The 143,508-nt window shown below is 36.9% G+C and overlaps 3 protein-coding genes across 3 annotated transcripts in view; all 3 read left to right on the forward strand.

Annotated features, from left to right (window-relative positions):
- The first annotated feature begins 15,959 nt into the window (after positions 1-15,959).
- On the forward strand, positions 15,960-51,165 carry lingo2b (leucine rich repeat and Ig domain containing 2b). The gene is made up of 2 exons (XM_056470977.1): positions 15,960-16,180; positions 48,570-51,165. The coding sequence occupies exon 2, from the start codon at positions 48,576-48,578 to the stop codon at positions 50,397-50,399; it is 1,824 nt and encodes a 607-aa protein (XP_056326952.1). The 5' UTR covers positions 15,960-16,180; positions 48,570-48,575; the 3' UTR covers positions 50,400-51,165.
- A 17,624-nt stretch (positions 51,166-68,789) lies between these two features.
- On the forward strand, positions 68,790-83,752 carry c9orf72 (C9orf72-SMCR8 complex subunit). The gene is made up of 10 exons (XM_056471413.1): positions 68,790-68,854; positions 69,363-69,915; positions 69,993-70,088; positions 72,866-72,930; positions 73,028-73,100; positions 73,178-73,294; positions 76,930-77,165; positions 79,752-79,809; positions 79,917-80,026; positions 83,389-83,752. The coding sequence occupies exons 2-10, from the start codon at positions 69,469-69,471 to the stop codon at positions 83,573-83,575; spliced, it is 1,389 nt and encodes a 462-aa protein (XP_056327388.1). The 5' UTR covers positions 68,790-68,854; positions 69,363-69,468; the 3' UTR covers positions 83,576-83,752.
- Positions 83,753-94,004: 10,252 nt separating this feature from the next.
- The window catches only part of kiaa1109 (KIAA1109 ortholog), a 213,017-nt gene continuing 163,513 nt past the window's right edge, over positions 94,005-143,508 (forward strand). The window contains 13 exon segments of the mRNA XM_056470418.1: positions 94,005-94,129; positions 109,841-109,943; positions 112,268-112,384; positions 112,473-112,551; positions 113,004-113,068; positions 114,752-114,926; positions 117,635-117,716; positions 130,014-130,207; positions 132,504-132,583; positions 135,121-135,268; positions 138,087-138,243; positions 138,411-138,489; positions 141,722-141,813. Coding sequence (XP_056326393.1) covers positions 109,853-109,943; positions 112,268-112,384; positions 112,473-112,551; positions 113,004-113,068; positions 114,752-114,926; positions 117,635-117,716; positions 130,014-130,207; positions 132,504-132,583; positions 135,121-135,268; positions 138,087-138,243; positions 138,411-138,489; positions 141,722-141,813 — 1,359 coding nt within the window. The 5' untranslated portion in view covers positions 94,005-94,129; positions 109,841-109,852.

A 143,508-nucleotide genomic window follows, 5' to 3' on the forward strand; every position in this document is an offset into this window, starting at 1 on the left:
AACATCAAATCTCACTAAAGTAGATCACAGAGCTAGCATAAAACACTTCACTGAGACTAACCAGGAATACACACTATTAGTGTTAATATGGGCAGTAAAGCTTTATGTGTAGAGGCTTTTGGCGTTTTTCAGATGAATTTGTTCAACTTCAAATATTTGTCTTTTACACTTTGCTTTACAGATCATTTCAGCCTTATTTTATAAGAAATGTAACATTTAGATCTGAAAACTCAATTGGATCAACTCAAACTCAATCAAATTGTTTGATAAGAGACGTGAAGCTGTTTGTTGCAGACTTCTGATTGGAGCAGGGTTCATACGGTCATGGAAAACCTGGAAAAGGCATGGATTTTGACATGGCAGTTTCCAGGCCTGGAAAAACAGAAAAACCTACAAAGTTTTGGAAAAGTCATGGAATTAGTTTAACAATATCTGTATACTTGAATTAGGGCTTGTGCGATATTGGAAAAATCTGACATTAACATATTTTGTATCTCTGTGATTATATATTGCGATGTGAATACAATTTCATCAGATGATTTAACAGGTTTATTTGGATTGATTGGGGGGATTTTATAGGGGAGTGAATCTTGAATAATATAAACAATAACTTACAAGCATAGATAAAATATAGAAAGATAAAAGTGAATTATAGTTTTCAGGTATTCACCATTCTGGTACAGATATTGAATAATCAACACTGCTTAGTCTTAATTGTATATTATTTAATCTTTATTAAGTTACAAAAAGTACTTGTGGCCAGATGTTTTAAACTCTGAAATATTGAAATTGTCACACAGTCACAGGCCTTAAAGGAACAGCTCAATCAAAGATTAAAATGTGCTCACAATCTACTCACACTTCCCTTGTTTCAATACTACAGGAGTTATTAAATTGTGTTATTTTTGTGTTCTATTTAAAAAAAGAATGTTTGAAACTAGTAAAGTGTGTAATGAAAACGGTAATTTTTGGGGTGAACTATCTCTAATGCATGCAGATAATAAACTTTTACTCCATTATGATTAACTCTATATTAAACTATAATTCCAACAGTGCATATCCTGTGATGTGACTATTGCAGATGCACACATGGCAAAATATCAATTCTGAAAAGATTGTGCAGCCCTAACTTAATATAGGTTAGTTGTCTTTACTTTTTTCTGTCCTTGGCCAAAAACATGCTCTCACATTGTTAGAGCTGTTTAAGCATTATCCAAATCTATTTTACATAGATATAAAACAAATTTAAACAAAACAGATTGTTGCATGTTTTATGATATGCTGTAACAAATTTGAACGTGCATTGTTTTTCTTATTATTTATGTATACGTATACAATACATGAATCAATAGGTCATGGAAATTTATATAAAAGTTCTGGAAAAGTCTTGGAAAAGTCATGAAATTTTTGTAGTAAAAATGTGTATAACCCTGTTGGAGGTTTGCAGTGTGAGCTCTCAGTCTGGTGTCACCATCCGCTTGCATTCATTATTTTTTGAATCCAGTATCACTATCTGTCTTTTTAAACTCAATTCCCAGAGCTCCGAATAAGTTTATTATGGTATCACGCAGTAGACTTTGAACAGTGCTGTACTATAATATTGCACCAGAAAGTCATCTGGTACTGGCTGCTAGGCCAAGGACGAGGGGTTACAACGAGAATAAATAATTATTTATTAGTGAGGACTTTGTACAGAATCAAACGGGTGTTCAAACTGAGGTTTTCTATTTATCTCAAGGACAGCTGATCGATACAGGCTTTTTAGGAGTTCTGCTTTCTTTTTTTTTTTTTTTAAATAAGTCTCTTAGCTCACTCTTTGCTCTCATCCATTTACAGCATGCATTTTATCACAAAGTACTATTAAAAAGTATATATATATATATATATATATATAATATATATATATTATTCTGATATGCAAATTTTTTGCACAAGAAATACACTCACAGGCCACTTTATTAGGTACATACAGCAACTGCTTGATGCCATCATGTCAATATGGACCAACATCTCTGAGGAATATTTCCAGTACCTTGTTGAATCTATGCCTGCCACGAAGGATTAAAGCAGTTCTGAAGACAAAAGGGGGTCAATATGGTACTAGTAAAGTGTATCTAATATAGTGGCCGGTGAGTGTATTTATTAATGTTGAAAACAACTTATTTAAATATTATCAGTGAATGGAAAGATCAGAAGAGCAGAATTTATAAAAAAAATGTCTGTTTAATCAAAGTAACGTATCCTTGATAGTTCAAGCAATTCATTTATTACTTTAACATAAATATTACCGACAACCACAGTATTTTTTTCTCTTTTTTTCAACCTTTAATTTTACTACAGCAGCGTCAGATGAATTGCGATGCCATTTTTATCCTTGCTGACATGCATAACCTTGCCAGGAACTGTTACTGATGTCTTCATCAAACATTTAAGCTTAAATCTGCCTTCAGTATATAGACAGTGTAAACATCCTGCAAAGACACGGTTCACTGATCTGCCCTAATCTACATGTTTTAGTCAAGCTGTGAGAGCATGTTCAACTGTAGGGCATATTTGACGTCATTATCATGATGTGAGAAGTGTGTGCTGATCATGAATTATAATTTATTTGGTAACACTTCACAAGAAGGTCTCATTTGTTCAAAGACTTCAGTGGTTCAGCTGTAATCATAACCCTGCCAGAACACTTTTGGTGCCAAAAGTAGTAAAACTGTAAAAAGAAAAATGCCTTCTGTGTCAGATTAGGGTGCACACGTTAACTATGGGCAATATGGGCACTTTGTAGTTTCTTGATTCTGATTCTTTTCTGGACATTGAACATCCTGTGACTGTTGCTGTATATGGAGGATAAGGGAGCTCTCGGATTTTATCTAAAATATGTTGATTTGTTTCAGATGATTGACGAATGTCTCTGGGGATTTGATGGACAGAACTGTTTTTTTTTATTTATTTGTTTATTTTTATTGCGTGACTCTCTTAAATACATATTCTAAACGTCTATTTAACATCCGAAATTTGACATCTAATAGTGAAAATGAGCAAATCATCAAATAATCCTGAGGTTAGCAAAAGACAATCATATTGATGTCTCTGTGATGTATGTGTGCTATCAGAATATACCTAATTTAAACCTTTCATTATTATGACCAACTGTTGTTTTTAAAAAAAAAAAAAGAAATTAAAAAAAAAATAAAATTGAAAATAAACTTTTAACAGACCTTTAATGAATATAATAAATATGAACAATTTGCTCAAACCCATACCTAATAAATCCAGAGAAACTGACAACTTTAAATGGTCTGATTTTTTTCCATAGCTTTTAGGGCTGAGCAATCTGAAAATAATCTCATATCCTGATAACGATATTCAGAGGTTGGACAATGAAAATGAAACGCCTGGTTTTAGACCATAATAATTCATTAGTATGGTGTAGGGCCTCATTTTGCAGCCAATACAGCATCCTTTTGTCTTGGGAATGACAGATACAAGTCCTGCACAGTGGTCAAAGGCATTCTTTTTGCAGAATAGTGGCCAGGTTGTTACGTGATGCTGAAGGAGGAAACCATTTCCCGCTCTTTTAAAACAGCCCAAAGTGACTCAATAATATTTAGATCTGGTGAATGTGCAGGCCATGGGAGATATTCAACTTCATTTTCAGGTTCATCAAATGATTCTGTCACCGGTCTTGCTTTGTGTATTATCATCCTGATAAATGGCACTGCCTTCAAGATACAATGTTTGAATGTTTGGGTGCACATGCTCCTCTAGAATGGTTCTGTAGTCCTTGGCAGTGATGTGCACATCTAGCACAAATATTGGACCAAGAGAATGCATGATATTGCTGCCCAAACACTGATCACTCGCAATGCTACGCGTTGGGCAATCAACAGTCAGGGTGGAATGCTTTTTTGGGTGGTTCTCCACACCACAACTCTTCTGGATGTGGGAACAACAGAGAAGGTGGACTCATCAGAGAACAAAACATGTTGCACTTTGTCCACAGCCAAGACTTTTGTTGTGACATCCTTGAAACTGATGTTTGGCATTGGCACGAGAAACCAAACATTTGGCTATAGCATCCCTGCCATGTTGACCCTGTGGAGCTCCTGACAAACAGTTTCGGTGGAAACAGGAGAGTTTTGCTGTTATTTATGTTTCTGTATGCATTTTTGTAGTTGCATGTATTATTGCGCTCAAATAAATTATGAAAAAGTATCACAATAAACAATGTATTTTGCGGAACCACGATATTAACGCTACACTCAAAAATTAATTTTGCTGCTTGATCAAACTAATTATTTAAAATGAGTTTCCACAACTTAATTCTTATGTTTTTTGAGACAACTTAATTGTTTTGTTCAATCCATCTAAATTTGTAAAAACAATGAAATTAATTGATTTGTGTTGGGACAACATGAGAAGTAGTGCGGGACCTAGCATTTTTTACAGTGTAGAGCAAAATATGAAACGATAGACTTTTTATATTGTCCATACGATCCATATTGTCATATTGCACCGCCCAATCTGTATGTGTTAGAATTTAAAGTTACCAAATTAAAAACAACATCTCTTTTATGGTGTTCTTTGATCTTTTGTTTTGCAATTACTTTTTGCGTTTAGTTTTTTTCAATGTTTGATTATCTGTCATCTCGTTTCAGCACACTTTGATAAAAATGGCAAAAAAACAAACAAACAACAACAACTTGGGAGGGCCCTCAACAAAAATCCAACCAAATAACTGCTAAATTAATTTACTGACAGTCCTAAAGAGTATCCCAGAGCTTATTTATTGGCTTGCATCCAGGGTCACCAATAATGGCCACAGATGTCGATAGTTTTTAATCTCATCTTGATGTCTGCCGGATGCGATTTTGCTTCTGGACAGCAGGATAATGAGATGACGCTCTGATGTGTGCGTGTGTGTTTTCTTTTCTTTTCTTTTTTCTTTTTTGAAGCGTCCCTCTCATCACACACCTCCAGCCTCTTTAATGAGAGACCCCCAAATCAGCCTTACTGACCCTCACACAAACTCTTAATGAGGAGCGCGCAGTTTGTTCACCAATTACCGGTCTTGAGCAGATGGAGATGCGCGCTGTTGAAATCTTAATTTGGATTTCTGTTTTGCATGTAGTCTGAATGCTTGTTATGTGTTCATAGATGCATCCGTGGAGATGAAAAGCCAGGGTCTGCGGAAATGGAGGACTCATTCGAAAGGCAAGCTAATAGCAGTCAGACCTCTGAACTGTGATGGGCAGTGAGGGTATATTACTGTACACAACCACTCTAAAAAAAGGGGGGAAAAAAGAGCCACTAGGCATATCTTTGACATTAAACCCCATCCGACCTCTGAAAACCATAGTATAAATGGTTATTCACTAGGCAGGATGCTCTAAGGCTAAGTCATGTCTTATTACTTTACATGTTTGTTCTTGCCTCCAGCTACAGGGAGCATGAAAGCTTCTTCATTGTTACTGCAATCCTGGCATGTGGCTTGGGGTTTTTGCCAAACATTTTTAGTGGATTTCTACAGTGGATGGCTGGGTTGTGAGTATACAATGCATATTTAAAGATAATATCTAAACGGCATTATCTAATTTCAATTTGTTTTAATGAATCACTTTTTGAGTTAGCATCAAGTACATGAGAATGCATATGAAATATAATGGAGTGTGTGTATTTGATATTGTAATTTGTGGCGTTTCTGCTCCTTTGGCGTTTAGTAATGCTTTTTAAAATCCCTGCAGTGTGTCAAATGAATTTTTAAAAATATAAATATTTCATGTCTCTCAATTAATAGAAAAATATAAAATGCAAGAAGTAATTATTTTTAAAAAATGGCAAGATGCATTTTTAAATGGTTTTACGTTATATACATGTATGTACATACACTTAATTCAAAGGAAGTGTACATGTATATACATTTGTATATACACTCAACGGCCAGTTTATTAGGTTCACATGTCCAACTGCTTGTTAATGCAAATTTCTAACCAGCCAATCACATGGCAGCAACTCAATGCATTTAGGCATGTAGACATGGTCAAGATGATCTGCTGCAGTTTAAACCGAGCAACAGAATGGGGAAGAAAGGTGATTTAAGTGACTTTGAACCTGGCATGGTTGATGGTGCCAGACAGGCTGGTCTGAGTATTTCAGAAACTGCTGATCTGGGATTTTCACGCACACCTTCTCTAGGGTTTACAGAGAATGGTCCGAAAAAGAGAAAATATCTAGTGAGCGCCAGTTCTGTGGGCACAAATGCCTTATTGATGCCAGAAGTCAGAGGAGAATGGCCAGACTGGTTCAAGCTGACAGAAAGGCAACAGTAACTCAACTAACTCAATCTCTACATCCAAGGTATGCTGAAGAGCATCTCTAAATGCACAACATGTCCTTGAGGCGGATGGGGTAAAGCAGCGGAAGACCACACTGGGTGCCACTCCTGTCAGCTAAGAACAGGAAACTGAGGCTACAATTCACACAGGCTCACCAACATTGGACAATAGAAGATTGGAAAAACGTTGCCTGGTCTGATGGGTCTCGATTTCTGCTGCGACATTCGGATGGTAGGGTTAAAATTTGGCGTCAACACCATGAAAGCGTGGATCCATCCTACGGTTCAGGCTGGTGGTGTAATGGTGTGGGGATATTTTCTTGGTACACTTTGAAGCCATTAGTACCAATCATGCATCGTGTCAATGCCACAGCCTACCTGAATTTTGTTACTGATCATGTCCATCCCTTTATGACCACAGTGTACCCATCTTCTGATGGCTACTACCAGTTGGATAACGTGCCATGTCATAAAGCGTGAATCATCTCAGACTGGTTTCTTGAACATGACAACGAGTTCCCTGTACTAAAATGGCCTCCACAGTCACCAGACCTCAATCCAATAGAGCACCTTTGGGAGTGGTGGAACGGGAGATTTGCATCATGGATGTTCAGCTGACAAATCCGCAGCAACTGCATGATGCTATCATGTCAATATGGACCAAAATCTATGCAGAATATTTCCATTACCTTGTTGAATCTATGCCACCAATGATTAAGGCAGTTCTGAAGGCGCGGTATTAGTAAGGTAAGTGGTCAGTGAGTATATATACATATAATTATATTTACATTATTTTTATGAACAAATGTGTGAGAGGACAAAATTTTAACGACTTTTTGCAAACAAATGTGTAGTATTTATTTGGATTATAACACTTTATAACATTATGGAATGATTGTTGACTTACACTTTTGTTTTTTCGATGCTTTTTTCTTTGACAAGTTTGGTGACAAGTTTTTATTATTTAATTTTATTCAGCAAGGATGCAATTAAGTTGACATCACAATTGAGAGTAGATATTCACATTTACAGTTTTAAAAATAAAAATTACATTTCAGATAAATGCTATAAATAAATGTTCAAGCTTGTTAATAATAGTAAGTAATATTTATTTGATTGCTGATTTTAACAGTTAAAACAAGTCCAACACATCCATACAGATTATATATTCTATCAACTCAGCAAGACAAACAGAAAAAATAAATGAAAATACAGAAGGAAAATAAAATAAAATGAATAATAAAAAAACAAGTACAGTATAAAACAGTATAACAGTTTGGGGTAGTCTTGCAACCTTTCCATGCTTAGTTTACTCACTAAGAATAGTAAGCAAAGGATATCTTGAAAAACTTGAATGGGTTGTCCTTTAATGCGGTAGAGAATTAGACCTTTGGCTATATAATATTTATATTTAATATTAATTTTAGAATATATTCATTTTTCATATTAAATTATACATTATAAAACTAAAATAATAAATAACTTTATGATGCTCATGATGAATATAGTCAGGTTGTTATACTGATAGCAGTATGCTCAGTTACATGCTAAGATACTTATCATGATTTACACAATTATGGACTTTCCAGTGCATAATTTTCATCAGCCAATGACCTAAATCTGAAAACAATTTACTTCAACATCCTTTGGGAAGAAAGATTGTAAGATACAGATCTCTGAATATTATGATTAATGGCCACAAGATGGAGACTCAACCTTCACTTTGTCTCTGCCAATTAATCAAGAGCTTCACAGCCTGACTTTTCTGCTTGTTTGATGAAGTCATATTTTGTCATGGCCTTTACGTGCTTGTTTAAAATTAACACCACAATTGCTCGCAGTAAAATAAGCATTAAACCCTGGTGCGTACATGCGGTAAACGCAATCCTTCTTAGCTCTCAATGCTATTGCTATTTACAAACGCTACATAAATCAAAGTCCGGGTCTCCCGCCGAAGGCTGATTCATGTACAGATTTGTATCTATTTGCCTTGTTCTTTAGATTTATATTTGTACTGGCCAATAATTATTCCATTTTCTAAAACGTCTCGCTCAATATCCGAGCACAGCGTGACCCCAAATGCTTTCCTGGCTGTTATTAGACTGCTGACAGATGAGTTTCTATTTTTTTTATGAGGCAAGGGGTGAGAAACCGAATTGTCCGCGTGTCGGAAACGGCGCTCTGTCACACACACTGTTAAGTGTGTTTGAGTGGATAGGATTGCTCGTGGCAGGAGTCCCTTGAGGGCTGGTTTTGATGTGCTCGGATGGTTTCCAATAGCAACCGACTGGCCAGTGAGCGGCTACATATGGAGAGTGTGCGTGTGTGAGTCGGGATGTGCTCTGTTCACACTTAAACTCTGACACACGATTCTCATTGGCGCTTCCTTTTTGCACGCTTGATGTGTGAAGAGGCATTAATGAATGCATTTCACTCCGGGCTCCTTTGCTTCACGTCAGAAAAAAAAAGAGTTGGGGTTTTCTCTGCGCCTCGATTTGTGGCTTTCAAACAAATGATCAAACATGCAAAGAAACATCAAAGCATCTCCTGCATAATTAAAACGGTTGTTTCCTTTTTTCTTCTTCATTTGTTTAGTTTGAAATGTTTCATTTTTTTTATTCATTAAGAAGAAATAAAACAATTGTCGCTTCAAATGTTGTCAGATCAGAATTTCGATTAGTCACGAGTCGTCTGTCTGTTTGGGAACATGCAAGGTGGCAGTGATTCATAACCTTAGTGATGACGTGTAATTTCTGCATTATGAGCAGAGCAAACCAGCCCAACAAACCATCATTTTGTTATTGTTTTTCAGTCAGGTCTCTTAAAAGCATCCCAGCAAGCAAGTAATCATATCCCAATCATGTGCTATTGGTTCAACCTGAAGTTTCAGTACTCGATAACTAAAAAAGAAGAGGGTGATTTTAGGAAGTCTAGGGAGAGATTAATGTTCTGCCCAGCGTGCATTTGCAGTGCTAAATATACTAGTGTCCTTACCAGTCTGTGATTCTTATAAGAACATTTTCCCAAGCTTGTTAAAAAACTACAACCAGTCATAAATGGAAAAAGTCATGAAAAAGCTGATTCTTCTCTGTTAAACATTGGATTGGGTATCGTTTGGGGTTATTTCGATACCGGTGCTAAATCGATACTTTAAAACTGTACCGATGTCAAAATGGTGCCTGAACTGATACTTTTGCACCACAAAATTATGGTGGATGACTCTAGAAAAATCTTTTATTTGGGAAAAAAATACATATTTTAATTCAACAATTTAGTTAAAATTTAAAGAATAATTTTTTGGAGTTTCATGTAATTTTAGGTGTTTCATTTTTGAATTTTTCGACTTTAACTGCAGTTTGGCACTTTCAATTTCATTCAGGCACATATTGTTCATGCCCTGTGACAAACTGCGGTATTGGATGAGAATATGATATAGAGACTGCTGGAAGAGTGTTGTTTCAATGGAATTTGATACCGCAGGCCAGACGGAAAGAAAAATCCTCCGCATGTCATGACGGGGGTGTCTGTGTGGTCCTTTTAAGGTAATGAGTTGTTTACATGGTCAACTCTTAATATGAGTATTGTTTTAATCATATTAAAATCAGAGTATTGGTGTCCTTGTAAACACACTTGGTGAAAGTACCAGATGATGTTGTACTGCCTTTAACTTGATTCCATGTGTCCTCAAATGTTCATTAAGTTTGACGTTTCTTACACACAACTTTTGTAAAGTGTATGTTTCACGTTGCTGTGTCAGAATCCTTGCTTGTAAAATATAGCTATACGTATGAATGCTTAGTTTAAGCAAATTTGATAAACACGATCATGCGTGTTGATAAATCTGAAGGGAGTTGCTCACGGAATGTGCTGTACTCCACATGTTACCTATGTGTGTGTGCTCCACAAGCAACAAGGATAAACTCCGACAGTGCCCGTATCACTCACAGTTGTTTAAAATGAAATGTTTAAAGATGGTGTGACATGCGTATCTACGTATCTGTGCCTTTGATGTACCACTTTATGCTTTTAACGTCCTTGTCGCAGCACCAGTGGCACCAAAATTAGGCACTGAAATTCATATGCTGATACCCAACCCTAGTAAAACAGTTTAGCAAAATGCAATGGAAGATTATTTCGTGAACTGGAATGATTGTATCTGTTCATGATTCAACAACTTGCTGATTCAAAGGTACAGTCAAGAGTGAGTCTCCAGTTACAGATTCTTTGATCCAAATGATCAAGTCAGAGTGAGTCTCCAGTTAATGATTCAATAAACCAAATGACCAAGTCAGAGTGAATCTCCAGTAAACGATTTATGGATCCAAATGATCAGGTCAGAGCAAGTTTTTAGTTAACTGGAAATTATATAACTGGAATAATTCTCTGATTCAAATGATCTGGTCAGAGCAAGTCATCAGTTAATGATTTACTGATTCAAATGATCCATCAAATAGAGTCTTCAGTTAATGACTCAGTGATTCAAATGATCTGTTCAGAGTAAGTGATCAGTTAGTGTTTTACTGATTCAAATGATCCATCAAAGAGAGTCTTCGGTTTATGACTCACTGATTCAAATGATCTGCTCAGAGCAAGTCATCAGTTAACGTTTTACAGATTCAAATGATCCATCAAAGAGAGTCTTCGATTAATGACTCAGTGATTCAAACAATCTGCTCAGAGCAAGTCATCAGTTAACGATTTACTGATTCAAACGATCCATCAAAGAGAGTCTTCAGTTAATAGGTGCATTCGACTTGAACCATGGCTGCAGCCGGTGATCAATGAGATTAGCCGAGCGCAGGTCGGGGCAGAGGTGAAAACGGAGCTGTCAAGCCGGACAGCTGGACACTTCGGGGCTGAAAGTTGCGTCAGTCATGATGAGCAATCACATGGCTTTCATCATCATTTTTTATTTATAACAACAAAAGATTTACAGTCCAAATAAAACAGAACACAGTCTCTACAAACTATAGTTCCTTTTTTAACAATAAGGGAATAATTAATTAAATATATAACAAATGAATGAGAGAAATAAGGGGAAATGAGAGGGTAATATAAACATAAAAATGAATAGGACTATTAAATACAAAGCAAAAAGCACAAATTCTGAGAGTTTAAACATCTCTCTTTAGGCTAATACTTTTTGTTTTATTATGCTAAAAAGGGTTTATATTTATTTACATTTAGATATAAAAATTACCAATATATATTAATGTAAAACCCAAAACATTGTGTTTTGATTAAGTCTTAAACAATGATTAAGTGTATATTTTTTATAATCATTTTAAATCATTTTATAATTATTTAATAAAATAGTTCTTTAACTTATATTGTTAAGAAACCTTTAGGGTGTCAGGAACAATGATGATTATTTTATTTCAAGTCTGTAAAACTTATTTGAGTGAATATTTAGGTTATTTACTAAAATATATCATTTAAATTGTTCATGTAGCTGAATGCAGTAAATAGTCTGTATAAAAAAGGTCTAAAATAAACTTATGCAAACAATCTAGTCTTTATAACCAGATTATTTAACAAAACATGATTAATGCAGTAAAATATTTGTAGTCTTTTAGTAAGCATGATATACTGTATATACAAGAGAATGATGGTATAAAAAGTGAATTGTTTGTTTTGAAATTTGTGAATCGGAATTTGTCCAATAATAAACCCGAAACACACGTGGTTGTTGTCATGGGGTGAACTCGGCCAATCGTGTAATATCGGTGTCGTCTTCGCAGCTCCAGCAGTCACCCTTCAGATACTGCACTGGCTGAATCAGTCGTCGGATCTTGGAGCGCTGTCGCGGTACTTTGATGCCACATGTGACAGTCACATGGCGTCGGTGCAGCGTCAGTTCGGACAAAATTTCTAACCAGCATGCACTACTTTAAAACAAAATTCGATCAGTCTGCGCAGCGCTGCATGAAGATGAATGCACCTATTGACTCAATGATTCAAATGATCTAGTCAGAGAAAGTCATCAGTTAACGATTTACTGATTCAAATGATCTATCAAAGAGAGTCTTCAGTTAATGACTCACTGATTCATAAGATCTGCTCAGAGTGAGTCTCCAATTAATAATTCATTGGTTGATTGATTCACTTATTCAAAGGATCTGGTCAAAGCAAATCTCCAGATAATGACTCACTGATTCAATTGTAATTAAGTGTACTTGAGGGCTCACAGTGAAAAATTCAATCCAAATCTCCAGGTATCCATTTCGTCTGACTCACAGTTGTGCCCATGAGTTTTTCAAAGTACTCAATTTTAGATGAGTACAGATGAAATATTTGTAAGTACACATGAATATTATCTTGCAAAATGATGTCTGGCCAATTATGTGAATGAACCATCTTTGTGAGTTTTAACAGTAAACCTGGATGTTATCAGATTAGCCTGTCTGTTTGTGACCCAAGTAATATTTACATCCAGCTGTCTCATGGAAAGTTTTATACTTCATTTAGGTGCTCTTTTTAAACAGGATGTTCTTTGGACAGTAATGGGACACAGGCTGGTATATAAAGCAGACAGGTGGATGTCAAAATTTGCGAATGAGTCAAGACACGTACCTCGCTCTCTGTAATTCACCAGCTCTGCTCAGTCTGGATGAAGACTCACATCGACAAGCTGTCAATGTCCAAAAGAGAGAGAAGCATTACTGCATTAATAACTATCCCCCCCCCCACCCCCCCCCGTTTGGTTCTGTAAACATTATATTGAGGTTTGATATAAATTTATTTGTCACCGCTTGGATTTTTCAAGTGAATCTGGTAATATAATGCAGTTGTCTTTCTCATAATAATCACAAAGAGTGTGTATCACTGGAGTGGTTCCGTAAGGTGCAAAACGTTCATCCTGGTGCCTTACATATACCAATAAAGTATAGATATTGTTGGTTTACCATGGTTTACCATTTCAGTGACAGTCAAAATAGGGCAACAGTATCTGGATGCAGCCTTGATGATGCAAGCTGAGACTGCATCTCAGTGATGCAATGTCAGACAAAATGCACTCAATGGAGCTAGTGACATCACTGTGAGGGGTAGGGTCAGGAGTGGGGTTAGTTGAGCCTATTAAAAAGCATTGGATGCAGCTCAGATTGCACTGCACCAGATTTGCATCCAGACCCTTCTCAAAAAAGGAATGACTCTGAATTAATCTCCAGTGTGAACAGAACATTTAAGGCTACATTTACAAGACAATGATGTAGCTGAAAAAAAAAATCCCATTTCCACATGGTTTTCATGATCCACATTTACAATACCAGGCAACAATACTATATTATGTATGGAGGGCCAGTATTTGACTTTTCACACTACCACGTACGCTGCTATTGTTGTTTGTATGTTCATGCTCATGCTTTGTTCGTCCCTAAACATCTACTATGCACTTGAATAACATCATCATTTTCTAAGACTCTAATTCTTGGGTCTTTACCAACATCAAAATGTTTTCAGTCTCAAAAACGCTGCTTTCTGCTTCATTCACACTACCAGCGACTTTGTAGCTGCCTGTTGCTCTGGGTGGTGACCTAGGTTTACAGCACGAAGAATACAACTGGCTTCTGAGCGAGCTGAGAGAAGATCATGTGAGCTCTACTGGCTGTCACTCGAGAAAGTCGTTTTACATTTGCATAAATTTTAAGGATTCTCAACCAGTGTTGCCAGATTGAGCGGTTTTGAATTTAATTGTGCGGGTAAAAAATGGCCTTGGCGGGTTGACAAAATTTGGGCTATTTTGAAACGTAACTTTTATGTACAACTTATTCAACAAAACATAACTGTGTGCTCCTACTTCATTTAGTCATATGAGGTGAAGGAAAGTTGTATCAAAATATGACTCCCCGGACAAATCTGACTCCCTTTCGGGTGCACGCGCATCACGCAGCGCCTGCAGTTAACCTGCGGTTATCATGACACTTTTGTTGAAATTTTTTTCCACAATTGATAGCAAGAACAAACATAGAAGCGCTGTCTGATTGACAAGCAGCACCTAATTATGTTCCAAAAAATTCGAAACGCCAAATAGGATGAATTTATACCCAATTTCGAAAGTAAAACATACTCTATTAGGTAGTGTAATCTACACAACATTAAGTGCAGTGTGTGATTGAGGGGGGGCAGTGTTTCGATGTGATCCGGTTATGTTGTGGCTCTGTGACTGCTGGTGTTAGTTGCTGTATGGTTAAAAATTATGACAGTTAAAGTAACTAGGCTAAATTTCAATATTAATTATTTCAAATTAAATAAAACATTAATGTAATATGTTGGGTGTTTTTTTAATGCATTTTTGTCAGGTTTTAGACAACTTTTGGGCTGGAAAAAGTCAGCTACATCTGGCAACACTGTTCTCAACATTGTCGCATCGCTCGACATGCCCACCTGTTCGCCAAAGGTCACTGTCGCTCACGTAGACAGAGGTCGCCGGAAATCGCTTACGCTCTGTTGAAATGAGCCACTGCGAGTCGCTCGTAATGTGAATGAGGCTACAAAAGACTTTGCACTTTTTTGTGAGACCAAGCTTGCGTATATCTTTAGCATTACTGTAATTCAGTAACGTCTGGTTCACCCAAGCTTCACCGTAATTGTCTCTGGGTGTATTAGACTTGCATGTGTGGGATTCCAGCTCCTGGAATGTGCAGTCGCAATAAGCTTTCATCTCTTTGATATCAGATCAGCATGACAGAATCAGATGATAGAGCTCAACAATTACAGCCGCACCTTTGAAAACACATTTGGCATTCGACAGAGCACATGCTGCATACATTGACGCCCCAGATACTGTCGACTAACTCTGATGATATACATCAAGGCTTCATCTGTATGTCCAACGACCTCTGGTCAATTATTTTCCTGTTAGCGAGGCTTAAACCTGTCGGGGAGTGGCTTAATTATAATTCCTACTACATTGCACACAATTACTGGCTGTAGCGTCCTTTGTTTAATATGAAGAGCCTGTCACGCTCCCAACGGCAGATTGCCATCTACACCATGTTAATGGGAATCAAACATGGCATTTCATGTTACCTAAAGCACCACAAGGGAATCGAGTCTCACTTTGTCCGCTCAGTTGGGTTTCGTATTGAAGCTCGCATTGCTGGACAAGCCAAGTGCTTTGTAATCTTAGAAAAGGCGGCGGGTTTTAAGGCATTTGACTGCAGCTATTTTAATCTGAAGACTTGGGCATTAAATCAGACGCACGATAGAGTGGTAGAAGGGCCTCCCTGAGGGCTAGCCGGTTACACGAGTAAAGCTCAGGAGGAGAAAGCGAGAAAATGTGCATGCAAATCAGCACCACTGCCTTAGTTTTCCCTCTTCTGAATCAGAAGTGTTGTGTCGTGGGGCTTTACCAATGCCACTTCTTTCTTTCTTTCTATCTCATGTCGTTCACCCTACATTCCCTTCACGGGCGAATATCTCCATGACGACCCCATCCTCTGTCTCTCCATCTCCGGCCTCTCTCTCTCCCTCTCTCTCTCTCTCTCTCTCTCTCTCTCTCTAGTGTGCGTCATGAAGATGAAAAGTGCCTAATCCCCTTGTGGAACTCAAGTCTAACAGACACACATGCAGAATCCCTGCTTTTGGGAAGACGTCACACACACCAGCACGTCACTCTCTCAGAGCGAGCGCAGCTTTACAGCGGGAAGCGCTGGATGGAGAAGGAAGAAGGGAGAGAGGGAGGGTGGCGATAAACGCTTATTGTTCTTGAGGAGCCTGAACTGGAGGTGTGGCATCTGCCGGGCGTTGTCAGGGAGACAGAGTGCTGGCTGTTCCCTCTTCCTCTTAGCTGATCACTCAGACGGGGGACGCTGATCCTTATGGCATCTAGAACAGCAGCCACAGGTAACCGCCTAACCCACACCTGTGTTTGCCGTAGAGTTCGGACTGTTTTAACTGCCTGTGCATGGAGGTAAAGAAACACCAAAGGTGAAGAGACACTCTGCGTGTGGCAGGTAGGACTGGATCAGAGGTGTGCATGTGTGTGCATTGTGACTCATAAAGAGGAAAGTGCTGGTGATGTATTCTGCCAGGGGTTGCTGCGAAATTTCACAGCCCTGCTCCTGTTGTGTATTAGTGGAGAGGTAGGAAGGATAAAAGACACAGGAGCGGAGGAGACGTTGTTGAATCATCACGTAAGTGTGTCACTAGTTCACTTTGTCTGTGACGGTCAGGTGTCGTTAAAGCGCTCGGGCTTAGCGGAGCTCCTTTGGAAGGCACGGCGATTCTCCCCCCTGCCGCGTTCAATGCTTCCGATCTCACACACTGATAGACTAGAAGAGCTCTGGACAGTGATGGATGCTATTCCTAGGTAAAGCGCAAAAAAGTGTGGATTTCAGGGGGTGGAGAAGGACAGGTTTGAGGCTGTCAGACATAATAAAGGAGACCTGCCTTGGGGAAAGACACGCAGAGCTTTGACTGACTGACTGAATAAGTAAGTAACTTACAGGATGAATTAGTGTGCGAGGGTGGGAATCAACCATTTGCATTTTCATCTTATCAACGGGTGTCGTCATATGTGGATGTGCATGATTATTTGCTTTGGATAAACTATAAGCTCAGCAGATCTCTAGGATAGGCAATTCTATTTTTGCATCCATTAGGGGCTGAAAAAAAGGGGGGAAAACGGAGATTGAGGAAATGGACCTGGCAAGCTGATACGAGGCTATTTAGGTGTATAGCTGCTGTAGAATTGTCGGTGAGATCTAGGGAACATTCCGTTTTGAGGGACTGTAACTTTTAAACTATAGCTGTGAATTAGTGAATGAGATGAGTGTTCGAGTACATGCTGGTTTTGGGATTGTGAATGGATGTGTTCTGAGGGAAGTTTGTAACACGAAAGAGTGTTCTTCATAGATTTTATGATTAAGTTTAACAAGCCCTCAGATCATTCTGAAGCATTGCTGTCTACACCCTAACACCTTCTGATGAATGATCCTTAATGTCCGACCTAATTAAATCACAGGACCGTGTGTAATTGTCACCCTTCAGAGAAACGGCCATTCTTTACGTTCAGAAAAACAGAGAATTTATTCCAGCTCTTTACATTTCACCTCCTAATTAGACTCAAGGGAAATGTGTTTTTATGTAGTGTATTACATGATAATTACCATGTAATTATAATGTAAGGAATGTAACACCAATTTCACAGTGTTTAATAGGTTTAATCTCTGCTTTATTCTCTTCGTAAGCCGCACCAACAGGTCTGTGTTTGGTATTATGTGCGCACTGCATTCATTTTGCTGACACCTCGTACCAACTGGACCATAAAATGAAGCAAAAAGGTTTACTCAGATTATTCCTGCCATATTTCAGGAAAGCCTCCAGACTGTTTTCACAGAACTTCACAAGTTCTGCAAAAGCTGAATGGTGTTTTACATGATTGCCCATTGAATTAAAGCAACATGCTTTAAATGTAAACACTAAAGATGTGCATTCTGCTGCTGTTTAAAATGCTTTCCGAGGCATGCTGAAATGCATTTAAATTAACATAAATACATTTTTCTTCTATACTTTTTTATATACACCTAGTCTTACACTGCCAAGTGACTTATTAGAATGTGCATATATTGTATTGTTAAAATTACTCTTCAGCAAAATGCAAAAGATATGAATCAGGAATAAAGCCAGAGTGGCAATTTAGAAAGTGGCAACAAGAAAGTGCCCATGAAAATGCACTGCTGTCTGAAGAAATGATTTATTTGATGTAAGATGATTAAGTGGGTGTTCTCATTTATTTATTTAGCAATGAATTAACATCTTTTGCATTGCTTTTTTTGCTGGGATAATTGTGTGTTTCACCATTTTCCCCCCAAATACCTTTATCCAAATCAATCACTTCGATTTTTCATTAGAAGACTTTCTACAGACATTAGAAGACTTTCTGTGCACTTTCCCACAGTCTTGGCAGGTTTAGTACTGTTAACTATTTAAAAGGAAGAAGTAAATAGCCATCTACTGCAGCAACAATCATCCAACTAAGGGTAGAGATGTTTCTAGATGCAGAATGAGCTCAGCACACAACATGTACTATGATATTAAAATAATTGAGTACTAGTGGAAAGCGATGTAAACCCTATTTCTCTTGGGAATTTGTAAATCACAAGTCTGTTTCTCTTCGGAGCCAAACCTAACAAGTCTGACAGTTTAGCTGGCTTCATTAAGGAACTTTGAGGGATGCTAACAGGGTTACAAATTAGGCACACTAGTGTTAACAATCTGAAGCGTATAGCAGGGCATATGGGGAGGATATGCTATAGACGTTAGACTGAGAAGGGATAAGTCTTGATATTACCTGGAGGCATTCTTTCTCGCTTCATTTGGAGTCTAGAAGAAGCATAATACAATTGTATATCAGCAAGAATTCACCAGCACTTCATAAAAATTAATGATCCCTGTTGCCGTTCGTGATTCCAGAACCTTTTAACATTCATGGAATCTTTTCATTCTGCAAAAGCTAGTTTAAAGTGGGAAGGACATTTTTAAGATGATTAAAATATCTCTCAAAGTTTGAAAAATGCTTTATTTAATGATTTTCTTCCTGGTAATTTGTTGCTGGACAGTGTTGTTTTATTGAGCAGACCTTAATGTTATGTCCTAATTTTAACAGATCAATATTTTTTAAGAAATAGCATATACTTGTGTGTAACAGAACAGGATTTAAGCTTTGGGATATACTACTACCTCATTAATGAACCGTTCTTTTTCTCCTAGTTATGTGCCCTGTCAATCTTCTTGTCATATCATCCACATTTCTTTCATATTTAATTCCCTACCATATGGGAGATGCAGCAGCAGGTTAATCTGCCATTCGCGGTTCTTTCATGCAGAGAAATCTCCTAGGGTTTTTGCATAATTACGCATTTAGAAGTTAGTCTAATGACCAAACACGTCTTTATAAAAGTTTGCATTATTGTTGCAGCTGAAACATATAACACAGAAAACGTGAAATAAATATTTTACACAATGTTAGATATTAATTAAGAATCATTCTAGATGTCTTTACCAAAGCCTCTCTACCGTCGTTCTTGCGACCACGCAATGTTTGTAGTTAACATTTTTTTAATCTACGTTTTTAGTTCTAATTGAATTCTCATCCAACACAGATTGTATTATAGGCAATATTAGCTGTTAGAGTATCCACAGATCTACACTTTGAAATTCTACCAGAAATAGAAGATCATCCTGATAACTTGTATTCAGAGTGGAGCTCAAAACCTTCTGTTGTGGACTAGTTTCAGTTTCACTCTGTATGCTAAAGCTGTTTATAAGGCACATACCTCAAACACCATGTGTACCAATATGTGTGCATTATACAGAGATTAAGTTAAAAGTGCATAGTATATTATTTGGATATTTCAGCATAATATACCATAAACAGCTGAAATTATGGAATGCTAACGGATCCGCAGATATGGATATTTAAACCAATTCATTGAAGTGAACCATCTGAATTTGTTCAATCTTATCACTGTTAGCAAGTGACTTCTGATCATTATTAGCAAGAGAGAGTGATATTAGTTAGTTATATTAAACTGAACAAGGAGTCGATTTCCCTTGACGGAATTGATTCCAAACTTTGGAATCAACTGTTAATTCTCAACACCTCAAAATCATTTCTTTTTGGAATTAACTCCCAGACCTAACTACTGGTATAGCAAAGCATGAAAATCTCAGTGTGTCATGTAAATATTCAATCAGTGTTTTGATCACAGAAAGAAAACTGCTTGCAAGCTAATTGTCACACAAATTCACACTTACCTGCAGGCATTCAGTGTCCACATCTTTTTCTTTAAACAGTACATTTGCACTCAAGTTGCGTATATTAGTTGCTTGAACTTTTTGATTCCTTACTTATTAAATGTATTGGTTTAAATGAATCTGTCATGAAAACCATATGCAACCCATATTTTTGTTTAACAAAATGTTGGAGAAGCAGCATAATACTATTATTAGATAAAGAAAAAAATGAAACTTTTTTAATCCTTAAAGGGATAGTTCACCCAAAAATGAAATTGTTGCAACCTTTTGTTTCTTTTTCCACAAAAGAAGATTTTTCGAAGAAGAGTGGTAGCCACTGATTTCTTAAGTAAGAAAAAATATGGGGAGGTGGGCAGATATTTTTTAAAGGATTGTTGGATAGTGTACTAACAATCTTCAAAATATTTTTTGTTAACAGAAGAAAGAAACTCAAACAGGTTTTGAAACAAGTGAAGCCTCAGCAAATGATGACAACATTTCAGTTTTGGGGTTTTTAGTTTTTGAGCAATTCTTTTAAGAATTTTACAATTAAAATAGAATTGATTAAAAACAGTCAGTTTAAAGTATATTTATTTTTTAATCCATAATGTAAATATGTGCCCAGGACTACAATTTTGAGAACCGACAAATATGTACCCAGGACTACGTTGTCTTGCAGTTTTTGTTTTCACAAATCCACTAGAGGGTGCTGTGTACATTTTTTACAATCTCAAATACGTTACTGAGGCATGTTTTTTTTTAAACGTGCTATTTCTCGTAAATCCACCAGAGGCCACTGTATACATTTCTGCAAATATTTACGTCCTTATCATAAGTGTCAGTGGTGTCTTGTCGTCATGCGTAATATATCATCGTGATATTGACTGACCCACACACCCTGTTCCCTAAACCCAACGGATAGTGTTTTCAAAAGCAAACTAGAAGAAAAAAGGGTAACACTTTATAATAACTACACTCTATGAACCATTTATTAAGCATTAGCAAAAAATTTAATCATCATCTGTTAAGCATTAACTCTACATTAATAAACCTTAGTAAGCAGTTTATAACTGCAGCTACAAATGCTCTATTCCTGACTTATAAACACATTTATAATAAGCTTAATAGCTGTACTTTCATACTTTGTTAATAATTAATTTTTCATTACTAAATTAAGTTTTGCAATATTTACAAACTAGTTACTTAAGAGTAGTTGGTTGTTTTTTAAGATAATTCAGAATGAGTTAGTAAATGATTAATAAACTATTAAAATTACATTTATAATTCTTATTATACAGGCATATATTAAGGGTTACTATGTATGTTAATAAATGCTTCATTAACTCAACTTCATGCAGTTTTGAGACCTAATCTAATGTGAGGACTATTTATGCTTTATAAATCTCTTATAAATGATAATTAAATGCTCAGTTAAATTCTAAACAGGAAAAAAGTACATAAACAACATTATTCATTCCTATTCATTTGAAGATACACAAATAATACTGTACTTCAAATGAAAAATAAATCTTTGCAACCTTATCTAAAATAAAATTACTGTACAGGTTAAACATTGCATCCTGTTATATTGTTAAATTATTATATTGTTGTTGTTTTATCCAATTTGATGTTGTATTTTGACACTCCTGTTATTCAGCAATGTTTAAACTTTACAGTTATTTTACTTTTTTGATAAGATTGCAAATGTTATTGTTCATTTGATACAGAGCCTTTAATTATCATTTATAAGAGATTTATAAAGCATAAATAGTCCTCACTTTAGATTAGGTCACAACACTGCATGAAGTTGAGTTAATAAAGCATTTATTAACATACATAGTAACCATTGCTATATGCTTGTATATTAAGATATATAAACGTTGATTTCAATAGTTTATTAATAATTTACTAACTCATTCTGAATTATCTTAAAAACCACCAACTACTCTTAAATAAAAATGGTTGGAAATAATGCAGTACTTAATTTAATAAAATAAATTATTAACAAAGCATGAAAGTACAGCTATTAAGCTCATTATAAATGTGGTTGTAAGTCAAGAATAGAGAATTTGTAGCTGCAGTTATAAACTGCTTACTACATGTTTATTATTGTAGTGTTAATGCCTAACAAATAATGAATTCACTAGATGCTAATGCTTAGTAAATGGTTCATAGTGTGGAGTTATTATTAAGTGATACCGAAAAAAGCCATCGTAGCTGCATGCTTCAACCATACTCTCATGCTGCTTTTTTTGGCTTTCACTTTACTTTGTTTCTGGAACCGTTCTTTGCCGGACTCGAACCCTGGTCGACTCCGCCTCCCAAGTCTATCGCCACTCGCAGTAAGCTACCAAGCAAACGAATCATGCCAGAAAAAAAGCCATTCATACGGAGGGTACTACCCTGTAGCATTCGTTTTACACATAAAATTCAGTCATATGTACCCGCTATTTCTCGGTTCTCAAAAATGTACACCAGGGCACATTTTCCCAATGATTTCTCCTGCATGGTGTACTGGGAAAAAACATACTATGACTTCAAAACAGAGATATTTTAGTTGTATAATAATTTAAAATTATATAACATTTATTTACACATGCTCACTTCCTTAAGCCAAGACAAGAAAAACCTTGAACGCAGTTGGACTGGAATGATTAAAAAATGCTTTGAGGAAGAAGGGATTAGATAATAAGCTAAAAGACTTATTTTATGTCTTCCTAATGTGAGTTTTCTCTGTCAAATATAACAGCAGAGGGCCCACTGACCCAAATATTACCAGCCTCGCTGGAGATATTATCATTGTGTATTTTGCCATAGTTTTATGAAAGCTTCCAGAAGCCACCCAGAGCAGCTCAAACACTCTGGCAAAGCAAACCGACGTTCACAATTAAACAGATTCATAATACTGTCAGATGTATGACACGAATTAAAAAGTTCCCGCTCAGAATCCTGTCTGACTAAGCAAGTGTTTTTGCGTTTTAATTAGGCTTCCTTTTAAAATTGCTCTGCTTTAACTTCGCCAGCCCCGATGGCCTCCAGGAGCTTCCTGAGTGTCCTCTAGGGAGATGGCAGACTTTTTAAAACTAAATTTATTCCCTCCGTTAATACTATGAGTCATCTTTGAACGGCTAGTTTTGAATAACTCCTTTCTTCAATTTTTCTAAAGGGGGATTTTAATATATTCAGGAGTAGCCAATTCCATTCTATCTGTGCCTGAATGAACTGAAACAAGGCTCTGTGTGGTTCAGTCTTACATCTGCATGCAGTTCACACCCTCATTGCCACCGACCAGGGTAATTCCCGCTGTTTTTCTTAATATATTTGTTTCTGCGACTGTTTAACGCAGCACTGCGCTGGAGAATGAGGTCATATATATTTGTTCCTCCGGCTCACTTGTTAGCTTGTTTGGGGACAAACAGTCCTCAAAAAGCTGAAGCCCGATAACTATCTCCGTAATCTGCATTATGTGCATGAATTAGCATATATCAGGCAACAAACTAAATATGCATGTGGATGGATGTGTGGCTGTGTCAGTCAAGCCTGTGCGAGATTTCGTGAGTTTTTGGCAGTTCTGTCAACTTATGGAGTCATTGCCAAAGCAATTTCACTTAGTGTCTCACTTCGCTTATTTTAAATTAAATTGATTGACCACCAGTATGTGCTATTAAGTATGATTATTTAGAAAATTGGTGCAGTGATATTTTAGGAGGAGATGCGTTAGCTTAAATTAATTGCGTATTGTTGGTGGCAGTGGTTGGCACATTGTCTAAGTGCCAACGTTTGATGCCAGAACTAGTTTAGACTCATAATGGTAATGCACTCTATGGATTCAGAAACAGACTGCTCTTAAAAGCAACTGACATCATCCTGGTTCAGTTCCCTGTAAATGCCAAGCAAGGATAGATGTCCTTATATTACCAAGAGGAAAGATAGTTCCACTTTGGTTTGCTTGGGTGAATCATAACTAAAGAAAGTAGAGTTAAAATGAAGTGAAAAGCAAAGAAACTTTCCTCTTTTGGAAGAGGAAGCAGCTCATTTGCATTTAAAGAGACACAAAAGAAAACAGGATCTACAGTACAGTATAATAAATGGTTTGTGAGGTATTCTTAGCAGAAACTTCTCAGACACATTCTGTGGACATTAGAGACTTACATTACGTCTTGTAAAAAGGAGCATAACAGATCCCATTAAAGAGGGGTTACTTTGCTCATTTGCCCAATTTTATATTAAAGGGTTAGTTCACCCAGAAATGAAAATCACCTCATCATTTACTCTCCCTCAAGTGGTTATTTATGAATTCAATTTTTTTTCTAAACACAAAAGATGATATTTCTAATGGTTAGTTCACCCTAAAATGAAAATAACCAGGCTGATCTCACGAGAAAACGTAAGTATTTTACGTTTTGTCAGTTTAGTGGCTAATTCGTACGAATTTGTACGAGTTCAGTCGTATGAAATTGTACGATTTTAAAAAGGAGGCGTGGCACCTAAACCCAACCGTCATTGGGGGATGAGCAAATCATACAAAATTGTACGAATTAGATCATACAAATTCATACGAATTAGTCACTAAATCAAAAAGTTACGAATTGTCGTGAGATTGTGTTGAAATAACTTCATCATTTACTCTCCCTCATGTGGTTATTTATGAGATTTTTTTATTCTATTGAACACAAAAGAAGATATTTTAGGAAGTTATTTCAAAAGAAAATTCTAAAGAAGACATTTTGCCAGTTGCTGGCACCCATCCATCTCCATACTGGGTATTTTCTTTTTCAGTTTTGGGTAAACAATTCCCTTAGCCTAGCGTACCTGCTGTAGAGTACTACTGTAACCATCTTAACCGTTTAACATGTACAAGTAGACCAGTGTGATCAGTCTAGTCTGCTCCCTGGTGTGAACATTCACTGCATGATGTGATCAGCTGTTAAATTCAAATCTGCTTTCCCGCATTCTCTGGCACTGAGACAGAGAAGGACGAGCACGCTGCGTGTCAGATCAAAACTTAATAGTGTTTGTTTTGTGTTGCAGACACTGATTTTCAAACAAAAGAAAACACTTGTGGTTTGTAAAATACACACTGACATCTATGAAAGATTCATCTTTCAGTTAAACAGCCACTTACTTTCATGTGCTTTGTGAGAAGTTTATGAATTTCTGAGTTGTAAATCCAGCAGCTCGAATCTCTCCACTGCAGTGCACGGGGCTTCTATGTGTAACAGCATTAATCAGATGTAATGCTATATTGAATTAAATTAATCTTTATTTTTATATCGCTTTTTACAATGAATATTTTTTCAAAGCAGTTGCCAAAGAAAGTTTCACTAGTACAGTTTTAAAACCGTCAATAGTGTAATTACATATTTTGACAGTGGTTTAATTTTGACAAGTTAATTTAACTCAAAGCTTTCTGTTGTTTCTAAATTAAAACATAACAATTTTATTACATTTACTATGAAAATGTATCAATAAAGAATCAGTAATTCCTGTTAATAAAGTGTCTATAAACTATCTATTTTATTTAACAACGCCAAAACATCAACAAATTAAGCAATTCAAGTGACAACTCACATGGTGGTCTGTTGATCAAGCCATGTTTAGAGGTAATGAGGTCACATGAATTATGGATTATCTTTAACTAGCATCCAATCATGGTTAACTTCCAGAAAAGCCAAGGTAACCCTGGTGTTTGAGATTACAATTCAAACAGCAAGCCCACCCCATGGCTAATAAAATAAATGTGTTTGTGCAAGCAAAGAGATGAGCCAGAAGGAGATGAATGATCACATGTGTGCTGTGAGACATATTTTTACTTGTGAAAGAGTGTATCGTGTGCACAGGTTCTGTGATGCGCACGCAAGGATATAAAAGAAGCTTGCAGGCTAGATCTGTTTTTGTCTCGCAGTTCAGTTCACAGCACATGTACACCTTATCGATGTGCTCAGTTTTTTTTTGGTCTTAGATTTGTTGTTATAGAGTTCAACTCTAATGATGCCACACAATATATTGTTTTAGCATCATTAGTGCACATCCACAATAGTCACAACGCTGGATGTGCAATGTTGAGTCTTAATTATGGTTGACCAGGAGCCACAGAACACATGTGATTTCTTGAGTCACTGTTGAGTTTAACCATAATAGAGTGAACGTTTATAATTTGCTGGTGTTTTTAAGGCATGTGAGTCTGAGCATTTCAAGAGTTTAAAACATTTGCTAACAAGAAATTACAAAAATTGGCAAAAAAAGCTTTTCTACTTAAATTTTTTTGCCTTGTTTCTAGTCCAAATAATAAATTGTTAAACCAAAAACAAGATTATTTTATACCCCCATTGGCGGATTATGTTTCTTGTTTTAAGGAAAAACTCAATTAATTTTGACTTATCACTTCTGAAAGTGAAAACAAAACCAGTTTTACTTGATTTTTTTTTTTTTTTTTAGATATATTTGGACTAGAACTGTGATACAAAAACTTAAAAGCATTTTTTGCAGTATGATTATTCCGAATACTCTTAGACTCCCCTGAAAAATGTCAAATAGGAAAAAACTTATGAAACTGTATTCATATCACAGTATATATAACTAAAAAATTACATATTGCAATATCAGATTTTTCCAATATCGTGCAACCCTAAAAAACAAGGAAGATTTTCGAGAAATACTGTTAACCTTTTTTTAGCACTTGATATGATCTGCAGAACTCTATTCTATAATTAACTCTTCATAATAAATGCATGTTAACATAAAACTTGCCTTGACAACAGTTTGAATGGCCCCTTCATATGTCACTTTGTGTGCTTAATTTGAATGTACTTGTTAATTTATATTAACATTTTGGACTATGCTGGAAAAAACACTTTTTGGTTTGTTGTGAACAGCCCTTTTGATTATGCCTGTCTAATGTGAGCATTTGTTTATGCTATGGACAATAACCAGGAACAGTACAGCAAATTATGTGACTTAAGGAGAGGTATATGCTGTAAGTCAATTATTCTTAAGACTCTGTTTGAAAAATACCATATTAAAGTAGAGGCCCAAGCCATTTCTAGAATATAACAAAATCATAGAGCTTTTTTTTTTTTAATAAGAGTGCATTAGTGCCCAGATTTCAGCGTTGGTTCTATAAGCATTTCCCCATTCATATTTCCCAACAGAAATGTGAAAAATCTCCACTAAAGCCTGCATCAAACCAACCAGCCGGGGGGAAAGTCCTAGCTTTACAAACTTTTATTTGAAGCAAGGAAGTATTTGACAATTAAACAAAAAGACTTGTGTAGGTAACAGCACTCTGTTTGCACGCATATGCGACAGGATACAGGTTAATCCTCACTGCTGTATGGATATCTGTTTTGTTAATGCACAAAATAAACCTGATTTAACGTCCACAAACCGGGATTAAAGCATCTTCCTTTATAATTGTTCTGACACGCGGCTGTGCTGATGAAGTAAAGCTAAGCTAAATCGCTGTAATTCATTCCACACGTGCACTGTTTTAAAAACATTTTAAACTTGTAAAACTCACTCTTGATCACATTTGATGATGATTGATGATCCTAGCGCACTGAACAGACCTTTTATTCCTGGTTGCTTTGCGCAGGTCTGGTCTTGTTAATATGATTATACACGTGACTACCGGGACATGTTAATACACACAGCTGTCAATCAATTCGGTTGGCGGGGGCCCGCACTCCTACGTCAAGTTGCGGTCTGAAAACCGCTCCAATTGGTCCATCGTTTTTATGTTGTTAAATTTGAAAAAAAAGACTGGGTGTGTTTATATCACCCCAATATGACGGTCTATACACTATACCTACACACATGTCTATGCAAACAGATTGAAAAGCAGATTTTTCACCATAGGTGCCCTTTAAAGGATGATAGTGGAATAAAAGTGTTGAGCTTTAAGGTCTGCTGCAGATGATTCCAAGCGTCAGCAGCAGAAAACTGTAAAGAGTAGCGACCAAATGAAGTACGAACTTCACCACTAGAAAACTACTAGAGCACAGATTTCGACATGTTTTCTGAATGTTAAGAAGTGAAGTTAATATAGTGGAGTTTTCCCAATAAGAGTTTTGTAAATGAACAGAAACCAATGAATTTGTTTCCCTCCAGCATCATGGTTAATGTAGTTTTCTTGTGCTATTACCATTAGAATCGACCAATAGTGGGTTATATTTACCCATGGCTAGGCCCACACAGAATCTGCACGTGTAGATTACTGTAGATTTTTAGCCCATCATTCAGTTTATTTATTTACTTGTGTAAATGTGTGTACATTTATTTTTATTCAGTTTTTAAATTAATTTCAGTAATATTATGGACTAATATGAAAACGTTTATACACTGTAAAACCCGACAAGTTAACTCAAACTGTTTGAGGAAACCGATTGCGGAAAACTATTAAAGATTTGAAACAAAATGGAGTACAGTACACTTACATTTTTATTATTTGTGTTGATATTGTCAAACATTTATAGTACTAGTAGGCTAACTTAAACATTTTAAGTTCAGTAATTATATCGGTATGAGGTAATAAGTTTAACTTATTTCATTTAGTGATTTTTACTGTTAGGTTTTACAGTGTATTATTTATTAACAATACAGTTTGTGACATAATATTTTCTGTCTTTTAGTAGATATATTATATGAGAGACTTGCTTTGCTTACAAATGAAGTGGATCTAATGGGATTTGCATTGTAAACATTAAATAAAAGTTAAAAAGGTTTTATTTTTTATTTTACATATTAAGTTTTAGATATGATGCTTCCACATTTTATAGAAATCTGCGAATTTCTGCACACGCAGATTCTGTGTGGGCCTAGCCATGGGTAAATAATACCCAGTATTGGTCGATTCTGATGGTAATAGCGCAAGAAAACGAAATTAACCATGATGCTGTGAGAGAAACAAATGCATTGGTTTCTGTTCATTTGCAAAACTATAATTGGGAAAACTCCACTATATTTACATATATATTTACTATATTACCTTCACATCTTAACATTCAGAAAACATGTCAAAATCTGTGCTTTAGTAGTTTTCTAGTGAAGTTTGTGCTTCATTTGGTAGCAACAGTTTTGTGCTGATGCTTGGAATCATCTGCAGCAGACCTTAAAGCTCAACACTTTTATTCCACTATCATCCTATAAAAATTCAATCCAGTTAATAGTACAAGATCACAGTGCTTGTTTTTAGTTTTTCCTTGGTTTTATATGTTATTATCTGCATCTGTGAAATTGTTATTGTATTGTGTCTCTGACATTTACTAATTGTTATTTACGACCCCCTCTCCCATAGTTTATTTGGAAAATAAAAATGATGCACCTGGTCAAATTTACCTAAATAGTGCCTTTGCTATCATTTTAGTGTTCCGTTATTTCGTTATTATAAAATCCGTTATTTTATGATTTTTTTTACAGACAATTTTTACAGAAATTACAGACATTTACTATAAAATACCGGATGTTAAATGACAGAAATTTACTTCAATTTAAATTTGATATACCATCTGTTATTTTATGGTAAATGTCTGTAATTTAACGATCAAAAAAAATTTAAATAACTGATTTTTCTACAGTGTAGGCAGTACCTTTAAAAAGCTGTAATGGTTGTAATAAGTTTTAGTCAGAGTAGAAGGTGAATTATGGATGGCAAAAAGATATTAGAGACATTACTCCTAAAAACCAATTATTGCACAAATACCTGGTTTTTGTGAGCACAAGCACCACATATTTCCAGCATGAAATATAACATCTAGCTCTCTGTTGTGCTCGAAAATAATTAGTTATGCATAATTATTCAATTGTGAGATTACCTTTATTCTGAAGGAGAATAATTATGAAAAAAATATACAAAATACAAAAGGAAACAGCTCGGCAGCATCCAAGTAAACTTTCAAACGTAGTTAGCATTGAGGTCGTGTGTGTGGGAGTGTGTGTGTTTATGGTGGTAAGGGTTACTGTCTTGGTGGTGGATTTTTGCCTGCAGGGTTAATTAGCATTGCAGAAGCAATGTCTGGAGGCAGTCGGCTCATCAAATCTCGCCTTTTCTCCGTCTCTCGCATCCCTTTCTTATTTGTGTATGTGTGTGTGATTGTGTACACGCAGAATATTGTGTATGCAGCGGAGAAATCAACAAGAAAGCATAAATGATGCTCTACTACACAGTATGGCAGTGATGAGCACAAACACACACACACAGACAAATGCCGAAGGGAGAAGGAAACCTGTTGGCCAAATAAACGTGACTGCACACGCATTAATGTTATTACCCAGGCGCGCAGGTGGAAAGATGAATCAGTATGCCTGATTTCTTTGTCTTGGTTTTTTTTTTTCTCTCTCTCATGCATTGCAACATGCTCCTCTTTCTAGATTACCTCGTCTCAGTGCTTATATTATTCTTTTCGCCAGCTTCAGTTTTTATTTCTTTGCGTTTGTTTTTTTCTATTGTGTCCTCGTCTATTTTCTCTTCCCTTACATAATATCAGTTCCCTCCGAGGGCACTTTGAGTGTCTTTCTTGGAAGATTTACAGTGGATTTTTGTTTTCTATTGGTTTAGGGATTACAGGCTGTTGAAGAATTCTTCAGAACAGATAAATCAGACCGGTTTTGGTGTTTTATGTGGTTTCATGTTTTAAGATGTCAGTCTGGTTGGAAATGTTTTGAGCTTGTCCAATATATACCACTTATAGATGTCATCGAGAACACATTCGATTGTATAGACTCGGTCAGTGGAGTCAGCATAGGGGAAACAATCCTTCCCCCTCAATGGGCATCAATAGTGTTAACTCAGTGTTGTAGTGAGTACTGAGTGTTTTTTATGATTGTAAATGACACCCCTGCCAGATTAAGCATTCCTTCATCGGATTTTCTTGCTGATTGCTCAATCCAAGCCATTTCTCCTTCAAATAATAACCCTTCCATACAATAATTCACCTAATACTTGAAACATTTACAGTGTAAATAATCAGACCAGTTTTGGTGTTTTATGTGGTTTCATATTTTAAGATGTTAGTCTGGGGTGCGTTTCCCAAAACCATCGTTAGCCAACTAAGGTCGCAAATTCTGTCATTACAAACATAGTTTGTTGATTTGCCGTTTCCCAAATCCGTCATTCCAACGAACATTTGCAAACTGCATCGCACGCTTGTGCACTTGAAACTGCACCTCTGGAGCTGTAGTTAGAAACATAGTGGCTGTGTTCTATTCTCACTTATCCCCCCTATGCCCTATTCATTTAGAACATTCTAACATTCAAGTTTATAATAAAAAAGCATTAAAGTCATCTCTCTTAGGTGTTATTTGCTTTTAAACTATTTTTACAGTTGAGTTTTAGCAATCTTCATGTTTACAATTGCACTCCCCTTGCAGCGCACTTTAAAAACATTGATGTCATTTTGAACACAGCCTCATGGAGAAAGCTAAAGGTGACCTATTATTTAAAATCAGAATTTATGTTACGTCTCTAAAGCTTGTGAAACAAAACATATAGCATACGTTATTCTTTTAATTTATAGTGGGTTATTAGGTATCTGTACTGTATATGACATGGGCCTGTTCGTTAGAACTGTGGTTCACATGTGTCAAATTGTAAAAGTAGACTTTAAAAATATAAAAAAATAAACGATATCCTACTTAATAATAATAATAATCATCATAATCACCATTAATATTATTATTAAAGTAGGGTTTTTTTTCCTAATAAATAATGAATATTAGATTTTTCTTTTTATAATAAATAGCCACATTATTTATTTATATGATTTATATATGATATTAGAATACGTGTTAGCTTTTGTAAGTTATTTTATGTTTTAGAATAAAATATGTAATGTTCAACTTTTCAATAATATTAGTAAAGCAAACATAGGCCCTATATGTGCCTTTTACACTTATTTCAATTAATATGGAAAACGAGTGCATGTTTTTACCACAACTAATATTGGATTTTATTTCAAATGCGTGTAAAACAATATAACTTGCACAAAGAAATGATGGTGTTCTTCTCTAAAGAAGTTCTTACTCCACCCCATTCAGAGCATCATTATGGTCGTTTTCTGATATAACTAACGTGGTTCAAGCGATGGATCTGCGACAGAGAAACTACGGGTTTTGGGAAACACTCGTCACTGCATCATTCTTTTCCCAAACGATGCATCGTACTATGATAGTTCAGCCGCGAGTTACGTCGTTGTTTGGGAACCGCACCCCTGGTTGGAAATGTTTTGAGCTTGTCCAATATATATCCACTTATAGTAGTCATCGAGAACACATTCAATTGTATAAACTTGTCGTTGGAGTCGGCATTGGGGAAATAATCCCTTCCCCTCAATGGGTATTAATAGTGTTAACTCAGTGTTATAGTGTAAATTGTAGTGAGTACTGAATTTTTTTTATCATTAAAAATGACACCCCTGCCAGATTAAGCATTCCATCAAATTTGCTTGCTGATTGCTCAATCCAAGCCATTTCTCCTTCAAATAATAACCCTACCACACAAATAATTCATGTACTTGCGAATGTGTTGACTTGAGGCATATTTTTTGGCTGGGATGCATTTTCTTAGCAGTACACAGACTTTTCTAGCATGACCATCACCAAACAAGATAAATGTGGTGTAGAAAGACTAAAATGTAATCTAGAAACTTTGTGTAACTTAATAAAAACATTTGCATTCTGTTGTTCAGCTCATAAATTACTTTGTTCTTTGGACCCTTCCAGAAATTACAGCACACTGCAACATAACGCCTTTATTTTACATGTAATTTAAATTCAGGAAACACAGGGAATCACATGCTCCACGTTTTATATACAGCCATCATAGCCTTGTTATGGACTGAGGCGGGCTGCTTAATCTGCTGAAGCGCTGTCAAATATTATATGTGAAACAAACTAGACCATAAAAAATAAAGGGCTCGCGTAAAAGGCAACAGAATACAACAATTAAACCAGAATACTGATGAAAACTAATATATTTTCATAATATATGACATTTAGGACGAAATCAGAGATGGAAAACATTACACAACAGCTTTTCAATTTTAATTCAAGCTAAAATAAATCATACTTTTTTTCAAGATGTAAAGATAAAGTGTCTCTGTGCATTCATTTTAATGGGTTGTTTACCCCCACATCTTTCATGCAGAGCGATCTCCTTAGGTGATTGCATAATTATGCATTCAGAAGTTAATGGCCAAGCGCATCTTTATAAAAGTTCACGGTGCAGAAAACATGATGTAAATAGATATATTAATTCAGTCATTAAGTCATTCAAACATCTTTACCAACGGTTCTCCACTTAACCATTGCTTTCGCGCTTCCGCCATGTTTGTAGTTTGATTACACTTTTTACCCATGTTTATAGTTCTAATCGAAGTTCAATGCGCAATGTGTTTTGGGAAATATTAGCTGTTAGATTGCACACAGATCTGGAAATAATAGAACATCTGGGTAACTTTGGACTACTCGTTTCAACATATTACGATTTGTAAAGTACTATATTAAAATCTATTTTCGAATACTATTTAGCATAGATAATATGCGAATTGGGATACAGTAACAAAACACGCTTCAGCCAATCAGCAGTAAGGCATATGTCTAGCAGCCTAATTATTGACCTTATTCTTAAATGCGGAAGTGCGCTCATTTAAGCGATTGTTTAAGAACTTCCGATTCAGTTGCCTATGGGAGAAATGACTAGGAATAATAAACTGCAGAAAACTGTCAAACTATTTGCTCTACATACAAGTGTGCGGCTGACTATACATAAAACGTAGAATAATATAGTAAGAAAATATCAGTTTGCAACATCAAGCTGCAGAATGAGCAGTTTTTAACGTCTAAAAATGAATGGAATTAAATGAGACCGGAAGCCTCAAGCCAAAAAGATTTAAATAGCTGCACCCGCTCATGTGTGTAGAATAAGGTCAATAGCAGAGATATCAAAAATGAGTGGGGTCTGTTGAGTTATGGGTGTAATTTTTGGGACTTTTAAATATAAACATTGTTTGAGTCCAAAATTGCATGCTTCCATACTATATAGTACGCTAAAAACAATATGTGAAGCGAGTAGTATGTCCGAATTTACAGAATTCGAAAAGCAGTATGTGAGAAGGACCCGGATGACCTACTACTTCCAGCGAGATTCTGAAGTGCGCATCAGATGGATGCTACGCTGATGCACCATGAGAGAATTCATAAATGGGAGTGAAGCGACACAACTGATGTGGGTAGGTCACGTGATGACAAAATGGCAGATGTAGTACGTCCGAGTTCTATTCATCCTACTCGCATTCATAATGTATTAGGGTGCACAATATCAGGGCTATATCGTTATTGGCCAATAAATGCTATTTTTAATGTTATCTGTCTGAGATCTTTAAACCGATAGATTACGTAATTGTACAGAACTGCTTTTCTCGCGCATACATGGGTCGAAATTGTTTTTATACTTGCCCAGTGCAGTATAACGAAGCTTTCATCACATTGTTTATTCCTTCAAAGTCCGTCCTGTCTTTGTGTGGTATTGCTGTGCATTAATAACTCAGTTAGTGACCATTTTCCTTATCATTGTAGATATGTTTGATATTGTCAGTGTGTATTTTGGTTTAAATCGCCTCATGAAAAAATAGTACATTAAACATAATAGCAGCGATGCACACGTGCTAAACAACTCGTTGGGTTGTTTGTAATCTTAATATAATTATCTGTTATTTTCAATATGTTGCTTGCCATGTGTTGTTGATGTAAGATTGTATTCAGTTTGATTGGCATAATTTTAATGATTATAACGAGCGAATCATGCAGCACCTGCAGTTAAAGTTTCAAACTCACATCGGTTTATCATAAACTTTTCATCGATCATTTTTCTCACGATTGACAGCAAGAACAAACATAGAAGCGTTGTCTGATTGACCTACATGTGTTAAAAAGAATCTAATATGCCAAATGGGATGAATGTATGCCCCATTTTCTAAAGTAAAACATATTATCTGTATTTAACTTTTCGCTTGGACAATGGCTCTGAACTGTCAAAACCTTTGAAAACTTTTTTTTTTTTAAATCAGGTATTCACTGTATAAAAATATAAAATTTTGAAATATATGTATTTATCAGCTAATATCAGTTATCGGGCTCCAAATCTTAAGAGTTATCGGTTATCAATATTGGCCAAATAATCCAAATCGTTGCATCCCTATAGTGTATAGCAGTGTTTCCCAATCCTATTCCTGAAGTCACACCAACAGTACACATTTTCAAGCTTTCCCTAATCCAACACACCTGAATCAACTCACCAGAACATTAGAAGAGACTCCAAAACCTGAAGTGAATGGGTGAGATAAGAGAGACATCCAAAATATGTTCTGTTGGTGTGCCTCCAGGAACAGGGTTGGGAAACACTGGTGTATAGAACGTGGTTTTGTAACAGCTGAGTAGTACATTTAAATTCAAATGCAGTGCCTACTGAGTATGGAGCTAATAATATGCCAAAACAATCTGAATTTGAATTGTGTTAACTTGAATTATTGACAATTGTAATTTAATAAATCAGAATTTTTATATGCCGTTAAAAATTGTTTTGAATTTGAATTTCTTCTTTTGAATTTGAATTTCTTAATTTGAATTTGAATTTCATACAGTAAGTTGAATAAGTGAATATCTGATATTTAAGAAAACTGAATTTTTCAAGGCTGACTTTTTTATAGACGTATTTTTAAACTTCGTCTACTCGTCTACTCTTCCCTGTTGATCACTCCTGACCTACTTTCTGGTGAATCTGAATTTCACGATCTGAATTTTTGGTTTTGAATTTTAGAATATTCAATTTAATGTTCTGAATTTCTTAATTTTGAAAACTTTTAACTCTATTTTTACAAACTGGATTTCTGCAGTCAATGAATTGCAGTCTATGAATATGAATATGAAAGTATAAAAAATACAGCCTTGAAAAATCCAGTTGTCTTAAATTTCAGATATTCACTTAAAGGCATATAAAATTTTTGATTTATCAAATTACAATTATCAATAATTCAAATTAACAGAATTCAAATTCAGATTGTTTTGGCATATTATTAGCTCCATAACGGAGTAGGCGATTTCGGATGCAGCCATTGTTTGGCAAAATTCAATTAGTGCAACTTCAATATTTTACAAATTTAATTAGTTCCCGTTTAAGTGCTTCAACATGTTTTTTCTAATTGAGCAAATGGATGGATATGGTTTGAAAAACTGAGATGGATCAACGTCTGTGTACTTACATTTTACACTAATTACGTCCCATCATTTAAAGACCCATCATTTGAAGAACAAACGACTGACAGTCTCGACAAACACACCCTAAATTAAGCCAATAACAGCTGAGCCCAGACGCCCCACTGATTGTGTACTGAACGTCTATTAAACACATACACATTGCATCAGCCCTGGCAGCCTCAAACATACACAAACATGCATGCACACATAAACATACTCATTTATACCAATAATCATGGCTGACAGCATGGCGAAACACACTGGAAAGAGCAAATTCCCCCCCACACTTGCTTCTGATATTTCAGAAACTCAAATGAGTGAAGCTCCGCGCTCGGGCACAATCATTTGGGTATTATTAAAGTATTCCGCGGATTCTCACCTGAGCTCTAGGGATATGAAACATTCAGAGATAAGAGCTTGATTGACAGCTCGGTTGCCATGGGTGCAGAGCTACACGGGGTTTCTTGTGCAATGCGAGAGACGTGTGAAGAAGCGAATGTGTAATAATGCAGAGATCAATTGCAGGAGTCAATAGAGCTCCACTGGGCTGGATCAGAGCATTGTAGAGATACCAGAGCGTGCCATCTGAAAGCGACATGCCGGGAACACACAGCCTGTGGCGTCTACATTTAGACACCTCTGTATGAGATGATCACCAAATGTAGTTCAAGCTCGCCCTGTAGTGCTGAATTAAACATGAGATCTAAAGACACCGGAGGATCAAGGTCAGCACACACACACACTCTCTCTTTCTACCGTATGGATGATAATTTATGTACTGTATACTATACAAGTTTGGCATCAGTACTACTTTTTTTCAAAAGGATGTTTCCAAAAAATGAAAATTTACTCACCCTCAAGCAGTTCCAAACTGAAAGTGGTTCCAAGCTGAAAACCTGAAAAACAACTACGCTGCCTGACAAAAGTCTTGTCGCCAATCCAGGTTTTGGGAACAACAAATAATAACTTGACTTCTAGTTGATCATTTGATATCAGAAAATGCTTATATGAAAGCATTTAGCATCTAGATTACGCTTTTTTTACCAAAATAAAATATGATCATGCCTTGATTTTTAATTATATAATTAGGACAGTAAACTCTGACTTTGCTTGGACAAAAGTCTTGTCACTTAAAAGAAATAATGTACAGTATAGTATAGAAAGTCATGATGCAGTGTAAAAAGCTCAATAATGCTCAATAATGTTCATGTCTGGTGACTGGGCTTGCCCATCCTGGAGCACCTTGACCATCTTTGCTTTTAGCAACTTTGATGTGGGGGCTGAAGTATGAGAAGGAGCGCTATCCTGCTGAAGAATATGCCCTCTCCTGTGGTTTGTAATGTAATTGGCTGCACAAATGTCTTGATACCTCAGGCTGTTGATGTTGCCATCCAATCTGCAGCTCTCTTGCATGCCCACATACTGAATGTAACCCCAAACCATGATTTTACCTTCACCAAACTTGACTGATTTCTATGAGAAATCCATGCGGGTTCCAATAGATCTTCTGCAGTATTTGTGATGATTGGGATGCAGTTCATCAGATGATTCATCAGAAAAATCTACCTTCTGCCACTTTTTCAAATGATCTACTAGATGTCAAGTTATTATTTGTTGCTCTTACAACTAGGATCGATGACAAGACTTTTGTCAGGTAGTGTACTATGGAAGTCAATGCGGTTTCCAACATTCTTCAAAATATTTTCCAAAATATTTTTTTTACAGAATTTTCATTTTTGGGGGAACTGTCCCTTTAAAAGAAGCTTCTCGACACCAAGGCTATAATTGTGAAATATTTTTACAGACTTGAAAAATATGTGAAATATTATTACAGATTTGATGTTGCTATTGATTGTAGTTTAAAATTAATTTTATTCCTGTGATTTAAATCTGAATTTTCATCATTGTTACTCCAGTCTTCAGTGTCACATGATCCGTCAGAAACCATTATCATATGACATTTATTATTATTAGTATTGAAAACTTTTGGGACTTTTCATATATTTTCATATTATATTATACTATATTATATTATATTATATTATATTATATTATATTATATTATATTATATTATATTATATTATATTATATTCATTCATTTTCTTTTTGGCTTAGTTCCTTTATTAATCTGGGGTCACCACAGTGGAATCGTGCTACACATTGCACCACCGCATCGCCTTATATTAATTATATTATATTATATTATATTATATTATATTATATTATATTATATTATATTATATTATATTATATTATATTATATTATATTATATCATATTATATTATATTGTTCATGTATTCATATTAAATTGTCATATAAAACCACATAGTACATATAAAGTGATTTACTTTTATTCATCAAGGACACAAATTGTTAAAGAGTGAAAATATTACAGTGGCCGAGAGAGCTTAATGCACTGCAACTTAAGAAAACACATGCAAATACAAAAACATCTGCAAATTAACAAAAGATCTTGATCTGTTTGACAGCACAAATCCTCACAACGCAGACACATTTTTAAAAAAGCACTGCATTTTCTCACAACGCAAACGCATTTTCCCTAAACGTGATGGACCCGGCTATTTCTTGTTATGATTATTTAGGCTAATAACATATTAAAGAAAAGGAAATCAGGATATTAAAATACATAAACAAAAATATCATCTTTCAAAGATCAACTTCACTGAGCAAGTGTCTCAGCACAGGGGCATCCGTCATGTTTTAGGGTCCCCTTGAAACATTTCCGTTGTGTTCGGATGTTTTTGCAAGTGTTGTGAGAAAATGCAGCGATTACGTAAATTGTTTGTGCTGTGAGAAAAATGCTGTGCGTTTTATTCATTTGTTTGCATTGTGTGAAAATGCTGTGCATTTTTTAATGTGTGCTGTGAGGATTTTCAGCACGTGTGCAGTTAAACGGAAGATCTTTTCTTAATTTGCTGGCGTTTTTTGTAATTGCATGTGTTTTCCTAAATTGCATGTCGTTAAGCTCTCTCAGCAACCGTAAAATATAAACTGAACACCTAAAAGGTGAAATGTACCACAGTTTCCACAAAAATATGAAGCAGGACAAAACTTGTTTTTAATATTGAGAATTCAGAATCACTCTTTGTTGATAATCCCCAATCATTTATTATAATTTAACAGCAAATCTGCATGTTATCATAATATCTAAAGCATCATGTGACACTAGGTTTCATCCTACAATGATGTTTGCAAAAAATAATGAATCCCAAAATTAATTAGGGGCGTTTCCAACAAGTTTTAGGAGTGGCTGACTGTAGTATTGGTAACCTAGTAACCAACAGTATACCAGTCAAGCATAATGGAGACAGCTGGTTCATTACGTGGATGTAATGTACAATACATCACAGTTTATTTGGCAAATGCATATTCACCTCCCATGAATCGGATATATCCCCAAACCACCTCAAGCGAGTGTTTTTTTTTTAATTAAAAATCTGCCATTTCAATCACTTGATTCCTACACAATACTTTAAAATGTGCATTATCACAGGGTATTACTGTGTATTAACAATGCTGTATTATCTGATTTAAAGTCCATGAATAAATTAAATTTGAACCCACGTTCACAATAATATCTCACAATTTAATAGTCATTACTGTGTTTTTGATTAAATAAATGCAGCCTTGGTGAGCAGAAGATACTTGATTTAGAAAATAATCTTACAGATAATAATCTTACAGATCCCAAATATATGCATGCTTCCAAACCCCTCCTTCCACCTCCAAAAAATCCCTTCGGGTCTCAAATAGCTCAAAACACACACACACTCGTGCCAGAGGGAGATGGGACACTGCGCTCTCAGTGGCTGTGGTAGTTTCACTCAATGAAAAATGGATGAGACTAAATTTAGATAAACTAAAATTAGACAGAGTTAATCTTGAGAATGTCCTCAAAGTAAGAGAAACCGCAGGCTTCACAATCTCCGTCTGTGGAAGAGAGAGAAGTTGATGTAGAGCAATGAGGAGACGCGGACGGATTGATTTCTACAGCTCACCTGCAGTAGTGTGAGGAGGAAACACTCTGATCTTTACTTTGATACGCTAGAAGAGCACGCAGAAGGTTTTTGATACGTTCACAGCAAATATCAGGGAGAGCTGCTATGGTGTGATCTTTGTGGACTGTTGATTGTTGTCTGAACAGAAAGCAAGCAGAGGTTAAACTGGACGATCTGTACTGTGGCCTGATTCTGAAGAAGACGGATAAATATATATATTCTGTTTGTTAGTACATTCCTTTTATGTTCTAGTCCAGGTTTCAGATAGACTTTTAAACATATAATACTACGACCTAAAGGTGCATTTATATAGTAATAAAAATATAATACTAGGTCCAGTGGTGTAAAGTAACAAATTACAAAAACAATCTATTCTTGCTGATCGCTGGTATACATGCGGATCGCTGTAAGGACTACAAATCCACCAGTATATGGACTACAAGATCCAGATATGCACCATACACACTCACCGGTTTATGATCCTGACTGATTGCAAACACACAGCTGGAGGATTGACTGCAAGGATGTTAAATACAGCGCACACACACACCTGGGCTGAGTCTTGTTTTACAGTATTGGGACATTAAGATGCGTTTTCACTGCCTTGCCATGTTTTTGACCCTCGCCTTGTTTGTTTATGTTATCTGCCTGTTTTTGACTACAACTCTGGATTTGCCTGCATACATCTGTTTGCTCCCGATTGAGACTATTGCTTGCCTGACCATTCTCAATAAACCTGCGTTTGGATCTGCACTCCCTTGTCAGCGTCCACTTCACATTACAGCTGTTCTTTCAAAACGGAATGACACAATGTATAAATGTCATTTAGCACTTATATTCTGCAGTCTACATGTGTCTGTTGCCTCAAACATAAAACACCAAACATAGGTGGCAAATTTCACAATTTACATGATAAATTAACAAATGATACAATTAACAGACCTTATGAATACATTTTTAATCTGTATATCCTGCAGTTAGTGTTCTGACGAGCTGTATTGGCTGGTGGAGAACTGCATTTGGTGGAATCCTCCTTGTTTAACAAGCATAGAAAACAATCTGTAAAGATGTAATGCAGCTGGCTTTAGTCTAGTCTTTGGCTTTCTTAGTCTGCCGGCATCTTTCTTTCCCACATACATACTAAATTTAATATAAGCTTAGATTAAGGTAAAATCTATCAGCCTATGTTTGGCTGCTGAACTTCTGATGACACGGCTGTTCGTGCAGGTCCAGCTGACATAGAAAGTGACCTCTAAGGACCTCCTAATTTGGGCAAAAGGTGATTATCTTAGTATTTTGATTTTAAACCTTCAGATAATTTTTTTTGGCCGAGATACATACTTTCAAAGTATGGAAAGCCTATTTTATTCAGATCTCGTGTGATGTATATATCTCAATTTAAAAAAATGACACTCAGTTATTACACATAATAGTTTTTGCAGAAAACTTAAAGTACTGTTGTCTATAATTGCCTCTAAAAACTTTTGCAAACATTTTAGTTGTCTACATATAGTACAATATACCAAGCAATCATTTAAGCTGTGGAAATATAAATTTATATAATATAGTTTCAAATAAACAATCATCAACATATAACTGAAAAGATATATTCTTTGGTTTTTAATTATTTAATTTCATTAACAGCCCAGCCATGAGAGACATTACACCTTTGTCTTTCTGACTACTGGCTGAGCCAAAGTGATGCAAATGCTACAGGTAGGATTTTAACGACTCTGCCTTTGTCTTTAGGTGATGCTTTCAGGCTAAAGAAACCCCTTTTGTTGATTAACTTATGTGGTCAGTAGCTGGGCAGGTTTCTAACACCTATATGCCAGTTATCATGCTGACTCCAAAACTTAATTGGCATGCTTTGTTTAGTCATCTCCCGTCCTCCTAAGGACATCTTTGTCTCAAGTCAGACTTGTAAAAAAAAATTTGCAGACTGCAGACCTCCAATAGGCTCTGCAGACACATGGACTTCTTGAAGACGCTGTATGACTGCAGATTAACCAACACGTCTCAATCAAGGAATTCTGTTTGTTTCAAGTCTTCTGGACTGGGTTCTTTTTCATTCATTTATTTATTTTTTACAACAAAGCGATAATTCAACCAAGACTTGAGTCATTCCTAACCCACAAAACTGTAATTTTATTGACTTAATTATTACGTATTTATTATCATTCATCATTATTTTCTTTATGGTTTATTTGATGCACATATTAAATTTAAGCTTTTATTCGCATATAAAAAAAATAAATCCGCAAACAATGTTTTACAGCATTCATATATGAGTATAGGCATGCTGGCTGTGATGCACAAGGTTTCTCGGGTAACTGTAGTTAAATCTAAAAGATGAGATGTATGATGCAGAATGACAGGAAAGAGATTAATAAACACTAGCAAGCCCAACTACCACAATGTTAACACAAGACAAAGAACTGTGGAAACTGAGGGCTTAAACACACAGGGAGATCAAATCAACACAACAATCAACAGGTGTTTAACTCAATTAGAAACCATGGAAACAAACAATGAACTAGAACAAAGGCAGGAAAGCTATAAAAAAGGCAATAAACAAGACATAAACATGAAACAAGGACCAATTGAGCGCACTCTTACATGTCATGAGACATGTTGGAGCTTCTTCATAAACCAATGAGATTTCTTCTTGAGTTTGTTTGCTGATCATTTTTTATATGTGACCATGGACCAAAAAACATCTTTAAGAGTCAATTTTGATGGCAATTGAGATGTATGCATGATCTGTAAGCTGAATAAATAAGCTGTCCATTGGTTTATGGTTTGTTGTGATAGGATATTTGGTTGAGATAGAACTATTTTAATTTGAGTCTGAGGGTTAAAAAAACAAAATATTGAGAAAACTGTCAGTAAAACAGTTTAAAACATTTAAATTTTTTTAATTTTTTAAAATAATTTTATGGAAGAACTTTAATACTCTAATGATTTAAAATCAATAATTTAGAGTAATACAATCTTTTTATCTATGCTGTCTGAAAGGGATGTCCGGGTGCTAACCCAGATTGGATCCAAAAAATGTAAAAACCACAGGTGCCCAACTTACTGCAGATTTAAAACTGTTCAACTGGAGCTCCACAGGGTCAATATACATGGCCAGGCTGTATAGCTAAACCTTCGGTCACTCTTGCCAATGCTAAATGTCGGTTTCACTGGTGCCTGCAAAAATCTTGGGCTGTGGATAAACATGTATTGTTCTCTAAAGTCCACCTTCACTGTCTTTCCCACATCCGGGAGAGTTACAGTGTGGAGAAGCCCCAAAGAAGCGTACCAACCAGACTGTTGCATGCCCTGAGTGAAGCATGGGGGGTGCATAAGTAATAGTTTGGGCTGCAATATCATAGCATTCAATAGGTCCAGTACTCATGCTAGATGTGCACATCACCGCCAAGGACTACCGAACCATTCTGGGGGAGGATGTGCACCCAATGATTAAAACATTGTATAATGACAGTTATGCCGTGTCTTCATCAGGATGATAATGCAACAATATATACAGCAAGACTAATGACAGAGTGGTTTGAAGAACAAGAAAGTGAAGGTGAACATCTCCCATGGCCTGCATAATTACCAGAGCTAAATATTATTGAGCTACTTTGGGATTTTGAAAGAGCGAATCGGAAAACATTTCCCTCCACCAGCATTACGTAGTGATAGGCCACTATTCTGCATGAAGAATGGCTCAAAATCCCTCTGGCCACTGTCCAGGACTTGTCTTGTGAAGACAAATTGATGCTGTATTGGCCGCAAAAGGAGGCCCTACACCACACTAATGAATTATTCTAATCTAGGCATTACAGTTTCATTGTCCAACCCATTTTTATTTATTTTTAAAATCTCTATGAATGTTTTAAAGCATCAGGGGTTTTTGCTAATAGCCTGTCAATAAAGTAACAGAAATCTCTGAGATTTGATTAAACATCTTAATTTGAGTTTTTAAAATGAACAAAAGTCTGACATGAGGGTATAGTTCATTACATTCGCTCCATCCCATTCATCGCAACATTTCTGCCCGCTGTGACTGTGAGTTTGAGAGAGAGCGACAGATTGCGGATGTGAGATAAAGATTTTGTCAAAGACTGAGAAGAGTACATTTGTTCGGCTAAAAGCTGCTCCCTGCTGGGTGACAACATATCCTCTCATATAATGGCTTATCTCTATTCCCAAATAGAGGACTCTATGATGATTAATTGATAAACTTTGCCTTAGAATGCATCTCTAATCCAGACACCTTTAGCAAGAATTACACGAACGCTCGTGCTCTCCCCTGCTGCTGATACTGTCATCAGATCGGCTGGGATGAATTGAATTATTAACTCATTAAAACTTAATAAACCTCTCCTGTCAGCGAGCAGCTCCCCATTACGATCTGCGAGCTTAGCGCTGCCCCCTGATGTTCCTCCCAGACGCGTCCTCTGTCTTCATTCTGACACTCACGCTGGCAGGCCAACGTTTGACGTGTTGCGTCGCGACAAACCTGATGGACTTGTGAATGAAACTGAGCGCCGCCAAGGTTGAGAAATGCTTTTCTTGCACAAGCAAGGACATCTGTAGTCACACTCCTTGAAAGGCAGCGCGAACGAGGCAGCAGATTTGGTGGCATGTATTGATATTGATTTGAAAGGAAGCCTAGTCTTGCTCTTATTAATCATATGAGCATTCGACTGTGAAGACCTGCACTTGTCGAACAGCGTTTGCGTCATTTGGGCCTGCCTGAGGTGAAATAGATTAACAATTAGCCTTTCAGATTTCATATCTAAGTTTTTTCTGTCACGCAATTAAAATGTTAAAATCTTGTGATTCTGATCTTTTCATCAGAGTTGTGAGTTTAAATGTCACAATTTTGAGTTATAAATATGTTATTACCTGTTAATATGTTAAAATTCAGCTTGTTTGAAGCAAATAAAAACATATTGTTTGTAAGAAATACTACAGTAAGAACTTTCCTAATGATTATTTGATGTATTTGTTGTGGAGTTAACTTAAGCCTTTCTGCAACGATGAGTCACACACGTCATTACAAAGTTCATGCTCACACACAGCGTGCACACACAAATCTAACAGGATACACATTAATATTCACTGTTGTATGGATATACGTTATGTTATTGTGCAAAATAAACCTTATTTAATGTCTACAAACCAGGATTGATGCGTCTTCTATTATAATTGTACTGACACGCGGCTGTGGTGAAGAATTGCGCAGCGATTTTACCATGTCTAGCTTACATTATTACAAACATGTACTGTTTAAAAAATGTTTTAGACTTGTAAAACTCATTCTTAATCACATTTGATGATGATTGATGATCACAGAGAGCTGAACAGATCTTTTAATCCAGCTTGCTTTGCGCACACCCTGTCTTGCTGATATGATTATGCCCATTAAGTTACGGTCACACCAAAGTTTGTGTGTGCGAAATTCTGTCGTGCTTCCAAAAGATGATTTTCATCATAGGTGCCCTTTAAATGAGTTAAAACAACACAATTTTTAATTCTTAAAGACAATTTAACTGTTTTGAGAAATAAGGTTAGAATCACAAGACTATAAAGTCATAATCGCCTAATTATAGCCTATAAAATATGAATGTGAGATTATCAAATCAGAACTGTGAGTTTTTATCTTGCAATTTACATACTGTGATTCTGTGAAATAAACTCAAAATTGAGAAAAACTAATTGTCAGAGCCACTGGTGAAGGAGTGGGTTGATGAACCTAAAAGTAAAGTTGAACATCTCCCATGGCCTGCACAGTAACCGGATTATAATATTATTAAGACATTTTGGGGTGTTTCGGAGGATCGACTGGATCGAAATGGAACATTTTCCACCACCAGCATCACATAGTGACCTGCCCACTATTCTGCAAGAAGAATGGCTCAGGATCCCTCTGGCCACTGTGCAGGACTTGTATCTGTCATTCACAAATGGATGCTGTACTGGTGGCAAAAGTAGGCCCTAAACCATACTAATGAATTATTGTGGTCTAAAACCAGGCGTTTCATTTTAATAGTCTAACATCTGTATTTATTTATTTATTTTTCTCTTACTTTTTTTCTCTCAGTACACTCAGAATTGTGAAAACAAATTTTATCAGAGCCAATTAACTTCTCACACTTAGGAGTTTTTGCAGATTTATAGCTTGCAAATTTGATGTCAAAACTCATAATTAAACGTATTAATTAACACCTTACAATTCTGCCTTTTCGTTTAGAAGTTTGACTTTGCATCAGTTTTGAATTATAAACTTGCAAACGTTTAGTTCTTCTGAGGAAAATGACAAAATAGAAACTCAGAGTTGCAAGAAAGCCTATAGTATTATTACAGAAACACAAATCACACCCTTTTCACACCTATTCCTCTATTTATCCATTTAGTTTAAATGTGTTTGGTTCATTCAAAGTGTGATTTGCATTAAGTTTGTAGAAATAATAAGGGCTAGTTGAATATCCTTGACACAGTCATGCTGCACATCTGAATTATACATCAGAGAAAAAGTAGGCACAAGGTTTATTCAGCGCATGCAGGTCATTCTGTAGCTATATCGGTTATCAGGTCGCTCCATGGTGGCTTACTAGTTCACTGAGAGCTGTCTGCCCCATTTTTCAGCCCAAGATTATGACCAATTCCCTACAGGGCCATTTTAAAGCAATGAGGGAAGCAGATTCCTTTATGATTTGAGGCTATTAATAATTGATTAAGAGTATGTGCTTGTAACCTTTCCCTAGTCTATGCTAATCGATAATTATATATTCTAAACAATTTGTCCTCTTTCATAATAACAAGAAACATGACGTCTTGTAGTATGCATAAAGAGGGAGCATTTAAAATATTGAAATGCAGCCTAAAAGTGAACAAAATACAGAAATGAATGTATAATCAGTGGTGGAATGGTCAGGGGATGTTGTAAGATGTAATTATCCAAAGCCGATTTTGGCTTATACGATGGAGACATTCATTTTTAATTACAAGACTAAATGGCTGTGGTATAGATGCAGGTTTAAATGGTGCATTCTCATGCAAGATAGATACCACATAAAATCAAAAAATCCCTTGCTGGTGATCTGAGTCTAAGAGGCTTTAACGGTCTGTTCGATTTTCATATTGTCTGAAATAAGGGGTGTATTTCATCTCCTTTCATGGTGGTAAGGAATGTCAATAAATGGATTAGTGGCACGTGTCCAGCTTAAATGTCATTATTTAAACATCTACAAAGTATTTATTTTTATGTTGGGCTTTTATCTGCTATTTTATTGTCTCACAGTCAGTCTTGGTATTAATTAATACAGTCAGTATTGCCAATTATTTGGATTTTTTACAGACAATTAAGATTATGGATATGTTTAAAATATCTAAATGACACATTTGTGATCCAAGTCTAAAAGACCTGTGGAATGCCTGCCTTTTGCTTTCCTCCAATATTGATTTCGATTGGCAAAGCAGGACTTGTGCCAAGGGAGCATGAGGTTTCCATGGTTATGGCATGTTTGGAGATGTCGTTCTGAAAGCAGGTTTTGTGTGTGTGTGTGTGCGTACGGGAGACAGAGAAAGAGACGATCGATGCACCACAGGGTTCCTATCAGCTAGAATCAGAAGAGGTCTTGCACAGAGGAGGTGTTGGGAAATTGGGATGGAACAAAAGACCTGACGTGCCTGTATGTGCATTACAGAGGTCATTCTACAAAACAAAGGCTTATTTGTGTTATCTCCTTGCTCTGTTAGCACATATGTAGAGCTAGAGATATGCCTTTATTCTCTCTCTCTCTCTCTCTCTCTCTCTCTCTCTCTCTCTCTCTCTCTCTCTCTCTCTCTCTCTCTAATATATATATTAGATTTTAATTTATAGGCTTGATTGTGATTGTGTTTCTAGGTCAGATATTTTGTTGAACAACGGGAGGTTAGCAGGTTGTTGAAAATGCTAGCAAAACTTCAGTTCTTATATTCAACTATAATCTTATATGCAACTAGATCTCAATATAGCCTAAAATGTCTACTTATTTACAATTAAACATATATTTAGTTTCAAAGGATGTCACAAATATTCCTTTTATATATTAGCCCTCATTCAAAGAATGACCTATATTCTTTGAGACTATATGTGTGGATCTGTAGATTACCTGAAATGATTTATCATGTAGGCATTTCTCTTATGTATAATCATATTCTTCTCTCTCTGTTATCTCTCTGCAGGTGGCCATGCTGTTCTCTTTGTTCTCTTGTGCTTTGGGGCTCTCCCTCCTGCCACTCCTCCTGTTTCAGTGCCCCGCCCACGCTTGCCCTGCCCGCTGCGAATGCTCTGTGCCCACGCGTTCTGTGTCATGCCATCGCAGACGGTTAGCACAGGTGCCTGAGGGCATCCCAATAGAGACACGGTCACTGGACCTCAGTAAAAACCGGCTGCGCATTGTGACGCCACAGAACTTTTCCTCACTGCTGTTGCTGGAGGAGCTGGATCTCAGCAACAACTTGTTGTCTTCTGTGGAACCTAACAGCTTTCGTGCCCAGCCACGGCTACGCTCGCTCCGACTGCGAAGCAATCAGCTAACACTGCTGCCGCGTGGAGCACTGGCGGGCCTCAGTGAGCTCACTCTGCTGGATGTCAGTCAAAACCGTCTTGTTATTCTGCTGGACTATGGCTTTGAGGAGCAGCGGAGGCTGAGGGTACTAGAGTTGAGTGATAATGAGCTAGTGTTTATTGCCCCACGGGCGTTCAGTGGACTGGCGTCCCTTCGCTCTCTGACGCTGCAGCGCTGCAACCTGAGCACAGTGCCCACGCATGCTCTTGCACATCTGCATGGTCTAACCAGCTTAAGATTGCGAGATTTAGGCATTGCAGAGCTTCAGTCACACACTTTTAAGGGTCTGCCACGACTAAAACACCTGGAAGTGGATCGCTGGCCTTTGTTAGAGGGGTTTCCAACATCTGCTTTACAGGGGCTGAACCTTAGCATGCTATCCATTACCCACACCAACCTGACATCCGTGCCAGTCGTGACACATCTATTGTATCTGACGCATCTTAACCTGTCCTACAGCCGTATACGGGTCCTGCCAGCAGGGTGGTTAAGAGGCATGGACCGACTGGAAGTTCTACGTGTGCGCCAGGCTAATCTGCTCAGTGTGGAACCACAAGCATTTCAAGGAGCCTCCTCACTGCGCATTCTTGACCTTTGCTATAACCGTCTCGCCACACTTGAGAGGAGTGTTTTTCCTGCTACTGAGGCCCTGCAGACTCTTTTGATTGGCCAGAATCCGTTAGTTTGCGACTGCCGTCTACGCTGGCTCCTGGAAAGAACTCCGCCTTTGCTGTATGGAGATGTTCAACCTGAATGTAGTGCTCCTGCCCCCTTGGCTGGAAAGCCTCTTCGAGACCTTGTGGAAGCTCAAATCTCTCGCTATGTAATCTGCACCAAACCTAGGGTCATCTCCATGGCGTCTTACCCATCGCAGGCAGAAGAAGGACAGAGAGCTTGGCTGTACTGCAGTGCTGATGGAGCTCCGCCTCCTTCAGTGTCATGGCTAACACCACTTAGGCGACACATTACCACAAAGAGTACTGGAAGAGTGGTGGTCCACACTAATGGCTCGCTTGAGTTTCGCATGGCAGAGCCTCAGGATAGTGGCATGTACATCTGCGTAGCATCAAACCCAGCAGGTAATGCTACTCTTTCTGTAACACTCGCAGTTAAAACCTCTGGAATCAGGGACAGGGCCCTTTACGCAAACCGCAGCTTTCTTTATGACCCCGACTACAACAGCTCCCTGATAAATGGCACAGAGGAGTACACCATCAGGGTGGTCCTGGACTTCACCACCATCCTAGTCTCTACAGCAATGGGCTGCCTCAGCTTCCTGGGTGTTGTTTTGTTTTGTTTCTTGTTGTTGTTTGCATGGAGTCGTGGCAAAGGGAAGCACAGAGGAAGCGTGGACATTCAATACGTTCCACGAAAGCGGAAAGGCGCTAACTCAGAACTTACAGAAACAAGCGGGCCCAGACGAGTCAACATGAAGATGATCTGAACTTTGTGAATGACAGAGGATTTCACAGGTTGCATGGTTGCGTATGCGTATCTGTTGGACTTTGTGAGTCTTTGGGTAAATGTGCTGCACAGGATGTGTTTAGTCATGAAAGTTTACATGTGGTATCCCAATGAAAAAAAAAGAGAGCAAAAGAACTACGCCAAACCATACAACGCGCGTCTTCTGCGATGCTTTGTCTGTGGAAAGCATTATTTGGACATTGCAGACGTGATTTAGTTCAAGTTGTTGTATATATTTCATATTTGTGGGAAAGAATGGTATATTTCTATATATAAATATATATACACACACACACATGAATATATATCTATTTACAGATACGTTACAATTACCTTTCAAAACGCTGCAAAAACTCAAAAGTTGTCTTCCCCAATAAGCAAAGTATCTACTGGAACAAGCCTCGGCTGTGCTGTGTTGTGAAGTGTTTGGTTTTGCTCAGAATTCTTGTTCTCCTGGGACATCCTCTTCTTAGCAGAACCTCCAGGGGAACCGGGGAGTTTTCTGCCATTTTGTTGTAAAGATTTTAAAAAATGCAAGAAGCTGTTGACATGGTGGGTTCCAGGGGCTGTATTTGTGACTCAGTGGAAATCTGTGGAACTGTGTGAAAATGTTCTTTTCTTTTCTTATGTTCTGTCAAATGCTGCTCAAATGTTTTTACATACTAAATATCTGGTTATATTTTCCAAAGAAAATAAATATAAATCGTAAAGCTTGATAAGTGTTACTGTCATCTTAGATCTTATTCTTGTGTCTCAAGTATTCCCGATGGCACAAAACTCTCTAAGCAGAAATGAATCTACACCTTGTTAGCCTTATTGCTTTTGGTACTTCTTATTTTTTATTATATATATATATATATATATATATATATATATATATATATATATATATATATATATATATATATATATATATATATATATATATATTTTGCACAGCTATAACTTCATTCATGGGTGTCACGGTGGTGCAGTGGGTAGCACAATCACCTCACAGCAAGTAGGTCGCTGGTTTGAGCCTTGGCTGGGTCAGTTGGCATTTCTGTGTATATTGTGTGAATGAGTGTGTATGGATGTTTCCCAGTGATTGGTTGCAGCTGGAAGCGCATCCGGTGCATAAAAAAAATGCTGGATAAGTTGGTGGTTCATTCCGCTGTGGCAACCCCAGATTAATAAAGGGACTAAGCCGCAAAGAAAATTAATGAATGAATATAACTTAATTCTTTTATAGTGAAAAGTGACCCAATCTTGCATAGAGGTGATGTCTGTTGCAAAATTTTTCAATAATCCCAATTATGGGATAGATTTTCACAATGGTTGCTTGGTAACAGGCATATAAAATGTCAAATATAAAAGCTTATTGCAATTTGAACTTAAATTTTCAAAAAAGGTTAATAGTCCTTACAGCACAGCACATGTGCCGGCAGTGACCTTTTTTTAGGTCTCTTAAAAGCATGAAATGGACTTATATTTGTCCCTGTCTGCTGTCTCTGACGTCACAGCTCAGGATATTCACAAGTGAAGGGTTTATGCATGTCTTTGAGCTGGAAACAACATGCCAGGCAAGCAATTGCCATTGAAAGGAATGGAAAATTCAATAATTCTCTTGGTATTATTGACCACCTCGATTCTCAAGCAGAAAAGCTGCCGAATCCCAATTGATTTTTACCTAATAGAGTTAATCAAATTGGTCAGGCAAGAGTATTTACATTTATTTTACACTGCTCCACTGAGTGACTTCATGTCCAATACTATCATAGAGAAACTGACACTCAGTGGTCTATAATTATCTTGGTCTATATTATACTTTCATATTATTAGATTTCGTGTGTTGTACTGAATATGAAGGACACTTATTTTGTCCTGCTAAATGTTTTTCTAATGCCTAAAAAAACCTTATTCACAAGGTCAACGTTGTATTTGATTGTTTTGACCACTTGTTCTACAACACCATTAAAAGCATCCTCTTGAAAATCCTCATTCCAAATCCTGATGTCAGTTGTATTATGTCTAAGCATTTAATCACATACTTCTTGCTGTTCATGTTGGACCTTGTAAATTGAAACTTGAGCTATATTTAAACTAAATTCCTTCCTGACTCTGTCTTAACTCAGTTTTAAAAAGGAAAGATGGACAGCTAAAATTGTATTTGATATAAGCGCTACACTGAATTAAATTTAACCAATCCAAACAGATAATAATTTTAAAGTCTTTCCTCCACCTAAACTGCTTTAGATTGATTGTGTTACACAAAAGTGCAAGGACAGAGTTTTCCATCAAGACAATGCGCCTCAGGTTATACTTTTTGTCCTTGGTGCCAAATTGGTCCAGAAATCTCAGGCCGAAGCGTTAACCTCTACATTACCACAACTTCAAAATACCCTGAAGACATGCTGGTACTTGTGAGGTAGGCTTGTTTTGTTGAACAATCAAACGCGTCTAAATATACCCTGAGATAATTACGTCCACGTCTATGACTCACACATTAAAACAAAATAAGTTTCTTTTATATTGTATGTAAGCAAATGCGTCATCAACATATGACTTCATGGTGTTTTTTGTGCTAAGTGTTTGACCTTGCTGAGTTCTGTCAGGACGCAATTGGAGTGAAAAGATGAGCAGGACCCACTTTTCTAAGTGAATGAATATTCCTTAGAGACAAATTAAAGTATCAGGAGCTGATGCATAAAGTCTTGCTAGAAGATTGACCTGGAGTACAGTTTACTATAGAGAGAGAAACATAAAAAATAAGAACCGCAAAGAATCATTTATAAAATGTAAAATTGGTATCAACTCTTTACATTAAAACTTTTAGACATACCTTGAATTAATATGATGTTCAATTTATGGGTGAAAATAAGATGGTTATACAAAGTGTGAGGACTGTTCATCTATCGTCAGCTTATTGATTTGGTGGACCGTGTTCAGATTCTCAATTTTTAGACAAACCTTGAATTAATATAATATAAAATAAACAATCGATAACCCTATAGACCAGTGGTGTTCAATCTGTGGGTAAAAATAAGAGGGTTATACAAAGTGGAGACTGCTCAGTTCAAAAATATGAAAATGAGCACTAACTGAACCTATCGTCAGCTTATTGATTTGGAGGGCTGTGCTACTGCTAAAATTAAAAGTGCCTGGGAACTTGAGTTTGGTGAAGAGTTTGAGGTTGATTGGTGGGCAAATGCGCTTGACAGAATCCATTCAAGTTCAATATGTGCTCGGCATTCAATCATGCAGTTTAAAATACAGCATAGGGTTCATTACTCCAAAGCTCTGCTCTCTAGATTTTATCCGGTACCACTTTATTTTGATGGTCCATTTAAGTATTAGTAGACTGTCTGCTTAATATCTGTTGATGCTGCTCCTTCAACAGACATTTAACTGACTATAAGAAACTTTGCAAGTACATGTCAACTTAAACCATAACCCTAGATCCAAGCCTAACCCCAACCCAACTGTCTACTTATAATGCAATGAGAATTAGTTGGTATGTAGATGCAATCTAACTTAAATTCAACAAACGAATCATCAAAATAAAGTGTGACCTTTTATCCTAATGTGGATGACAAGTGTGACAGATGTCCCATCACCCTGCAATTTAAGTCATATGTTTTTTTTTCTGGCCAGTACTACAAAATTACTGGAATAATTATTCTGAAACTATGTCCAAGATATTCAAAACCAAAGTGGATACCTGTCCCATCACTGCAATTTTTTGGTGTCCTCAAGGATTGGACCCGACTTACATGTAAACAGTCAGAGGTACTTGCCATTACCCATAGATATATACACTAGATTTCACATACGGACCCTGAGCATGTGTCAATAGCATTTGTACAACACATACAGTGCTCCCAGGACAAAAGTCATTCAACTGCACTAGTCAAGACTACAGTGTAATGAGCAAACAATGAAAACAAAGCATTAAGGCAGAACATTTCATAGGTAAGATTTAGTTTTTTTACATTTTTGTATATTACAAACTTTAGTGCTAGCTAAACGATGATAATACAGTCTTTTAATTACTGCCCGATCATTAGGCAAAGTAGCACCAACTTGCACTAAATTCTAGGCTTATGCTAGTTTTGTTGAATAAAATCAGCAAACAATGTAAATAAAATATGACAGTAAGATGCTGCAGTGCTAGAAACTTGTATTATTGTCGGCTAAGTAAATGAGTCATTCATAACGGGAATTCATTCACAAACGCATTGCCCCCTCCATTAGAATTAGAAGTGAAAGCAGGAGAGGGGGTGTTTCAGGACACAAATTAGATCAAATTTAACAGGCAGGGAGGATAATACATCCTTATGCAAACCAGCACATGCTCTTTGTCGGCAATGCATGTGTGGTCACTTATCCATCGATGTAGAAAAGTGATGTAAATTTATAATTTTTGTAATTTAAAAAAAATTTGTAAACTGACCACCGGGAATACCACCTAGCAACACCTTAACAACTACCTGGAACACCTTAGCAACCACCTAGCAAGATCTTAGTGACCACCTAGAACACCCTAGCAACACCTTAGCAACCACTCAATTCAACCTAGCAACTGCCTAGCCACGCATTAGCAACCACATTAAACACCCTAGCAACACCTTAGCAACTACTCAGAACACCCTAGCAACCGCAAAGCAACAACTTAGCAACCGCTCAATGGTTGACCTAGCAACCACTCAGGACACCTTAGCAACTGCCTAGCAACGCCTTAACAGCCAAAACACCCTAGCAACCATCTAGCAACACCTTAGCAACGAATCAGAACATCCTAGCAACACCTTAGCAACCTATATGTAACCTACAGTATATGTAGTTATCTATCTATGCCAACTGTTTCAAATTGCTTAAAAACCACAATTATTTAAATTTTAAAGCTACTTCAAACTTTCAGACGAGGCTTTCTCAAGCCACCATAAAGTTTGTCTACAAACTTTACTTTTCTAGTTTACTATTGTTGCTGTTATTATTATTATTATTATTATTATTATTATTATTATTACTAAATCATGCTATTTATCATTATTTCCCAGTGATGGGTTGCGGATGGAAGGGCATCCGCTGTGTAAAACATATGCTGGAAAAGTTGGCGGTTCATTCCGCTGTTTGCGGTTCATTCCGCTTTGGCGACCCTAGATAAATAAAGGGACTAAGCCGAAAAGAAAATGAATGAATTTATCATTATTTTATTATTTATAAATGTTTTATTGTCTTTATACGAAAGTTTAAAGTGAAAAATGGAAAGTCTTTTACTGTGACTGTCATATCAAGCGTTTGTGTTCTTTTCACTCAATAAAAAAGAGAATTTGAACTCAAAATTTAACTTACAACTCTTCACAGGCTTCACTGAAACTCCTTTAAGTCCTCCAGAAAAGTCAGGAAGATTTGCTACACATTGAAAATGATCAATAAATAATGCATATCTGCTGGGTTTTCGAATTAAGGAATCAAATTAAACGTAACATGTGTTACATTTAATTGTACATTTTTAACCTTTTTATATTTTTTATTTTATTTTATTTTACAAATGTACTATAAATGCTGACTCCATTGCATACAAAGCTCTCTCTAGCATATCTCCAACTCTTAAAAAAAAAAAAAACGTTTCTGGTTGAAGTCTTTACTGTGTTAAAATGGGGAATACTATTTCCAAAGCTGTTTGAGAACACTCTTTATTTTTAGCACACATTTAAGCTGAGCTTTTAAATACACAGAGTGTACGCTACAGTATCTGGGATCATAGTGTCCTGGATCAACCACTGCCTGGCCAGAAGTGAAAGGGTAGATGTGCCTGTATTCTCTCTCAGGCATTCAAACAAATATTTTTGGGACCTCACAGGCTCACAACAAATGAAAGAGTATGAGAATTGTTTCAGAAGTCTAAGCGTTTATTGATATTAAAGGATTAAATAATTTTAATGACAAATAATCATTTATATTATGTATCATTCTATTGCTCTTCATTTTTACTGTCATGATCGGATATTGGATTGGATATATTTGTGCATAGGGATTCTAGGGAACTTGCCGGGCCCTGCGCACCTTGCGTAGTCCGCGTATAGGGTGAATCAGTATACTGCTGCAAGGTGTGCACAGCACATATTCATACTGAAATCTTTCTCCTCCTGTAATTGCATTAAGCTTTGTGTTGTGTTACCATCCTTCAGGAACAATCTTATCTTTTCAATTTGGCAAATTTTCCCCTGAAAACGTAATTGCTGTGTGAGGCCCATCATTGCTTCCTCTGTACTACTAGTACCATGAATAATAAACATAAATAGACATCTTTACATCTCATGTAATCACTCAATCCGTGTTTCAAACAGGGAAATATGTCAATAAACCAGCTCGTTAACTAAATGTCATGTAGCATCACATTCATTCAACATTCACAGCTTGTAAGTTCACTAGAGAACTTCTCTCTAGAGAAAAGATATACATTTTTTGATATAATTTGATATAAATAACTTTATGAAAGTTATTTATTTTAGCTTTATGAAATCCACCATTTAAATTCATATATTTCAAGAACAAATTGAAGAAATATCTGATTTTTTAAAATTAAAATTATTATTAAAATTAAATATAAAATTATTAGATTTAGATGCTAACATAAAATTAGATTTTGATGAGCATTTTACATGTTTACATGTTATATAACTATGTCTAAAATATAAATTTTAATGTAATAGGGATTGCACCAATATGGAAATATCCTCACATATTTGAAAATAACCGATTTACAGAATGAAAATTGCAAAGTTTGTGTAAAATCTGAATTAATGTTTATTTTTCTAGCATACATTGTTATTTTGTTTTTGATGAATTATTAATCCAGAGCCGCGGGTGACGCAGTGGTGCAGTAGGTAGTGCTGTCGCCTCACAGCAAGAAGGTCACTGGTTCGATCCTCGGCTGGGTCAGTTGGCGTTTCTGTGTGGAGTTTGCATGTTCTCCCTGCGTTCGAGTGGGTTTCCTCCGGGTGCTCCGGTTTCCCCCACAGTCCAAAGACATGCGGTACAGGTGAATTGGGTAGGCTAAATCAGTGTTTCCCAACCCTGTTCCTGAAGGCACACCAACAGTACACATTTTCAAGCTCTCCCTAATCCAACACACCTGAATCAACTCACCAGAACATTAGAAGAGACTCCAAAACCTGAAGTGAATGGGTGAGATAAGAGAGACATCCAAAATATGTTCTGTTGGTGTGCCTCCAGGAACAGGGTTGGGAAACACTGGGCTAAATTGTTCATAGTGTATGAGTGTGAATGAGTGTGTGTGGATGTTTCCCAGATATGGGTTGCAGCTGGAAGGGCATCCGCTGCGTAAAACATGTGCTGGATAAGTTGGTGGTTCATTCCGCTGTGGCAACCCCAAATTAATAAAGGGACTAAGCCGAAAAGAAAAAGAATGAATGAATAATCCAGAGCCCTTAACTCCTTAATTTGTTAATCAACTTAATCGACTGAAAAAAAATGTGTTTTTGTCATCTTCGATCAAAGTCTGACCATTTGCTATGGTGGTACGTTTTCAGAATGAGCCTGGGTTGACTATGATATTTGTTTTTGTGTATCTGCTTACAAAAATGCAAATAAATAGTAGACAAACCTCAACTGTGGAAAGGTTTAAAAGCTATAGGGAAAAATGAATATCATTCTCCTTACTGATTGCAATTCTAAAGTTTAATTTTATTTAATGGTCAACAACCACCACAATGCCTACATTCAAAAACTTAGGCAGCTGACTTGTTGCCTTAGAGGCAGTTTTGTGCAAGAAGCCACCTCACAAAACTGGGTTTAGACAGACTTTGTGGAAACTTCTCTCAAGAAATTAAATGATAAATGGATAAAAGATGGTCAAAAATGTATGGTTACACACAAAATGACAACCAAGCGCAGATTTCAGACACCATTCTTATTTCTGAAGCTGAACTGTCAGGAAAGAAAGGTAGGATGGTAGAATATCAAGGGCAGATAAGGATAAATTATTGGCTGCCTTCAAAAATGTATCATATGAAGGTATTTTAGAGATGAAGTGAGGCTAGATTAGGATACGGACGTGCCTTGATGCCTTTGGAGAAAACCAACAGCATAAACTCTTCTAAAAATCCTCACATCCAATCATGAGGATGCAGTACACATCTGAAGTGAATTAACCAACAGACATAATTCATAATTTATTGTCTTACAATTCACTTCCTAATCAGGCTAGTAATATTAACATTTAAACATTTATTAGTTGATACTGATATGGCAGCTGATATATTGTACATCATTCACTAATAGTTTAGGCTATGTTGTTAACTGGAGATTTTAATGTTAAAGTAATGTTAAAGTAATTGGGTTTCCGATATTTTACAGTGCGACTTCAAAACTGCGGTATGTACATCCAAAGATGCGTTTTCATTCAAGTCAAAGAAAACAAAATTGTCACTTCCTTATAAACTGGTGCAAAATATGAAGTGGAAGTGGAAGGAGAAATCCCCAGGGCTAGGGTTGTCAAAAGTATTTAGTTCGGTACAAATCGATACTGAAATTTTGAACACAATGGCCAATCAGTGGTGTTTAAAAAGGTGCTCAACAACACTCAAATGTTAGCGGGAAATGGACATTTTAAAACCTCAGTACTGATTGGTAACTAACTTGATACTTTTGACATCCCTATTGTTGCTCTTTTTTCTTATATAATAAAATACTTGCACCTCAGAAGATGAAGACGAAATGCATTAAGAGCATGGTGACTCTTTAACGCACGAGAATGCTCTTTGGGAGCACAGATGCTCAATACAGTTCTGGGAGGTAATAATACTGAACTACTATGATGACAGATTTTGGAGATTTTAGAATGACCAAAACATTTCAGATGCTTTACAATGCGGTCAGTCCACTGGTTTGTCATGTAATGCTATCCCATTGACCTCATATTTTGATAAGCATACTGGAATTTATTTTGGAAATGTTTCCATTGTAGTTTATGCACATGTATTTATCATTTCAAAATTACATTATTAAAAAAAGGAATTAAACTGTACTATCAAACTTCAAACAGTGCTACCGAGGCATGGGCCAGTATAAGATTCTCATGGTAGGATAACGCTGAATAAAAGCATCACGGTTTCTCGATATTGTGATTACTGCTCTAAAATATATTCTTTTTAAATGTCTGGTCAAAAAAACTAAAACTTTTTTCCCTTTTGAACACAGCATATTTTATTTTGAGAAACATTTATAATATTTTGGCACAGTAAACATATCAGGCGAAATAATTAAAATGAATCATTGACTTCTGCTGTCTTCACTAGTTTCAAAGACAGAGTTCTTTACCATTTAAAACGGCATATTTGAACATCTTTTCTGCTGGAGATGCTGTTGTCCTAAAAAATCTTACATATACTGTAGGAAGGGTATAGTGAAAATTTTTTGGCGGTTTTAAAACCTTGAATTTTTCAAACCGCAGTATACCTTGAAAACGGTTATCGTCCTATGCCTAGTGCTACCTCAGGAGCCCTTTGTGCTTTGGTACCAAAACTTGGAACCAAAAGGACTGATCGTTCCACAAGATCTGTAACAAATGGATGCTTGCCATTACCAGCTTTAAAATCTGTTAGGACTTTCTTATATATATTCACAAAAGCCTGGAATGAGATCCCGCAACATCTAAAAACAATACCAACACTGAGACTTCAAAAAAAAAAAAAAATCCCATGCTCGTCATCTGATGGTCAACTATCACTGTAGCCACCGAGTAGCCTGATTCTCTTCATTTTGTATGTTTGGTGATTGTTTGTTCTGTTCTTATGTGTTGATGGATGAGATGTTAACGGTGTCTATATGTTTTTATGTTCTGCAGAGCAGAAACTTGCTGAAAAACAGCATTCATGCTAAGTCAAGCCCGATTATCTTTAAATCTTTTCCTGTTTAAAAAAATAAAGCAAGCAAGGTGACGCGGTGGGTAGCACTTTCACCTCACAGCAAGAAAGTCGCTGGTTTGACCCTCGGCTGGGTCAGTTGGCATTTCTGTGTGTAAAAGACATGCGCTGTAGGTGAATTGGGTAAGTTAAATTGTCTGTAGTGTGTGTGTATATGTGTGTGTGTGTGTGTGTGCGTGTGTGTGTGTGTGCGTGTGTGTGCGTGTGTGTGTGTGTGTGCGTGTGTGTGTGTTTGTGTGTGTGTGCGTGTGTGTGTGTGTGTGTGTGTGCGTGTGTGTGTGTGTGTGTGTGTGTGTGTGTGAATGAGTGTGTATGGGTATTTCCCAGTGATGGGTTGCAGCTGGAAGGCCATCCGCTGCGTAAAACATATGCTAGATAAGTTGCTGGTTCATTCTGCTGTGGTGATCCCAGATTAATAAAGGGACTAAGCGGAAAGAAAATGAATGAATAAATACATAAATTAATTAAATTTATCAGACAAAAAGTTTATCCTACTTACATTTTCTGTGATTTTTCAAAATGTATGCACATCTTGGCTTTACCATTAAACATTTTTTATGCAACATTCCAATTGACATTAAAATAGGTGCATGGAGACATAGCTACTGCCCTTTAACAAGGCGTTAACAAACCTAAAACCTCCATCAAAGCAGCTTCTATCAACAACAAATGACTCACCTAGTGAACTCCAAGTCTCACCGAAGCATTATTTAACTAAATCCATTAGGCTGCTCTTACATGCTGTGCCACCAAGAGAATAAAAAATAGATTTTCCATTTATCCGTAAACCTCATAATCATGCCTTTGTTAATGGTTAAATCAATTTTACCATTAGCCTGTTAATGCAGTCAAATTTTCAACCTACCAAATTCAGTATAGTATAAAAAATAACAATATAAGAGAACAAACAGGGCTTTCGCACTCATATTTCACTCTTGAACACGTTTGGTGATTCTTGCGGTTAATCATACAGCTAGGTGAGTCTAAGCTTGAAAAAGTTTGGGAACCCCTGCTGTGAACAGTCCCAGTTCAGCCGTTATTTCAACAAGATCTTCCTTTACCTACTCTGCTCCCAGACAAAGCTCCGGGGAGGCTGTCCCTGCAGTTAGTGTACTGTAAATCACTTCAGATAAAAAGCATCTGCTAAATGACGTGTAATCAATATTTCCACAAGGTCCTGATTCTGAGCAAAAAAACGCTGGGCTGAAACTTCTAAAATCTTCTCCCTCAGGATTAACGTCACAGGAAAATGGATGTTAGCTAATGATTACCAAGATGGGGTTCATCTCCCCCACATATTTCACTCTGACTGATGGTGAAGGAGGATGAGTTTAGACTAAAGGTTTGCCTATCTGCCTGCCAAATAAGCTAAAGAAGAAACAAAAGGGAACAACATGTCACCAGCTGAACTCCTGTCATAAATCTTTGAGCGTTTGTCATATTTTAAAGTGGCTTCGGTTACAACATCACACAACACAGCCATCCCCTGTGGCGTTGCTTGCCAGGTTTGTCCTTCTGTTCTCACTTCGGCCGCTCGATTTGAGCTTCGGCATGCTAACATGATGTTGTGTATGTGTTCTTTTCAGACCCGTGGCATTAGCTGGATGCTTTCAGAGATAATAAGTCATTACCCTTATAGTCTGTGCAGGCTGGGGTGAGCAGGCGCAGTGCATCTCCACTCTTCCACACCACAGAACGATGGGATGAGGAACGGGGTGGAGGGAAATCACTCTGGCAGATGTAATGACTCTGTTTAGAGCAGACATGACAACTGCTAATCAGCACAGTGAGCTCTAATCAGTGAAGAGAGCGTATGACCATGGAGGTTACATACTGTAGAGACACACAGCACACACATAGACTCATCAAAACTCACTCTTAATCAGCCTCTCATCACTCTTATAGCAAAGCCGCACATTCATCTTTAGTGAACTGCAAGTAATCCGTTGCTATATTTCTAACACATAATGGAGCTAAGCAAATCAAGCAGAAGGCAAGAGCTCTAACAAAAGCCTGCACAAATGATTTTCCTCCCATGCCGTCTCGTAACCTGGCCTTTGGATGCATGGATACGGTTGCTAGGCGCCGCCTAAAAGTGTCGCTAACGCTGCTTCGTGCTATTGTTGCTATGGCAACCTGAAATGCCTCTGTCTCTTTCGCTCGCTGCCATCACAATAAGTCAACGGGGTTTGTGGGATTGTAATGGAAAGCCGAGAGAACAATATATATCATCCAACAACAGTGGTTCGAGGTGCTGAGGGTCAAGTGGTGTATTTAACCACAAAATTGAGATCACTGAGACAGTTCAGCGAGGGTGGATGGTGTGTATTACATACTGAGAGGCAGAAGGATGATGTGCCAATCAGGAGGTTAAGAGCGAGGATGACCAAGAGTGACCGCAAGAGACATTTCATCAGTGCTTTGGGCTATTGAACAACTAGTGCTCACATTAGCAGCGTTTTAACTTGGGCTGCGTAAAATATCCAGAAATTAATTCTTTACATTAAATGTTCATATCTGTACTATTAATCTTACACAGTTGATCTCATTGATCAAAATAGTTGGATAGGTGACTTTCTCAGCGATGTGTGATGTAAACACTATCAGAAATGCTTCAGAAATGTTGTAATGCTTACAACAGCTATCAGTGGGATGGTACCTTTTCAAAATAAACACATTTTACCCATACTGTAATCAAAGACTATAGAATACACAAGACATGTCACTTGTATAGTTTTAAATGGGGAAAAGTGTAACAGTCAACATGGCGAATGCAGCACCGCCTTCTAGTACAGAAGACAATCAATGATCGCTTTGGACTGACAAATCTCCGGGGGAAGAACTTGGACCAGCTGTGAGTTCCTGCAGATCAGTGTTGCCAGACGTACGATAATTATAATATTTGTACGATAATTTCAACCTGTGTACGATGAATAATTAAAAAAACCTATAATGTAAGATAATTTCTGAATTTTATGGCATTTAAAATTTATTTCATTGTAATCTTAGGGTTTCTATACTTATTGATCTAGCTACATCTTTTGTCTATTGTCTTTGAGGAAAATGTAGAGTTACGCACATTTTATATGTCATCTTACGTTACATCTTCTCAGCCAATTAACGTGGAGAATGGCTCTTAACAAGTTAACATTCCTGCCGTGCGGCCGTGCTTAGGTCAGTAGTTTTCAGGCTGAGGTCGATCGTTTAAGCAATGAAGTAAAAAAAAAATTGTGCTGAAAAGAAAGATGAGAAGGATAGGGGAGTTTGTCCTTGATGTTCTAATTTTTCCCTGTTTAAATGCATCATGTGAACATGCTTTTTCCAAAGTTAATCTCATCACAAAAAACGGCCATGAAATCGGCTCATTACAGATATTCTGAATGGGTTTGTGCACACCTCAGAGTGTGTTAAAAATTCAGGAGGGTGCACTGCTTCGGTCAACACTATGTTGCGGTCCATGAAGGCATCCAATTTGTACCGCAAAATGAATCCCTGAACATCTGGCAACACGCAGGTATCCAATGACAGCGACTCGGAGGTGGCGTTTGAACCTTCCCAATAAGGTACACTACTCCTAGTTGTTTTTTTGTTGTTGTTGTTGTTCTCTTTATGTATTGTTGTATTTGCACATAGTGGCAAAATGCTATTTGTCTAGATAATATCTTTATACTCTCCGTTTGACTTGTGTACGATAATTTTCCTCCAAATACGATAATTTTGAGGTTCTGGTACGATACTTTGACATTTCCAATCTGGCAACACTGCTGCAGATTTTGCGTAATTCAAACATTTAGAAATTAAACTAAAGAAACAGTTGGTGTTTAATTTTATTGGTGATTCCTAACATGAAATTTAATCATAAGCTCGGCAAAGCAATTTTGGAGAATTTGATGTTTCCCCTTTCAAACAGAATGCCCAATCACACTGGCCGAGAAGCGTTTAAAAATGGCCGCCGAGTGAAATGACTTGCCTTAAAGGGACTTTGCTTTAAAGAGCCCATATTATACATGAAATAGGGTCATATTTAGGTTGTAAGGGTCTCCAACAACAGTCTAATATGCATGCAAGGTCAAAAAACACTTTGATGGTCTTATAATCTGCATTTATTTTTACCTAATTATCCCAGTGACTCCCATATGAATCGTTCAGCGATTCATTTGTTCCCAAACCCCTCCTCAGCGCGAAGCTAATCTGTGCTGATTGGACCGATGACAGCCTGCTGCGATTGGTCGACACGGACAAGGCTTCAGCACGAGAGTGAAATGCCCAGCTGCTAATCTACAATATAAAAGTAGTCACAGTGCATACACGCTTCATAGTGGATTTTGGCTGCCAGTGGGTGAATGTAAACACAGACGATGGACTAGAAAATACTGACGACTAACTATTTTATTGAGCAAAAAGTCCAAGAACTGGCGAGGAGGTCACAGTCTTCTTGTTCTTTTCACACACACACACAGGGCCTGCGCGTCCAAAGAGGACCGACTGAATAGGGAGGGCGCGGCGCGGCGCTCAGTTATATCCGCGAATACCCGTGCGTTACACACACGAGGAGACACAGACACACACACACACAGGGCCGCCGCGTCCATAGAGGAGCGGCGCTCAGTTATATCCGCGAATACCCGTGCGTTACACACACGAGGAGACACAGACACACACACACTCAGGGCCGGCGCGTCCATAGAGGAGCGGCGCTCAGTTATATCCGCGAATACCCGTGCGTTACACACACGAGGAGACAATAATATTGAGCTGAAATATTTTGAAACTTGTCCGTTGCATGTGTGTAAACAGCTGACGATCCGTAATCAAAGCGGCACGCGTCGCGTTTTCAACGTGGCTTTACACGCGATATGGGAATATAAAGAGTTAACCTGATACAGTACACGCAGTTACAAGTAACAAAACACAACTAAATACGGAATTTGCAAGCTAGAGTAAACGAGGCAATAATTTTAATCGCACTTACTTACACTTGTGAAATGGGGGTAGAAACTGATCCATGATGCACTGATCCATGTTCTGACAGTCTATACTGATCCTTCCTTTAACAAACTGAAGAAGTCTTCTTTGAAAGCATATAGTTTTCAGAAGCACTCAGAACTGCTCAAGGCTGGGCTATATTGCTGATGTTTCATCTTTGATTAGACTGTCCATAATATCCATCTGCACAGCGTGACTTCATTCGACCGGTGTCTCTCTGTGTGTGTCTCTGTGTGTGTGAGAGACTTTTTTTCTGTTAGTGGGCAGGGCCGCAGGTTTCAAATCTCCCGGGTTTGCGCGCCCAACTACTTGTGTTTCGTAGCTGCGTCATCGCGAAACACCTAATGACTCGTTATCAAGACGACTCGTTTGAAGCACTATGAGTCGACTCTTTTATAGATGAATCAATAGTTTTAAACACTGTACACTTACAGATTTAAGCCTTAGCTGGATATTTCACTTCACTTAGAGCTATGTTACACACTACATGGAAGGGCATTTTCAAAAACCCATAATATGGGCTCTTTAATACAGATATTTAGGTACTAATATGTAAGTTTAAGGAACCAATATAGGCCCCTGAAATACAAATAAGTACCTTTTGAAAAGGTCTTATGCAGTGACACTTGTATTTTTGTACTTCTGAGAGCGTATGATGACAACTGTAGTCAATCATGTAGTCTAGATTATTTATATTTTGCTTTTGGATTGCTCTGTGTTATTTTGTCACCAAATGTAGAAGCACAAATGTCCAAATAATTTACACAGCCATTCTATATTGTGAAAATACTAATAATTTGACACATTTTTAAAGAAAGCACAATTAAAAAGAGGAAAAAAGAACAAATAATTTTCTTTCTGTTATTGTGTGAATAATTTGTAAACATGTATATTAAACAAGTAACCTTAATCTGATTATGAGAATTTTAGTACATAATCAAATTACAACAAAGTATTCCATGTAATCACTAACTACAGTATCTACTATACAGAACTTATATTTGTTCATGTTTAATACTTTTTAAAAATGCGACCTGCTAAGCTAGTGGTCTGTTGCACAACAATCCATCAAATAAGTACTTTGATAACCTTTATATACCCTAAATCAATGGTCTAAAACTCAGTTCCGCAGCTCTGCATAGTTTAGCTCCAACTAGCTCCAACTCACACTTGCTTAATAGTCACTAGAAAGCTTGAAAACCTTGATTAGTTGGATCAGCTGTATTTGATTAGAGTTGGAGCAAAACTGTGCAAAGCTGCGGCCCTCCAGGAATCCAGTTTGAGACCTATGCCCTAAACAAGCAAGACAAGCAAGATAAATGGATATTTTCCAAATTTTTATCACTATATTTGTTCTGACCTTGTCAAATTAGCCTACTACAGTACAGTAGTATCCTGCCATGGTACAATAATTGTATCATACATTAGTACATTTATAGTCTATTTCAAAATGAGTTTCTGCATTCATGCATCCAAAAAAATCTTAATGCAGTTTAATTTTATGTAGTCTTAGTGTACTGACACCTTTTAGCTGGAAGCTTCTTTATACCTGCAGTGAGTTATTCACAAGCTGCTCGTGCAGGTGTTAAACTTAATAAAGACGGTCGTCGCTGGCAAACCATGGGAGGTATTTTCAGGTTTGTTTCAAAGGAAAATCCACTTCTTCTAGCACTCTTTTTGCTCCACATGCTGAAATAAAGTATGTACCTTGAAAGGGAGTCAGAAAGGGATGCAAACGGGGACTATGCCTGACTACAAACCTATTCGTTTAGTTAACCAGTTTGTAATTGGGACCACACACTATAGCATCAAATTTATCCACGTATATGGTAAAAAAGTAAAAGAAATATGTTCAGAATTCAGCTTAAATCTTGCTCCATTTAGGAATTGGGTTTGTTGGTTTTGACAGATGACAGAAAAGACAGATAACGTTATGTGACACATGATCCTTATGTTGTTACCTTCCACCGCTCCACGACAGACAAAGATTCATCAGTGAAAAAAATAATAATGCTGCTTGAGCACAGCAGAAAAAGAGTCTAGAATTAAAGGAACACCACTTTGTTTTTGGGAATGGCTCATATAATAAGTCCCTTATAGTTGAACCATTTTTTTATCTATTCAATTTGCATCCAGGTCTGGTGGGACTGTGAATTTATTGAATCGGATTAAACTTGGGGTTTCCAAACTTGGTCAGATTTTAGCTCCAACTTGCCTCAACACACCTGCAAGAATGTTTCTAGAAGGCCTAGTAAGAGCTTGATTAGCTAGCCAGGTGTATTTGATTGGGGTTGGAACTAAGCTTTGCCAGACAAAGGCCCTCCAAGACCGAGTTTGAATACCCCTGGATTAGACCATTAGCATCTTGTTTTAAAATGACCAGAGATAAATTCCCTTTAATTTAAAACATTGGACATTTCTATAGTTACACCATGTACTAAGACTTACGGAAAATGATATGTTGCTATTTTGTAGGTTCATTTTTCTCATTCTGGCAAAATAATCAAGGAACTTTGTTGTTGTAGCAAGCAGGCACAAAGATATTATGCAAAATTAAATAGCTACAATTGATATTTATTTATATACTGCTTTTTACAATGGTTATTGCCAAAGTAAGCTAACATAAATCAATAATAAAAAGAATAACAGCAATAATATTTTACATTGTGGAATATTCCAGCAAATCAGGCAGGCAGGTATTGTAGAGTATTGTAGAATGCAGGTGTAGTTTCAGTATACTGAAACTAGTTCAGTTCTGTAGAAATGTCACCATTGAAGTTCAATTCAGTTTTGTTTGGATCAGAGTAATGCAAATGACACTGATGAAGGCCGACCCACCGAAGAGCAACTTAAGCACCCAAGCAAGCCAGTGGCAAGGAACAAACTTCACCGTTTAAGGAAAGTAAAGGAAAAAGTACAGCCAAGATAGTACCCAACTAGGTAACAAGCTAACAGCACTGCATAATATCATTGCGCCTGCTCCAGCCAAGGTATATAACGTTAGGCAAAGTTCATTGATTATTATGCCAGATTCCTGCCAGACCTGGAGTTTGGCTGTATAGATTCAAATATGAAAAAACCCAACTGCTTAACACTAGGGAACTTGTAAAATTTGCCTATTTCTAAAAAAGTGGAGTGTTCCTTTAATATACTGAAAATATTATGCTGTAACGTTAATTAGTGCATTACTAAACTAGCTGTAGCCCAGTGCTAGGGGAGGGTAAACAAACAAGATATCATAATATGAAACGCAGTTTGATGCTATAACTATAATCACTATACAATAGTGATATCGTCCTTAATACAGCCCACAGCTTAAAGTGATGGTTTGACAAAACTCACAATGTAATTGAATTTCCTCCTTGGTCTCCCGGTTTCGGCTAATCAAATGACTCCTTCACCCGCCGGAGGGCGCTGTTGTTCCCGCCGCTTCAGCAACGCGCTTCTTCGCAGCCTTCTGACAGCAGGCAACCAGGAAAAGGATTGACGAATGTGTTGTTGTTTTGAGCTCAAACGGGTAAGATACTGAATGTGTTGCATAATGGTGAAAAAACTAAGCTGTTCAACATTGCGCAAATGTATCTTATTGATAAAAAGTCACGGTGTAGCGAATAAAACATTAGCTCGCTGTATGTTCATATATACAATCTCTATGACAGCTAACATATTTTGACACCTCTGACCTATTATGATGTATAAAAAAGGTACAATTTTGCATAACATGTTATTTTTAAAAGTCAAAATGTGGCAGGGGAACGAGCAATGCAATTTTATGATGTATTATATCCTGGTTAAGATTCACACTCGATTTATTGTCAGGTACATGCAGCTTTGTGACAGTTTGACATATCCTGAGGAAGAAAAGCTTGTGTATTTTTAAAAACAGAAACAAGAAAATTTTTGAAGTCAAAATGTGGGAATGAAACCAGCAATTTAGTTTTATTATTTAGTATTAAAGCCTGGTTAACATGTCAAGCCACAATTTTCACTTTCTATCTACTGTTTTTTTTCTCTTCCTCTAACAGATTGCATTGGTGCAATGCAGCAGCAGATGGATGTTGCAATCTGTTTGTCCCCACTGACTTCTGCTTTGTGAGCCTGATGGTGTATAGGTTTGTATAAGCCTCTATCATGTCTGCAGCCTGTCCTCCACAATCTCCAGCTGTGGCTAAGACTGAAGTTCTGGTTGACGACTGGTGTCCTGTTCTGGCTGCGACCTTCGCTTACTGGGACAACATCCTCGGACCTCGTGTGCGGCACATCTGGGCTCCGAAAAGCCAAGGGTTGCTGCTGCTCAGTGATGGAGAGGTCACGTTTCTGGCCAATCACACGTTGAACGGTGAGATTTTGCGCAGCGCAGAGAGTGGCGCAGTAGATGTCAAGTTCTTCGTCTTGGCTGAAAAGGGAGTCATCATCGTGTCTCTGATATTTGACGGAGAACTCAAGGGTGATAAGAACACTTGCGCACTGTCAATCATCCTGCCGCAGTCAGAGCTTAGCTTCTACCTGCCTCTGCACGCCGTGTGTGTGGAGAGACTCAAACACGTTATCCGCAAGGGACGCATCTGCATGCAGAAGGTTGCTTGGGCATCTTCTACTCCTAATATGGTTGTTTGTTTGGTATTTGTTTAAAATGTTTGTGTTTTGTCTTGTAGGGTTACAACATAATCTCTATGTTGTCATCTGAAATTGTTCCTATAATGGAGCTTCTCACTTCCATGAAGAAACACAGTGTGCCGGAGGAGGTGGATGTGAGTGTTTGGACATTGTAATGTGCATGTGCTGTAATGTGTGTTCACCGTGAGAGTTCAGAGTAGATGGAAAATGATCTGGACTTGTGTTTTCATTCATTCATTCATTCGTTCATTCATTCAATCAATCATTTTCCTTTGGCTTAGTCCCTTTATTCATCAGGGGTCGCAACAGCTAAATGAACCGCCTACTATTCCAGTTATGTTTTACACAGTGGATGCCCTTCCAGCTGCAACTCAGTAATGGGAAACGTCCATACACTCTTATTCACACACCACAGCCAATTTAGTATATTCAATTCACCTATAGCGCATGTCTTTGGATTGTGGGGGAAACCAGAGCACCAGAGAAAGCCCACACGAACACGGGGAGAACATGCAAACTCCACACAGAAATGCCAACTGGCCCAGCCGGGAGTCGAACCAGTGACCCTCTTGCTGTTAGGCGACAGCGCTAACCACTGAGCCACTTGCTTTGTGTTTCCGTATTTAAACTTAAGTTAAATAGAATAATAAATATAAAAACAATGGATATTAATAATAAACAAATGTAAATTATTTTACAAAAAAATTAACTGTATAAAATAAATATAAATATATTATATGTATCATAATATTAATAATGCTGTTAAAAATCCCCTCAAAGTTGTCAAAAATCTGTCAATTTCTGAATCTATCTATAGATAGATAGATAGATAGATAGATAGATAGATAGATGTATATATATGTAGATATGTAAAAAAAAAAAATTATATATATATATATATATATATATATATATATATATATATATATATATATATATATATATATATATATATATATATATAAATAAATATATATAAATAAATGCTTTTCATAGAAGATGTGTATTCAAATTTAATGATTTATTTTAATGTATTTAACAATTGAGATGAAAATTCTGGATGCTAAATTTTTTTTTTTTCCAGAGTCAAATATCTATATATCCATTTACAGTGATATATAAAATTAAAAATAAATACAAAGTACTTTAATATGTTCTTATTATTAATACAATAGTAGATGTAAAAATGGTTTGCCATTGTCTGAATGTTTCTCATTGTAAATAGTCTAAATCAGGGGTGTCCAAACTTTTTGGGCCGAGGGCCAGATGCAACGTTTTCCCGGGCCAAATTTTACATTACACAGACATTCGCATATATATATATAACATATATATATAACAGACACATTTCCCGCTGACCTCTGTGAAGAAGTATTCTTTGCTCCAATGTGACTGAAATTTCATGCACTTATTGTTGATTTTCCTTTTTCTTGGTTGCGCCATGACTTGCCAAAACGTGATTTTCAATTATGTTACCTTCAGTTTGGTCGGTTCGTTTTACGACATATCAGGAACTGCTGCCTTATTGAAGGCATGTGATAATGACACCCGGTAGTTACTTATTGAATTACATTCATTTTTGTATAGCGGGCCAGATTCTAGTAATATTCATAAAAAGCCTCGCGGGCTGCCACAAAACTGATTGCGGGCCGTAGTTTGGACACCCCTGGTCTAATGAATTAATACACATACAAAAACAGACACATATATAATGTTAATATATAACAAATCATAATCAATTATCTTATTAATAAAGAATTCATCAATATACAAATAAAACATTTTTTATTGAATACTCATAAGTAACATTGAGTAAGGTGGCATAGTGGATCAGTGGTTAGCACGGTCGCCTCAAATCAAGAAGATCGCTGGTTCGAGTCCCGGCTGGGCCAGTTGGGCCAGTTTGCATGTTCTCTCTATGTTGGCGTGGGTTTCCTCTGGGTGCTCTGGTTTCCACCACAGTCTAAAGACATGCGCTATAGGTGAATTGAATAAACTAAATGGTCGTAATGTATGAGTGTGTGTGTGAATGAGTGCGTATGGGTGTTTCCCAGTACTGGGTTGTGGCTGGAAGGACATTGCTGTGTAAAACATATGCTCGAGTAGTTGGTGGTTCAGTCCACTGTGTCGTGACCTCTGAAATGGAGACTAAGCCGAAGGAATATGAATGCAGAATGCAAGTAAAAACAATGGTTATTATTAATAATTAAATGTACATTTTAATACAGTGCTAAGAATTATAAATAAATACAATTGAACCAAATTACTTTGTTTTGCAAGACAAAGCAGAAATAAAATAATAATACAATACTATTCTAATAAATGCTTAATATTTTTCCAAAGATTAACTGTGTTAAAATATAATATATCTATCATAATATCAATAATGCTGTTAAAATATACCCTCAAAGTTGTAAAAAAATTTTAAATCAGTCAATTTCTGAATTCAGAGTTTTTCAATTGAGAAGTTTTTTTTAAGTTTTTTTTTCTGAAGAAACAAATAATTACACATCATTTACAATGATGAATGACATAAAAAAATTAAAGTACTAGAAAATGTTGTTATTATTAATACAATAATAGATCTAGAAAATATTTGTCGTGCCATTGACTAATGTTTCTCATTGTAAAGTCTATTTGAATTAATACACAAACAGACACATATATAAAGTTAATTTATAACGAATTATAATCAGTTATCTTATACAGTATACTTGTATATAATTCTAATATAGAATTCATCAAAATACACAATTTAAACATTTTTATTGAATATTCAGTAGGTAACAGTATGCATCTTGCTGAATCAAAAGCATAACCGTTGTCACAACCGTTGTCGATACTGAATGTTTTAAATGCTTTTTTCTCACTTTCACTGAACCACATAACAATACAATCTCCCTCATTACAGCTAAAGGACACTGTGCTCAACGACGATGATATTGGAGACAGCTGTCACGAAGACTTTTTGCACAAGTAAGACATATTGCATCTTTAGCAGAAGTCAATGATCTGAAATAAGTTTTGTTTTCATTGTTTAGCTCCTGATTTTCATCATCTTTCTCTATTGCAGGGCCATCAGCTCTCATCTTCAGACTTGCGGCTGTTCCATGGTGGTTGGCAGTAATCCTGAGAAAGTCAATAAGGTGCAAATTCTTACGCTGACATTCTTAACATTCATACCAGATTATGTTAAGTACAATTAACATGTTTTGTTTTGTAGATTGTGCTCACGCTGTGCCTCTTCCTCACTCCTGCGGAGAGAAAGTGCTCTCGGCTGTGTCACCCTGATGGCTCCTTTAAATATGACACCGGCCTGTTTGTTCAGGGCCTCCTTAAGGTGACCGTAGTTTATTTTATGACTACTGAGTAAAAATATTACTAGACAAGGGTCTGGTTGAATATACAATCGAGTAAAGATAAAATAGTTAAGCTTAATTTGTACTTAAAGGGATAGTTCACACAAAAATCATTATTTCCTCACCCTCAAGTGGTTTAAACCTTTATGAGTTTCTTTAATTTGTTGAGCACAGTGATATTTAGAAAAAAGCTGGAACCATAGGAAAAGGAAATACTATGGATGTCAATGGTTATAGGTTTACAGCTTTCTTCGAAATATGTGTTCAACAGAAGAAAGAAACGCATATGTAGCCTCATAAAAAAACAAATGAAAAAGGGAACTCTTGTTTCCTCATGTTGAATCATTCTGTACTACAAAGTAAAATGAATATCCAAATAATTTGTCGTACAAAGCTTTTGTCGTTAAAGCAGGAAAACAAACAATGCAACTGAAAAGGTCAATATCATCTTTCAAGTGCAAACAACAACAATTAAAATGGAGATAAAAAAATAGAGCCTTTAAAAAGATACTCTGTCATTTTTTAAAGCATCAGTGGATAATAGTCAATATTTAATTATAATAATAAATTATTATAATATTAAAAAATAATTATAATTATATAGCTGCAAGCAGCAATTAAGGGGCCGAGTAGTTCACAACCAGAATGAACAAAGCAGTCCAGAGGTCAAAAGCAACAAGATTAGTAAGCAGCATCAGACAAAGTGAAACAGTTTTTGAACACATTTGAAGTATGTAATGGCCGACGGACAAAATGGCTGACCTGGGAAAATCAAACATCATCCGACTCTGCATGCTCCGCCAGATGTAAAGAAACCAGTTTTATAAATTCTGGACAAAGGGTTGAGAACATATGAGCAAAAAAAGCTAATTTTTTAATACCTTCGGACGACTTGGGGGCAGTGCACCTAAATGCTTCTGATAACTTGAGACTATAGTTGTCATAACGCACACCAAGTTTGGTGTGAATATGTCAATGCTTTACGGAGATATCACTTCAAGTCCATTTTCGCAAACTCTGTGTTAGATTTGTTTGCAAATGAAACTAAAACGGTTAGTCGAATCAACTTGAATTCCATAACTTTTGGTCAGCCTGGGCCACCTGTAGATCATGTGATTTTAAATTTTGGTGAAAATCAGATAAAAGGCCTAGGACGAGTTCGATAAAATAGGTTTTGCGAAAAAAATTTTCATGATGGAAAATTATGTCATAGGGTGCGTTTGGTTATATGGGCTGCAATTTAAATCTGGCGGAAGAAATGGAAGAAGAAGAAGAATAGGAACACTAACGAAAACAATAGGTGCTTCTGCACCTGCAGTGCTTGGCCCCCAATCAGCGTGGTTTAACATAACTAATTTAACATAAAATGTATTTTAGACCCTTTTTGGAATCAAAAGCATAACCATTGTCACAATAATTGTTAAAATTGAATGTTTTAAATGTTTTTTTCTCACTTTCATTGAACCATATAACAACACAATTTCCCTCATTTCTCTCATTGCCTCTTAGTTTACAACTAATTTAACATAATGTTTCTTTAGACCCTTTTTAGAGATTTGTAACATTTCATAAAAACATGTTAAAAATCAAGCAAATATTAATTGTATTGGACCAGAATGTTAAAGGGATAGTTTACCCAAAAATGAAAATTCAGCCATCGTTTACTCTCCCTTCACTTGTTTCAAATGTGTTTGAGTTTCTTAAATCCGTTGAACACAAAAGAAGATGTTTTGAAGAAAGCTGAAAACCTCATTGACTTGCATTGTATTTGTTTTTCCTACTATGGAAGTCAATGGGTACAGGTTTTCAACATTCTTCAAGATATCTTCTTTAGTGTTTAACCAGATTAAGAAACATGAATGATTGTAATCGCTTGAAAGTGAGTAAATAGTGAGTAAAATAAATTTTGGATTGAACTATCCCTTTAACTGTAAATCAAATTCTCATACCTACAATATAACTCATAAGTTTTATTCGGGCTCAGTGTTATGCATTCTGCCGATACACTAAACAGACAGAATATGGATATAGCCAATGAATATAAACATCCGCTAACATGGCACTTTTTTTCTTTTATACAAAGCTCTAAAATTTAAATTAGGAAGAACAGTCGTCAGTAGTTTAAATATTAAACCTGTTTTAATCATACACGTAACAATAAATCATAAATTCAGAGAAACTGCAGATTTCCAAATGGTCTCTATTTTTTTCCATAGCTGTATAACACAGTTATGTTTCTTCACGTCGCACACTTTTGATTACCCGTTTATCATATTTAAAGGGACAGTTAAAGTTAGGGATGTCCAGATCCGATCACGTGGTCGGAAATCAGGCCCGATCACGCAGTTTCAGGCTCGATCAGAATCGGACAATCTATAGTTGGCACAGAGTAAGACCTCTTTCTTGACTTCACACAGAAACAGCAATGTGTGCGGCATGACATCACTTTGTTACAGAGATGTTATTGGTTAAATGCCAGCAAAGTAGAACAGGGAAGCAGCTTGGGAAGCTTGTCTGCAGTCTGGAGGTATTATAAAGTTGATGACGACAACATTGTCATAGCAAACTGTGAGATATGTAAAATTGGGATTGCCTGCCGGGTATTTTAAGTTAAGGTGCTATCTGTTTTAATATTCGATTTATTTTTTTATTTAAAAAATTTTTTTTTTTAGATTTCCTGTTGCATTAAAGTCTAAAAATTAAGAATTTATGTTATTTATTACTTGATTGTTCAAGCTACCTCTCAGACGCGCTCTGTTTCTTAACAAAGTTGTTGAATGTTAAAATAAGGTGAATTAAATAAAAAAATGAGCATCCTGGCTCTGTTTCTTTTGCTTTTCTTTATTCTTTTTTTATGTATTATAGATGCATCAAATTGGGTTTCAGTATATGTAGATACTCAAAATCAAATGACAGATTCAGGAGCAAAAATACCTGATCTGGACATCCCAAATATCATATTTAAAGAGACTATCATCATTTTCTCATCATTTACTTGTCACAAACCTGTCTGGGTTTATTTCTTTTGATGAAAAATGCTGAAAACCTGTAACCATTGAATTTTCTATGGTGTTTGTTTTTTTATGGAAGTTAATGGTTACAAATTTCAAACGTTTTTCTAAATTACTTTTCTTGTGTTCAGCAGAAGAAAGAAACTAAAAAAAGCCTAATAAGCAGTTGAGGGAGATTAAATCTTGTCCTCATTTGTAAGTCGCTTTGGATAAAAGCGTCTGCTAAATGACTAAATGTAAATGTAAATAGTGAGTAATTTTTCAATTTTGGATGAAATATCTCTTTAATGTACATAAGATGGAAGTATTTTTTATTTTTTACATTTTTGTGAATTATAAGGGGTAAAAGAACCGTTTCTTCTTCATAAACATACTGTATAAGTAAAAGTGCAAGTAATCCATTTGAATTGTAATTGACTAAAGTTAAAATCCCCCAAAATGATCCTTAAGTACATTAATCAAGTCAAATTACTCAAGTATTTTACACATCTGCCTGTTTGTAGCCGGTGTTAAATGACTTGGAATCATAATCATTAAGGTCTCCTGGGGATTTCTGGGTACTCTAGAGAGTTTTTTAATAAAGTCTGCTCTCTTCTTTATCCCAGGACTCCACCGGCAGCTTTGTGTTTCCATACCGGCAGGTGCTCTACTCGCCGTATCCCACCACCCACATTGACGTGGACATTAACACGGTAAAGCAGATGCCACCTTGCCACGAGCACACGTATCATCAGCGGCGCTACATGCGTGCGGAGCTCAGTGCCCTCTGGAAGGCGGCCAGCGAGGATGACTTCAGTTCAGACAACCTCATCAATGCCCAGGACTCCTACACACCAGACCTGTACGACCTTTAACCTCTACTAGTCTTCTGATGATTGGCTCACTCATTTCTGTCCTGATAACAAGCTCTTGTAGGATTTAAAATGCAGAGAATTTTCTAAATATATGAATGATGCACACTCAGTCGGTTATTAATGCAAAGCTGATGAGTGTTATTCATCCTAAAGGATTTTTATTTGTGATAATAACCTAGTGATTGTACATAAAGCTGCTTTGTTATACGATTAGTTTATCAATTCTTAAAGAGATAAGATTTGAAAGAAAAAGGCCACAGAGAGATATAGGTAGCCACTAGTACAGCGTTGAAATGGACTAAGCAGAGTTACGTAGTTTATTTGTCAGTGCGAGCTGCGACTGGCCGATCAGATTCAGGTGTTTCTGAATAAATCAGAGAAGACCTGTTTGTTTAAACATTTACAGTTAGGTTTAAAATTACTCTAAAAAAATTTAAAGTTTCGGTATGGTTTCATTCTCATTGGTTAAGCCATGTTCAATCTGTTTAAAGTACTCTACACCAGGGCTGCCCAAACTTTTCCTTATGAAGGGCCAAAAACCAAACCTGATTGAGGGTGTTGGGCCGAAGCGAAATATACCAAACTGTATTTCATTGAAGTTGCCATGGTAACTTACTAATTTAGTAATATTTATAAATATATAGATATATTTTTGTTATTGTATCATTAATTATAGATATTTTACTATTTATAATGGGCTATATGCATACAGACTTTTAATTTTCAGCCAGGCAGCCCAAGGGCTTCAGGTGAACTGTGTTTCCATTACAAAATTGTCACGTTTAAGATCTGATTTCTTTAAAAATCAGCGACCTTCACTGCCTGTTAGATATACGAAATGAAGTGGGTCTCAGAGCGGACAAGAAGTACTGCATTAAATTCCATTTACCCCGCCATGTCTTTAAAATTTGACAGTTATTTTACCCCAGTATTTTCAATGGGATTTCTGTGCTAGCCTGTTGCTACTGACGGCGCTAGTGGTTACATAATTTTACAGAACAGATACTAGGATTCATTACAGAATGCTTAAATCTATTTAACTGAATGTATTGTAATTACATCACAACATCAATGCTGTTGACAGAGCAAGGAAATTTTCACAGTATGTCTGATAATATTTTTTTCTTTTGGAGAAAGCCTTATTTGTTTTATTTCAGCTAGAATAAAATCAGTTTTTATTTTTTTTAAACATCATTTTAAGGTCAAAATTATTAGCACTTTAAGCTATATATTTTTTCAATAGTCTACAGAACAAACCATCGTTATACAATAACTTGCCTAATTACCCTAACTTGCCTTGTTAACCTAAATAACCTAGTTACGCCTTTAAATATCACTTTAAGCTGTATAGAAGTGTCTTAAAAAATATCTAGTAACATTTTGTTTACTGTCATCATGGCAAAGATAAAATAAATCAGTTATTAGAAATTAGTTATTAAACCACTATGTTTAGAAATGTGTTAAAGTTTTCTCTCCGTTAAGAAGAAATTGGGGAAAAAAATAAACGGTGGCGAATAATTCTGACTTCACCTGTAGATAAAAAAAATTACAAACAATGCAATCTGTACGTGATGGAAGAAGAATTCAACATGTCTCAATCAAGAAAATATTTGGATTGCATATTTGATGCATAAGAGGTTAACATGCACACCTACAAATCCATTACTGCTTTACTGAAAGAAAATAGCTCTATAAACTACTGTTTATTGCAATAAGTACAAGATTTTAGTAATTTACAATAATAATAAATTTACACTATTGTCAAAAACACAGAAATCACAGTTCTTTTATATAAAAGGGCCTAAATGCATGCAAGGCCATTCAAATATTTTGCTCATCTCCAACTAACACACTGCTTACACAACTAACACAAACGCTTGCAATATCAGTTCATGATATTGGCCAGACAAGCGAGTATTGATAGAGTCATTAAATGTGATTATCGGCTGATACTGATCTCATCCATCAGAGCATCCCTAATTAGTATATATTTTTAATATCTTTCAAATGATGCAGCCTTGATTAAACTTAAATCTTACTTTGCACAAACCTCTTGAACAATAGTGTGTAAATATAAATTCTGACTTGAAATGTTTGAAATATTAATATATGTCAAATGGATCGATCAATAAAGTGCAACATAGCTTTTCATTTATTTCTTTCCATTAACAAATATGATGACTATTATACTTTATCCTCTCTGAATGAAGAAATTAGCTTTGAGTTGTGCTCGCAGACGAGTGTTTGTTCTTCAGATTGTGAACACTCTCGTCTTCGGTAATGTCACGGTTCAAGGCTGAGTCCAGCATAGAGCTGCGTCATTGATTTGTTTTCAAGCAGTGGCATTTTGGCTGAGCTATTTTTCATTAAAAGTTCAGAGATGCTGAGAAGTGAAACAGAGACATTTTACATCTCATTTGATGCCGCTCAGTTTATCATCAGCTCAATACACTTCAGCGCAGACGTACAATATCAGCGTCACATGTGAAGCAGTCAGTCTTTTTATAGAGATTTACAGAGAAAACAAGAAGCTTTTTTACCCTTTGAATCACTAACTAATCTTGCGTCTTTAGGAATATATTTCAGGACGTGATGCACAAAGACACGCTTGTGAAGTCCTTCATAGATGAGGTAAGTCTGCTTTCTTTCTCCTGAGCTTTATTACAGCTTCCTCCGCTTTGGCCTTGATAACGTGTGTGTGTGTGCGTGCGTGCGTGTGTGTGTGTGTCAATCTCTAGGTGTTTCTGTTGAAACCAGGTCTGTCACTGCGTAGTGTGTATTTGTCCCACTTCCTTCTCCTGCTGCACAGGAAGGCCCTGACACTGCTCAGATATATTGAGGATGAGACGTAAGTACAGCAGCTTCCACCGCACATTGTCTACTGTCACTTACAGTTGAAGTCAGAATTATTAGCCCTTCTGAATTATTTGCCCCTGTACATTTTTCCCCCACATTGTTTAACGGAGAGATTTTTTTTCAACACAATTCTAAATATAACAGGTTTAATAACTCATTTCTAATAACTGATTTCTTTTATCTTTTCCATGATGACTAAATAATATTTGACTCTATTTTTGAAGATACTCAGCTTAAAGTGACAATTAATTAGGTTAACTAGATAAGTAAGGGTAATTAGGCAAGTCGTTGTATAACGATGGTTTGTTCTGATAACAATCAAAAAAAATATTGCTTAAAGGGGCTAATAATATTGACCCTAAAATGGTTTTGAAAAAAATGAAGAACAGATTTAATTCTAGCCAAAATAAAACAAATAAGACTTTCTCCAAAAGAAAAAATATTATAGGAAATACTATTGAAAATTCCTTGCTCTGGTAAACATAATTTAGGAAATACATGAAAAGGAAAAATAGGATGTTTCCCAGTGATGGGTTACGGCTGGAGGGGCATCCACTGCGCAAAACATATGCTGGATAAGTTGGTGGTTCATTCCGCTGTGGCGACCCCTGATTAATAAAGGGACTAAGCCGAAAATAAAATAAATGAATTATTGAAAAAAAGGAGGGCTAGTAATTTTGACTTCAACTCTACATTGTGTACTGTATTTACTACACACTCACACACGTTAAAGGGATAGTTCACACAAAAATGTTCACACAGAAATCTTCCTCCAGTTGTTACAATCCTGTTTGAGTTTCTTTGTTCTGTTGAACATAAAATAAGGCGCTCTTAAGATTTTTGGAAACTGTTAGCTAATGACTACTAAAGTGTTTTTAACACTGTTGATGTCAACAGCTACTGGTTTCCAACATCTTCAAAATATATTCTTATGTGTTCTGAAAAAATAAAATGCAACTCCAAAATGTTTGGAACCACTTGAGGGCTCTAATTTTAATTTTTTAGGTGAATTGTATGTCATTTTGATTAAAGAGCCCCTATTATGCATTATAAAAGGCCATATTTTGGTTTTGGGGGTCTCAAACAACAGGCTGATATGCATGCAAGGTCAAAAAACTGTTTCATTTTCTTATATTATCATTTATTTTCACCTAATTATCCTAACGACTCCCATAAGATTTGTTTAGCGATTCATTTGTTCTCAAACCAAAATCCTTACCACGATGCTAATCTACGCTGATTGAACTGATGACTTAGTCTTTTGTTATTGGTCGACTGCGTTCAGTGTGAGGCAGAGAGAAATGCCCACCATGGTTTAGTGCAGAGTGTATGTGTGAGCCCAATGCAGGAGTGCATTAAAGCAATGCAGTTTCACACCAGCATATTGCTCTATTCTTAAGCATGACACACATTCAGTATTTATTGACTTACCTGGGAACTATTTTGAAACTTGACCGCCACACGTGTGTAGGAACAGCTGACAGTGGCCATAGCAACGATAAACGGCAGTGGATCTTGAGATCACAAGCACATTTAAATCTGTAAACAAAGCGGCATGCGAGTAGTACAAGCAGTAGAAGCGGTTACAAGTAGCAAAACAATTAAATACATAATTTGCAAACAAGCGAAAACAAGGAAGCAAGCATTTTAATCGCACTTACTTACACTTGTGAAATGGAAGTAGAAAATGATCCCTGAACTGTGTGCCGTAAAGTTCCTGTCAAGCTCTGACAAAGTACCATACATTATTAGTCTTTTCTGATCCTTCCTTTAAGAAATCACATATGAATCCCCCATTGTAAGCGCGTAGATTACATAGGCACTCGTCAGAAAAAAGACGGGAACACGGCACAAGGCTGGGGCTATAATGCTGAGCTATTTTTGAAAAAATTAACTTCAACCACTGACTCTTCGCAGCCTCATCTTAGGGAAAATAACACTAACTTTCTCTCACACTTCAGAGCACAGCGTCTACGCGACATGATTCAACTGGGATCTGCTACAGTGTCTGTCTTCTGCTTTTTCTTTCTACAGTATTTGTGGCCGTGTGTTTCAATTTTCCCGGGTATACGCGTGCAGCAAATGGGCGGGGCTTGAGCTCGGTATCGACGTCACATCGACACTGCTAAAGACGCGTTACCGCAGCGATTCATTCGAACCACCATGAGTTGACTCTTTCGTAGATGAATCGATTTTAAACACGGTGCACTTTCAGATTTAGGCCTTAGCTGGATATTTTACTCATAGTCATAGTGTATGAGTGTGTGAATGTGAGCATGTATGGATGTTTCCCAGTACTTTGTTACGGCTGGAAGGGCATCCACTACATAAAACATATGCTGAATTAGTTGGCGGTTCATTCCACTGTGGCGACCTCTGATGAATAAGGGACAAAGCCGAAGATTAATCATTTAATTAATTAATTTTTACCATTCTGGTTATATTCACCCACTGTGTTTTAAGAGTTCACACTTCGCTGATGACTGATTATAAAGCTTGTTTGGCATGCTGTCCCTGGAGAGAGCCCTGAGCTCATAAGATCCTCGAACCCGGGGCTCCCTCCCGTTTGCAAGGCGAGAGGGGAGTTTGAGTTCAGGTAAATCTCGAGAGCTCCCCTGCTATAGTAGCTAATGAACAGATAGTAATTGCTCTTAAGAGATAACAACCTACTAGGAGCATGTCTATGGTGCCGATATGGATTAGTCAATTAACTTAAGTTCCATGTTTTTGGACGGTGGGAGGAAACAGGGGAACCGAGAGGAAACCCACGTGAGCACGAAGAGAACGTGTAAACTCCGCACAGAAACGTCGGCTAGCTTGGTAAGGACTAGAACCAGTGACGTTCTTGCTGTGAGTCAATAGTGCTAACCACTGGGCCACCGTGCAACCCATCTAAGAAAGGAGGAGGAGTAGGGGTGGAAGGGGGGATTCTTCAAAACGAAGATGGCTGTTATATGGAACTCAGGGTATTTATAGTGGCTTAGGAATTGTGTGATTGGTGAATCCTAAATTGAATAATGCAGGACTAGACGCAGGCAATCATAAGCACATGATCCTCTCGAAATTAGTTTATGTATAAACTTTACCTAAACCACTCATAAAAGAAATTTTGCCACAATAGGTCCTTTTCTTTTACACTTACACTTATGTTACATTTTTGAGACATTTTTGCCACAAACTCCAGTTAATTTCCAACCCAGGCCTCGATGTTTATCAGCAGCAGAGTATTCACAGGTAAAACAGTTTGACATCATTAGAAAACAGTAAGTAAAGGAAGCAGGGAGCATTCATCATGATTATCTTGTCAATATTCAGTCACCCTGATTGTTTCATATTGATCATCATTGATTACAGGCAGAAGGGGAAGAAGCCTTTCAGATCTCTGCGCAATCTGAAAACCGATTTGGACCTGACGGTGGAGGGCGACTTGAATATCATCATGGCGATGGCAGAGAAGCTGCGGGCGGGCCTTCACTCTTTTGTTTTCGGGAAGTCTTTCCTGACCAGTGTGCAGGAGCGTGACCTCCTCATCAACTTCTGACCTCTGAACACTGTGCTTACATCACCACACGCCGGATACTCTTGCGTCTTGATGTTTATTTGAAGTATATTTATATGTGCTCTTTGTTTACAGCATTCTGCACTGTGCCTGCTGTTGAAATGCCAATTTGTGCAATTTTTGCTTTAAAAATAATGACCTGCTAAGTGATGAAACTGATATTTGTGCTTTTGAGATTTATGAATAATTCTATGGGTTGGGCTTACTGACTAATAGCTAGGGCCACACAGAATCTGTAGTATTCTTTTGCTATTTCTGCTCAGAATTTTGTAGGTAATCAGCGGATTTATGCAGAATGATTTTGGGAGTATCGTAATTAAAAAATACTACCTTTTTAACTGTTATTTAATCTTTACAATGCAAATCCAATTAGATTCACTTATACACTGGTAAACAAAGTCTCTCATGCAATATCCTAAAAGACAGAAAATATTACTTTACAAACTGTATTGTAAATAAATCAAATGAACAGTTTCATATTAGTCAATAATATCACTGGAATTTATTTAAAAACTGAATAAATCTATATTTACACAAGTAAATAAATTAGGGATGTCCCGATCAGGGGTTTTTTGCCTCCGAGTCATTTGATTTTGAGTATCTACCGATACTGAAACCCGATTCAATACTTCTATAATACATAAAAAAAAGAATAAAGAGCGAAGAAACAGAGCCAGGATGTTCCTTATTTTTTATTTAATTCACCTTATTTTAACATTCAACAACTTCTGTGAGGTAGCTTGAACAATCAAGTAATAAATAACCTTAAATACAGTAAATATAAACAAACTAATATAAAAACAAATAGGACCTCAACTTAAAATACCCGGCAGGCAATCCTTAGTTTACATATCTCACAGTTTTCTATGACAATGCTGTCGTCATCAACTTTATAATACCTCCAGACCGCAGACATACTCGTGATTTCCGTGTTTCCATGTTCTACTTTGCTGGCATTTAACCAATAGCATCTCTGCAACAAAGTGATGTCATACCGCACATGTTGCTGTTTCTGTGTGAAGACCACCGCATAACTATAGATGTGTTAAAAAATATTGAGACTGTATACATGAAGAGTTCAGATGCAAAAACCTTGCATCTAAAAAAAGTGCCATCTAAAATGTTCTTCTACAATGAGCATTTTTCTCTGCCTCTTATGTTTAGTTATTGCATGTTAAAATAGCTGAAAATAACCTATTCTTTGCCATTTTAGTGAAATTACTGAATCAAGAGATAGGATTTTAGAAGAAAATTTCAGATGGCACTTAGAGGTTTTTGCATCTGAACTCTTCCTCTATATATATATATATATATATATATATATATATATATATATATATATATACATATATATATATATATATATATACATATACATATACATATACATATATACAGTTGAAGTCATAATTATTAGCCCCCCTTTAGATTTTTTTTCTTTTTTTAAATATTTTACAAATGATGTTTAACAGAGCAAGGAAATGTTCACAGTATGTCTGATAATATTTTTTCTTCTGGAGAAAGTCTTATTTCTTTTATTTCGGCCATAATAAAAGCAGTTTATAATTTTTTAAAAACCATTTTAAAGTTAACCTAGTTAAGCCTTTAAATGTCACTTTAAGCTATATAGAAGTGTCTTAAAAAATATCTAGTAAAATATAACTTACTGTCATCATGGCAAAAATAAAAGAAATCAGTTATTAGAAATAATTATATGAAAACTATTATGTTTTCATATGGGGGGGGGGGGGGGGAGATAAACATGGGCTAATTATTCAGGGGGGTCTAATAATTCTGACTTCAACTGTATGTATATTCGAGTCCTGATCAGGAGGTAATGTCCGATTCCGATCGAGTCTGAAACCACGTGATCGGGTCCGATTTTCAATCACGTGATTGGATCTGGACATCCCTAATATAAATAGACTCATTGATGGGCTAAAAATCTGTGGAAATCTGCGCATTCTTGCGCGCGCAGATTCTGTGTGGGCCTACTAATAGCTAACTAACAATATATACCTTCATTTGTATTATGATGAATTGACAATGTATAGAATGGCAAAGAACAAAACTGAAGTCCATTAAATATGGTCTTGAATTTAAAGAGACATTTCACCCCCAAAATTTTATATTTACTCACCATCAAGTGGTTACAAATCTTCATGAGTTTATTTTCTGTTGAACACAAAAGAAGATGGAAACTGGTAGACGTTGACATCCATTGTTGAGGATAAAACATTGTAGAAGTCAAAAGCTAGCAGTTAACATTCTTTAAAATATCTTCTTTAATGTTCACCGTAAATGTTTTGGAACAAGTGTGTACACTGTAAAAAATGCTGGGTTCCACACAATTGCTTCATGTGGTCCTGATATAAATCGATTAAGTTGACTTAATTGTTTGTATAAGTTTAAAGTAGATTGAACTTACAACAATTAAGTTGTCCGAAAAAACCCTCAAGAATTGTGTTGATTCAGCTAATTTTTGGATTGTAGAGTGACTAAATGAATGCAGACTATTCATTTTTGGGTGAACAAGCCCTTTAACTGTCCTCTTGTTTTAAATTGAAACACCATAAAGTTATTTATAGTGCGCTTTAATTGAAGTAACCTTTTCTTTGTAATAACATTTCCTGTTTGTCTGTGATTGTCTTTAGACCTGACTGAATTTAGATGGCAGATCTGTTATTTCACAGAAGCCCATCTGTGGCTGCGAGAGTTTTCTTTGTTCTTTAAATGGACTTGAACAAACTAAATTAGCAGTTAATTAGATGTCTTATACTTTTTTGTGTGTGTGTCTGGCTTGGGGCGCGAACATAGGAAAGCTGGTGGGATTGTGGGAAAAGCAAAGTGCAACTTAACTCACTATATTTAAATAAGGGCAAATCTCTGGTGTCCAATGTTAAAGGAAGTCAGCAAATAACAGGAAAAACCCCATAGACATCTTGCTTTCATTTTGAAGTGTTACATAACAGTATGTTTTAAATCAAACAGGCGTTGGAGGTTAATGTCGACTCCAGATATCTTATGTGTTGACACAAATGTAATTCTGAATATTTTGGACTGTTTATGAAATCATAATATGGAGTTTATTTTTAACTGTGTCATGTATATTGTTACATTTCCAATTGCAAATGTGTTGTCTAAATAAAGTGTGCCTTTTGTTTGTGAAACTGAGCTATATTCTTTTCCAAAGAAATGAAGCGTATTTTGGGTGTCTTATTTGATCAGACAATAGCACATTTCATATATATTTGTAAGCAATCTATTCTGTCACACCCTCATAGAATATCTTCATACAGTGCTCAGCATAACTGAGTACACCCTATTTTGAAAATGAAAATTTGTATCCATTTCTCAGTGAATATAGTCAACGTATTTTGGTGCATTCAAACAAAACAGATTTATTAAACAGATATATTTATTAAAAAAAATAATATTTTAGTCACCAAACATATTTAGAAATTGAAAGATAATACAATTAAATTCAAGCAAAATATTGCAAAAAAATAAATAAATAAAAAAATTAAATAATACAAAATTTCAACTACATTTTTCAATTTTTTGCTTCTCTTGATTTTTCCTCTTTTTAAATTTGTTTTGAATATTTTTCTATAACATATAAATGTGAGTGTTTTTGGACTGTTATCGTAAGTTATTTTGTTAGATAAGCACCAGATTTGGCTTCAGTACAGTTCAGTACTAATGTAATGTATATGCACAAATAAAATATTGTTTAGCTTCCTATTAAAAATACGAATATATAAGATAGATTGGTGAGGGGTGTACTCATATATGCTGAGCACTGTAAATATATTTTAGAAATATAATTTATTTGATAAATATGTTCTTTTTAAAAAATTATATACTGTATTTAGTTAGACATTTATTTTTATCTAGTCTATTTAGTTAGCTTTAATTTTGTTTTGTTTTTTACTTTTGAATGACTGAATTCATTCATAAGAATATTTATTGATATTTTGTAATTATTTAATGCTTATTAATATATTAATTATGTTATATTAAATGCATTTTTATTTGTTTGCTTTTGTTACATCAATGTGTTTATCTTAAAATTAGTAATTGTTTCTTATTTTATGAATTAAATGTATTATCATTCATTCTCCTTCGGCTTAGTTACTTTAATCATCAGTGGTGGCCACAGCGGAATGAACCGTCAACTTATCCAGCATATGTTTTACACAGCGGATGCCCTTCCAGCTGCAACCCAATACTGAGAAACATCCATACACACTCTCATATACTACAGCCAATTTAATTTACCCAATTCACTGCATGTCTTTGGACTGTGGGGGAAACTGGAGCACCTGGAGGAAACCCATGCCAACACGGAGAGAACATGCAAACTCCATACAGGATTGTCAACTGGCCCCCCAGCCGGCACTCGAACCAGCAGCCTTTTTGCTGTGAGGCAACAGTGCTAACCACTGAGCCACTGTGTTGCCTTAAATGTATTAATAAAAAAATAACAATATTTATATTAATTCTTAAAAATAATCATTGTGCTAATAAAAGCGCTAATTGACCGTATCTTTTTAAAATAATAAATAAATTAATGAAATAACACGTTTTATAAAAAGTGAATAGTAATCCCAATTAATTGAATGCAGCGTACTACAAATAAACATAACTTATAAATGAATATTTAACATAAAAAAAAACAGTTTTAGCAGATGAACGGAGGAAATAAACGAACGCCATTTCACTCGTTATCCTAAAATTACTGAATCACTTTTCAACCTTTCCTTTCCCCCCTCCTTGACAGTTCATCGATCCATTGACTTGAGTTCAACCTGACACAATTAACTTGAATTTCATTGGCCGCATTCCCTGTCACTCACGCTAAGAGTCTACAACCTCATCCCCTGATTGGTTCTCTCATCCAAAACAGTTCTGCGATTGGCTTAACCTAACGCACGGCCGAAAAACAGGAAGCACGGGATCAAACTCGCTCATTGGAAGGAGAGGAGGAAGCGGAAGCTACGTCACGGATTGAGACAACAACAAGCTGGAGTTCGCGGTATCTGTAACATTTCTTAAAAATAACAACTTTAAGTGAATAAACAGTCATCGCTTGATCTGATCTGTGCTTGTTGTGCAATCATGGATGATGACTCGGATGAGTCAATGATAAATGAAAGTATGGGCTTTACAGAAGTATTTTCCAAAAAGAAAAACTCTAAACGTAAGAAAGCCATGTATAAAGAACAGGAAGACTATGAGGATACGCATAATGTGGTAAATGGAAATAAAAAAAAGACTAAAACGAGTGAGAAAGATAATAAGAAAGATCAAACGCAAAATGAAATATCAGGATATAAAGTAATGATGACGTTTGACAAAGGTACAGGGAAACATCTACATCCAATTGGGCTGTCTAAGGCTATAGATAAGCTAATCGGAACAGTTAGTTTGGCAAGATGTCTGGGACAAGGAAGAGTGCTAATAATAGTTAAGGACATTGCACAAAGAAATAAATTACTTGGAATTAAAGAGATGAACGGAGAAAAAGTAAGTTCTAGAGAAATTGGAGTAGCCAAAAATGAGAAGGGGGTAATTGCAGGTGTTCCAATACATATTTCCAACAAAGAGATTGAGGAAAATATAATAGGAGGCAAAGTAATCAATGTGAGAAGATTGCTTAAAAATGTAAATGGGGATAGACAAGAAAGTATGAGCATTTTGCTGACATTTGAAGGTAAAATGCCTGAAAAGGTGAAAATGGGATACATCAGCTACACAGTTAGAGAATACATTCCAAAGCCCTTGAGATGTTACAAATGTCAGCGTATTGGTCATGTAGCAGCAGTATGTAGAGGAAAAATGAGATGTGTGAAGTGTGGGGAAGATCATGAATATGACAAATGTACAAATGATCTAAAATGTTGCAATTGTGGGGGTCCACACAGTGCGGCATATGGAGGATGTGAATTTCAGATAAAAGCAAAAGAGGTACAGAAATTCAAGATAGAACACAAAGTTTCATATGCAGAAGCAGTCAAGAGCTGCCAGAAAAGGGAGATAAGAACAGAGGAAGTAATGATAAATGAAAAACAACTGGAAATGAATACTGAGACTGGGAACAGAAGGGAAAATAATTGTAATCACAAATGTATAAAGGAAAATGACTTAATAATGACAAAAGAGAACTTTCTGGTATTCATTGTCAAAGTGATTAATGTAACAGCTGTAATGACAAGCAGGTCAGCTAAAATTAAAACAATTCTAGATGCTGCAGCAGAGTTTTTAGGAATTACAGGAATTTCTGCCCATATGATTCATGACATTCTCACTCGATCAACAATAAATGATGCTTCTCAAGTTTCTGATTAGCTTAATGGTTATAAGTATTCTACAATGGAATGCAAGAAGTTTGATTGCGAATGGGCAAGAGTTTAAAAAATTTGTTTTAGAGTTAGAATATAAACCAAATGTAATATGTGTGCAGGAAACATGGCTTAAACCAAATATTCAGTTTGTTTTAAAAGGTTATAAATTGATACGGAAAGACAGGGAAGGGAGTCAAGGAGGAGGGGTAGCTACATTTATAAGTGATGAAATGACGTACAGAGTCTTGGGAGAGGTGGAGGGATTAGAGTGTGTGATGGTTGAGGTTTATTATTGTGAAAATTCACTGGTAATATATAACTTTTATAATCCGTGTAAAAACATTTCAATCAATTCACTTGAAAAGGTTGAAAGAGGAAAGAAAGAACTTTGGTGTGGGGATTTTAATGCTCACAATTGGTTATGGGGGAGTAAAAAAATAGATGATAATGGGGAAATAATAGAACAATATATGGAAGAAAGATCTTTAGTTTGCCTGAACACTGGAGAAGGCACTAGGTATAATATAATTGACAATACAGTATCATGTTTAGACCTAACATTTATTTCAAATGAAATAGCTAATATCTGTGAATGGAAAGTATTAAGTGAGAGCACAATTGGAAGTGATCATTTTCCAATAATATGTCAATTAAATGTAAGGAATTTTAATAGTGGTCAATATCTACAGAATTGCTGGAAATATGAGAAAGCAGATTGGGTAGCATTTGGGAAATACTGTGAAGAAAATTTAGTAAAAGTAAAAGAGGAAACAGTTGAAATATTATGCAAGTCATTGACAGATTTAATAATACAATCAGCTAATTTATACATCCCTATAAGAACTGCAGGTGAAAAAAAGAGGAACATTCCATGGTGGACAGAAGAGTGTAGCAAGGCAATTAAAGAAAGGAATAAGGCATTCAAACAGCTTAGGAAAAACATGAACTTTGATAACATGCTGATTTACAAGAGAGCAAGAGCTAACGTAAGGAGACTGATAAAAATCGCTAAGAGGGAGGGATGGAGAAAATTTTGCTCGACGATGGGGAAAGATACCACCATAGATCAAGTATGGAAAATGTTAAAAAATATGAGTGGAAAAGGGAAAAAGAGAAAACAAATACCAGTGTTGATTGAGAAGGATGTAACTGCTATATCAGAAATTGAAAAGGCTAATATGCTAGGAAATGTTCTACAAAGATTATATAGTATAGAATTGGGGGACGAGTATGAAGAAAGTAGAAGGGAGTTTATGGAAATAAATCCAAATATTATGCATAATAAAATAAATGGAAATAGTTGTATGGATGTAGATTTTACAGCTTCAGAATTGAAAAGAGCACTGGGGAAATGTGCAAATACTGCCCCAGGTGGAGACAGGATAAGCTACAAAATGATTAAACATCTTTCAGAAAAAGTTATTTTATTGATTCTTAAACTATACAACAGAATATGGAAAGAAGGAGTTATCCCAAAAATGTGGAAACAAGCAATAGTAATACCGATTCAAAAACCAATGAAAGATCCTACAAAACCGGAAAATTACAGACCAATAGCATTAACATCAAATTTAGGTAAATTAATGGAAAAAATGATAATGAATAGAATTAATTATGATGTGGAGAAAAAGGAAAAATATAGCAAATATCAGTGTGGTTTTAGAAGAGGACGATCAACTATAGATGCATTAAGTAAAGTCACTAATGAAATAGAAAAAGCAATTAACATGAAAGAGTTTATGGTAGTCGTGTACTTTGATATTGAAAAAGCATATGATACAGTTTGGCGAGAAGGATTGTTAGCTAAAGTTGATAAAATGAACATAGAAGGAAAATTATATAACTGGATAAAACAATTTCTGAATGATAGAACATTTATGGTTCAAGTGGGAAATGCTCATTCTTCATCTTTTAATGCAGAAAACGGTATTCCTCAAGGCAGTACTATTAGTCCATTGCTTTTTAACATAATGATTAATGATATTTTCAAAGACTTAGGACCTGGGATAGGAAGTGCTCTTTACGCTGACGATGGAGCTATATGGAAGCGAGGAAGAAACCTAAAGCAGGTACTTAAAAATATACAAGCTGCGATAGATAAGGTAGAAAAGTGGAGTAATTTTTGGAGATTCAAAATATCGATCAGTAAGTCATGTTATATGATCTTTAGTAGGAAAAATAAGATATCAAGTGACATTAAATTATCAATATATGGAAAATCATTAGAGGAGGTTAAAGAATTTAAATATCTAGGGATTTGGCTGGATAGCAGGTACACATGGAAAAAGCATATTGAGGAAGTGGAAAAGAAGTGTAGGAAAACTTTAAATGCAATGAGGGCAATAGCAGGCAAAGAATGGGGAGCAGAGAGATCATTAATGCTCACAGTGTATCAGGCTTTAATAAGATCGGTACTTGATTATGGGTGTATGATATATGCGGCAGCATCAAAGACTATTTTAAAAAGACTTGATAGAATTCAATATAGAGCACTTCGAATGTGTATAGGAGCAGTAAAATCAACACCGGTTAATGCTTTAATTGTTGAAACAAATGAATTACCATTATATCTGCGTAGGGAGAAATTGGCGCTGGCGTATTGGTCATCTATTAAAAGCTATGCTGGAGAGAACATTGTAAAAGAAACTTTAATGGATTGTTGGGAGTATACAAATAATAGAGGAAGAGGATTTGGATGGGATATACATAATATAGCAAAAAAACACCAAGTATTTGATATAGTGGGTAATAAAAGCCCAGTATGGAGTGAAGTCCCCCTATGGATAATACCTGAAGTTGAAATTAATCTTGAGATCTTGGATAAAAGAAATGAGTGGGAGGAATCAGGTACACTCAAACAAAATGTATATAAGCATATAGTTGGAAAATTTTATGGGAGTACACAAATGTATACTGATGGATCTAAAGACCCAGACAAGGGTGTTACAGGAATAGGAGTGTGTGTTCCTGATTTGGAGGTATTTATAAAAAAAAGAACAACATCAGAACTGTCGATATATTCTGTTGAAATGGTTGCTATCATTGTGGGACTTATGTGGGTAGAAGAAGTGACACCAGACAGAGTTGTGATTTGCTCAGACTCTGCTTCAGTATTAAAATCATTAGCCAGTCATCAGTCATCTAGAGAAGATTTAATGAATGAAGTCTTTACATTAATATGGAGAATCCAAAGGAAAGGAATTCTAGTTGGGTTTTGTTGGATTCCAGCACATATAGGGGTGGTGGGAAATGAAATAAGTGATGAATTAGCTAAAAATGCAACTAAAAGAAGAGAAATAGATATTAATGTTCCATTAAGTAAAGGAGAAATTAAAAGTATTATTAAGAAAAATGTGACAATACATTGGCAAGAAGTATGGAATACAGATTTGAAGGGAAGAGGTCTATATAAAATCAAAAAGAATGTAGACAATAAAATGATTATTCATGGAAGGAATAGGAAGGAGGAGGGCATAATTACCAGACTGAGACTGGGGCACACCGGATTAAATGATTCATTGTTTTTAATTGGTATACATGAGAATGGATTATGTGACTCTTGTGACGTTAAAGAAACAATTGAGCATGTAATATATGAATGTTTAAAATATAGAGAAGAAAGAAAGGAACTAATTGAATATCTTAAGGAGAAAGGAAAGGAAGATAAAGATATAGGATACCTATTGGGGTATGAGTTTAATTATGATCGTATAGGATATAGGACTCTAATAAATTTTTTATATAATACAGGATTAGATAAAAGGATATAATAAAATAATATATAACTAATAATAATATAACTAAAATATAACTCATGTAAGTAAATAAAATAAGTGCTCTGTTACAAGTCTAGGGATTAAGGAGTTCAGTGTGCAGGGGGGAGGAGCTGAACACGCAGCGTCAACCGGCGCCTGGACTCTGAGGTCTGTGGGATTGGGGCAGAGCAATCACAGAATCTGGTTGCACAACTAGCACAGTAGGTGGCGATATGCACAAAGAATGCAATTCGCCAAAAAACGAAGAAGAAGAAGAAGAAGAAACAGGAAGCACAAGCATTGGCCATGTAAATACTCCGGAAAAGAAATCGGCAGTTTGAGAAATGGGTGCTGTCGCCTGAGAGGTGTACGAGAGAGAGCAGCTATAAGGATCATGGCAACGTGAAATGTAATTCCACACTCTGCAAGGCGAGGTGGGTACGCTGCGTGTTTCAATCTGGTCGTATGTGTGCGTGTGCGATCACGGGCTGCGGCCTACGATACAACAGAGATTGTCTGGATCTGATCCTGGATCACCTGCTGAGCTCATACACATAGACACACACACAGAGCCATCTGTTCGGTGTATTAAATATGGCGCTAACCCGACTAATAAAGTTCACTGATATCTGCTCTTGCGATTTACAAACAGCAGAGCCTGTGATAGACACGCAGGAGCGAATGCGTAACGTTATTCATATTTCTCATCAAAACCATCGTGGCGCATGATTAATGATGGTTGTCAAATCTGCTCTGGTAATAATGTGAGTGAATTACATTAAATTTTATTATTACTACATCATATTATTCAGAATTGTACGTTGTTGACGTACAACAGTTCTGTGGTCACATATAGAAATAATGAACTCCATTATTGTGTAACATGCCTCACCTTTTCGAAGCAGTTTGTGTGGACGAATGTGTTGAATAAGCTCTAGTTTCTTTATCTATAGTATTTTAGGTGTTATTAAAGGACAGCGGATGCTTTATGTTATATCTCAATAGAGATATGGTTGCTGTGCTGTATGTGACAGTAAGCTGCTGTGATCCTGTCATGATGTTAAGTCACTAGTTGGTCTCAGTTGACACTGGATTCTAGAGTTGCACAGGTGTTGTTGACATCTCTGTTTCAGTTTCATTTTGACTGTCACGTTAATAGTTAATGTTCTGCCAATTATTTTTAGTTGTAGGCTTGGTATTCTTTTGTGTAAGGGAATACAGAGATGCAAATCTTCCGGCTTGGTTTACTTTTCTCATCAACTAAGAACATCACTTGGAAGTGATTTTTGTTTGTTTGTTATTGAATTTATTTACAATTATGTTATTGATCACATGTGTGGTTAGACAAAATATGCACACTGATTTTTATTTATTTATTTGGCTATTTCTGTGCAGAATTATGTTAAAAATCTGCAAATTTATGTAGATTGATTTTGAGAGTAGCGATGGAACGATTATAGATTTTGGTAATCATGGAGTAATCATTAGGAGTAATCATGGTTTCATGGTTATCATGATTGTTATGCATTAATTAATTTCAAAACACTATTAGTTTAAAATATACGGGGTTTTCATGTGATTTTCAAGTGTATTTTTTTTCTGTATAGCAACCAATTATACAGCACTAAATAATAATAAAAAACAATAGTTAATTTCTCTTTTGACTTAAAAATAAGTAAAAACATTTTTTGGCATTTCAAGTAATAATTGTACACTGAAAATGATGGAAAGATGTAATGTAAAAATGTATTTGTCTAATGTAAATCTAAGCTAAATATTAGCTAACTGTTTCTATTTTTAAAGAGTAGAAATGTAGTCAAAGGCTGCTGAACCTCTGTCTGAAGACACTTTTGATCAACTATATTACAAAATTGTTTGGTATTTTCCTTTTGTATTTTTTATTTTTGGAGTAGAAATGTGTATATTCCATACAAAGTATGAAGCTGATCAGTCAGTTTTTGCTACGCGGTGTACTTGTGGCATTCTTTTAACTAGGTACGCCTGGAAAGGGTGAGCAGGTCGCTGCCAACAAGCGTGCGCAAGCCATGAGTCTCCATTGGAAATAACGAACTTGCACACGCAAAAGACAGGATATGTGAACAGCCCTTAGTTAATAACCTCAGCCGTAGTTGAAATCAGCCTTTGATCTAGTGTGCATGTGTATTGTGTACAATAGGGCTGTGTGATTAATCAAAATCCAATCGCAATTTGAAACGTTGAGATTAGTTAATCGCAAGAGGCTGCGATATGAAATATATGTGTTATTTAATTTTCCCCTCTCAGAGCAAATGCATGACTGCCATCTGTGTAAGAGTCTTACTAGCCAATTGAGTGAGCACACTTTTGTTCCGCCCAATCAGAATTGTGCAGCCGATCTATGCGGAATATCTACAATAAAAAAAAGAAAATCAGGAAAGCGCGGACAAGTGCGATAATGGCGTCTGCTGCTTCAGAAGCATTAATAGACAAATAATATATAAAAAGAAATAGTTAATATGGGAATATTTTGGATTCAAAGTCACAGACACCGAACAAAAACAGGTAATTTTTGAGAGCTGTCACAGAATTGTTGCCACGCCTTACAGATTATTAAGCTGAAGCTTGAATGAAAGAAAGGAAGTTATTTTGTCTTGTTTCACACATGCATAAACATCAGTTGAGTGAAATAGCTAATTGAGGACAGTGTTGCTATTCATAATCCTTCTTATTTTGATGAAATAATTATTATATTGTATATAGATAGGGCTGTGCATTTTTTTTTTTTTGGACAGATAATCAAAATATTCCCATTTTACCAGTGCTGTTTTTCTTTCATACTAATTCGTCTATTAAGGCTTCTAAAGCAGCAGACGCCATTATCTCACTTGTCCGCGCTTTGCAGTTTGTTTTCTTTTTTTTTTATTGTGAGTGTTCAGCATAGTTTGGTTGCTTAATTGTGATTGGGCAGAAAGGAAATGTGCTCACTCAATTGGCTAGTAAGACTGTCACGCATTTGCTCTGGACAACAGAAATTAAATAATACATATATATTTCATATTGCAGCCTCTTGTGATTTAACTTCATTGAAGCCTATTGACTCAATATATAAACAAGCAGTTAAAATTATGGACTTAAAGCCTATGCGATGGCATCATTGTGAAGTTTTATGTAAACATAACCTTTTTAGTTTTGATAGTTTTATTGAATTTAATTATCTTAAATTGTTTTTTAAATGTTTAAATATTCATGTTCCAATCCTGTTTTCTGATCTAATCAGTAGGCATCAAACCTCTCAGAGTCACACGGGCAACTGCTAATGGTGACTGTAGTGCCAAAGTGTAAGACCTCATTTAGTCAATCTGTCTTCTCTGTAAAGGGAGCCAAACTGTGCAATGATTTACCTGTTAGCTTAAAATTAGAAAGTAACCTAAATATTTTTAGTAGTGTTCTTAAAAAGTGGTTAAAAGCAAAACAGCAGTGTTTGCACAAATAGTCTACTGTTAGTTTGTTGGATCATGTCGCCTTTGCTTTTGCTGCAGTAATTTTGTGCAAAGAATTATAATGCTGTGTATATGTTTTTTATTTTAGTGCCATTTTGTCAATTTGGTCAAGCCTCCTGTGGACAGGTGTTGAGAATTAGCAAGTTTGCTAAAACACTTAAACAAATGCATTTGGTTATCCAGTGTAATTGTTATGTCCATGTCAAATAAATAAACTAATCGTAACGTTTCAAATTGTGATTGCGATTCGCTTTCGATTAATCGCACAGCCCTAATTGTAGATTCTTCAAAGTGTATGGACAGTATTCTTATTACCACAACCGTATTTACTGTGTAGCTGCTTTCCAGCAGGATCCTGATTAGTCCATTATCCTACTTAAGTGAAATGCATGGGCGTAAATATTGAGTCAAAATCATATTCGTTGTGAACAGACAAACAGAAGTAGCTACAGTATGCAGTATTTGACCATGTAATAATAACTCAACAAATGCAATACCTGATGTGTTTCAGTGCTGTTTCTATGAGCTTTTTGCTGTGTATTTGTCTGGTTATTCGTTTCAAGCTGAACGTGTTACAACTGATCTGAGGAATTCAGCAGGAAACTGTTCAATTGTAGCAGACATTCACATCCACCTAAACCAATGCAAGCCTGAGCGAATGCTGTTTAGCTGAAACCTTGGTTTGGTAGAGGTAAATATAACAAAGAAAAAACTGCAAGTCAATAACAGAATAAAAAAAATTGAGAAGGTCCACCAGACTAGAGGTGTAAATCTTCATTTGTCTCATTTAATTCTCATATCCTTTTGAAGACATATTATAAAATAATTCTTGATACTTTTGCTCCAGTTCTTTTATTAGTATTAATAAAAATAATTAAGCAGTGATTGTTTGTTGTTCTTTATTTTTGCTAATAAACATAAAGTAAAAAAAATATTACAAGAGAAACAAAAATGAAATAAAAATGTTTACTTTAACAAGAAGTTATAAAGAAATGTAATAATGAAATGTAACAATAATCACTGCATCATCTACTGTATTACTTACAAAGCTGCTATTAAAGCTATAAAAGTTACATTAATAACAATCAGATGTAATCCTTATTTATCATGGGTCGCCACCAGTGTTGGGGAAAGTTACTTTTGAAGGTAGTGCATAACAATGTTGAATAACCCTCAGACCCCTCCCCCAACCTCCACCCCCCACCCACCCGGAAAAGTAACTAGTTGTGTTACTTAGTTACTTTTTATGGAATTTAATGCGTATATTGCTTTTCAGTTACTTTTGCATTGCTTTTCCTCACCTGGTTGAGGTTTGATCTCTTTTAGAAATTGCTGGTGTTTTTTCATCTTTTGGCTTTTATAGAGAAGCTGCATTTAACAACCCCCTACTGTATATATCCTACACCTTCATTTACTTAAAAAAAAAAAATGTGGATAAATTTATATTTTGAGAACTTTCGCAAGCCCAGTGATATACATGCTGTTTATACAGATTAAGGAAAGCATGTAATGTGTTTGTTACTTTTGTACATTTTGTGTGATTAGTTAGGTAAATTCACTGTACATTGAGATAAAGATTGCAATAAAACCTTAGAGTACTAACATGAAATAATTTATATTAAGGCAAAAACAGATTTTAAACCTTTAAAATGTTTAATAACAAAATGAACAGTAAGATGATAAAAAACATCCCCAAATCAAAATAAATCTTTTTAAGCTTTATACATTGAATACATTGCTTCACGTGGCCTTAACAATAGTGTAAATGGTTTCCCCAAAAGAGAAAATTTCTTACTATATTGCAAAATGTAGTCGCTTCTACAGTAGACAGTGTTCACAACGTTTCTTGCAGTTGTCAGGAGTTTTACTTCCACAATCCACTTCTTTTCTTCGATGAGTTCAAAATAACAAGAAACATTGTTTCTGTTTCTGACTGTCTGTAGTGATGATGGGCATTTCCCAAATGCATCGTTTGTTTTAACCGGATCTTCTAAGTGAACCGGTTAAACCAGTTCATTAAATTGAACAGAGTTGTCATGAAACTGCTTGCATCTTCAGTACCAACATATCGAACACCCTGACTCGAAATAAACCAATATCCTGAGTTATTCAGTTAGTAGAACAGTACACAGACTCATCTGCTGTGATAAAGGAGACCTGATGATGATGATGAGTGCGAGCCAACTGTCTGTTCCCTGACAGCATGCTCTCTTATTGAATGTGTGATTCAATCTGACTAAGGTTATTTTTATTCCGCAATATTTATTGTAAAAGCCAATTAAGCAAGGTAAAAAAGTAACTCGAATAACATAACTTATTTTTAAAAGTAATGCGTTACTTTACTCGTTACTTTAGAAAAGTAGTATTATTACGGAACGTGTGTTACTTATCGCCACAGTGGAAAGAACCGCCAACTATTTCGGCATTTTACGCAGTGCTGTCTTTCTAGCTGCAACCTAATCAGATGTAATACTAAAAGTTATTGTAATTGTGGACTTTATTAAATTTGTCTATTAGTAGGACAATTATACAGTTATCTACTAGTAGTAGTAGTACAGTGAAGATCAGTAAGGTATTTTTTATTTAATAATTTTTTGTGATTATCTTGATTTATTCAGCGAATGCATGTCCTTCTCCCGTTATTCGCATTTACAACAAAGTCCAAAATGTCCTCAAGTGAGTGTAAAAGCGTTTTGTGGAAATTTGTATTCAAAAAGTTTGCATTTTCATCACTTGTTTCTCATGTGATACTTCAAAATGTGCGTTTACACATAGTGGTGGAATCCCAGCTTCTATGTCATGTTGACCTTATAGTCTTCACATTCTTGGAATGTTTTTGGCTTGAGACTTCCAGACTTATTCACTTTTATTGATTTTTAGACATTAGAAACAGCTTGTTGTGCTGCTTGATGTTGCAAATGTTTTATATCATTTTGCTTTTTATGTATAGTCATAAACACACTTGTTTGTAAAGCAGGTAGTTTGACCGTTTCTGATGTTCATTATACCTATAGTTATTTCTCCCATAGCCAATTGAATCAAAGGATCAAATATGAGCGCACTTCTGCATTGCAGAATGACAATAGAAGTCAAATTTGTTTTTAACCAAATCTCTGCGAATTCTAATCAGAATGTGACATTTCTTGTTTAAAAAAAAGCTTGTCAAAGAGGATTTATTAAGAGTACACAGTAAAGTTAAACTCCATTGAGCAAAGGACAGCAGCTCGTTTTACACGCTGTTAAAAAATGAAGCTATAAAGTGAAAAAGGCAGCAGGCTTTTATCAACTTCCGCAGTAAATCGTTTTTTCTTTCTACTTTAATTTTGAAAGTTGGACTGATTGTTCAAATAAAATTACCATTTTTATAACAATAGGAGTTTTGTTATAAGAGGACAAATTTGATCTCATATCAAGCAATCAGATTTTTTTAAAATGGTAATGCACTATGAAGTCAGCTGGTCTGACATTGTGTATGTTTATTTATATATTTATTGGTGATATGATGTCTTACAGCATATTGTCTGTTAATCACCAGTTGATAATATTGCAATCCAGTTTTCCCATGAGGAAGTTACCATACCTTATCTTACCAGGGCCTGTTTCAGTAAGGGGGTTTAACCAACTCGAGTTTAAACTTGAACTCTGAGTTGACTTACCGAGAGATTAAAAACATTCGGTTTTCGGTTTCAGAACAGCTGATCTGAGTTGCGTCAATCAACTTTGAGTAGACTAATTTAGATTTAAGCGCGCACAACGCAATGTATAAAATGGCATTATCAATTGAGTGCAGATATTACGAGTTACTTTGGCAACGTCTAAAAAAAGAGATCAGCATTTCTTTCTCCAGCTGAACTTGATGTGCTCATGCAAAGATATAGCAAATATGACCATATATTTAAAAACGCAACACCACTGCATCAGTGAAACAGAGACAGTTAGTGTGGGAAAACATAGCTGCTCAAGTTAATTCGTAATGTTACATTTAAAGTATTTAAATATTTAAGTATAATAAAAAAGTAGTGTAATATGTGACGTTTATTAACTTTTCACTTGAAAAAGTGGGGAATTGGCCGTAATTTCATTATTTTAGATGTAATTGCATTTAATTACATAAAATGGGCTACTCCATAGTTTCTACAACAAATTTGACTAAACAAGAATGCATATAACCTTTACTTAATGTTCAGTGGAAATGTTTAATTTAAGATTCTCACTTTTACACGCGCTGATCAGTTTAAGATAAAATTTCTAAAATTGAGTTTTTAATAGGTTTAAAAGTGCACTTGTGTGTCTGACTTTTTATTGATCAACTGGTAGAAGTTATGACATTTAGAATGGAAGCAGAACTAAAATATAGTTTTTACAAAGAGTAATAATCCCATTAATCTAGTTACAGTAATTACAGTAAATACAGCTAATTAATTATCAAAAAAGGACAAGCAATTCTCGTACGTGACTTGTTCTTTTTGTGACTGAAATGTAGGTAATAGCTATGTTTTCATCCAAAAATGCAAATTAAATTTATTGGCAGCACTGGAATATCGCATAAAAGATGTGTGAATAAAGCAGCGTTTCCATCCAATGAATCAAAGAGAACAAAATCGTCTCTTCCTGATTAACTGGTGCCAAATATCAAAAGTAAAAACAGAACTTATTGCAGTAGAAGAAGCTGCGTCAATCTTTTCTTTATTTAATAAATTACTTTCACCTCAGAAGGCAATGCCGCCACACAATGAACGCGTGGTGGCGTTTGAAGCCATAAGATGTGGAGAACAGACTCTCTTGACATGCTCCAGATGCCCTGGAGATAATTAATAATATAATAACACTAATACTGAAATGGTTAAAGTGTTTTAGAATGACCAAAACAACATTTCCGATGTTTTACAATGTGTTCAGCCTGCTGGTTTGTCAATTCACACACATTTTCATGATATGATAACAAACCTTTTTTAACGCACACACTGTAATGTGTTCAGTAAAAGTGTTTCCATTGTAGTTTATGCACATCTTTTCTTTTCGAATAAAAAGTTTATCCTACTCAGTTATGCACATACATTATGCGTGTTTTCAAAATGTGCATCTTGGCATTTCCATCAACTGATTTTTTTATGCGCAAACTCAGAGTTTAGAGAATAAAACCTGCTCCTGACTAGGTTAGGTTGGTAACTTACTCTGGATAAAACTTGCCTCTCTTTCAGAAACAGGCATGACTTACCCTGCTTTCTCGAGTTCGACAAACCTGCCATTTTGAAATGGAAAACCCAGAGTTTCTCTCATTTCAGGGTTAACATTTAAGTGGATTGAACACAAAACAATTAGGTTGTCCTAAAAAAAACTCAAAATTTGTGTTGTTTCAGCTCTTTTTGAATAAGTAGTTTGACAAGTGTAGGTACAGTATTTTATCTTTTAATTCTTAGTAACAAATTAACGCACACTTCCTAATTGCACATCTTTATCAAATACCGATTGTTGAAGAGCAGGAGATTGTGGGTAACACACTCGCTTCTAATTTACATTAATAGTCGTAGATTCAAAATTGAGAAAATAGGAATTAGGGCTGCACGATTAATAAAAAAAAAAGATCACGATCTTGATTTGACCCTACACACCATCTTAATTCAGCTTTTCTGCGATTCAGCCAATTATATTTTCAAGGTCAGGAGAGATGCATAAAGGCGGTCACACAAGTCTTCACAGCAACATGGACAGCAACCATGTTGCTCAGCATCATGAAAACCTCCAAATAGCGTTAAAATGGCGTTAACGTGAGCCGACGCACTGTTTGTTTACTACCAAGAGGATGCGCGTGTGCCAGCCAATGAAGTCTACTTTAGTGAACAGAACCTGCATAGACTATTATTAACAGGTAATAAAGTTGTAAATAATGTTCAGTTTGTTGCACAGAGCGATCGTTCAGAAGCCGCGCAGGAAGTATCATTTGCATGTGTGTGTTTTTTTTTTCAGATTGACTGCAGCACTCGGCAGTGAAAGTGAAACCAAAAGCTTGCACATCATTTAAATGATCATATCGCATTTTAGAGTTATGATTATGACAAGCATTTGATATTTTTTCTTTCATAGCGAACACAAAGTGTTGTGCATGAAAATAAATGTTCACTGGGTCAGTATAACTACTCTAGCCTATATAATGTTGAATAAAATGCATGAAGGAACCTGATAATGATAAATGTTTCATTTAACCAGTGAAAAACATCGTCTATTAATGTTGTCAATGACAAATGATAAGCATATGTCTCAAACATAATGTCATCACTTAACTGTGCATTAAAATCCAGGACAAATTTTAAGTCTTTTCAAGTCCACCATTGTAAGTCAAACTTTAGCATTTTAAGCAACAGTAGACCTACACATCGTAATATTATTGTTGTTTTACCATATGTTTGAGAAATAACAGTAATAATAGGCTACTAATATTAACCTTTATTTTACATCTACAGAATCGTGAGAAAATCGTGATCTTGATTTTAAGCAAAAAAAAAACAACAACATGATTCTCATTTTAGGTAGAATCGTGCAGCCCTAATAGGCATGTGATACTAAAAAGAACCAAAACCACAGGGTTTAATGTTGACAAAATGATGATAATAAGTTACATCAGCTTTTGCTCAAGTACTTGCACAACTATTGCCGAAGAGCTGAAGAAAGAGCAGCATCCGTTTCTCTTTCAGATTTACGCTCTGCCCTCTGAAACACCTTTTGTTCAATAGCAGACTTCCTCTGTACAGTAGCTTTAAGTCACTCAGACTCCTCCAGAGGTAAGACTAAAGTCAACCTCAACTCTAATTCAGACAGATCGTTCTCTTGTTTAAGCCTGAAGAGTCGACTGGCAAGAAAGATGTGAAGATGTTGTTACTCTCAGTTAGATTGCTCTGAAATCTCATTATTTAAACACACCTGCTTGTCACATGATAAATCGAGTGACATTATTACATTTGGTCGAGTATCACTGTATCTTTTCATCTGAAAATGATGTCTCATACATGACATCTGTCTGGATAAACCTGTCACACCAGAATAAAAAAGCATTATAAAAGGCTATATGTTCCTCACCAATGATGACGCATCAGCTGGTTTCACAGTTGCACATATGTGTTAATGCTAACTGTAAATGTTAGAAGTGTTGCATGCAGATAATAAGGTCATAACAAGAATCCTTGTGGCTACGCTGTAAAAAATACCGGCTTCCACACATCTACTTCATGTTGTCCCAACACAATTTATTAAGTTAACTTAAATGTTTTATATTCAACCCACTTACATTTCTAAAAACAATTAAGTTGTTCCAAAAAAAAAAAAAAACACGAAATAATTGTGTTCTTTTAACTAATTTTAAATAAACATTTTTTAGGTGTGTATAAGCTCTTTTATGTATGCATTTAACAAATTGGTTTTGTATTTATATGGCGTTATTTCACTGACAAATGTTGTGAGCACAAAATTACATGTCGAGACCGCATCCATGTAATACGAGCGAGCGAATCTCCTTGCTCGTGCACCTATTTCCTCTGTTCGTGGACAAAACTGCTTGCGAGCTCTAGTACATGCGCTGCTCACGCATTCGCAAAAATGTGCTGCTCACGCACAAATTTTCTTTCGCGCTCTCAAAACACTGCTCGCTCAGTGAGATGACATGCAGACTCACAATTTGTCTTGTGTTTCCTCTTCCTTTTGTGCTTTTTGATATAATTGAGATTGGTACACTATTTATTAACAATAACCAAAATTCTAAAAATAGACCTACATATTAGATTTTTAATCTAACAAACCATAACATTTTTGGCTGTATGTTACATGCTGAGATATTTCATGTTTCAAACACAAAGACACAGAAGTAAAAATTTTATTTTATTTTAAAAACATTTATTAAACATCCAAGGTGCACAATACCAGTCAAATAAAAAACATTTAAACAAAAATATAACTAATGCAAGCAGAAATGTAACTGTGATTTGTAAATATGGAAATACTTGATAAGGTATTGTAGCCTACTATACTATTCAGTCTTCAAATAAATGTCACTATCAATCCCATTTTATCATAGCAACTACAAAAAAGTGCTCATTGTTGTTGAGATTTTGGAGCTGTTCCACAGGGCCCCTGAATATGTCTATTGGTGTATACAGTGTTTTGAATAGTACTATAGTAAAGTACTTCAATTAATCTGTTGTGACAATACTAAAGTTGCTATAGTTACACAACAACTGTAATATAAACAAGTGACCCAATGCTGTAGTTTTATACAGTATAGGGTATATTATACTACAATTCACCACTTTACTGTAGTAAAACTACACTTTGTTTCATTTTGTCAGTTTACTATTCTTAATAATACGTTATGCTGGTGCATTCATTAACAAGGAGTTGGAAATAATACTAACCTAAAACATAGGCAGTATGCCAAACACATCAAAACTCTAGAATTTATTATAGAATTTAGTCTGTGATTATGTGCTTAAGTAAGGAGTGAATGAAGACAGCTTGTGTTTAAGTTGGTCTATTTAAAGATGTCTTCCAGTAACAGATTTGAAGTGCCTGTGAAATCAAAGTTTAAAATGTTTATTTTGCTAGCGCACATTGTTATTCTTGGGGAATATTTAATGTGTGCAAGTTAATCCAGTGGAAAGCCATGTTTGTTTTGGTAATCTTCAATTAAAGTCTAACCATTTGCTTCTGAGTTTGGAATTTGACGGCTTCAGCCACAATATTCTTGAAGGCCTTTGAAACCCCCTATCTCAGAAGGGTGTTTTCACACCTCTAGTTTAAAAAAAAAGTCAGGAAAGTGGGTGAGTCCAGCTTTGTTCAGGGTTTGCATTAAAATGGGAGTTTATGTGCGACCGGCAACCCAAACACAGATGCAAAGGAGATGGACAGCGAATTGGAGAGCAGCGTTTACAGCGGATCTGAGAGCTGTGTGGAAGTGGAGGACTTCTCTCCACCAGATTCCCCTCAGTCACATTATCTGGTTGATGATAGTGCAGTTTCACTGTCTTATCATTTTTAACCTTTCAACACAAACACACCTGTGAATGCAGGAGAAAGTGAAGATGCTCCTCCTGACTAGGCGAATATTAAAGTCTTGCAATGGTAGTTTCCCAACTGTATTTGTTAATCTTAGCATGCTACATCTGTTATGAAAACATCATTCTAGCACCCCACCTCACACCGCACTTTGGGTTCAGAGGACGGATGTAACTGATGGACAACCATTTAAAAAGACACATTGGTTCAAATAAAGTCTTTCAAATGACGTCTCTTTGTACTGGCCATTACAGACATCCAGTCTCCACACGGGAACTTACACAATGATCGTTGTGACGTAGCTTCAAAATTTCTTTTCAAACCGAAAGAACGAATTCGCTCGAAATAACGCAAAAACAACCAATTTTCACTTTTTTGTGAAAAATATGTGTCCTAATGGTGTTTTAAGCAACACAAGACATACTATATGTATGTATATATATATATATATATATATATATATATATATATATATATATATATATATATATATATATATATATATATATATATATATATATATACACAGTGTTGACTGTCAACATCTCAAAGAAAAGTGTTTAGGTGTTTCGTGACCCTTTAAACGCCCCTTTTAATGTTAGTTTGCTATGAGGGTAAAATGCACAAAAGAAAGCCCCGCCCCCTAATCAATATTCACTTTTAGTTGGAAGTACATCAACATGCTGAAATGAAAGTCTCAGAATCTTCTGGTTCACATGGACTTTAAGATGCTTTTGGATTATTTGGGATTTAAGGTGGATTACAAGTGGATTTCATTCAAGGAGAAGCAATTCCTTTTTCTTTTTTACACCGACTGCGCAGCTCATAGTCACTGTAATTAGCCTGTGATTAGTAACAATTAAACAGCCTGCATTTGCAGACAATGCCACTTCTTTGTTGGCCATCTCTCTTCTGAATGTTTCTTTATAATACATTTTAAAGAGAGTTCACTCCAGAATTAAAATAATGCAATTTAATAAAAAAAATTAAGGTGTAGATGTGAGATGAGCACTAAAGGGTAAGTTCACCCAAAAAGGAAAATGATGTTAGTGATTACTCAGACACATGCTGTTTCAAAACTGTTTCATTTATCTTAGGAACACTGATGAAGATATATTAGGTGAAATCTGAGAGCTCCCTCATCCTTCATAGGCAGCAATGGCCCGACTCATTCAAACTCCCAAAAATAGCAAAAAACAAAAACATCCTCAAAACAGATCACTTCCTTTCAGTGGTTCAATCGGAATATTATTAAGCTAAAAACAGCAACTTTATTTATAGTGTGCATTTTCATGAGCGATGTGTTCTTTATGCATGCTCTGCTGTGCTGCAGACAAATACCTCAAATGCGTCTCTGAGCCTGGTTAGTGTGGATGGTAGACCACATGGGAAAATTAGTTTGCTGTATAAAGTGGTGTTGTTGAGGCCAGCAGGGGATGCTTAGCTTGCCGTCTGTGTGGATCCTAATGCCCCAGTATAGTAATGGCCACACTATACTGTCAGTGGCAGCATATTTTTTTAAACTTTTTATTTGCTTCAAGGCCCGCAGCAACTTCCTCCTATGCTGTTTCCTTAACCTGCAAGTCTTTGTTTTACGAACTATATAGATCCTAAAGAACTGTATGCTTCTCATGCTTTATGAGGAGTGTCATTCATGTCTTTTTTTAGGTGCACTTGGTCAAAAGAAAATCGCCTCTGATATCATGTAATTTGGTTTTTTATTGTCAGGATGATGTAGGCCTATAGTTAAACTAATATTTATGAAATGTAATTATTATAATAGTGTTCATACATGATCAAACTAGTGTGAATCTTAAGCAAAACTGATACTAAAATTGTTTTAAATTTGGTTCTGTAGTTCAGGCCCAAATAAATATTAGTTGCCGTTTAAGTTCATTTGATTAAATATATAAAAAATCAGTGAATATTATCGATGCATTAAAGGGCAAAATTGCTACTTTTTACTGTCATTCAATGTGTTTTGGTCATTATCAATGCACTGTCACTTTAATTGAGTGTAAGCAGCGTGGCAAAAATAGACCCATCGCCGAAACTATCGTGGCACTGCTGCTTTAGCGATGTTCACGCATGAAAGCTTTAATCTGTTAACATGGACGCAAAAAAAAAAAAATTAAAATCTGCTCAGGCTTGCGGTGTTAAACGGGCTTTATACCTGTAATTTAGGGCTGGATGATTAATCAAAAAAGAAATTGAAACCATAATTCAGAACCTAAAACCGATGTTTTCTTTATGTATTATGACCAATTCTTTTTTTTTTTTTTTTTTTTTTTTAATCATGTTAATACTGCCCCATTCAAAACATACTACCTCGAGTGAACCATCATTTACTTCCTTTGTTTCTGCTTTCGTCTGTATTGGGCTGGAATATGAGCAGTTTAAAAAACGGTATTATCATCTGGATTTAGACCCCAGCAAATGAGTTTGTGCGAACAGTTTGATGTGAAGCTGGCTGATTATCAGCAGGGCCAGACAGAATCTGTGGACTTTTTTTTAAGATATCTTGGTCATATTGTTCTGCTCTAAGTGAATTTCGATAAACAATACAACATACATTAAAGAGATAATTCACTCAGAATTGAATTATACTCACAATTTAATCATTCTCAGGTCATTCTAAACCTTTATGAGTTTCTTTTATGCTCAAATTCCTATAATGAACTATACTCTGATTCCAGCGTATTGATCAAGGAACTTTGATGCCGTACCATGGCTGTAGGAGGCACAATGATATTACGCAGTGCTGTTACCTAGCTGTGCACTTTTTTTCTGGTGCTGCATAATATTGTTGCACCTGCTGCAGCAATGGTATGGCAGAAAAGTTCCTTGATCATTATGAAAATGGAAATAGCATCTTTTTATTTTCTCTAAGTACATTATGAAACTACAGAACAGTCAAGATTTAAATAGGAACATTATTGAAAGTCTTTTTATAAATTTTTTTGAGGGAGATGCTAATGGTCTATAATCTGATTTAATCTTTTATGCTAAGTTAAGCTAAAAGCCAGACCTGGAGATTGATCGAATGGATTCAAAGATGGTCAAGTTCAACCTTTTAACTAGGGATGCACTGATCCTGATATTTGGATCGTATATTGGTTCGATATTGGTCAGAATTTTGATATCGCGATTGGATTGGTACCAAAAAAATGGTATCGGTGCATCCATACTTTAAACTCTTAGGGGACTTGTAAAATCAGTCTATTTTCAAAAAAGCTTGAGTATTCTGTTAAAATACTAACTAACCATTTAATTTTTACCAGCTTAAACTTTAGATCAGTACATTCTTTAGCAGAAGCACTTACGATAGTGTAGTGCTTTGAGATTCTCAAACTTGCTCACAGGATTGAAAATGTACACAGATATCATTACCAATGGTTTAATAAACGCATAAAATATGCTGTGCTCACTGTGAGCAATTGTGGAAGGAAATTATTTCACGGTGAATCGTGTTGGGACAGTCAGTGTATTAGCTTTGTCTTTAAGCTAAGCACATTGCTTTTGTAATCAGCATGCTGAGTGTGCATTTGCAGTTTACTTGATAAGTGAGAGGCTGATGCAGACCCTGTGTAATTTGATAGTGATGTCCGCTCTGTTTAACTGCAGTGGGATGTAACCATGGATAAAGGCAACAACAGTCTCCCCACTTACGATGAAATAGATAAATACCTCAGCAGGCGCAACTCTACCTTTGTGTGGCTCCTTGTGGGTAAGTGATTTATGATTTGTGCTCCGTCTACACATTGTAGTCTGTACAGTTACAGTCTACACTGGAGGTTGCCCAGTAGATTGTTTTGAGTTTTAAAGGTACAGTTCACCCAAAAAACAACCTTTTACTCAACTTACATAAACCTGTATGTTTCTGTTTTGTTTCCATTAAACACAAAAGATGACATTTTAAACATTGTTAATGACCAGGCCGTTACTTTACGGTGCCTATTAATTTTTGATTGTGTTATTTTGTCTGCTATAATAGTTAATAGGTACTATCAACTTTTTGGTAGAAACATTCTTCAAAATATCTCCTTTTGGGTTCAACAAACAGATTTTTTTTCTTTTTCTGGGTGAACTGTCCCTTCAGTGTGATAAATTCACCCTTTCTGTTTGCACTTCTTCAGCACTTTTTAGCACGCGCACAATTTTTAACCGTAATTTTGTGCTGAGTAGACAATTATACATTATTGTCAAACTTTGGGGTCATTTTTTTGGCAAATTACTGTAAAATAATGACAAAAACTACTTTATTAAAAAGTAAAAACATACATTAAAATAAAAAGCAAACATACCTCCAAATAAAAAGGTAAAAAATAATGTGGCTTAAAAAAATGACAATTGTGTAATCTGTATCACACAATACACCTTACCAAACTTTGGGGTTATACTTTTTTTTTTTTACCTCTTTTACTTACTTTTTACTATCACTGTACAAGTAAATATTTTTAGTCAACAATGGTGCATTAAATTGATCACAAATAACAGTTACAGATACAGTCCATCCAGAAAGTATTCATAGCACTTCACTTTTTCCACATTTTTTATGTTACAGCCTTATTCCAAAATAGATCAAATTAATTTATTTCCTCAAAATTTTACACACAATACACCATAATGACAATGTGAAAAAAGTTTTCTTTTTCAAATTTTTGCAAATTTATTAAAAATAAAAAAACTGAAAAATCACATGTACATAAGTATTCAAGATGAACCGTCACCCCAGTCTGTGGTCAAGAGCCCTTGAAGCAGGTTTTCGTTCAGGATGTCTCTGTACATTGCTGCATTCATCTTTCCCTCTATCCTGACTAGTCTTCCAGTTCCTGCTGCTGAAAAACATCCTCACAGCATGATGCTGCCACCACCATGCTTCACTATAGGGATGGTATTACCCTGGTGAAGAGCGATGCCTGGTTTTCTCCTAACGTAACGCCTGGCATTCACTCCAGAGATTTAAATTTTAGTCTCACCAGACCAGAGAATTTTGTTTCTTATGGTCTAAGAGTCCTTCTGATGCCTTTTGGCAAAAACCAGGCAGGGAGTGGCTTCCGTCTGGCCACTCTACCATACAGACCTGATTCGTGGATTCCTGCACAGATGGTTGTCCTTCTGTAAGGTTCTCCTCTCTCCACAGAAGAACGCTGTAGCTCAGACAGAGTGGCCATCAGGTTATTGATCATCTCCCTAACTAAAGCCCTTCTCCATCATCACTCAGCTTAGATGGCCTGCCAGCTCCAGGAAGAGTCCTGGTGGTTCCAAACATCTTTCACTTAAGGATGATGAAGCCACTGTGCTCATTGGAATTTTCAGAGCAGCAGAAAATTTCCTGTAACCTTCCCCAGCCTTGTGCCTCGAGACAATCTTGTCTCGGAGGTCTACAGACAATTCCTTTGTCTTCATGCTTGGTTTGTGCTTTGACATGCACAGTCAACCCTGGGCCCTTATATAGACAGGTGTATGCCTTTTCAAATCATGTAAAATCACCTGAATTTACCACAGGTGAACTCCAGTTTAGCTGCTGAAACATCTCAAGAATGATCAGTGGAACCACAATGTACCTGAGCTCAATTTAGAGCTTCACGGCAAAGGCTGTGAATACTTCTGTACATGTGCTTTTTCAGCTTTTTTATTTTTAATAAATTTGCAACAATTTCAAAAAAATCTTTTTCCACATTGTCAATATGGGGTATTGTGTGTGGAACTTTAAGGAAATAAATGAATTTAAATCTATTTTGAAATAAGGCTGTAACACAAAAAATTTTGGAAAAAGTGAAGTGCTTTGAATACTTTCCAGGTACACTGTATTTACAGCACTAAATTTGTGTTTGAAATAAATGCTTTTTTAAAAATTGTACCATATGAGTGGTTAAATAGCTGGCGAGCATAATAAAAAATTTTACCAGCTCCAAACTATTAAGTAGTAGTGCGGATCTCTTGAAGATGTTTATTGTAGCTCGTGTTGTTTGCTTGATTTGGTTAATATTCTGCTATTGACTGCAGCTCTTTAAATGTGTTTTATGTTTGTGTTTTTGCTTTCTGCAGCCACTATTATGTCATGTGGATGGATCATATATCTGACATACTACAATTCCCGCAATATTGGCCTCGTCCTCACCCTCATCATTAACCGACTCTACAAGAATGGATACATACACATCGGTGAGTCAGTCTCAATGATGTTTTTATTTGTTCATTTTTCACCATTGATTTTTCCTGTTCTTGCATTGTTTACTCATTTCTTTTACAGGTTCATTTTCATTCTCTGTGCTGTCCGGCAAGATCATGTTCAGAGATGTCTATTTCATCAATGAAGACATGTCAATCAGGTACACACAAACACACACACTTGTACAGCTATCTTTATGAGGACAACCCATAAGCGTAAGGATTTTTATGCTGTATAAACTGAATATTCTATATATCTACCCAACCCTAGCCATAAACAGAACACTCACAAGAACAATCTGCATTTTTACATTTACAAAATATTTAATTCTGTGTGATTTATGAGCCGTTTTCTCACTCGTGGACCACAAATAAAATGTTGTCTCAAGGTCAGTTTACTGGTATTGCTATACTTGTGGGGACTCGCAAAGCAAGGAATAAAAGGTTTACTTGGTACACGTGTGTGTTTTTGTGTGTATAGCTTATACACAAACACACACAAATAAACTATTGACACTCTACTTATTGCTGTTATCTGTGAGACCATAATTTAATTTGATATGGTTTATATTTAATCTTTATTTACTCTTTTATTTATATTTCTCATTTTCAGAATTCAAGATGGGTTGCTCATATTTCGTTGGTGGAAGATGTACAACCCTAAGCAGAAGCAACATGGTCAGTGCAAAAACATAACAAACAAACGGGAAAGAATTGTGTTAAATTTGAACAACATCATATCAATCTTAACACTCTCAATCTCACAGTATTTGTAAATGTCATTTTTGTTGCTCTATGATTGGGTTGATCTGTGCTTGAGTTGTTTATTAATCTATATGCTGTTTTAAAAGAATTGATATTCACCCAAAAATGTCAATTCTGTCAACATTTACTCACCTTCCAGTTTTGAGGATATTTTAAAGAATGCTGGTGTCTGTGGGGTCTTAAAAAGTCTTAAAATGTCTTAAATTAAAATAAAATGTAGGCCCTAAAAAGTCTTAAATTCACTGAAATATTGGGCCCTATCATACACAATACGCAATAAGGAGCAAGACGTGTTTAGCTCCATGCCTTTTTCATGTCGGTGGGGCTTTTTTCAGTTTATTCATGCAATTTGCGTTTTTTTAAATGTTTTTGTTATTAGCAGTATTATTATTATATGCATATTTATATTTGTTTTACTAAAAACAAGTTTAGATTTGTCCATCTCTCTGGTTTTGGAGATGTATGCATCACCATATAGGGCATATATGACGCGTGTTTGGATATAACTCAGTTTTTTGACCACACTTCGTTATTATTGTTCATTTATTTGTTTACTGGAAAGTAGAACTGAATTTGGAAATTATTTTGAAAAAAATCTTTGCTCTTAACAAACGCAATTAAATATGTAGGCTAATGGATGTCTTCAGTGGAGTCAGTTGCCACCGTTTCCTTATCCATGAAAGTAAAGGAGAAAATTAAATTGTAAAAGTAAAGTAAATAGGCTGAATGGAGGAGGCTCGTTCTTTATCCTCGTGCTGCAGATGGTCTGTTTAACAGTTTTTTTTGCTAGTGAAGTATTCAGTTTTTCCATTTACAAAGTTTGCCATGTAAATAGCAAATGTGCCATGGCACGAAACAACTGACCCTTAAAAGGAATGGGAGATGAGGCTCTGATTGGTTTAATGCACATTATGCTCAAAACACACCCATAACTCATTAAGAGAATAAGCACAACCCTGTTAGACCATGCACCATGGCGAAATTCACATTTTTCCATCCTTAAAATAGCAAAAGTGGATTCGGACACACCCTTAATGCTTTTGCACCATGCGCTTTAGACTTTGCACCTAGATCGTTAAAATAGAACCCTTTATGTTGTTAAGTCTTAAATCATTTTAAACAGGTCTTAAGTTCTTTATGTCTAAGTAAAGCTTACCTATAATCCATCTCAAAACTTTTTTATATTGCAAAAAGATACAATTTACAACAGCTCTTAGACCTTTTTACAGCAAATTCTTCAAATTAAATTGCCGAATCAGGGAACGAAAACTAAAGCAACACGTCCCTTTATATGATCTTCCATTAATACAAAAACTATTTACAGAAGTAACTGGGCCATTCAAAAAAAAATCCTTTGTGTTTTGCCCTGTATACGTCTAAAATTTCATTCATAATGGTCTTAAAAGGCTCTTGAAAAGTCTTAAATTTGAATCAGAATAGGAAAAAGAAACTGATTTAGGGTGAGTAAATATTGAGTAAATTTTCATTTTTGGGTGAACTATGCCATATAAATGACGTTTCTCTTATTGAATTGTCAATAAAACAACAATAATAATGCTAAATAATAATATTTTACTGGTTCTATTGTGTTTCCAGACCCAAAGGCTGAGACGCGTCTCTATGTTACTGTTAACGGCTTTGAGTTCCATGTTTATAATCGCACGGATCTCTACACTCGGCTTCAGGAAATATTTGGCCTGGAGCCCACCCTTATCCAATCCAACCGGGATGAGGAGAAAGGCCGAGAACAGAGGGATCAGTCCTTGGAGAGGTAAACAGCGCACTAATACAGAAAAAGCAGCTAACACTCTGATACATGAGATTAAAGGTGAAGTAATTTTTGTTCTGAATGCTCCAAAACTTTCCCCTGACGCAACTTTTAAAGGTGAAGTCCTTACTGCACTACTAGTTACACCCAGTAGAAATACAGAAATAAAGCGTATTTTCAAACTAACTTTAAAAGTTAAAGTATTATGTTCACCAAAGTCTTTACGTAAAGATATTAATGTTGATTGTTCCTTATTCTTCTTAAACAATATTTTACTATAATCAAATATATAGATTCAAAAGTACTTAGTTTCAAGGCAAAAACCCCAAAATAAAACAGATCAGTATACAATGGCGCAAGCTAACAATTAGCATAACTCGATAATTAACAAACTTTGAAACGGTTAAAGTAATACGCTCACCAAAGTCTTTATATAAAGATATTTATTATGGTTGTTCCTACTTATTTAATATTTTACCACAACAAATATATACATATATATATAATATATAATAGTACTTTGTTTCGAGGGGAAAAAAAACAATTAGTGCTAAACTGTGCGTAGCTGTGCATTTATAAGTTTGCTTGCTGTTTCTGTTGCTCCGTTTCTGCACTTCTGAAACGCTAGCTGGCAGAATGTTTTTATGTTTCTCTGTGGCAAGTTTCTTCGCGGATATTTTGTTTTTTTTCTGAAGGCTACCTTAATGTACAAGTAGCTAAAACTCACTTGTTCTGAAATGGCAAACAGCAGATATGCAATCACTTTAATCATAAGGTAAACACAAACAAAAGTTTCCATCTAGAGCTCCTTCACGGGACTTGACACTTGTAAACACTCGCTCAATCAGGCTCTCGGCTCTCAGCTCCTCCCATGCTCGTCACAGCTACCAAGCCAACCAATCTCAGAGCTTGCGCTTAGTTACATTTTTAATTTTTTTTTGCACATCAGCTGCACATCAGCCACTGCGACGGGTATGCGACCATGCGAAGCCATACGTGTGTGTTTGACGCAGAATTATAAATCAGCCTTAACAGTTGGCATAACTCGATAAATAACTAGCTCTAAATACTGCCATCTACTGTTAAACACTTATTAAATAAATGAAAAACTATTCAATTTGAGAAAAGGCTGCTATACCTGTCAATTCCATATAGGTATTTATGTGGTTTTTAAGTTTTTAATTTGGACTTTGTTAAATTACTATTTTAAGAATAAAATACAGTCTGTCATGGTTTAGATTTTTTTTTGTGCATTCAATCCTCATCATTGTGATATAAGTGTGTTTTAAATATTATATATGTGTCTGGGTGATTAAATTTGCTCTCCATATTGGATAGTGTGGTATTTGTTGAAAATTGTTCATTTAGACCAGGGGTCGGGAACCTTTTTTTCAGCAAAGAAAAAAAAATTCAGATTTTTTTTGCAAATGAATTCTTAAAGAGCCATTGGGGTGTTTATATATACAGAATATACAGTAGTCAACATTTTAAGTGGATCATCACCTTTCATCATAATTGTCCTAAATCTATTGAACAACACCCATTCTAGACCTTGGACGATTTTGAAAAACATTTTTGATTGACTTCGAATGTTGACTACTTTATATATATACATATATAATATATATGTGTGAGTGTTTGTGTGTGTGTGTGTGTGTGTGTATTGTATATGTGTGTGTGCGTGTGTGTGTATTACTACTATACAACTCAAAAATAAACAAGTATGAAGCATCACAAGTACATAAGTGAAGAAAATGTATAGGTTTTTTTCATTTTGCCATCACCACTCATGAATGATGTAAGTTGCTGCCCTTTATTGGTGTCACGATAAGTTAATCCACAGCACCGCACACACGCATTGGTCGAAATGTTCTTTTATTGTAAACAGAGTTCTTATTCAGTTTACTGTAAGAAAATTACTTTGAAAAGAGAATTGTAATTGTATTTTCAAAAGGAAACTGATTTCTAGTAATTTTCTGTAAAATATTATTGAAGGGAGTCACTGGAGAGCTAGAGAGCCACTTTTTTTTGGTCAAATAGCCACATGTGGCTCGTGAGCCATTGGTTTCCCACCCCTGATTTAGACTAAAATGAAAAAAACCTACTTTGAACCAATAATCCCCCTCTGAATAAATGTACATGCAATATTATCATTATATAATCAGGGACATGAAATACTAAAATAGTTATTACAATAATTTATGGGTCACTATGAGATAGTGTTTTTGTCAGGCCTGTGATTGAATAACATAATTATTGGACATGAGAAACTTAATTAATGCAAATACTGCAGCTATAAGCTGTTCGTAGATTGATTTGTTTGATTTAACTCATTAGCCAACATAAAAAATATGTGTGTCTGATCAGTGAAAGACAGAAAGTGTTTGTAAAATCTGTGTTATAAAAGACATTATTTGTGCAGATATTGCTTTTGTTGACTTTAATGCCGCAAGTGTTGACTTCACTTCTACCTTTAATGATTGTTGCTTGCCAGTAAAATGGCTTCATTTAATTTATTCTTTTAAAGTTTTTTTTATTTATATTTAGCTTTATGTTGTTGGGCATTTCTGCATACAAGCTGTGTTGTTGATCATCTGTCTAAATAACGGCTTGAAGGCGTTCACTTTGTCTCTGTCATTTTACAATAAGGTTGCGGTACCTCATATCTAAAGGTGCTCATGAATGAAGTTGTGTTTTTGTTGTTTTTGAAGTGTTCACATCAAAGCTGAGACTCAGGACCCGTCGTCTTCCTGGAGGTCTCTCATCCCCGTCATCAAAGTCAACATCAGCACAGTGAGTACTGCGCTCCCTGTTTCTCCACTTCATCTGTGCCACCATTCATATACTATATTCAGACCTGAAACATCACAAGCAACTGAAATAAACCCATTAATGTTGTCAAATTATGGATATTTCAATATGGATCCTTCCATCCATCCATTCAATACAAATCAATACCAAGATATTTGAAAATAGCAGTTTTTATTAGTGGATTTCAGTTGATGTGGTAGTGATAGTGAGAATCCAGAAGTGATTCACTGATTTAAATGATCCGTTCAGAGTGAGAATATAAAAGTGATTCACTGATTCATATGATCCATTCACAGTGAGAATCTAGTAAGCAATTCACTGATTCAAATTAGCAGTTTATAGTGAGATTCCAGTAAACAAATCACTGTTTCATATGATTATTTCTGAGAGAGATGTCAGTAAATGATCCACTGATTCGAATGATCTGTTCAGAGTAAGACTCGAGTGAATGATTCACTGATTCAAATTATCTGTTCAGATTGAAACTCTAGTAAATGATTTGATTCAAATGATCCGTTCAGACTAAGAATCCAGAAATGATTCACTGATTCAAATGGACCATTCAGAGTGAGTCTCTAGTAAATGATTCATTGATTCAAGTGATCCATTCAAAGTGAGACTCCAGTAATTGATCTACTAATTCAAATGATCCATTCAGAGTTAGACTGCAGTAAACGATTCAGTGATTCAAGTGATCCATTCAAAGTGAGACTCCAGTAATTGATCCACTAATTCAAATGATCCATTCAGAGTTAGACTGCAGTAAATGATACACTGATTCAAGTGACCCATTCAAAGTGAGACTCCAGTAATTGATTCACTGATTCAAATGATTTTTTCAGAGTAAGACTGGAATTATTCACTTATTCAAAAATCCATTCAGAGTGATACAGCAGTAACCGATTCACTGTTTTAAATGATCCATTAAGAGTGAGACTCTAGTAAGTGATTTACTCATTCAAAAGAGCTGTTTAGTAGAGATGCGCGGATCAGCTGAAATGACTCCCGAATCTGCAGCTTCATACTAATCATCCACCCGCCCATTTCTCCCCTTGGCTTTTAGGTTTTGGAAAGGGAAAAAAATTCCACCATCCCGTCCAAACTTTAAGGATACCGGGTCAGATTTGCCCAATCCATATGCACAACGCTTTGGTCTGTTTCCCTCGCTCGAAAGCTTGACAGAGCCCCTGCGTGTAGCCACGGTTGCTAAGCCACGATTGGGGGGTGGTGGTTTTTGGGTGTGGCTTAGCGAAGGGTCAATTTAATTCTTTGTTTTAGGCATGACGATAGGTCACCGTGGATATTAACAGCAGATTCAGTGAATCTGCGCATCTCTGATAGTAAAATAATAAGTTAATCTTAAACGTTTTTAAATGAACATTTATTTATAAAAACAAAAGTTTGTCTTTAGACAACATTTTCTTCATTTTCAAGTAGATACAAAAAGTAAAAATAAGACATTTTTGCTTTTACAGATACAGAAACAAGATAACAAAAAGGGTGGCACTTCAGCCTAAACGGCAGCTATGTTGGGTTTACTTGGCCTTTGTTTTCGCACTATGTAAAAACAGAATAGCATCTACTTTGCCTGGATTTGGGCAATTCTGCCTCGTTTCCAAAACACAGCCAGCTGCACTGAATGAGCGTTCGCTCGCACCGTGCATTGTAGAAATGAACAAGATTCTCCTCGCAGGGCGCTGCAGTCGTGGAAATATGCGATCTTGTTTCTCGCAGAACGATAGCAGATTTTCCTTTGAGGACTCCTCGAACTGAAACTTTGAACATTAGGCTACTCTTGCACTTCCTCCATTAGCCTATTATTGGGTGTCTCATATCTTCCCATTCTGCAAAGCTCACTCTCTGCTTTTTCACTGGTCCACTGCCATGTCCCACTACATCCACCTGCACCGACCCGCAATTAATCATAATGTATTTTTTTATTACCCGACCCGCGGATTATCCGCAGCGCCCTCGGATATAACCGACAACCGTGCATCACTACTGTTTAGTGTGAGGCTAAAGCAAACAGCTCACTGATTTAAATGATTCACTCGGAGTGAGACTCCAGTAAATGATCCACTGATTCTTATTATTTGTTCAGAGTGAGACTGCAGTAGACGATTCACTGTTTCAATTTATTCATTGAGAGTGAGACTCTAGTAAATGATTCACTCATTCAAAAGAGTTGTTTAGTGAGAGGCGAAAGTAAACAGCTCACTGATTTAAATGTTCCATTCAGAGTGAGACTGCAGTAAATGATTTACTGATTCAAATTATGCATTTTGAGTGAGACTACAGTAAACGATTCACTGATTTAAGCAATCCTTTTAGAGTGAGACAGCAGTAAACGATTTACTGTTTCAAAGTATCAGTTCAGAATGAGACTGCAGTAAATGATTCACTGTTTCAAATGATCCATTAAGACTCAGACTGCAGTCCACTGATTTAAATTGTCTGTTCAAAGTGAGATGATTTAACTGATTCAAGGGATTTACTCAGAATAATACTGCAGTAATGATTCACTGGTTCAAATAGTTCATTCACAGTGAGACTCCAGTAAACGATTCGCTGAATCAAATCAGTCATTTAGAGTGGAACTTCAGTAAACAAATCAATGTTTCAAATGATACATTCAAAGTGAGACTCTAGTAATTGATCCGCTGATTCAAATAATCCATTCAGAGTGAGACTGCAGTAAACGATTTACTGATTCAAATAGTCTGTTCAGAGTGAGACTTCAGTAAATGATCCACTGATTTTAATGGTCTTTTCAAAGTGAGACTCCAATAAACAATTAACTGATTCAGATGATTCATTCAGGGTGCGACTGCGGTAAACGATTCACAGATTCAAATGAGCAGTTTCGTGTGTGGCTTAAGTAAATGACTCACTGATTTAAATTATTCCTTCAGAGTGACACTCCAGTGAAAGATTCACTGATTCAAATGATCTGTTCAGAGTGAGACTGCAGTAACCGACTCACTGTTTCAAATGATCCATTCAAAGTAAGATTCCAATAATTGATTTACTGATTCAAATGATCTGTTCAGAGTGAGACTGCAGTAAATTATTTACTGATTTAAACGAGCCATTTAGAGAGAGACTCTGCTAAATAATTTACTGATTTTACAAACTGATCTGAATGGGTTACAGCGTGTGAATGTGGTTTTACAACATGAGTTACATGAGTTATCATGAATTATCAGTGGTATCAAATTTCTTGGAAATTAACTGCGGTCTCTGTTTCTCCACATTATCTGTACCGTTCATATACTATATTCAGATCTGAAACGTCACAGAAAAACGGAATAAACACAGTGTTGCTAAATTCATTGATATTTTGATACACATCACTACTGAGATATTTTAAAAAGGCTATTTTCAGCAGTACATTTCACAGTTGATGTTTCAGGCTTCATCAGTTTCAAGATCAAGCACAGGAGACAGTAGATAACTCAATACTTTTATACTGTTTATGCGTTTGTTTCTCTCAGTGCACAAATGCTGAGTTCTCTACATGATTTAGATTGGCTTAAAATAAATAGCAAATATCATCAAAACATTGTTGTCTAAAAGTAAAGATGAACAGCTGTAGAAGAATTTCTTAAAGTGACAAACCTTCTGCCATCACTGACATTTAATAAAGAACATGACAAATGAAGCACTGTTTTCATAGACATATTTGTCTTTTGGATTTAGTCGTGGTATTGGTGGAGATTTGTTTATTTGTTCATCTGAAACATCTGAAAATTTGTTCGACTGAAAGCTTGTCTTCACTAGACCAGTGTTTCCCAAACCTGTTCCTGGAGGCACACTAATAGTACATATTTTCGGTGTTTCTCTTATCTGACCCATTAACTTTAGATTTTGGAGCCTCTTCTAATGTTCTGATGAGTTGATTCAGGTATGTTTGATAAGGGAGAGGTTGAAAATGTGGACTGTCGGTCTGCCTTCAGGAACAGGGCTGGGAAACACTGCACTAGACGGTATAAGTTAGTATAGATGGTATAAGTTTCTGAGGGTATGATAACCTTGAATGAAAATACGATGGTTTCATGGTATCACAGTATTGTGATTACTGCTCTAAAATTTGTTATTTTTAAATGCCTGGGTAAAACAAACAGAAAAAAAAAACATTTTAACCCATTGAATAATTTAGTTTATTTTAAGAAACATTTATAATATTTCGGAGCAGTAAAGATGTCAGGCTACTAGTTAAAAAAATAACTATTTCTTCATTGGTTTCAAAAACACAGGTTCCCCTTCGGATGGGGAACTCCAATGCTATGTGGAAACTTCCACTATGGGGATTTCGTCAGAATCCAATCATCTGAAAGAGTATAAAAACGGGCCAATGAAATGCCAATGAGTTGGCAGCGTCAGCGTGCACAGCTGGCGTCAATGACAATCAGTCATGCTATAAAGACGCAGCCAGTGCCATGCTCGACATCCTTTCGCTTTCAGAGCCTTTCACGAAGCTTCTGAGAGAGCCTTTGAGGGTATCTCCAACCTGTGTCTACAGAGAGAGATCGAGAAGCAGCTTCTCCCGGTCCAGAGCGCGTATACGCAGTGGCAGATGGTCGAGCTGGGTATTTCTCCCTTGCCTGGCGTCCTTTGGGTCCGGTCCTCCAAGAGCGCAACACGGTCGTGCAGCGCGTCTTTTTCAAGACGTCACTCCGACCGTGCGTTTCTGGATGCGGTGGTTTCCTATCCCCGGATGATGGGCACGAGCACAGCGTTTCATGTCTGGGGGTCCAGCATGTTAATGCGGTGCTCGCGGGCAGTGCATGCCATCACTGATGTCATGTCTGTTGTGCAGTTAAGATCGCGGCTCGCTCTTGCAAAAGAGCCACCCACCCCAGTTGTCCCCCGCACTGCGGTTGGCACTCGGGCAGATCTGGGGGTTTCAGTGAGAGTAAATCCGCCGCCCCCGGGCCGCGGACCTCTCGCTCCTCCACGCGCTCCATCCAAGCTTCAGGTGAAGAGAAGCGCTCCGTCCTTGGATGGTCGCTCTCTCACCTGATGACACCGGGGGTCAGATGTCCATCGCTGCATCGGAGGATGGGCTGTCATTGTCTGATGAGGATGCGAGCCCGCTCGCTCCCTCCCTCCGGGGTGGAGAGCGCGGCGTTAGCATCTAAAAAGCAGACATGATGGCCGTGCTTTCTCGGGCTGCTTCGGCCGTGGGTCTGGTGATGGTTTATCCCCCAGCCCCGCGGCCGGACCGACTAGATGGGTGTGATGTGGAGGATATAAGGAGGCAAGACCTTCAAAGCCTCCCGTCCCCTTCTTCCCGGAAGTGCACAGTAAACTCATGCTGTCCTGAGGGCACTTTTTTCTGCCCGATCTGCGTGCGCTTCCATCCTCACCATCCTTGGAGGTTGGGCTGTCAAGGTCTGACGAGGATTCGAACCCGCTCGCTCCCTCCGGGACTTTGAGCGCGGCGTCTAATCCAGAAGCAGACTTTGCGGCTGTGCTTCCCCAGGCTGCTTCGGCCGTGGCTCTGGAGATGGTTTATCCCCCAGCCCCGCGGCCGGACCGATTAGAGGGGTGTGATGTGGACGATGAAGGCGAGACCTTCTAAGCCTCCCCATCCCCTTCTTCCTGGATGGGCACAGTAGGCTCACGCAGTGTGCTGCGTGCGCCTTCCCCCTCACCATGCACGCTATGGCCACCTACCAGCGCTACCAAGCGCAGGCGCTGGCCCGGCTGCGCGAGGATGGTTCTGACCCAGGACTGAGCATGCGCTCCGCACCGCAACCGACTATGCTCTTACAAAAAAAAAAAAAAAAAAAGTCGGCTGTGTGTGCCCTGGGAAGGACGATGATCACATCCGTGATCCAGGAATGCCATCTCAGGCTAAACCTGGTGATGTGCGTGACGTTGACAAAGTTCGCTTTCTTAACTCACCCATATCCCAGGCTGGCCTGTTCGGCGACACTGGCGGTGAATTCGCCCAGGAATTCACGCCGGTGATAGAGCAGTCGGAGGCGATGGGCGAGGTCTCTATCGGCGGGATTGTATGACCGCTCCCCCCCGCCGAGCCATCCACATCCACTGCTTTTTCGCCGAGGACGCCCGCCCGCCCGCAGCTTTGCTTCGCCGCCCCCGCCTGCGCCTCCGGCCACGCGGCTGCGCCGAGCATCGCGCAGGCAACCAGCGTCCCCCGCCCAGGGCGCCGCTAAGTTCGGTAAAACGGACCGCGAAGCGTCCCTGAGGCGGGCCATCTGGGGAGGAGGGAATTTGCTCTTTCCCCGCTGGAGGGCGGGGCACGTTATTTAAAGGCGTAAAAAAAAAAAAAAAAAAAAACGCCATCAAAATCCTCAGTGAAAGAGCACTTTTCCCCTCCTCCGGATGTGACAGCCCGAACACTGCCAGTCTGGGACGCTATGCCTTCCAGCTCGCAGGATTGGTGCATTTCGCCAATGGCTCATGGAGCGCGAGAGAACGGTCTCCTTTCTCTCCACTCCTAGCCCCTCTCCTGGAGTTTGAGTGCGAGACGAGAACATCTCCTCTCCTGCTCTCCTGTGGGACCCCAGCGCTCCCCGGATGAGCCCACTCACTCCACGCTGCCCCGCCGCTGGCACGTCAGCGATCGTGCGGGTGGGACTATTTGCAAGGGCTCTGCCTGCCTGGTTAGCGCGGGCCAGCCCATCGCAATGGCTCATCCATACGACCAGACTCGGCTATTCGATTCAGTTCGTGAAACGGCCTCCCAGGTTCACGGGCGACCAGGGTCAGTCCTGCGTCCGCCCCCGTCTTGCGAGAGGAGATTGCTGTCCTCCTGGCGAAGGATGCAATCGAGCCGGCCCTTCAGCCGAGATGGAGCGCGGGTTTTACAGCCCGCACTTCATCGTGCCCAAAAAAAAAAAAAAAAAAGAAAAAAAGCGGTGGGCTATGGCCAATCCTATATCTGCACATTTTGAACCGCTGCCTTCACTGGCTGCGCTCCGGAATGCTTACGCAGATGCGCATCACGCGATGCGTTCGTCCTCAGGATTGGTTTGCAGCAATAGATCTGAAGGACGCGTATTTTCATATCTCCACACTTTCACGCCACCAGCAGTTTCTGCGGTTTGCGTTTGAAGGTTGAGCGTGGCAATACAAGGTCCTCCCCTTCGGGCTCTCTCTGTCTCCGCGAGTTTTTACCAAGCTCGCGGAGGGTGCCCTCGCGCCCCTTCGGCTCGCCGGCATCCGCACGCTCAATTATTTCGATGACTGGCTGATTTTTAGCCCACTCTCGGGAGCAATTGATTATGCACAGAGACAAGGTGCTCCGGCACCTCCGCCCGTTGGGGTTTCAGGTCAACCAGGAAAAGAGCAAGCTCGCCCCCGTGCAGAGCATCTCCTTTCTCGGGTTGGAGCTGGACTCGATCACTATGGAGGCGCGCCTCTCACGAGAGCGCGCCGAGGTAATGCTGAACTGTCTGAGAGAGTTCGACAGGAAAAAAAGTGGTCCCCCTGAAATTATTTCAGAGGCTCCTGGGGCATATGGCATCCGTAGCCGTGGCCACGCTGCTCGGATTGCTCCATATGAGACCACTACAGCATTGGCTTCACGATCGGGTCCCCAGACGCGCATGGCACGCGGGCACACACCGAGTGACTGTCACTGCGCTGTGTCACCGCACCCTCACCCCCTGGAAAGGACCAGTGTGCCCCTAGGTCAGGCGTCCAGGCAGGCTGTCGTTTCGGCAGATGCCTCCAGTATGGGGTGGGGGGGCCGTGTGTAGCGGGCATGCTGCTGCGGACCTGTGGAGGGGAACCCAGCTGCATTGGCATATCAACTGCCTAGAGCTGTTGGCAGTGTTTCTCGCTCTGCACCGCTTTTTACCAGTGCTGAGGGGGCAACACGTGCTGGTCAGGACGGACAGCACGGCCGCGGTAGCGTATTCCATCCGGATGGGGGGTATACGCTCCCGCTGCATGTCTCAGCTCGCTCGCCGTCTGCTCCTCTGGGCTCAACCGTGCGGCCAACAGGCTCTCACGGCAGCTCCTTCCCCGGGAGAATGGCGACTCCACCCCGAGTCATGCGTAAGTATGCACTCCCCCCAGTGAGCCTACTCGCGTAGTTTCTGTGCAAGGTCAGGGAGGACGAGGGGCAGGTCTTGCTGGTTGCGCCCCTGGCCCAACCGGACCTGGATATCAGAACTCTCCCTCCTCGCGACGCCCCCCCTGGCGAGTCCCTTTGAGAGAGGACCTACTCTCTCAGGGACAGGGCACCATCTGGCACCCTCGCTTAGTTCTGTGGAACCTCCACGTGGGGTCCATAAGACGCGACGAGGAAGACTTAGGTAATCTACCGGTGGCGGTGGTTAATACCATCACTCAGGCTAGTGCACCCTCTACGAGGCATGCCTACACCCTGGAGTGGAGTCTATTCACTGAGTGGTGCGCTTCTCGCCGAGAAGACCCCCGATCTTGCCAGATCAGTGTTGTGCTTTCTTTCCTTCAGGACAGGTGGAGCGAAGGCTGTCGCGCTCCACACTGAGGGTTTACGTGGCCACCATCTCCGCTCATCATGATGCGTGGATGGCGGCACCGTGGGGAGGCATAACCTCATCATCCAGTTCCTCAGAGGTGCGAGGCAGATGTTTTCCCCCACCCCCCTCTCATACCCTCGAGATCTCGCGGTAGTGCTACGAGCCTACGTGGGGATCCCTTCGAACCACTCGACTCAGTATCCTTGAGATTTCTGTCCTTGAAGACAGCTCTGCTGGTCCTGTTGGCATAGGTTAAGAGGGTTAGGTACCTGGAGGCATTTTCGGTCAGTGACTCGTGCCTAGAATTCGGGCTGGCCTACTCTCACTTTGTCCTGAGACCCCGGCCCGGCTATGTGCCCAAGGTTCCTACCACGCCGTTTAACAATCAGGTAGTGAGCCTGCAAGCGCTGCCCGCGGAGGAGGCAGACCCAGCCCTTTCATTGTTGTGTCCTGTTCGCGCTTTGCGAATATATGGGGACCACACTCAGAGCCTTAGATCCTCTGACCAGCTCTTTGTCCATTACAGTGGTCGGCAGATGGGAAGTACCGTATCTAAACAGAGGTTGGCCCACTGGGTAGTGGATGCCATCTCCCTCGCCTTTGGGCCAGGGTGAGCCGTGTCCCCCGGGGGTGAGAGCGCACTCCATTACGGAGCATCGCATCCTTCTGGGCGTTAGCACGCGGCGCCTCTCTGACAGACATTTGTAGAGCTACGGGTTGGGTGACACCCAATACATTTGCAAGGTTACAATCTGCGAGTGGAGCCGGTTTCCTCAAGGGTATTAGGCAACCCTTGGTGATTGAGGAAACGATTCGGTTGAGGTGTCGAAACACGCTTGCTGCGCCTTTCTCCCTAACCCGGAGATACGTGCGCTTTTTCAGCTTTGTCAGTTTAGTTCCCCATTTCTTTGGCGAACCCTGCAGAGTTCCTCCGAGGCCCCCAGCACCTGACTCAGCGGAGGAGTCAGGTGTTGGCCCGTTACGTTGTCGGCATGCCCGCTGGTCAGCCCGCGTTCTGGGTATAAGTGCCTGCTATGTGTGATCCCCGCTGGCGATCCCATACGTTCACTCAGCCACGGTATAGTCCCCCCTTCTAGGGCAGGCTCGTGTCTTCCCTCCCCGCTAACCATCCTTATGCAAGGACTCCCCATCTCTGGGCTAGTCCATAGGTTGTCACCAGGTCTCCCCTCTGGGTAACAGGTGAGCTCCGCAGCGTCCTCCCTATCGGGACTGAACGCTTTCCCAACGTACTGTCGTATCAAAACCTATTTTACTGGGTTATTGCGACTCCCCGAAAAGCATAACTGTTCTGAACAGGTAAGTGAGGGCCAGGGGACACGTTGGAAGACTGTGTCTCGGGGCGTTGTGGGTGCGCTCGCTCTACTGCGTGGCACACCCTTCGCCAGGGACGCAGTAAGGTTCTTTCGTTGTGGCGTTTTCCATAGATTTCCCCATAGTGGAAGTTTCCACATAGCATTGGAGTTCCCCATCCGAAGGGGAACGCTACGGTTACTAAAGTAACCCTTCGTTCCCCGAGGGGGGGAAAGGAAATGCTATGTTCCTTTGCCACAACGATTGTCCCTTAGCTGTTGAGCGTGAAAGTCTCTTCAGCTAGAAAAGGATGTCGAGCATGGCACTGGCTGCGTCTTTATAGCATGATTGATTGTCATTGACGCCAGCTGTGCACGCTGACGCTGCCAACTCATTGGCATTTCATTGGCCCGTTTTTATACTCTTTCAGATGATTGGATTCTGACGAAATCCCCATAGTGGAAGTTTCCACATAGCATTTCCGTTCCCCCCCTCGGGGAACGAAGGGTTACTTTAGTAACCGTAGCGTTTCTTTACAATAAATAAAAAATACATTAAAAACCTTGGGAACAGTATAACAGAATTTTTAGCGGTATTAAAACCTTGACTTTTCCAAACCGCGGTAAACCTTGAAACCAGTTATCGTCCCATGCCTAGCCTTCACTAATATTTTAACTTTATATACGTTATATATGTTTTTTTTTTTCTTGAATACTAAAATTGGACTTAAGGATTGCGAAATAATCTAATGCTCCATGGTTAATAACAACAACACACATTTTTATTTTACTCTTTTATTTAATTAATTTGAGAACTTTTGCAAGTCAATTGAAAAACTGAGCACCTGGTCTAGCCTTTTTTTTTTTACATCGAGCCAGGTTTGCAAATGAACATATGAAAGCGATAGTTCACCCAAAAACTCCTCACCAAGTGGTTCCAGACACTTTTTTTTTTGTTTTATATCTAGATATTTTGACGAATGTTTGAAACTGGTATTCATGGACATCCATAGTAGGAAAAACAAATACCATAGAAGTCAATGGCTATCAGTTTCTAACATTCTTCAAAAACACTTGTTTCGTGTTAAAAAAAAAAAAAAACTTCATAAATGATTTGGTAATTGACAGAATAATTTTTTAAGGTTAACTATGCCTTTAAGACATGAAAAAATATTTTTAGAGCGGCTATTATGCATTATAAAATGTTATATTTTGGTTTGGGGGGCTCCAACAAAAGGCTAATGTGCATGCAAGGTCAAAAAACACTTTCATTGTCCTAAATTATGCATTTATTTTTGCCTAATTACCCCCAATGACTCCCATATGATTTGTTCAGCGATTCATTTGTTCCCAAACCCCTCCTTAGTATGATGCTAATCTGCGCTGATTGGTCCACTGCGTTCAGCACGAGACCGAGAGAAACATCCACCATGGCTTATCGACATTGTTGAAGTAGCCAGAGTTCAGAGTCTATGTGTGAGCCCAATGCAGGAGTGCAATGCAGTTAAACACCAGCATATTTGTCTATTCTTAACCATGAAGTTAGTAATAACAATGACACATTCAGTATTAATCCACACAGTGGCAAAAGCTGAACCATTTTGAAACTTGACTGCTGATGTTGGCCATGGCAACAACAAAGGCAGAGGATCGCGAGCTCACAAATGCATTTAAATCCGTAAACAAAGCAGCATGCGTCGCATTTTCATCGTGGCTTTAGACACGATATGAGAAAATAAGGAGTTAACCAGATACAGTACAAGCCACGTGGAGCGATTTACAAATTAACAAAATACAATTGTATACACATTTTGTAAGCTAGAGAAAACAAGGAGGCAACCACTTTGATCACACTTACTTACACTTTTGAAATGAAGGAAGAAACTGGTCCTTGAACTATGTACTGTAAAGTTCCTGTCAAGCTCTGACAAAGTCCCATACATCAATACTCTTTTCTGATCCTTCCTTTAACAAATGGCTGGCGAATCCCCCATTGCAAGGTAGATTATTGCATTAATCAGCATTAATCGTTCTCTCATTAATATCCACTTATCTTAGTCATAATCAATCCCACACACACCCACACTCCGATAGTGTTTTAAGGGAAAGGTGGGTTCACCTTTTGCCAGATCCGGCACTTCATATTTGGTATTGTTTCATGTCAACGTCGATACGAACAGGCAAAAGATCCATATGTACGACAAATTATTTAAACGACTCCAAGTTTTAAACAAGGTGCACTTTCACATTTAAAAATCAGCTAAATGTTTTCATTCACTTAGAGCTGTGTTACACACTGCATGGAAGGTCATTTTCAAAAACCCATAATAGGGGCTACTTAAAATTAAATTAATGCCATGTCAGTATTACCAAATTGTATAGAAAATAGAATAGTCGTTATTTTTGTCACGTGTCCTATTCTCCTGTATTGTGACAATACAAAAACTGATATTGACTGACATCACTCTTTCTGGTTTTGCCTTCAGGGTCGTGTAGCGTTTGGTAATCACCATCTTCCTCAGACCCTCTGTATGAATTTTGATGATGCTTTCTTGACATATGCCACCAAACCGCCCAGCAGCCACTTGGATCAGTTCATGCACATTGTGAAGGGTTCGCTGGAGAACGTGCGTGTCATGCTGGTGCCCAGTCCACGATACCTGGGCCTTCAGAACGATGAGTAAGTCAAATAATCTCTAGTCGATCAGATCAGATTAGATTAGATAAAATTTTTTATTATCATTAAATTATTTTGAGCACCCATTACTAGGCTTTGCATGATGATTGATTAGTTACAATTGGGATGAAAATCTGATTGTGATTATTTGATTGAATTTTAGAATTTAAAGAAATAATGCACATAAGCAGGCAATAAAGCATATGATGAAAAAATCCTTATAAATAGCTACAAATGTGGAATTATTTTGTTGATTTCTGCCATAATGAGAATATCACATTCATTTTACTTCATTATAAAGCTAGCTCTTTAAGTGTATTGCTATTTTAATATAATTATCAAGGGTTAATCTAGTGCTGTATTAAAAATTGTTGTCAATGACAAATGATAAGCATATGTCTCAAACAAAATAATTCAACTTCAGAATTATGAAGAGTTGTATTCTGATGTCGTCGCTTTACTTTGAATTAACAAACAGGACATATTTAAAGTCTATTCAAAATTTTGCATTTTAACCAACAGTACACCTACACATAATATTATTATTGTTGTTTTACCATGTTTGAGAAATAACAATAATAATAGCCTACCCATATTAAATTTATTTTACATCTACAGAATCGTGAGTAAATCATGATCTTTATTTTAAGCAAAAAAATCACGATTCTCATTTTAGCCAGAATCGTGCAGCTCTTTTTCATACTGGTTTTGTTGAACAGAAGAATGAGTTCACTCTACTCAAATAGCCTCCACAGTTACCAGATCTCAATCCAATAGAGCACCTTTGGGATGTGGTGGAACAGGAGATTCGCCTCATGGATGTGGCATGAAATCGACAAATCAAAAAAAAAAACAAATCTATCATGATGCTATCATGTCAATATGGACCAAAATCTCTGAGGAATATTTCCAGTACCTTGCTGAATCTATGCCACGAGGGTTTAAGGCAGTTCTGAAGGCAAAAGGGGGTCCAACCCGGTACTAGTAAGGTCTATCTAATAAAGTGGCTCATGAGTTTATATATTACATATTATTTCCAAATATAATAATAATAATATATTTTCCCCCAATTTTATTAAAATAATATTTTAGTCACCGAACATATTTAGAAATTTAGAGATAATACAATAAAATAAAAAATTAATTTGTGTGTGTGTGTGTGTATATATATATATATATATATATATATATATATATATATATATATATATATATATATATATATATATATCTTCAGCAGCAGCAGACAATTTATTATTATTTATTATTGTTGCTACAATTTTTATCAATATTATTAACAGATTTGTTGCTTACCGTTTTGTGCATTTAATCTATTAAAAAGATAATTACTGAACAAAATAATCATTCACTATATACAAACATCCATAGATCTAATATATAGATGGCACCATAAACTTAAACAGGCTTGCAAGGCTTATTTTGGAGCATTGTTAAATTATTTTATGGACATAGTGTTGTAAATCAGTTCAGTGATGCATATGTGCTTGCAGAATAAATAGACTAGGTGCTGTGTATAAGTGATAATGAGGTAAATGTGGCCAGTGACCATTACAGTACAGATGATGCAGTGTAAAAATAGAAAATGTGAGAATGTGGCCATATGACTTGATTGATGCAGCACACTTGCAAGACAGGTGTGATAAACACAGAAAAGTGCAGTATGGACAGATTTTGAAATGTACATGTTAAAACGGGTGTAAATGACTGTAAGTGGCCACTCCAGCCAAAACCACATGGTTAAAAATAGCACTGAGTGGCATGCTGTTATAATAAGAAGTTCAAATACTGCTAAAATAGTGCAAATCTGCAAAAAAAACGTCTAGTACAGATTGTTCAGCTACAAATGTGGAATTATTTTGTTGATTTCTGCCATAATGAGAATATCACAGTAATTTTACTTCATTATAAAGCAAGCTCTTTAAGTGTATTGCTATTTTAATATAATTATCAAGGGTTAATCGAGTGCTGTATTAAATGCAAGGCTTATTTAACTGATTACAGCCGTTCATTTGTTTTATTAGTTGCAACAATTATATGCATCGGTCTGTGGTATTTCATTTAGATTGAATATAACATTAGCATAACGACCTGAACATTAATCATATGCTTTATGGATCAGTTTATTTCCCCTCTCTGTCATTTACGGTTTAGCTGAAAGTAAGCGTAGGTTCATTTTCATTGGTGTAATTAATTGCTTTGCTAGAAGATTAGTCAGTAACGATTAGTGATGTGTTGGAGTGATGGAGCAGTTGTTAGAAAAGTGATTTTCTGTCTGCAGACCTCCGAGGCTCATGGGTGAGGGATTTGTGGTCATGCAGTCTAATGATGTGGACATTTACTACTACCAGGATGAACCAGGTAAGCAAGTCTTTCGTTATTTGTAAGTACGAAGATGTTAGTGGTGTATTTGCTTTAACAGTGGGCTATTTTGTTTAACACTACTGGTTAACATTTGGGGATCTGTAAGTTTATTAATGTTTTTAAAATAAGACTTTTCTGCTTACTAAGGCTATCACTTGATCAAAAACTTTGACATTTTATTGCAATTTAAAATAATAAATAAACAAAAATCAAATTGATTGTAGTTTAAGTATGTATTTGTTTTGCTGGGTTCACACCAAACGCAGAGAACAGCGCCACTAGCTCTAGTTTACTCAGGGAATGTTTTTCTCTTTACCCTAATTTTTTACTGCGTTTAATTAATTGAACTTGTGCGGAAGGCACGTTTGAGGTGAATTCTGCATGTTTGCTGTGAACGCATTGTTCTTTCTGTATCATTCGCACCCTGTGGTTATAATTCGCCCCTATACTCATGTTTGCGTTTGTTACCATCCAGTGTAAAGTTCAGAGGAAGAAAAAACAAAGAGTGGATCCAAACGCAGCATTTAAACATTTAATGAAAAAATTATGACAAAACAAGACAAACTAAAACAAAGCAAAACAAACCAGGAACACGCGGACATCATGGAAGCAACGCAAAACAACAGACAATGAAAGAAACAAATAGTCCTTGCGATGAGTGGGAATGAGCCACAGCTGTGAATGTGTGTGTGTGTGAGAGAGAGTGCCTGGATGACGGTCAGCTGGAGCAGGTGTTAATTGGGTCAATGCATTCTGGTCTTCGTGTGGTGTGTGTGTGTGAATGTTTTCCAGCGAACTCTGGTGTTTTAGATCGCTGGTGATCATGACAGTGTTGTATGTAATTAACTTAGGCCAAAATTTTAATTCCGCATTTGGTGTGAACTTTTTGCATAGTTACTCCAGTCTTCAGAGTCATGTGATCCCTCAGAAATTATCATAATATGCTGACTTGCTGTTCTATTATGATCAATTATTCGGTTCTTTAAAGAGCCCATATTATGGGTTTTTGAAAATGCCCTTCCATGTAGTGTGTCACACAGCTCTAAGTGAAGTGAAATATCCAGCTAAGGCTTAAATCTGTAAGTGTACAGTGTTTAAAACTATTGATTCATCTATAAAAGAGTCGACTCATAGTGCTTCAAACGAGTCGTCTTGATAACGAGTCATTAGGTGTTTCGCGATGACGCAGCCACGAAACACAAGCCTCGCCAGTAGTTACGCGCGCAAACCAGGGAGATTTGAAACCTGCGGCCCCGCCCACTAACACAGAAAAAACACTAGACACACACACACAGACGCCGCCGGTCGAATGAAGTCACGCTGTGCTCAGATGGATAATATTGACAGTCTCTACCCAAAGATGAGTTGTTAACCTGGTACAGTACACGCGGTTACTCTTTATATTCTCTTATCACATGTAAGCCACGTTAAAAACGCGACGCGTGCCGCTTTGTTTACGGATTTAACGTTAAAGGCTTTTGTGAGCTCGCGTTCCACTGCCGTTTGTCATTGCTATGGCGATCGATCGTAAGCTAGGAGACAGGAGACTCGTGTCACTTTCCCTAGTTCTTCTGAGGAGCGTTGTGTGTGTGTGTGTGTGTGAGAGAGAGAGAGAGAGAGAGAGAGAGAGACTCACGTCGCTTTCCCTAGTTCTTCTGAGGAGCGTTGTGTGTGTGTGTGAGAGAGAGGGAGAGAGAGAGAGACTCGCGTCGCTTTCCCTAGTTTTTCTGAGGAGCGTTGTGTGTGTGTGTGTGTGTGTGAGAGAGAGAGAGAGAGAGAGAGAGAGAGAGAGAGAGAGAGAGAGACTCTCGTCGATCTCCCCAGTTCTTCTGAGGAGGGTTGTGTGTGTGTGTGAAAAAAGCCTTACACTATGAAGCGTGTATGCACTGTGACTACTTTTATATAGTTGATTACCAGCTGGGCATTTCACTCTGTCTCGTGCTGAAGCCTGTCACTGTCGACCAATCGCAGCAGGCTGTCATTGGTCCAATCAGCGCAGATTAGCTTCGTGCTGAGGAGGGGGTTGGGAACAAATGAATCGCTGAACGATTCATATGGGAGTCGTTGGGATAATTAGGTAAAAATAAATGCAGATTATAAGACCATAAAAGTGTTTTATGACCTTGCATGCATATTAGACTGTTGTTGGAGACCCTTACAACCTAAATATGACCCTGTTTCATGTATAATATGGGCTCTTTAAAGTTCTTACAAATAGCAGTGTTAAAAACGTTTTCTTTCTGCATAGTTTTATGGCAATTATTTTACTTTTTAGGATTCTGTAATGAAAATAAAGTTCAAAATAGCATTTATTTGAAGAAAATAAATTATACGTTTTTTAGCACAATATCTTTATTTTCACTCTTTAACACTATTATGTGTCCTCGATGAATAAATGTGAAAAGAACTGTACTGTATCACAGTTTACAATAAATATTTCCTGAGCTGCAGCAGAGTAAGCTTCTTTTAAAAACATATGAAAATCTTACATATTTGAAACACTGGAGTAATGAGTATGCATTTGTTTATTTTAGGTTTGGTCCCAGAGGAACTGGAGAATGGAGATACAGAAGCCTGCTCTGAAGATGCCAAACTACAGGACTTGCCTCCCTGCTGGGGTTTGGACATTGTATGTGGCAAAGGAACAGACTTTAACTATGGCCCATGGGCTGACAGACAGAGGTACCTGAACACACCCACACACACGTTTTTGTTATTCAACACCCTATTTAGGGCAGTTAGTAGTTACTATCTCAGTTGTGAAAAATGTTGCAGAAGTGGGCATCGTAAAGCTGCAGAGTGAAACAATAGCTAAGGGGAAGATGGCCATTAACAAAATATTTATGTTTATTCATCAAGCACACATAAAAAATTTTCATGCAGTGACTTCATATTAGGATTAATAAAGCTTCCCACAAAAGCGCAGCGCAATTCACAATTATGTGCAACAAAATGCATTGTATGCTAGAGGTGTGAACCTACACTGGTCTCACGGTTTGGTTTGGTTACGATTATAATGCCATTGATTCGGTTCAATTCGATATTACGGTGCATCATGGTGCATTGACGATGCTTTCCATACACAATTTTATATTTTACTTCACAGCACAGCAATTCTTGCATTAAAACGTATAAATATATTTACATTTATATATTACTTGTAATACAGTTTTGTCCTTTTATACAAAAAGTCAGATATACAGTATGAACTGCACCTTTAAAAACTGCACAGAACAACATGAGCATTTATAGCAAATAAACAAATGTAAATATGTGAGTTCTTACACCCCTATGATTGGTCACGTGCTCAACAGAAAGGGCTGCGATTGGCTCTAACGCTCTGGCTTTGTTCACCGATGAGTGACACTGATAAACGTCAGCGGCAATTACAGCTGATCCATGATAGACGCGGTGGGAAAAACTCGCTCTGCAGACACGCGCTCGTATTTGTATCCAGAAGTATCGCTGTAACAGCCAAGAGGACCTCAGTTAGGGTGAGAAAGCGATAAATGGAGTTTACTTTTTATTTTCTCCTCAGCAGTAAAATAGGGGCTTCTTCGGTGTCAGTGAAAGGCTCTCTAGCAAACACACATGTAGTGAATTGTGTGTCCAAAGTAGTTTGGAGTGTTTTAATTACTTGCCGTCTCTTCCCTCACCATAGTAAGCTACCACGACATGGCATATATGAGATAAATGATCTCAGTACGTAATAACTGGTTATGAGCTATTACTCAACCAATACAGAATTGCCCGCGTCTGCATCGCGGTGCACCGAAGAAACAATTCATTTTGACACCCCTATTGTATGCATTATGAACACGTGCATTATAAACCTTATAATGTTAAAGCTACAATGCATTATAAACACAATGACTGATAAAATATAATGCACAGGATTTATAAAGGTATTAAAAATATATAATACAAATCCATGCAGGAATTTGCTTATGTCCAGGTTATCCATTCATCCTGGAAAACCTGGAAACCATAGAACATTAATGAACATTTTTACATTTTCATTAATTAACAGTTACACAATAACAAATTGTAAATCAAATAAAGACAAACAATATCAACAGATGGGGATATCAAGCAATCAAAATACTAGCAAAGCACAAATGAAAATTATATGCAGCAAGCCAAAATACTAAGGGTCAAAGACAGACTAAACAGAAACCAAAGACTGATAAACTGCAGGACTGAAGGCCTTTTAAAGCACAGGTGGCATGAGGGGATTGGCTGGGATTGGAGCAGAGTTGTGAAGCAGCAGTAATGGTATTGGTTGTAGCAAGAACAAGCGAAACAGCCAATCAGAGACTGCAGTAGGCGGAGCAAACAGGGTAGTGGAATGGGGGGTAGACAGAAACACACAATGAGACACGAAATAAAATGTGCTGGCATGTAGCAATATATTCATTCAATTATTTTCTTTCGGCTTAGTCCCTTTGTTAATCTAGAGTCGCAACAGCGGAATGAACCACCAACTTATCCAGCATATGTTTTACCCAGCGGATGCCCTTCCAGCTGCAACCTATCACTGGGAAACACATTTACACGCATACACTACGGTCAGTTTAGCCTATCCAGTTCATCTATACCATGTCTTTGGACTTGTGGGGGAAACCGGACCGTAACTATATATATCTGATTTTAAAGTGTGTGCACTCTTTCTAAAAAAGAAAAGGTGGTAAAGTACTGTGAACGAACTGTCAATAGCAGCCTATATAGATCATAAAAAAATGAACTAGGGAGGATGTCAGAAAAGTAGCTGTAGCAAATCTAAATGCACTAGAACATGTCAAGTCCATTCCTAGTCTTTATCGATTCTTATTTTGCAGTGTTTATTTAAGATCTATGCTTTTTTATTTATATCAAGGAGCTCACAAGGCGAATGAATCATTTGTTTGGAACACTTGGTGTATATAGATGAGAATTTATGCTGTGCAGAAACTCTTGCAAAGCAAAAACAAACACTTGCAATCCACGAACGTGCCTCTCACATAATGTTCTTAATTTCACAGTTTAAAGCTCTTGTGAAAGGAAAGCAGAGCACACTGTACTGAATAATCAAGTGAAGAATACTCTCACTGAATAGGCACACGCTGTTACATGAATAATTATGAGACACTGACACGTCATTGATTACTGGAGCCATTTGCTACATCATAATCTGTGACGTCAACACAATGTTTATTTAGCCAGATTATTACATTTTAAATGATTGATTATTAATTTATATCTAAAATATGACATATTAATTAACTGGTTTTCTCATATGATTAAAAGTAATGAGTTCTAACATTGTGTTTGAAGAGGAGCAACACAAAATCTAGTAGAAAATGAGTCTTCGTGTTTCAAGACACTTTTGTTGATCTTCTCATGATGAATATAATTTTGGTTGTATATTAGACAGTATTACTAGTGAATAAAGGCAGTAATTCTTAGACTTTAATGTGCTGTACTATAATAAAGTCTTTGCACTTTGATTTGACCCTTGCAGAGACAGCCTGTGGAAGTTCTTTTTGCCTGCTGACTATCAGCCCATGAAAGTGAGTGAAGTTCCCACCCCAGGAAAACCACGCCAGATTCTTGCCTTCGAACTGCGAATGAACATTATAGCTGATGCGACGATAGATCTGCTTTTCACCAAGAATAGGGTATTTGCACACATACACGCCTAATGATTCATTTCTAAATGGCACACTCTTTTGAGTAACCTTTTGTTAGGACAAAGTTCATAGGAACTCGAAATCCTGGAGAAGAATGTGCACTTTATTTATTCTTTGTTTACTTTGTTTAACCCGTAATCCGTTTGGCTTCACAGGAGACTAATGCGGTCCATGTGAATGTAGGAGCAGGTTCTTACCTCGAGGTCAACATACCCATGACTGTTGGGGAGAATGGTAAAAATGGAAATATTTAACTTAAGTACATAATGAGATTGACAGTTGGTTTTTGTTTAAAAGAACACTCCACTTTTTTTTGCAAATGTTGTCATTTTACAATTTCCCTAAAGTTAAACAGTTGAGTTTTACCATTTTTTATGTATTCAGCCGATCTTCGGGTCTGGCTGGAGTGCTTTTAGCTTAGCTTAGCATAAATCATTGAATCGCATTAAACCATTAGCCACTCTAAAATAAAAAAAAATGAGTTTTGATCATTTTCTTATTAATAAGTCTGACTCTTCTATAGTTACCTTGTGTACTGTGACCTAGGGATGCATCGATCCAATACTTGGATTAGTTATCAGTTCGATACCACACATTCTTGCTGTATCGGGTATCGGCCAGCTGGGACCGATCCAAATGCGATCTTGCGTATACGCTATAATCTGTGGAATTTAAAAGCCAACAAAAGCCATGAAGGTAGCCAAATATCAGGCACTAAAAAGGTGTCATGTTGGCCCACTATATCCCAAATGTTCTAAGGCTAAGTTTTGGAAGTGTCCGCAGATACAGAAGAGCTGCGCGCTGTGTGATCATGATGCATCAATCGCTTCTTTCATGCACCGGCTGCGCAGACTCAATGTGCGCTGCTCTGTAAGATTATTCTTACAATGAGTTTCTGTTCTCTCATCCTTCCCACCGAGTTTATTCTTCCTAGAATACTTTAAGTGATGCGAATAGTTTTTAAAGCCTGGCTCATTGTGGTCAAAGTAGTTGATTAAAATAATAAAAGTGAAATGATTTTGTGATTAACAGTGAAAATCTTTTAATACAGACTACTCTGAAACTCTGAATATTTCACAGTAATTTTATTTATAAAAAAATTTTACTTAACAAACCAGTTTGTGATTTTGCACTGGAGTGTATAATGTCGAGTTCAGACTGCATGATTTTAGCCCTGATTTTGACTCGCCGATAGGTTTTGTAAAATCTCCAACAAATGCCTGAAATCACAGGCAAATCTGTGCTCGTTCACATGAGTGACAATCATACAGTGTGAACTATCAAGGACGCGATATGAGAGAATCGCCGATGAATCACAGACGCTCGTGAAATATTTGGCGCGCTAAATATCTGGAGCTGTCGGCGATTCAAATCATGCCGTGTGAAATGTGTTTTGATTGAAAATAACATCGGCGATCACCTACAGCCAATGAGAGGGCAGCATTCATTAGTACAAGACGGGTACCTGCAGGCCAGCCGGAGGCTGGGGGAAAAGTTAAAAGCGCCTCTTTTCAGTTTAATGGACCCAAGAAAAAAACTAGAGTAAATTTGGCAGGAGCACTGTGTCTGTTTGACATGTCATCTGATCAATATCACAATCATGTCGAAAAGTAAACAAAAAGTTGAGTAGAGAAGTCAGGTGAGAAATACAAGTTTCTAAAACTAAAGCCTTCTTTTTCTATTACTTAGTTAATACCGAAAGATATATTGCGTGACCTTGTGTTGTTTCTATGTCACTTCTCGTGTTTGTTTGGTTGTGAGACGTAGTTTGGACAAAGTTGTCTGTGATTCTTCCTATTTTAAAGTCATGCAGTGTGAACTCTCCTGTCGCCCATCCATCCTACAGTGTAAACACAGCACTTACAGAACGCTACCCCAGATAGTCATGAAGGGTGAAAACATTCGTGACACGACTACTTGCAATCAATCATGCAGTCTGAACTCGATATAAGTGGACCTTGTTTTAAACTTCACCTCATATGTCATTAATTTTTCTTCCGAATTTTATAGATAACTGACCAACAACAAATACATTAAAATTAAGATACAAATTATGACAAGCAAAATTTGTTCCAATAAGAAAATTATTTGTCCAACAAAAATATATGAACAATGAACGCAACTGTGTAGGCAGATGATTTGCTTCGCTCCATAAAAGGAATATGAGGGTTTAATTAATGCTCCACTGTAATTGTTGTTCCACAGACCTATCATATATTTGCTACATGTTTAGTATAAGTCAGATTTTGAAAGATTATGTCTTGGGCATCTGATTTTTCCTCGATGCTGATGCACTTTCATTTTCTTCATCTCACTCACGGGGAGCTCATGCGAGGGAGTGATTAATAAGTAAAACTGGCCTCAGACAGTTAAGTTTAGTCTGCGTCAAGCCTGCCGGAAAATATCAGGCTTTGCTGAAAAGCTGGCTGTTTTACCAGCGATGAGGGTCAATAGTGGTAGCCTATTACAGATTTTAAAAAAATATATTATTAATAAAAAAGAAACAAAAACTGGACTGCAACACATCCTATTAATGTCATAACGAAAGCTCAAATAATGTCGCCTAGTTTACAGCAAGTATCTGGTTTTGTGAGATTGTATTATCTGTCATATTCAGTAGGTCTAAAGATCTGTTATTTTTACTAAAGAAGATGTATTATTTAAGTTTATGATTAACAGAACATAATAACAGATTGGATCTGCATTGGTCGATACTCAGAGTTTTGTTATCAGGATCGGATCGGTTCCAAAAAATGGTATTGGTGCATCAGTACTATGACCGATGAAGGAAAAAAAAAAAAAGGTTGCTATTTTCTAGGTTGATATGGCTAGTGTTATATTATATTATTAGTTTAATATAGTCAGCTGTTATATTAGGTTGTGTGATATTCAAGGAACTTCTATGCTGTATATTATTTAATTATCAAAACTTTTTTTTGGAATTTATTGAGTGAGATCCTAATTGTCAAATCTAGGGGTGTCAAACTCAGTTCCTGGAGAGCCGCAGCTCTGCACAGTTTAGTTCCAACTCTAATTAAACACACCCGATTGCACTGAAATACTACCTCAAATCTTTAACAGTTTTGTTCTAGTAATGTGCACATCACAAGACTTAATATTAATAATTAAAAAAACTTATATCTGGAGTTGTAACTAAGGCATGAGCTGTTAAGGTTCTGACCTCTTTTGTAAAGGGCTGGGGAATAGCAGCTCATTTGCATTAAAGAGAAACCAAATTTTTGCTTGTTCTTTCACCCAAAATGCTTCGTATACATCGAATATTATAAAGCGTTATTGAAGGATTTGAGCTGTACATTTAAAGACATGCTCTGTGAACACCTTAGATTTGTGATAAAGACATATCGGTCCACTTTGATGTAATTTATGAGGCGTTCTATTGTAATCTTCAGTTTCGCCTTTGTTTTACTGAATCTAATAGTATTTTGGTCTTTCTAACTCTGTGTAGGTTATTCTCCCACTGTTAAAGGCCAGTTATTGCATGTAGATACAACCAGCAGTATGCAGTACAGGACCCTGCTGGAGGCTGAGATGCTAGCTGTGAGTATGGCGCATGATTTTATATGATTTACATGATTTTGTGGCGCATTTATAAAAAGATTTGCCCTTTAATACGCTAAGCAACTTCAAACTTCTACTGCACAAAAATATGATGATGTGTAAAAAAACAGATAAAGGGAACATTGCTTGCTCCAGGCAATTTGCTGTCTGACAGTAATTGTTTTGAAATTTATTGTCGTAGAAAGCAAATTTGTTTTAAAACATGACTCTTGTGAAGTAATCTTTGTAAAAATTCAGTTATTGAATATTGCAAAGCCTTTTTCCACTTAGCTGATATTCACCCACGCAGCACTTGATTTATTTATTTTTTATTTGGGGAGACTTTTGTAGCATCAGCATTAATGTGTATTGGGGTATTGAAACAAGTGATGAATATATATTCTGAAATTTATTAGTGATGATTGTATTAGGCCCAGCTTAATATTGCAACAAGATGGTCCGGAAGAAAGTATTTAGTACTTTTTAATAAAAAGAAAACTGCTTACTCCAACATTGACACATTTTGGGCAAAACTAAAATAAATGAGGCAATAAATATGGCTGTTGCCTCACTACAAACATACAAACAAATTTCACAATATACATGCAAAAATATCAAAAGATACGTTTAAAAGGACCTTACTTATCTTCATAGTGGTGCTGAATACATTTAGAATCTCGGTTTTTTTACTATTAGGCTTTTGAAACAAGAGATGAATATATATTTAGAATTTTTTATTGGCTTAAAAATAATATTTCTTCGAAACGCAGCTTCTTAATATACTAAATCTAAAATAAAGTGAAGAAATAATAATAAAAATTGGATAACAATGTGTAAATCATTCTCCATGATAACATCTGTTGTATTCTTTTTTGTTTGTTTGTTTGTTTTCAGTTTCATGTAATAGCCAGTTATCCACGCGTATGGAACATGCCTCAGTCCTGGCAGTGTGAAAATTGAGGTTACAAAGCCACGTATCACTTTATCTATGCACAGAAAAACTTCTTCACAGGTGATGTTTCTCTCTTTATCTGTAAGTCCCTGTGTGGTGAAGTGTGTCCTCGAGCTGACCTCCTCCTGTTGTCATCTGTAGATCTGATCCAGGACTGGGCCAGTGACAGTGAACCAGACATCTACTCATTCGTTCCATATTCATGGAAGTTTAAAATACTTTTCCACCAGTTTGAGATGATTTGGGCGCCAATCAGCACAACTGGATCGACTGCTCCACCAAACATCAGGAGAACGGAAGAGAGTTTCATATCAGACGCCACTGCGTAAAAACTAAAATAAACGTTTATACATTTAACACTGTAGAAATTCTAACAAATTAATACGGCCTTTTTTAACATGCATGCCAAAGCAAATATAAAATGAATATGTATGTACTACTCACCATATATAATGTCACGAACGATGGTGTCTTTTAAATTTTATTTTTGAGACTTATTTGAGACTGGATTGATTTGTTTGAGTGACTAATTTATTTTTATTATTATTTTTTTTATATTTTAGTAAATTTTTATCTATTTGAATATGTGTTTGTTTGTTGATAATAATAATGATTTTTTAATAACAATTTATTGTCTAGCACAGTTTCATACAAGAAATGCAGCTTATTAAAAAGCAATTTTAAAACTGCACCACAAAGTTCATGGGAGAACAAATAAAATACTTTAATAGACAAATAAATAA

This window comes from Danio aesculapii, chromosome 13, assembly GCF_903798145.1.
Source record: "Danio aesculapii chromosome 13, fDanAes4.1, whole genome shotgun sequence".
Classification (NCBI taxonomy): Eukaryota; Metazoa; Chordata; class Actinopteri; order Cypriniformes; family Danionidae; genus Danio; species Danio aesculapii.

Coding starts and splice junctions, on each gene's coding strand:
- c9orf72 (XM_056471413.1), top strand. CDS start 69,469: ATGTCTGCAGCCTGTCCTCCACAATCTCCAGCTGTGGCTAAGACTGAA. Junction 70,089..72,865: donor GTGTGCCGGAGGAGGTGGAT/GTGAGTGTTTGG, acceptor CCCTCATTACAG/CTAAAGGACACTGTGCTCAA. Junction 72,931..73,027: donor CACGAAGACTTTTTGCACAA/GTAAGACATATT, acceptor TCTCTATTGCAG/GGCCATCAGCTCTCATCTTC.
- lingo2b (XM_056470977.1), top strand. CDS start 48,576: ATGCTGTTCTCTTTGTTCTCTTGTGCTTTGGGGCTCTCCCTCCTGCCA.